At 42.7% G+C, this 144179-nt stretch overlaps 3 protein-coding genes and 1 pseudogene across 37 annotated transcripts; 1 reads left to right on the plus strand and 3 right to left on the minus strand.

Moving 5' to 3' along the window:
* Nucleotides 1-12045: 12045 nt before the first annotated feature.
* Nucleotides 12046-37294, minus strand: LOC147376871 (SLAM family member 9-like). Of its 8 annotated transcripts, XM_086393609.1 has the most exons (8): nt 25429-25502; nt 25066-25197; nt 17167-17508; nt 14742-15014; nt 14363-14463; nt 14119-14221; nt 13750-14016; nt 12046-12469 (listed from the first exon to the last, which is right to left on the minus strand). In XM_086393609.1, the coding sequence occupies exons 3-8, from the start codon at nt 17483-17485 to the stop codon at nt 12390-12392; spliced, it is 1143 nt and encodes a 380-aa protein (XP_086249735.1). In that variant the 5' UTR covers nt 17486-17508; nt 25066-25197; nt 25429-25502; the 3' UTR covers nt 12046-12389. The 8 variants fall into 8 exon arrangements, 7 of the variants coding, with proteins under 7 accessions (XP_086249735.1, XP_086249734.1, XP_086249733.1 ...); XM_086393608.1 differs by lacking the exons at nt 25066-25197; nt 25429-25502 and adding an exon at nt 37040-37294; XM_086393607.1 differs by lacking the exon at nt 25066-25197 and having other exon boundaries at nt 25429-25557.
* Nucleotides 37295-40107: 2813 nt separating this feature from the next.
* LOC147376872 (T-lymphocyte surface antigen Ly-9-like) lies at nt 40108-70323 on the plus strand. Of its 23 annotated transcripts, none has more exons than XM_086393633.1 (11): nt 40108-40298; nt 49111-49201; nt 49564-49887; nt 55808-56173; nt 56587-56925; nt 58096-58365; nt 59578-59685; nt 60657-60710; nt 64299-64621; nt 64995-65066; nt 67603-70323. In XM_086393633.1, the coding sequence occupies exons 5-11, from the start codon at nt 56613-56615 to the stop codon at nt 67669-67671; spliced, it is 1209 nt and encodes a 402-aa protein (XP_086249759.1). In that variant the 5' UTR covers nt 40108-40298; nt 49111-49201; nt 49564-49887; nt 55808-56173; nt 56587-56612; the 3' UTR covers nt 67672-70323. The 23 variants fall into 23 exon arrangements, with proteins under 23 accessions (XP_086249759.1, XP_086249758.1, XP_086249760.1 ...); XM_086393632.1 differs by having other exon boundaries at nt 55808-56083; XM_086393634.1 differs by having other exon boundaries at nt 55808-56083; nt 64341-64621.
* Nucleotides 70324-73283: 2960 nt separating this feature from the next.
* CD244 (CD244 molecule) lies at nt 73284-110422 on the minus strand. 5 transcript variants are annotated; one of them, XM_086393642.1, is made up of 10 exons: nt 110081-110422; nt 83516-83854; nt 83151-83426; nt 81283-81390; nt 80786-80850; nt 80536-80649; nt 78546-78599; nt 76775-76840; nt 74863-74919; nt 73284-73571 (listed from the first exon to the last, which is right to left on the minus strand). In XM_086393642.1, exons 1-10 carry the CDS (start codon nt 110139-110141, stop codon nt 73491-73493), a joined length of 1221 nt encoding a protein of 406 aa, XP_086249768.1. In that variant the 5' UTR covers nt 110142-110422; the 3' UTR covers nt 73284-73490. The 5 variants fall into 5 exon arrangements, 3 of the variants coding, with proteins under 3 accessions (XP_086249768.1, XP_086249766.1, XP_086249767.1); XR_015161263.1 differs by lacking the exon at nt 80536-80649 and having other exon boundaries at nt 80786-80969; XM_086393640.1 differs by lacking the exon at nt 80536-80649.
* A 19657-nt stretch (nt 110423-130079) lies between these two features.
* On the minus strand, nt 130080-135153 carry LOC147376874 (polyadenylate-binding protein-interacting protein 1 pseudogene; annotated as a pseudogene). The gene has a single exon (XR_015161265.1). The product of XR_015161265.1 is annotated as a polyadenylate-binding protein-interacting protein 1 pseudogene (transcript).
* Nucleotides 135154-144179: the final 9026 nt, after the last annotated feature.

Genomic DNA, 144179 nt, shown 5'->3' on the forward strand with positions numbered 1-144179 from the left:
AGCTTATGTCGGTGTTCTGGTGGGTGGAGCTGTATTTCTTCTCTCTGGAGTGCAATGAAGTGTCCAGTAATGAGTTATGAGATGTCTATCGTTTTGGGGTGACTTTGGGCAGCCTGTATATTGGAGCTCAGGGCTGTGTTCCTGTGTTGTTGGAGAATTTGCTTGGTATGTCTTGCCCTGGAACTTGTTGGCCCTTGTGTGGTGCTTGGTTTCAGTGTAGGTATGGAGGCATTTGATGAGCTCCTGTCAATTAATGTTCCCTGGAGTCAAGTTTGGACTTAAGCCTCCTGTTTCCAGTTATCAGTCTTATTTTTACAGTAGTCTCAAAACTTCTCCTTCTATACAGCACCATTGATAAAACATCTAGGTTAAAGATGAAAAGTTTCTTCACCATGAGTGTCACCCAGAGAGGTTCACAGTGTTACATGGAGAAGAGAAGAGGGAGGAGGGAGTTAGAGGTGACCCGAATGCGATGAGATGGAATCAATAGAGGAGAGAGCAGGCTAACCCGTAATCACTTCCTTATGTGCACTCCACAACTGGACCACTCAGAAATGTTCACGAAGTTATACAGAGAAGAGGGAGGAAGGAGACAGAGGTGGCCAGGAGGATAAAAGGAGGAAATGAAAAGGAGAGAGACAGATCCAGCCAGTAATCAGTTCCCTAAGTGTTCTCCACCGCTGGAACACACAGAAATTTACAGAGTTGGGTAGAGTAGAGAGGGATTAGGGAGGAGACACAGGCGACCTGGTGGAAAAAAAGGAGATTCCAAAGGGGGAGAAAGCAGTCAAGCCAGTAATCTCGCTCCCTAGTAAAAAATGGGTACTGAAGATTGGGTTCTTAAAGGTACAAAATTGGTAACAAATACCTAAAAGCAAAAATTAAAAATCTAGAGTAGAGTTTGGAATTTCAAAAATACAATGTTAAAGAAAAGAAGAAGGAAAAGAAAGAGAGAAAAATAAAAAGAAAGAAAGAAAAAAAACAAAGTCACAAAAATTATAAAGAAAATATAGGTACAAAATTGATAACAAATACCAAAAAGCAAAAGTTAAAAATCTAGAGTAGAGTTTCAAATTTCAAAAATACAATGTTAAAGAAAAGAAGAAGAAAAAGAAAGAGAAAAAAACAAAAACAAAGTCACAAAAATTATAAAGAAGATATAGGTACAAAATTGATAACAAATACCAAAAAGCATAAATTAAAAATGTAGAGTAGAGTTTGGAATTTCAGGAATACAATGTTAAAGAAAAGATGAAGAGAAAGAAAGAGAGAAAAAAAAAGTCACAAAAGTTATTAAAAAAAAAAAATAAAGGTACAAAATTGATAACAAATACCAAAAAGCTAAAATTAAAAATCTAGAGCAGAGTTTGGAATTTCAAAAATACAGTGTTAAAGAAAAGAAGAAAAGAAGGGGAAAAAAAGAAAGAAAAAAAGAAAAACAAGGTCACAAAAGTTATAAAAAATATATATATGAAGTTTGCTTTTTTTAAAAAAAAAAAAAAGGGGGTCCTTTTTTTTTTTGCAAAGTAATAGTAGGTTACAAAAGTGAAAATTAAAGGAGTAATAGAGGACTTAAAATTTTTTTTAATTAAAAAAAAAGAATGATCATAAAAATATATATAGGACTTTCTCTGATGTTGTTGTGGGTATTGTGGGTTCAGTTCATTTTTGGCTAGTTCCTTGTTCCGGCTTGTATTTCTCAAGATCTATAGGCCCCTTCCTATGTAGTCGGTACTAACCACGGGGTTTTAATCTATTGCCTGTCGCTTCCAAGGTGGTTCCCTCTGTTACAGCTTCTTCTGTTTGCTGGTCTCTTCAGTGTCTGGTTTCCACCCTGATACAAAGCGGGTGGTGGTGGACACCTTTTTTTTTTTTTTTTTTTAAGGCTCACTTGTTCAGTCGTGCTGTGGGGAGGGAGGGACGCTGCAAATAAATAAGACTGGTGTGTGCTCGCAGTGCCTCAGCCACACTGGGTCTGCCCCTGCTCAGGGCTCATGTAGCCTCCCTGCCCACATTGCTCAGGCTATAGGTTGCTCTGCCGGAAACCATCCTCGGCCAGCCCTGGGCTGCTTGCACCTCCCAGGTCTAAGCCGCTCAGGTTCAGGCACTCGGGTAGTCCTCAGAGGCACAGACTCGATTGGGCCTGCGTTTTGTGCCCTTTCCAGGTCCGAGCAGCTCAGGTGATGAGGTGTTTGGCGAGCGCAGTTGCTGCGACTTATCACCTCCCCGCTGCTCGGTTATCTGGGTGTACAACCGGTGCACCTTCTCAGGCGGATGTTGACTGTCCAGAACCCCAAGAAGTTTTAGTTAGCAAAGAAGCCTGCTTACAGTTTTGTAGATATTGTCTCTCTGGGGCTGAGATTGCCCCCTTCCGGCTCTGGCTGCCTGTCACCGGAGGGGGACGGTCTGCAGCCAGCTATCTCTGTACAGTCCTTTGCTCTGTGCGCGGGCCTGGCGGTGTCTTAGGTTAGGGCTGGCTTTTCGTGTGGTAGATATCCCACAGTCTGGTTTGCTAGCCCAAATTATTTCGCTCAGATAGCGCTCGGGATATTCAGGCCAGATCCTTACTCTAAGCGATTCAGCCTGTGCCATGCCTCCCTGCCCAGCCCTTGCTTGCTAATGGCGGATGCAGGCGTCTGCGCTGCTTCTCCGCTGGGGGAGTTACCGTAGGGCTCGTAATCTATGGGTTTTAATTGTTTATTTATTTTTCCTCCCTGTTATGTTGCCCTCTGTGCTTCCAAGGCTCGGCACAGACTCGGCAATGAGAATGTTTCCTGGTGTTTGGAAACTTCTCCCTTTTTAAGACTCCCTTCCCTGGACGGAGCTCTGTCCCTCCCTCTTTTGTCTCTTTTTTTGTCTTTTATATTTTTTCCTACCTCCTTTTGAAGACAATGGGTTGCTTTTCTGGGTGCCTGATGTCCTCTGCCAGCATTCAGAAGTTGTTTTGCGGAATTTACTCGGCGTTTAAATGTTCTTTTGATGAATTTGTGGGGGAGAAAGTGTTCTCCCCATCCTATTCCGCCGCCATCTTAGCTCCTCCTCAGTGGGAGATTTTAATACCCCATTAATACCAATGGACAGATCATCCACAGAGAAATTAATAAGGAAACACAAGCTTTAAATAATATACATTTGACCAGTTGGTCCAAATATTTTATCTATAGGGCATTTCATCCAAAAACAGCAGATTTCACATTTTCTCAAGTGCACGTGGAACTTTCATTCTTCAGGGGAAATCACATCTTGGATACTAAATCAAGCCTTGGCAAATTTTTAAGAATTTGTTCCTTCAGGCTGGGGAGAGGGGTGGGTATGGCAGCCACAATCGGGATGTACCAGGGAGTGCCTGGGGTGGCAAAGACATGCCAGATGTTACAGCCTAAAGCCAGTTGTATGCTCTCCCAGAGGAACTGGCTCCAGGTCATGGGTCCCAGTGTGTGTGTGTGTTCAGTCACTTCAGTCCTGTCTGACTCTCTGTGACCCCAAAGCCTGTAGCCCCCCAGGTTCCTCTGTCCATGGGATTCTCCATGGACAAGAATATCAGAGTGAGTTGCCAATCTCTTCTCCAGGGGATCTTCCTGACCTAGAGATTAAACCCGCATCACCTGCATTGCAGGCAGATTCATCACTGCTGAGCCACCAGGAAAGCCAGAGGACACATACCTCAATGTAATAAAGACCATATATGACAAACCTGGGGCTTCCCTGGTGGCTCAGTAATAAAGAATCTGTTTGCAATGTAGGAGCCATGGTTTGAATCCCTGAGTCAGGAAGATCCCTTGGGGAAGGGAATTGCAACCCACTCTAGTAATATTGTCTAGGAAATCCCATGGACAGAGGAGCCTGGTGGGCCAGGGTCCATAGGGTCATCGAAGAGTAGGACATGACTTAGCAACTAACAACAACAGTGTTTCCCCTATGCCTGCTTTCTGGAGAGTTTTTTTTATAACTGGGTGCTGAATTTTGTTGAAAGCTTTTCCTGAATCTATTGAGATGATCATACGGTTTTCATGCTTCAATTTGTAGATATGGTATATTACACTGATTGATTGGCAAATACTGAAAAATCATTGCATCCCTGGGATAAATCCCACTTGATCATGGTATATGATTCTTTTCTTAAAATTTTTTATTTATTTATTTTAATTGTAGGATAATTACTTTACAATATTGTGATGATTTTGCCATACATCAATATCAATCGGCAATAAGTATGCATGGGTCCCCTCCATCCTGAACATCCCTCCCACCTCCTTCCTCACCCTATCCCTCCAGGTCATCACAGAGCACCGGCTTTGGGTGCCTGCATCATTCATCACTCACTCACTGGTTATCTATTTTACATATGGTAATGTATTATGCTTCAATGCTATTCTCTCAAATCATCCCACCCTCTCCTTCTCCTGAGTCCAAAAGTCTATTCTTTACATCTGTGTCTCTTTTGCTGCCCTGCACGTAGCATTGTTGGTACCATCTTTCTAGATTCCATATACATGCGTTGAAGTATGGTATTTGTCTTTCTCTTTTTGACTTACTTCACTCTGTATAATAGGCTTTACGTTCATCCATCTCATTAGAACTGATTCAAATGCATTCCTTTTTACAGTGAGCAATATTCCACTGTGTATATGTACCACAATTTCCTTATCCATTCATCTGCTGATGGACATCTAGGTTGCTTCCATGTCTGAGCTATTGTAAATAGTGCTTCAATGAATATTGGGGTACATGTGTCTTTTTCAGTTCTGATTTCCTCAGGGTATATCCCCAGTTGTGGAATTGCTGGGTCATATGGTAGTTTTATTCCAGTTTTTTAATATCCATACTGTTTTCCATAGTGGTTGTATCAATTTGCATTCCCACCAACAGTGTAAGAAGTTTCCCTTTTCTCCACACTCTCTCCAGCATTTATTGTTTGTAGATTTTTTGATAATGACCAATCTGACTGGTGTGAGATGATACCTCACTGTGGTTTTGATTTGTGTTTCTCTAATAGTGAGCAATGTTGAGCATCTTCTCATGTGTATGTGAAACATGTATAATATCATATATGAAATGAGTCGCCAGTCCAGGTTCGATGCACGATACTGGATGCTTGGGGCTAGTGCACTGGGACGACCCAGAGGGGTGGTATGGGGAGGGAGGAGGGTTCAGGATGGGGAACACATGTACACCTGTGGTGGATTCATTTTGATATATGGCGAAACCAATACAATATTGTAAAGTTAAAAAATTAAATTTAATTTAAAAAAATAAATAAAAATTCTATTTAGGAAAAGTCTCTTACTGAGTGCTCAGTCTCTCAGACATGTTGGACTCTTTGCAACCCCATAGACTCTATCCCACCAGGCTCATCTGTCTATGGAATTTCCCAGGCAAGAATACTGGAGTGGGTTGCCAGTTCCTGCTCCAGAGAATCTTCCTCACCCAGGGATCAATCCCAGCTCTCTTGTGTCTCCTATACTAGCAGGCGAATTCTTTACCATTGCACCACATGGAAAGCCCCATCTCTTATTTAAAAACACAATAAAAAGAAATTGAAATATTTAGATACTAGGATTATAAGCTCAACATTCAGAAAACTAAGATCATGGCATCCAGTCCCATCACTTCATGGGAAATAGATGGAGAAACAGTGGAAACAGTGGCTGACTTTACTTTTGGGGGTCCAAAATCACTGCAGATGGTGATTGCAGCCATGAAATTAAAAGAAGGTTACTCCTTAGAAGGAAAGTTATGACCAACCTAAACAGTATATTAAAAAGGAAAGACATTACTTTGCCAACAAAGGTCCATCTAGTGAAGGCTATGGTTTTTCCAGTGGTCCTATATGGATGTGAGAGTTGGACCGTAAAGAAAGCTGAGCACCAAAGAATTGATGCTTTTGAACTGTGGTGTTGGAGAAGACTCTTGAGCATGCCTTGGACTGCAGGAAATCCAACCAGTTCATCCTAAGGGAGATCAGTCCTGGGTGTTCATTGGAAGGACTCATGTTGAAGCTGAAACTCCAATACTTTGGCCACCTGATGCAAAGAGCTGAGTCATTTGAAAAGACCCTGATGCTGGGAAAGATTGAGGGCAGGAGAAGGGGACGACAGAGGATGAGATGGTTGGATGCCATCACCGACTCAATGGACATGGGTTTGGGTAGACTCCAGCAGTTGGTGATGGACAGGGAGGCTTGGCGTGTTGCGGTTCATGGGGTCACAAACAGTCGGACACGACTGAGCGGCTGAACTGAACTGAATTGAACTGAGGATTGTATTTATCTGAACTACGAACATTTTAATAGACTGCTGATCATAGATTCTTATTATAGTCACTTGTTTTTATATTTGCTCATTTAATGAAATATAAAAGCATATGAAAAATATCTGTACATTAAGCTTCATGAGAACTGGGAAAAAACATACAGTGTTTTCATGGAGTAAAGCTGCCAAATTGTATCTACTTAATCCTTCTGAGGGAAGAATATTGAGGTAACATAATCAGGAAAGAAGTCTAAAAAGAACACAGAGAAAAGAAGGCAGAATGTAATTGTTCTAGAAGACACATAATTGCCATATAAGACTGATAAGAACTGTGGGATAGAGGATTTAGATACTCTGGAATTTCATGTCTATTTCTGAACTTTCTTATTGCTTCAAAATTTAAGATAAACTTCTGTACAGTTGTGGATACTGCCCAACTAGACTCTACCTGCTGCAGTGTAGACAAACAGAAATGATTGTGCTCCTTCTTCCACAGAGATTTTATTAATAATCCACTCATTCATTTTTTTAATTCACTCACTCAAGAAGCATTTAATGACCACCTATTGTGTTCTATGGGCTTCCCTGGTGGCTCAGTGGTAAAGAATCTGCCTGTCAATGTAACAGACGTGGGTTCAATCCCTGGGTTGGGAAGATCCCCTGGAGATGGAAATAGCAACCCACTCCAATATTCTTGAGTAGGAAATCACATGCACAGAAAAGCCTGCTGGGCTACAGCCTATGGGATCACAAAAGGGTCGGACATGACTTAACAACGAAAGAACAACAATGGTGCTGTGTGCTATAGTCAAGAAACAGATAAATAAGGCGTGACTCCTAACCTCTAAGAGCTCTGATCTGATGAGAAAAGCAAATGAGTCAAGAAGCAGCTAGACAGATTTGAGTTTGGATGAAGAATTAAGGGAACAGAAAAGAGAGAAGCCAGCCAGATGGAGCAAGGGCAACCAGCCTTCTGGGCAAAGGGAGAAGCAGGTATGATAGCACAGAGGCACCATAGCAGCCACGGGGCATTAATGGCTGTACTTTGGAGTGCAGAGACAGAACAGGTGGGGAAAGCTGTGCAGAAGCCACATTGTGGAAATCTGTTTACTTTTCAATGGAGAAAAACTAAGGAGGCTTTCCCAACAATTTGTTGCTCCATAGTCTAGACTGTCAATTTACTTTTTCATACCAATCATGGAACAATGGACCAGTCCAAAAATGGGAAAGGATTATGTCAAAGCTGTATATCGTCACCTTGCTTATTTAACTTATATGCAGAGTGTATCATGAGAAATGCCAGGCTGGATGAAACACAAGCTGGAATCAAGATTGCTGGGAGAAATATCAATAACCTCAGATATGCAGATGACATCACCATTATAGCAGAAAGTGAAGAGGAACTAAAGAGCTTCTTGAGGAAGATGAATGAGGAGAGTGAAAAAGTTAGCCTAAAACTCAACATTCATAAAAACTAAGATCATGGCATCTGGTCCCATCACTTCGTAGCACATAGATGGGGGCGGGGGGGCAGGGGAATGGAAACAATGACAGGCTTTATTTTCTTGGGTTCCAAAATCAATGCAAATGGTGACTGCAGTCATGAAATTAAAAGACACTTGCTCCTTGGAAGAAAAGCTATGACCAAACTAGACAGTGTATTAAAAAGCAGAGAGATCACTTTGCCTACAAAGGTCCGTATAGTCAAAGCTATGATTTTTCCAGTAGTCACATATGAGTGTGAGAGTTGGACCATAAAGATAGCTGAGCACCAAAGAATTGGTGCTTTTGAACTGTGGTGTTGGAGAAGACTCTTGAAAGTCCCTTGGACAGCAAGGAGATCAAATCAGTCAATCCTAAAGGAAATCAATCCTGAATATTCATTGGAAGGACTGATACTGAATTGGAGCTGAAGCTCCAATACTTTGGCCACCTGATGCAAAGAGCCAACTCATTGGAAAAGACCTTGATGCTGGGAAAGATTGAAGGCAGGAGGAGAAGAGGACAACAGAGGATGAGATGGTTGGATGGCATCACCAACTCGATGGACATGAGTTTGAGCAAGCTCCAGAAGTTGGTAATGGACAGGGAAGCCTGCCGTGCTGCAGTCCATGGGGTAACAAAGAGTCAGACCCAACTGGGCAATTGAACAAGAACAATAATACAACTGTAACTAATTTACTTCTGAGGGTCAGTCATTCCTTCATGTTCTCACCTCTTTTTGCAACACAGGAAGTGCTTCTGGCTGTACCTAACACTCAGACAACACTCAGGTCACACTTCACACATAAAATAGAGTGTAATAAACACCCACTTTCCTCAGCTTTTTGTGGGTAAAGACCAGAGTTTGAGCCTTTTCTCATCTAGATTTCTGAGGGCTACAATAACTCAGGATATATATATATACACACGATCTGTGCTGAGTCTTCTGTTGCCGCTCGCAGGCTTTGTCTAGTTGCAGCGAGTGGGGATTACTCTTCATTGTGGTGTGCAAGTTTCTCTGCTGTGGCTTCTCTCATTGCAGAGCACAGGCTCTAGGTGCAAGAGCTTCAGTAGTTGCAACATACAGGCTCAGTAATTGTGGCTTGTGGGTCCAGCACCTGGGCTTCAGTAGTTGTGGTGCATGTTCTGCAGCATATGTGCACTCACAGGCAGGCTGATTCCCATCCACTGCCCCACAAGGGGAGTCCCTCAGGATCGTTTCTATCAGGAATAAGCCTCCCATGTTGCTACCCAGCTGAGGTTAGTGATGAAGTACTCCACTCCCACAAACACTGGTGACTTCTGCAAGATCTCTAAAACAGACCCTGAACAAATTCTGCCTTCTCCTCCATATTCCAGTGCCAGCCTACAGCCCATGAGTGAAGGGTGCTGGTTCTCTTCAGATGCAGAGAGTGAACAGTGCGTTGTGACACAGGTTCACATTCTAAGTCTGTGCCGTCAATCACTGGATGTCCAGTCACAGAGCATGCTGTGTGGGGTGCCTGATAGACAGCGGTGTGGAGCAGTACACAAGATCACTGGCCACCCCAGAATGACTTCCTCAGTTAGGACATTTCATTATCTTTATAATAAGCATAAATATTAACTCGTTAATAATGTTGAATTATGCTGAACGCATAATTGAAGCTGGATTTACTGAAAAGATATCCAACAGTGATTAAGTTTATTTGTTTCAACTAAAGCTCCACTGGTTATCCCTGCATCTTTGTTTAAACTGTTCTGAGGAACTCCCATCTCCGATCTAAGTCTTCCCATCCCCAATTTCCTAGAACTTTCAATTGTCTTGTTGTTGTTCCTTATCTCTTTATGTTTTTTAGTATTTTAATTTTTTAAAATATTACATATATACACACATATGGCCTTTAAAGTTCAACTTAGTAACATAAAACATAACAAAAAATAGTCAACCTCTGCCACAGGACAGAACTTCTCTCTCACATAGGTAACTATCATCAATTCTTTGTTTCTCGTATTCCCTTGATATATAGAAATAATATATCTGGTTCTGCTATTTCTTGAGTTCAGGCACTATTTATTGACTTCATGCTACGGGAATGGGTATTTGGCTGTCTTATACCCTACGCTTCTTCACCTTGCCCACTGCCACCCCACATCCTCCCTATAGCCCTTAACAACACAAAAAAACTTTCCACAAAGTCTACCAGGAGAGTGGTGACATACCTTTTTGTTAAACTAATATTCAATATTTAAGATAATATATTCTTGCATGTGAGTCACATAGAGCATTATGACTCCATTTCCTTTCTAACAGCTCTTGGTTTTTCCTCGAGCCAATCATTTCCACTGGTAAAACTTAGCTTAATGTGGTCAAACACAGGCATCAAGTAATCTAGCAACTCTACTTTTCCTGTGCCTTCAGAACTCTGAATCCTGCCAGTAGGGCTTCATAATATGTGACCTCAAAAAATGTCACTTTAGGATTTATCCTCTTAACTACTTTTACATGTAACATACATCAATGTTGATTATGTTTATCATGCTGTATATTACATCCCTATATTTATTTATCTTATAACTGGAAGTTTGTACTTTCTAAACTCCGGTTCATCCAATTCTCCCTCCTCCTACCTTACTGCTTCCGATAACCACAAATCTTATTTACAAAACAGAAGCAGATTCACAGACATAGAAAACAAACTTTCGGTTACCAAAGGAGAAGGTGGAGGGGGTGATAAATCACTTTGCTGTATGCCTGAAACTAACACAATATTGTAACTGACTATACTTCAATAAAAATTAATAAGTAATATTTAAAAATATTTAAAGAGTGGAGTCTCTATTCCCCACAGCTCTCCAGCTCTCCCACAAGTAAGCCCCAGTGATCTTCAAAGCCAAACATTCTGGGGGCTCATCTCCCCCCAGCGCAGGACTTCTGCTCTGGGGATCTCGACATGGGGCTCAGACCACTCACTCCCTGGGGAGAACGTTTGTAATTGCCATTGTCCTCTCATCTGTGGATTGTCTACCTGAGGATACTGGTCTTGACTATACCGTGTCTCACTATGGTTACTTCCTTGCCTCTTTAGTTGTAGAAAATCTTTTCTGCTAGTCTTCCAGCTTTTCTCATTGATTGATAGTTCTCTGTAAATAGTTATAATTTGTGTGCCCATGGGCTTCCATGGTGGCTCAGAGGTTAAAGTGACTGCCTGCAATGCAGGAGACCTGGGGTCAATCCCTGGGTCAGGAAGATCCCCTAGAGAAGGAAATGGCAACCCACTCCAGTATTCTTGCCTGGAGACTCCCATGGATGGAGGAGCCTGGTGGGCTACAGTCCACGGGGTAGCAAAGAGTCAGACACGACTGAATGACTTCACTTTCCTTCTTTCTTCATGGGAGGAAGAGAGTTCAGGGTCTTCCTACTCCATCATACTCCATTCTATTCCTTTTTAAAAATGTAATATCTTCTCATGTTTCTAAGAATATTAAATACAGATTTGGGGGGAGTTATTTTTTTTTCTCTTGCTCCCTGCATGCTCTCTCTTTCAAGTTTTTTTCTTTTTTCTTTTTTTAATTGATTCTGTTTGTCTGGAGACTCTCATTCACAGTTTTCCTCAAATATCTTGCGATCTTGGCTGCCTATTTATATTTCAGGATATATCACCAAGTACTTTACTAGAATCTTTGTACTGGATGGAGTGTCAATCCTCATTGTAAGTGAAGTAGGAACTAAAGTAATCAGTTGAGAGTGAAAAAAAGAGATGTTCAAGGTCATTCTCTCACCTAAATTATACTTTTGCACATGGTTCTAATTCTAGAGCAATCTATTTAGCACTTCAAAGCAGCTTGCTGTCAAAACCTCCAACTTCTTTCTTTTGCTAGCTATTGAACACTCAAGGAAATTTTAGGTTAAAGATTCCATTTTCTTCTTCCTTTTATCAAAAGCAGGAAGGAAAAAAAAACACAATCATATAGGACTCCAATTTTTATGAATCTTCCTAATAGTCCTCAAATCTTAAAAAGAATTTTCTCAACTCTGATCCACCTAGTCATTCATGTGTTAAAAATATAGATATATTGAAATATCTACCATGAGCCAAGAACCCTCAATGGCTGAATGTCTTGTGGGGGAGATAGACAAAAAACAAGTAAACTAACAAATTAATATATACTTACAAATTGTGATAATTTGACAAAACCAACTGGGTACAATGACCCAGGAAGATTTGCTTAAATCAGGTGGTGAAAGAATGCTCCAAGGAGACAAAATTTAAGTTGAATCTGGGCCCTCTGAGCCCATTTACATAAATTTTAACAAAAAATAATATCTATGCACAATATTTAACAATTTTATTATCATTATATTTCAAACCATTCAATTTTTCTTAAATTGAATAAGCCTCTTTTCTTTCTGAACATGTTAAAACACAATTAAACAAAACATAAGCAGATGGTTTTAAACAGAAAATACATAGCTGTTTCTTCATTGTTTTGAACTCAGTTTGCAAACAAAATTGGTTTCCTGCTTTAAGCAATACAAGTGTTTCTTTCTCACACCTGCAGATTTGGGTATCAGGCCACATTCCTCTTTCTTTCTCTGTGTAGACTTTCTTATCTGTATTTCACAGAGTGACCTTCTTTTCACATTCCTGCTCTTGGCTTTTCCACATGTCAAGTTCAAATCTGTTTAATCTGCAAAGCTCCCAGGATCAAAAAGAGAAGAAACTCTTTCCTCAGGCAGCAGGGTAGGAAGGAACCTGAATTAACAATGATCACAGGTTAGGATCACAGTTTAAACATCTATTACAAGCTGGGAATTGGAGGTGCAGAGAAAGGTAAGCGTGGGCTTTGTCATGATTCAGTTGAGGAGACACGCATGCACAAAGGCCATTTTACAGCATGCTCCATGTTCTAAAGTCATTTACTAGAGTTAGCTGAAGGTGGTGACGGTTGTGAGTTCCCCAAGGGGTGGGAATTTATCCAGACCTCTTCTTCACCGTATCTTCAATGACTAGAACAACACAGGCCTTAAAAATGCTCTGTAAATGTGTGTTGCTTATGAACAAAGAGGTGCTAAAATATTTGTACTTTAGATACTGGGCAGACACCAAAGTGTTTGAAGCAGAAAAGAAACACAAGCATTTCTTTCACTTAGAAGTCCCCTAGCAGCACCATCAGGAGGGTGATTGGGAGGGGAGAGAAGTTAGGAGACCAGGTGAAGAATATGTGAAGCAAGAAAGGTGTGAGTAAGGGCAGGTAGCATGGGGAAGATAAGTGTTCTAAATAACGTCTGACTTTCTGCCTTTGGCAACAGGAAGAAAAGAAGAGGTGCAGGGAGAGGCCTGGGCAAAGGACAGCATCAGTCCTGAAAAGGATGATAGCTGGAAAGAAAAAGTCCAGGAGAGAGCTGCCCAGGTGGCTGAGGAAAGCAGGTCAAGGATAACAATTGAGGAGTAACCCATGAGCTCAGCCATCAGGATGCCCCTGGAACAAACCAGCCACAAGGGGTTGAAGAGTGGATGGTTAGTGAGGAACAAGAGACAGGAAGCAGAGACAACCTCTTCAGAAGTCAGCAGAGAAGACAAGAGGGACAGGTGTGTTGGGACTGAGCTGGTTTCCTGCCGTGGCCTGTGAAAGCCAGGAGAAGCCACCCTTGCCCACCAGAGGAACAGAGTCCCAATGCCCTCTCAGAGACGCTACAGGCAAGGAGAAGGGCAGAAGCTTCACAGGCGAGGAGGTCTGGGGCCCCTCCTCCAGGGGCTCTGCAGCACTGAATGGGGTGAATGAAGCAGCTTTCCTCAGGGAGCCCCAGGAACGAGCCATTACCCAGCTGAGCCTGCTGCACATCTAGGCACAGGGCTGACAGAAGGTGAGCAGAGCTCCCAGGTTCTCATCTCCGGCCACCCCAGAGATGCTCCCTGTTGCAAACTAACCCAGCCCTCCTTTTCTTCAATCATTCCCAGAACCCCAAGGAAGGCAGGCAGGCATGCTGAGAATCTGGACTGGGAAAGAAGGGTTCTCAGAAGGAAGCGGTTACCTGAGCAGAGGGGCTTGACGGAGATGGAGCTGGAGCTCTGGCTGACGGGGTTCTTGACTGTACAGTGATAGCTATCGCTGACCCCAGATCTCCAGGAGATGCTGAGAGTGGTTCCCCCATGTGACACAACCGCCCCCTGGCCTTGGGGGTCCCAGCTGTACTGAACATCCTCTCCAGCCTGGTCCAGCAAACAGGCCAGAGTGATGAAGCAGGTCCCATCCTTCATGATCTGAGAGCTGGCTGTGATTTTGGGCTCCTGCGGTCTCTCTGTGCCAAGAAAGGAAAGTTCAAGCTATGAGAAGGCTCCAGGCTGGCCAAGCAGAGGAGAGGGAAGATCAAGTTCAAACGTAAGCTCTCTAACCCCCTCACCATAGACATGCAGGATGAAATCCTTGGTGATGTTGACTGGGGGACTATGCAGAGTTATCCAGGCTCTATAGGGGCCAGAGTCCTGCAGTCTCAGGGAGCTGATCTGAAGAGAGTAGTTGTGGCAGGGGGTGCTCAGTCACTAGCTGTAGGGTCCCTGAGTCCCAGCAACCAGGATTGGCTCCCCTGCCGGTCCTGGTCGCAAAATAGCAACAAGGCCTCGAGAGCTCCAGGTAACATTTTCTACCTCCTGCCCCACTGGGACCTCCAGGGGCAGAGTGCCTGACTTCCCAAGGATGCCGATCACTGTCTCCCCTACTGATTCCTCACCACCCTGGACTCCTGGCCCTGCAGATGGAGAGAGAAAACCACAGCTTCTGCGTCAGGGCCTCCCTGCCTGTTCAGGGCAGCCACAGATCCTAGCCAGCCCCTCCTGCCCAGACCCCTCCAGCCTCCCCCTCGACTCCAGTGGGTCTCCCTCTCCCCAACCACTGAGACACACTCTGGCCCACCCACTCTCTCTTGAGTGTTTGCCTTTCTCCTCGGGGCCTGAAGGGGACAGGACTCCTTCCTCCACCTTCCATTTCAGAGTTGTCAAGTAGGGTACATGCTCGGATTCCAGGTACCTGTGCATGAAGGCGGCACCAAAATGGGAAGGGAGCTACTGTTACTGACTGGGTTCTTGACCATGCAGGTGAAGTTCAGCGCGCTATCCCCAGGCCGCAAGCTGACACTCAGGACAGACCCTCCATGGGACACAGCGGTCTGGGGTCCCAGGGGCGCCCAGCTGTAGGTCACAGTGCCTCCTCTGCTTTCTGCCACGCATGTCAGGATGATGAGGCAGTGTCCATTCCCACTAATCCTGGTGCTCACTGTGACACGGGGCTGGGCCAGCGGCTCTGTGTGTCAGAAAAAGAACCAGCTGAGGACTGGGAAACTGCTCTGGGCCTTCCCTTCATGGGGCAGAAGTAGGAAGTGCTGCCACCAAGACCCTGCACCACCTTGAATACACATAACAAGCAACAGAGGTAGAATCCGCCCACATCTATTCTAGAGCTTTGGACTTTATAAGACGTGTCACTTAATATCTCCTCTGATTCTCAGAACAATAGTATGAAGTAGTAGCTTCATTGATAGGTTTGATCTCCTTACAGCCCAAGGGACCCTCAAGGGTCTTCAACACCACAGTTCAGAAGCATCAATTCTTTGGCGTTCAGCTTTCTTTTATGGTCCAACTCTCACATCCATACCTGACTACTGTAAAAACTATAGCTTTGACTAGATGGGCTTTTGTCGGCAAAGTAACGTCTCTGCTTTTTAATATGCTATCTATCTCTTTAGCCTAGAAATAAAAACCCTTTTTCCTACCTGGGCTTCCCTTGTGGCTCAGCTGGTAAAAAATCTGCCTGTAATGCGGAGACCTGGCTTCAATCCCTGGGTTGGGAGGATCCCCTGGAGAAGGGAAAGGCTACCCACTCCAGTATTCTGGCCTGGAGAATTCCATGTACTGTATAGCCCATGGAGTCATAAACAGTTGGACACCACTGAGTGACTGGCACTTTCCTACCTGCCAGCAAAGCTGTCGTGGGACAACCGTGACTTGGGAAATGCCCTTGAAGCATTAAAATCTGGACTTTTATCATAACTGTTGCCCCAGAAACCATCTCTGGAAGACCCCAACTCTGATCAGTTAGCACAGCCTTATATCCTGTTCAGAATCCACACTGAGCTTGTCCTACCAAAACAGCCATCAGCACAGTGAGAGGGGCTCTCCCACCATCTCTGGGTGAACAGCCCTACCCCAGGTCCCAACAGCCCACCACCCAGTGTTCCCTTGCTCTGTCTGAGGAATGGGCCATAGTCATTCCAAGCCAATTTATGACAGAAATGCTTTCACCCCAACTGTGTGAACCTGACCAGGGCAATTTTGTCAACCCAAGTTTAAAAAAAAAAAAAAAAAACCTTCATCTATTAATAATAGGAATATTCCCTGTTCCATAACCCAGGAAGTTATATGAGAAGGTTCTCCACTTTCCTGCAATCACTCATCTTCCTGTGTTCATCCTCATGATTCATTGGTACCTTCCAGCCACAGCATCCTGGTGACCTTGCCTGGTGAACTTACCATCCACAGCAACCTTGTTCCTCAGGCAAAGACTGGAATCACATCTAATCCAAGTCTTGCAAAGGCCTTGTGATCCTCCCAGAACATGAGAAGTGCGTGGCCTGTGAGGCATTTCTTTGAAGCCATCTCCCACAGGCCTCGCACTGGTCCCTCCTGGGAGGCTGTCATGAGACTGTTTTTGTCTTGAGGTCCCAGGCTTCCTGCTCCATCCCCACAGAACAGAGCTGCTGACTATGAAACTTCTCTGCAGTCTAGAACTGGTTTCTCAGCAACTCCCATTACGGTCATCTGGCCCCTTTAGCCTCAGGGTCATCCTTTCTGGGCTGTGGGATGAGGACCCAGGAATCTGAGCCCTTTGGCCCCTCTCCCTCTCTACATAAGTAATAAGCAGGCTAAATCTAAAAGTACCTGACTGTGTCTTCACTGGCCAACATTGCTGCTGTGTGTGCCTGGCACCCCCGCCCCACTGTATTCTTTGTAGTTTCCCCTGCTAAAACAATCACTGACATTTCCTTGAGGAATATGATAGTAGTGTTCTCCTGCATCTGTGCAGAGCTTTACAAAGCGTTTTTCCCGTGAATTTTATTCTCACGAAAGGTAATATTCTATTTTAGCAAGGAGGAGGCTCAAGACCTCATGAGTCGGTTGTGGCAGAAGCTGGTTCTCAGGGCCCAGAATCCCATTCTCTGCCCAAACGCAGGGATTTAACTGCAATTGGTCTGGGACACATCCCAGCCATCAACATTTTTTAGGATATTCTCCCAGGCAACTCTACTTTCTATGTTTTTCTCAGTTAAGCACATGTTAGTCTCATAATTAGAAAGAAAACTATAATTGTTTCTAAAAGGGAAGTGGGAAAGGCTATAAAAGTGACTGAAAGACAGGCTACGCACACACCCACCTGTTGCCATACCCCGGACACTCACCATAGACATGCAGGCTGTACTCCCTGGTGTGGGTGAGGCGGGAGCTCCGAAGATTAACGTGGGCTCGGTAGGACCCCGCGTCTGCCCAGTTCAGGTGGCTGATCTGCAGGGAGCGGTCTGGGCCCACCACACTCAGACGACCCCAGTACCGTGATTCTTCCTGGTGAAAGGTGTCTGGTCCTCCAGCTTCTACCAAGGTTACTGTGGCTATTGCCCCAGGGACTGAGCGACTTACCCAGGAGATGCTCTCCACCTGCTGTCCATCCTGCAGCTGCAGGGGCAGAGTGACAGAGCCCCCCAGGATCCCAGTTACCACCATGGGGGCTCTGGAAGCCCCTGGTCCTGCAGACAGAGAACAGCCTGTTACATTGAAGGCTCACAGCAGGCCTGAAGGAGAGTCAGGGCCATGATTAGTATTCCTATTTTATAGGTGAGAAAATAGAGACCCACAGAATATAGGTGCCTTGCTCAAGACAACACTGCTAGTTATAGACAGAACTAGAACTCAGGAGGGATTGATGCAGAAGCTGAAGCTCCAATACTTTGGCCATCTGATGCAAAGAGCCAGCTCATTGGAAAAGACCCTGATGGTGGGAAAGATTGAGGGCAAAAGGTGAAGGGGATGTAAGAGGATGAAAGAGTCCATCACCGACTCAATGGACATGAGTTTGAGCAAATTCTGGGAGGTAGTAGAAGATAGGGAAGCCTGGTGTGCTGCAGTCCTTGGGATCGCAAAGAGTCGGACATGACAGTGACTGAAAAACAACAACCTCCACACCACAATGGTTTCCTTCCACATTTATATTAATTAATTAACATATAAGGAAATAATCAATGAAGGCTGTCCTAAAGGTTGCAGGTACTAAATGTCCTGGAGAGTAAGCAAAATCCTTGGGAGGGGCTCTGGTGTGGGGGGAGGGAGCTGGGTAATCTCTACTGTTTCTGTGAGTCCATCTCTTGCCAATTCGGGGAAAAGGAACAGAAATCATCCAGCCCAGTCGCATCCATGCAAGAATTGCCTTGCAGTATCCCCCATAATTGCTTATTTGGCCACTTGTGAGACAAAAGCCAGCTCCTCTAAGGTGCAGCCAGAATCTGGGAACATATCTTTCTAGAGCAGGAGGACTAGTGTTGTGCTGGCCAGGCCACGTTAAGCATGGTGAGAGGGACAAGCATTTGGATACCAGCCTATAATGCACTTGAGAGAAGAGTGTAACTCCAGAGCACTAGCCAGACTGCCCGAGTTCAAGCCCTTGCTCTACCAAGTGCTAGCTGTGTGATCTTGGGCAGGTTACTTAACCTCTCTGAGTCCAAGTTTTCTAACCTGTGAAACAGGATTGTCATCTTGCAGGATTTTGTGTTAAATGAGACAATCACGTAAATACCTCACTATGGTATTATTCAAGATACTTACTGTCACTGAGGGTTTCCCTGGTGCCTCAGATGGTAAAGAATCTGCCTGCAATGCAGGAGACCTGAGTTCAATCTCTGGGTTGGGAAGATCGCCTGGAGAAAGGAATGGCAACCCACTCCAGGATTCTTGCCTAGAGAGTTCCCTGGGCAGAGGAACCCGGCTGTCTATAGTCCATGGGGTTGAAAAGAGTCAGACACGACTGAGCAACTAACACTCACTCACTCTTTCAATGTCACTGAAGTTAGTTGGTGCAGGCTTTTCTGCTGAAAGTTGAACTGAGAAGTCCTGTGATAGTAGCTGTGGTGACGAGGAGTAGGAGAGAGCTTGCTATGCTGTGGGTGGGCACTCCACACTGGGGGACATGCAGTGTCCCATGTGCCCACCATAGAATCCACCCTATGACCTGCTGTTCCTTCTTCCCATGCAGCTCTTCTGGCTCCACTTGGAGGAATGTGCAAGTTGACTGGAAGCATGCCAAGGCAGTGCTGACACCAGATGGATCTTCCTGTCCCAAGTTGGCCCAGAACCTTCAGTCCAGCTTGGAAGAATTCCACCCTTGATCAAGGAGCTATGCTCACCCTTGAGTACAGTGATTCCTTAAGCTTAGTTCAAGAGCTGCTTCCTTTCTGGGGCCTTAGCTGAGCTCCATACTTCTGGTCCAGCCATGCCTACCTCCCAGTTTCCTTCAGCCTATGGAAGCATCACTAGGAACAAAGCTAGTGGAGGTTATGGAATTCCAGCTGAGCTATTTCAAATCCTAAAAGATGATGCTGTTAAAATGCTTCACTCAATATGCCAGCAAATTTGGGAAACTCAGCAGTGACCACAGGACTGGGAAAGGTCAGTTTTCATTCCAATCCCAAAGAAAGGCAATGCCAAAGAATGTTCAAGCTACCACACAATTGCACTCATTTCACATGTTAGCAAAGTAATGCTCAAATTTCTCCAAGCCAGGCTTCAATAGTACATGAACCGAGAACTTCCAGATGTTCAAGCTGGATTTAGAAAAGGCAGAGGAACCAGAGATCAAATTGCCAACATCTGTTGGATGATCGAAAAAACTAGTGAGTTTAGGAAAATAACTACTTCTGCTTTATTAACTACACCAAAGCCTTTGACTGTGTGGATCACAACAAACTGTGGAAAATTCTTCAGGAGATGAGAATACCAGACCACCTGATTTGCCGCCTGAGAAATCTGTATGCAGGTTAAGAAGTAACAGTTAGAACGGGACATGGAACAACAGACTGGTTCCAAACTGGGAAAGGAGTACATCAAGGCTGTATATTGTCACCCTGCTTATTTAAGTTATATGCAGAGTACATCGGAGAAGGCAATGGCAACCCACTCCAGTACTCTTGCCTGGAAAATCCCAAGGACGGAGGAGCCTGGTAGGCTGCAGTCCATGGGGTGGCTAAGAGTCAGACACAACTGAGCAACTTCACTCTCACTTTTCACTTTCATGCATTGGAGAAGGAAATGGTAACCAACTCCAGTGTTCTTGCCTGGAGAATCCCAGGGATGGAGGAGCCTGGTGGGCTGCCATCTATGGGGTCGCACAGAGTTGGACACTACTGAAATGACTTAGCAGCAGCAGCAGAGTACATCATGTGAAATGCCAGGCTGGATGAAGCACAAGCTGGAATCAAGATTGCCAGGAGAAATATCAATAACCATGGACACGCAGATGACACCACTCTTATGGCAGAAAGCAAAGAACTAAAGAGCCTCTTGTTGAAAGTGAAAAGGAGAGTGGAAAAACTGGCTAAAAACTCAACATTCAAAAAATTAAGATCACAGCGTCCAGTCTCATCAGATCAGATCAGATCAGTTCAGTCGCTCAGTCATGTCCGACTCTTTGCGACCCCATGAATCGCAGCACGCCAGGCCTCCCTGTCCATCACCAACTCCCGGAGTTCACTCAGACTCACATCCATCAACTCAGTGATGCCATCCAGCCATCTCATCCTCTGTCGTCCCCTTCTCCTCCTGCCCCCGATCCCTCCCAGCATCAGAGTCTTTTCCAATGAGTCAACTCTTCACATGAGGTGGCCAAAGTACTGGAGTTTCAGCTTTAGCATCATTCCTCCCAAAGAAATCCCAGGGCTGATCTCCTTCAGAATGGACTGGTTGGATCTCCTTGCAGTCCAAGGGACTCTCAAGAGTCTTCTCCAACACCACAGTTCAAAAGCATCAATTCTTCGGCACTCAGCCTTCTTCACAGTCCAACTCTCACATCCATACATGACCACAGGAAAAACCATAGCCTTGACTAGACGAACCTTTGTTGGCAAAGTAATGTCTCTGCTTTTGAATATGCTATCTAGGTTGGTCATAACTTTCCTTCCAAGGAATAAGCGTCTTTTAATTTCATGGCTGCAGTCACCATCTGTAGTGATTTTGGAGCCCAGAAAAATAAAGTCTGACACTGTTTCCACTGTTTCCCCATCTATTTCCCATGAAGTGATGGGACCAGATGCCATGACCTTCGTTTTCTGAATGTTGAGATTTAAGCCAACTTTTTCACTCTCCACTTTCACTTTCATCAAGAGGCTTTTGAGTTCCTCTTCACTTTCTGCCATAAGGGTGGTGTCATCTGCATATCTGAGGTTATTGATATTTCTCCCTGCAATCTTGATTCCAGTTTGTGTTTCTTCGAGTCCAGCGTTTCTCATGATGTACTCTGCATGTAAGTTAAATAAACAAGGTGACAATATACAGCCTTGATGAACTCCTTTTCCTATTTGGAACCAGTCTGTTGTTTCATGTCCAGTTCTAACTGTTGCTTCCCGACCTGCATACAGATTTCTCAAGAGGCAGATCAGGTGGTCTGGTATTCCCATCTCTTTCAGAATTTTCCACAGTTTATTGTGATCCACACAGTCAAAGGCTTTGGCATAGTCAATAAAGCAGAAATAGATGTTTTTATGGAACTCTTTTGCTTTTTCTATGATCTAGCGGATGTTGGCAATTTGATCTCTGGTTCCTCTGCCTTTTCTAAAACCAGCTTGAACATCTGGAAGTTCACGGTTCACGTATTGTTGAAGCCTGGCTTGGAGAATTTTGAGCATTACTTTACTAGTGTGTGAGATGAGTGCAATTGTGTGGTAGTTTGAGCATTCTTTGCCATTGCCTTTCTTTGGGATTGGAATGAAAACTGACCTTTTCCAGTCCTGTGGCCACTGCTGAGTTTTCCAAATTTGCTGGCATATTGAGTGCAGCACTTTCACAGCATCATCTTTCAGGATTTGGAATAGCTCAACTGGAATTCCATCACCTCCACTAGCTTTGTTCATAGTGATGCTTTCTAAGGCCCACTTGACTTCACATTCCAGGATGTCTGGCTCTAGGTCAGTGATCACACCATCGTGATTATCTGGGTCGTGAAGATCTTTTTTGTACAGTTCTTCTGTGTATTCTTGCCATCTCTTCTTAATATCTTCTGCTTCTGTTAGGTCCATACCATTTCTGTCCTTTATCGAGCTCATCTTTGCATGAAATGTTCCTTTGGTATCTCTGATTTTCTTGAAGAGATCTCTAGTCTTTCCCATTCTGTTGTTTTCCTCTATTTCTTTGCATTGATCACTGAAGAAGGCTTTCTTATCTCTTCTTGCTATTCTTTGGAACTCTGTATTCAGATGTTTATATCTTTCCTTTTCTCCTTTGCTTTTCGCTTCTCTTCTTTTCACAGCTATTTGTAAGGCCTCCCCAGACAGCCATTTTGCTTTTTTGCATTTCTTTTCTATGGGAATGGTCTTGATCCCTGTCTCCTGTACAATGTCACGAACCTCATTCCATAGTTCATCAGGCACTCTATCTATCAGATCTAGGCCCTTAAATCTATTTCTCACTTCCACTGTATAATCATAAGGGATTTGATTTAGGTCATACCTGAATGGTCTAGTGGTTTTCCCTACTTTCATCAATTTAAGTCTGAATTTGGCAATAAGGAGTTCATGATCTGAGCCACAGTCAGCTCCTGGTCTTGTTTTTGCTGACCGTATAGAGCTTCTCCATCTTTGACTGCAAAGAATATAATCAATCTGATTTCGGTGTTGACCATCTGGTGATGTCCATGTATAGAGTCTTCTCTTGTGTTGTTGGAAGAGGGTGTTTGTTATGACCAGGGCATTTTCTTGGCAAAACTCTATTAGTCTTTGCCCTGCTTCATTCCGTATTCCAAGGCCAAATTTGCCTGTTACTAATAGATGGGGGGAAAATGGAAACAGTGACAGAGTTTATTTTCTTGGGCTCCAAAAGCACTGCAGATGGTGACTGCAGCCATGAAATTAAAAGACGCTTGCTCCTTGGAAGAAAAGCTATGACAAACCTAGACAGCATATGAAAAAGCATAGATATTACTTTGCCGACAGAAGTCCATCTAGTCAAAGCTATGGTTTTTTTCAGTAGACGTGTATGGATGTGAGAGTTGGACTATAAAGAAAGCTGAGCTCTAAAGAATTGATGCTTTTGAACTGTGGTGTTGAAGAAGACTCTTGAGAGTCCTTTGGACTGCAAGGAGATCAAACCAGTCCATCCTAAAGCAGATCAGTCCTGAATATTCACTGGAAGCACTGATGCTGAAGCTGAAGCACCAATACTTAGGCCACCTGATGTGAAGAGCTGACTCATTGGAAAAGATCCTAATGCTGGGAAAGATTGAAGGTGGGAGGAGAAGGGGACAACAGAGGATGAGATGGTTGGATGGCATCACGACTCAATGGACATGAGCTTGAGTAGGCTCCGGAAGTTGGTGATGGAAAGGGAAGCCTGGCATGCTGCCGTCCATGGGGTCGCAAAGAGTCAGACACAACTGAGCGACTGAACTGAACTAAACTGTGCTTTTTGTTGGCTTGTTTGTTGGCTTACTTCATTCTGCTTCATACAAATAGCTGTGTTGTTTGTCTTTCCCCATAGCTCATGAGTTCCCCAAGGAGAGAAGAAGGTAGAAGGGAATTGTTATCCGAGCAATAAAGTTGAGTAAGGCTGATGGTTTAGCCAAGTGGCTAGGTGCAGTGGGATGTGTGCAGAGCTTCCTTTTCTGAATCCTGTTTCTGGATTCAAGTGGGAGAAAGAGACAGAAAAGGATCAGCTCAGGACATGAATCATTGGTGCCAGACACTCTGCCAAGTGCATTAAGCACATTATTTAATTTAACCTTCACAGCAATCTAGTAAGGTCAATATCTTATTCCCACTTCACAGATGAAGACCATGAGACTCAAAGAGCTTAAAAAGCCTACTTGCCCAGAGTCACTGTCTATTGGAAGCAGCAGAGTCCACATGAAACCCAAGTTCGCCTGCCTGCAAAGCTGATGCTCTGTCGACTACCCTGTGCTGCCAACAGCAGGACTGCACCCCACCTCATTCCTCCCTGCGTACCACTCACCTCTACCCCATCACACACAGCCCAGCACCAGCACACGAGAGGCCTCAATAGATAGTTCTGGAACTGAACCCAAGAAATATGAACTTTTTTTTAAGGCAAGATCTGTCTCACCCATTTCTTCATGTGCCCAAAGGAAGCCCCCATGGACAATGATCTCCAAGGGCCTGACCTGGACACCACAGAGGAAGCGAAGCTCATTGATTCATTTACTCTGTGGGAGGACAGGAAAGTGGCGGCAAGGGGAACCTGACAGGAATCCGTTCTCTGAGTTTTCAGTTCTGTGAATGTGGCTGGAGACAGTATGGTCTGAGTTTCCTTGTTGCTTCTGCATTCCAACAGCTGCACTGACTTCCATTCTCACAGGTCACCAGCTGTGTGCCAGAAGGTGTCGCCTCATGTCTTAGTTCATCTTCTGTAAAGTGGGCTTAATACTTTCTGCCTATACCACAAGATTGTTGGGGGAATCAGACTATTTTAAATTTGAGTAAAAGTTCTTTATAAACTGCCAAGTTTTAAACACCTCTAGGTAGGCTGCAGTCCATGGGGTTGCTAAGAGTCGGACACGACTGAGCGATTTCACTTTCACTTTTCACTTTCATGCAATGGAGAAGGAAATGGCAACCCACTCCAGTGTTCTTGCCTGGAGAATCCCAGGGATGGGGGAATCTGGTGGACTGCCATCTATGGGGTCGCACAGAGTTGGACACGACTGAAGTGACTTAGCAGCAGCAGCAGCAAGGGATTCTATGGCAGGCTTAGGGCACATCCTAAAGGCTAGGGTGGGGGCCACCCTGAAGTCAGGTGACCCTGATAACTAATACAAGCTGCATTCCTCCCAAAGGAGGACGAAAGAAAGACTGAAACTCGGATGACTAAGAGCAGAACCTGGTCCCTCACCGTGGGTTTCTCAGGAGCTCTGTTCCCCTGGCCTCCAGTTCCCAAGCCTGTCTTCTGCCACCACTCAGGTCCTTGGGGACAGGGGAAGGAGCAGTAAGAACTCAGAGGGACAGGACCTGTCACAAGGTGCTAGGTTCGAGATCACCTAAAGATGTCATTTGTGGGACAGGAAAGCCCAATTCACAATAAAGGTGACTCACAGGGGCAGAAGGGAAGAGATTATGCTTGAGATGGCAGATGCAGATGAGGTCCAGGAACTGACTATGGCAGATCCTCTATCTCAAGTCCCCAGCTTCAGTCTCTCTGGGGACGTCCAGGCTCCTTGTGACTCACTAGCAGTGTGAGAGTGACAAGACACAATCAGGGTTTTCATGATCTGAGATGATAGTACACACACCTCACACACACTACTTCCCTCCCCGCCTCACACACATATACCAGCACTTACACACAGCCTGGCTCCCAGGGAAGCAAAATCTTCAGTGAAAATGACCTATTGCTAGAGAAACCTAATGTGTAAGGAGGTAGAGGTGCCTGGGAGGTAGTGGCAGGGACAGACTCACCAATGAGAAGACCAAGGAGGAGCAAGGACCACAGGAAAGAAAAACCCATTCTATACAGCAGACTGGCCCGCCTCAGGACGGCCAATGGACTGTATGCGTGTAAATGTCAGCCCACAGACTTTCATTTCCCATTTTTAGAGCTCAATTTAATCACATGTAGCTTTTGAGTCACAGGATGTAAAAATGAACATGAAAGAAAGAAGCATGAGAAGCAGCAGAGTAAGCTATTTAAAAGCCAAAGCTGACAATGTCTCGGCCTTGCTTTAAAGCCTTCCAAGGTCCCCCACCCCTTATAAGCTAAAGTCTAACTAAGGTCACAGTCCTGGAGGACAAAATCCTTTAGTCTCTGCTGGCTTCCCGTCTTGAGCTTGGTCTCATGTTCTGTCACCAAGTCTCCCGTCTAGGACTCCCCACACACGATTTCTTACTGCTGGAAATGGTTGCTGCAACTTGGTTTACTGGACTACCCTAGTCCCTGCCACCTAGTTCACCTTTCTCTACCACCCTCCCATTCTCTCATTAAAGTTGTGACCACCTTGGGAAAGACTTCCCTGAAACCCCAGGCTAGAGCAGGTGTCCTCTTCTGGGCCTCTCGGTTTCCTCCCATTCACCTTGTTTACTATAAAAGTCTGCTTACTCACATACTCTTTCCCCAGCATACTCTCAGCTCCTTGATGGTAGGGTCTACCTTTTTCATCTTTTAGTTCCTAGTGACTAGCTCAGTATCAGCATATAATATGAATTTAGTTCCTACATACTGTACCTTCTTTAGCACAGAAACAAGGCTGGAAGGATCCAGGAGAAAAGACTGTTGGGCCCACATCTACCTCCAACCACGAGGACTACCAGATATTATTTTGCTCTCTTGGCCTGATTCCTGATCCATGGGTGGATGGAGGGAAAAGGTAGAGCTGGGGCAGGTATAGAGATCCCTCCCTTCTTCTCCACACCTAAGAGTCCCGATGGCTTTGCGAGGCTATGCAAACTCCACTGACATCTCCATGACGATGTGATTTGACTAGTGTCCCCCATTGGCTCCTTTACTTCTCAAATTTTGAAAAGCATCTCCCTAGTCATCAGTGTATGGTGGCTATATGTCCTGACAAGAGTTGAAGAGAATCCATGCTGCTTTTAAAAGGTCACAAGTGGTCTCCCATTGGTCACATGGACCCTTTGGCTTTTATCTTATGTGACTGCTTGGTGGAATTTGATATTGCAACCCTCCCTGCTTGAAACCTTCTCTTGAGGGTGCTCTAGGATGCTATTCTCCCTGGGTTCTCCTCACTCATTTATTCAAGACATTGCGCTGAGACTGCTGATTCAAAGATGAAAAGAAGTCTCTGCAAGCATGTTGCTCATAGGCTAGTGGGAAAGAAAGTCACATCAATAGAAAAATAAAGCGATGTGGATGACTTAGCCTGGGGATTGGGTGCAGTGGGATAGGTGGGAAACTTTTTGATCTGAATCCTGCCTCTGCTGCTTCCTAGCCCTGTGATCTTAGCAAACTACTTTCCAATCAATAAGACTCCCCCATTACCATTTATTTCCCTAAAGATGGTTTTAGTGCATAGAAAATCATTCATAGGCTATATTTTTAAGAATTCATATTCAGTTTATTAAAAATAAATTAAAAACCTTGGTCAGCCTTAAGGCCAGTTCAGCTTACAAATCATGTTGGTCTAGTTACTAATCAAGAAACTTTTAACAAACCTTTTTAGGGACTTTTGATAATATTTGACTGATTTTACAAATGTATAAATTGATTCTCTTAAGGACTTCAACCTATTCACAGACCACTGCCTTGTCATGGCAAAGGGGCTTGCATAACTCAATGAAGCTATGAGCCATGCCATGCAGGGCCACCCTAGATGGACATGTCATAGTGGAGAATTCTCACAAAACATGATCCACTGGAGGAGGGAATGGCCAACCACTCCACTATACTTGCCATGAGAACTTCATGAACTGTATAAAAAGACAAAAGGATATGACAGCAAAAGATGAGTCTCCCAGGTCTGAAGGTGTCCGATATGCTAAAGGGGAAGAGCAGAGGACAGCTACTAAGCCCCAGGAAGAATGAAGTGGCTGGGCCAAAGCAGAAATAATGCTCAATTGTGGATGTATCTGATGATGAAAGTAAAATCCAATGTTGCAAAGAACAGTATTGCATAGGAACCTGGAATGCTAGGTTCATGAATCAAGGTAAATTGGATGTGGTCAAACAGGAGATGATAAGAATAAACATCAACATCTTAGGAATCAGTGAACTAAAATGGACAGGAATGGGCTAATTTAATTCAGATGACCATTATATTTACTATTGGAGTAAGAATCACAAAGAAAAAATGGAATAGCCCTCATAATCAACAAATGAATCTGAAATGCAGTACTTGGGTGCAACCTCAAAAAAAAAAAAAAAAAAGAATGATCTCAGTTCCTTTCCAAGGCAAGCCATTCAACATCATAATAATTCAAGTCTATGCCCTTACCACCAATGCTGAAGAAGCTAAAGTTGATCGGATCTATGAAGACCTAGAAGACCACCTAGAACTAACATAAAATAAAGATGTTCTATTCATAATTGGGGATTGGAATGCAAAAGTAGGAAGTCAAGAGATACCTGGAGTAGCAGGCAAGTTTGACGTTGGAGTACAAAAGGAAGCAGGGCAAAAGCTAACAAAATTGTGCCAAGAGAATGCACTGGTCATAGCAAACACCCTTTTTCAACAACACAAGAGATGACTTTATATATGGACATCACCAAATGGTCCATACTGAAATCGAACTGATTACATTATTTGTAGCCAAAGATGGAGAAGCTGTATATAGTCAGCAAAAATAAGACCCAGAACTGACTGTGGCTCAGACCATCAGCTTCTCATAGAAAAATTCAGGTTTAAACAAAGTGGTGAAAACCACTAGGCTAGCCAGGTAAAACCTAAATCAAATCCCCTATGAAGATGCAGTGGAGATGAAGGATAGATTCAAGGAATTAGATCCAGTAACAAATGTGCCTGAAGAACTATGGATGGAGATCTATAATATTGTACAGAAGACAGTGACCAAAGTCATCCCAAAGAAGAAGAAATGCAAGAAGGCAAAGTGGTTATCTGAGGAGGCTTTACAAATAGCTGAGGAAAGAAGAGAAACAAAAAGCAAGGGAGAAAGGGAAAGGCACACCCAACTAAACACGGGGTTCCAGAGGATGGCAAGGAGAGACAAGAAGGCCTTCTTCAATGAACAATGCAAAGAAATGGAGGAAAACAACAGAAGGGGAAAGACTCGAGTTTTCCTCAATAAAACTATACATATGTCAAGGGAACATTTCACCCAAAGATGGGCACAATAAAGGACAGTAATGGTAGAGACCTAGAAGAAGCAGAAGAGATCAAGAAGAGACAGAAAGAATACACAAAAGACCTGTACAAAAAATATCTCAATGACCCCAGTAAGCATGACAGTGTGGTCAGTCACCCAGAGACAGTCATTCTAGTGCATGAAGTCAAGCAGGCCTTAGGAAGCACTGCTGTCAATAAAGCTAGTGGAATTGCTTTAAAGTTATTTAAAACCCTAAAAGACAATGCTATCAAAATGCTGCACTTAATATGTCAGCAAATCTGGAAGACCCAGCAATGGCCACAGGACTGGAAAAAGTCACTCCTCATTCCATTTCCCAAGAAGGGCAGCACTAAATAATATTCAAATCATGGGACAATTGCACTCATTTCCCATGCTGGTAAGGTCATGCTCAAAATCTTACAAGCTAGGCTTCAGGATTACATGAACCAAGAACTTCCAGATGTCTAAAGTGAAGTCTCTCAGTCGTGTCCGACTGTTTGCGACCCCATGGACTGTAGCCTACCAGACTCCTCCCTCCATGGGATTCTCCAGGCAAGAGTACTGGAGTGGGTTTCCATTTCCTTCTCCAGATGTCTAAGCTGGGTTTAAAAAAGAGAGAAGAATTAGAGAAAAAATTGCCAACATTTGCTAGATCATAGAGAAAACAAGGGAATTCCAGAAAAACATCTACCTCTGTTTCATCAACTACACTAAAGCCTTTGACTGTGTGGCTCATAACAAACTATAGAACCCTCTTAAAGAGATGGGAATACCAGACCATCTTACCTGTATCCTGAGAAACCTGTATGCAGGTCAAGAAGTAAGTTAGAACCCTTTATGGAAAAACTGACTGGTTCAGGATTGAGAAAGGAGTACAAGGCTTTTTTTTTTGGTCACCCTGTTTATTAAACTTACACGCTGAGCACATCATGAGAAATGCTGGGCTGGATGAGTTACAAGCTGGAATCAAGATAGACTGGAGAAACATCAGCAACCTTGTATATGCAAATGATACCCCTCTAATGATTGAGGGCTGGAGGAGAAGGGGTCAACAGAGGATGACATGATTGGATGGCATCGCTGACTCAATGGATATGAGTTTGAGTAAGCTCTGCGAGTTGGTCATGGACAGGGAGGCCTGGTGTGCTGCAGTCCTTGGGGTTGCAAAGAGTCAGACATGACTGAACGACTGAACTGAACTAAATGGAAGAAAACAAAGAGGAACTAAACCTCTTGATGAGGGTGAAGGAGAGTGAAAAAGCCAGCTTAAAATTAAATATTAAAAAAACTAAGATCATGGCATCCTGCTCCATCATATCATGGCAAATAGAAGGGGAAAATGTAGAAGTAGTGACAGATTTCCTCTTCTTGGGCTCTAAAAGCACTGTGGATGGTGACTGCAGCCATGAAATCAGAAGATGGTTGTTTCTTGGCAGGAAAGCTATGACAAACCTAGACAGTATATTGAAAAGCAAAGACATCGGTTTGCCAACAAAGGTCTGTATAGTCAAGGCTATCGTCTCTTCAGTGGTCACGTATGGTCGTGAGAGCTGGACTGTAAAGAAGGCAGAGCACCAAAGAATTGATGCCTTTGAACTGTGGTGCTGGAGAAGACTCTTGAGAGTTCCTTGGAGAGCAAAGAGATCAAATCAGTCAATCTTAAAGGAAATCAACCCTGAATTCTCATTGGAAGGATTGATGCTGAGGCTGAAGTTCTAATATTTTGGTCACCTGATGTGAACAGCTGACTCATTGGAAAAGACCCTGATGCTGGGAAGGCTTGAGGGCAGAAGAAGAAGAGGGAGTCAGAGGATGAGATGGCTCGATGGCATCTCTGATGCAATAGACATGAAGTTGGGCAAACTCCGGGAGAAGGTGAAGGACAGGGAGGTCTGGTGTGCTACAGTCCATGGGGTAGCAAAGAGTTGGACAAGACCAGGCAATTGAACAACAAGAACTTCACATCTCACTATCAAGTATTATATATTTAATTTCCTTTTAAAGTTCTGATCAACAAATAAGCCCTCCCAAATACTTAAAGAAGGCTTATAAATCTAACCCATTAAAGTTTTAATTATGATAATTCTTAATTTGCTTTAAAATACTCAACACCTCATATATAATTCCAACTAAAATCCTAAATGTAAATCAATTACTCAACTACATAGTTCAAATCAGAACCACAAAGTTAATTATTACTTTAATAAGCTAAATTTCTCAAACAATACATATGCTTAAACAAGTGTATTAATTAATGTCTTGAACATGTCTATTCTGAATCCTTTGTCTTTCCAGGACTGAAAGATTCATAACTACAAAGGAAATAATAGTCTCAAGACCAGTTATTCCTTGGGGAACCTTCTCAGCCAAGTGGTTTAGTCACTTAGTCACGTCCCACTCTTTGGAGTGGGACTGTAGCCTACCAGGCTTCTCTGTCCTTGGGATTCTCCAGGCAAGAATACTGGAGTAGGTTGCCATTTCATTCTCCAGGGGATCTTCCTGACCCAGGGATCACACCTGCATCTCCTACATTGCAGGCAAATTCTTTTACTACTGAGCTATCAAGGAAGTCCTCTCAGCCAAAGACAGTTGCTTAATGACCAGGCATCACTGAGATGTTAGCTGAGGTTCTATTTACTTGCTTTGCTGATGCCCTCTAAAATGCTGGTCTCATGGCTTGTGTCCTCTAGATTCAACTTGCTCGCTGTGGTATTACCTAATTCTTCCCCTACCTACAGCTACAGAACTTGATTTTTCTTTTGCATTTCTTTTGTTCTTAAGATATTTAACTCCCTTTCCATTTAGGTGTAAAGAGTTTTGAACTTGTCAAAATTCTATACTCTTTTCATATTATTCCAATCTTTAGGAGTTTATTCATATTAAAACCCCACACAACGTTAAAAGTAAAGTCCCAAAAAAGTGCAGTTGTGTAAAATGCAGGGTCACCTTAATTGCAGAGTTCATGATGAACTGACTAGGGGTTCATGTTGAGTCTATGCAACTAAATTTAGCACTGTGGCTTCAGGAACCAAATCATAGCCCAGGCTGGCGTTTGATGCTATCTGAGGGCAATGCCCAGTAGATAAAAGCCTATGACTGGCTGGATTCAGGACAGCAGCTGGGATTGGAGACATTTTCCAGGCATTTGTACCCTTTGCTGGTTTGGTTCAAGGACACAGAGAAACTGGAGATGCTGGGACCAACCTCCCTCCTCTCTGCTTCCCAGCACTAGGTGCCTTTGCATCCACAGCCCAATGAGAACATTAGCCTTCCCTGTATGAGCACAAGGGCTAGGATAATACAAGACCCCATTTGCTGACTACATTATATCAAAATTCACATTACTTTAGATTTTTACTGTACTTAATTACTATACTTAAATGATGCTTCATTTGGAGTCTATGTATCACAAGACTCATCTATGTTCACAACTTCAAAGAAGGCCCTTCCAATGACATTTCCCTCAATAAGCCTCAGTTGGCTTCCCTGGTGGCTCAGACGGTAAAGCATCTGGCTGCAATACGGGAGACCGAGGTTTGATCCCTGGGTCAGGAAGATCCCCTGGAGAAGGAAATGGCGACCCACTCCAGTTTTCTTGCCTGGGAAATTCCATGGATGGAGGAGCCCTGTAGGTTATGGCCCATAGGATTGCAAAGAGTCGGACACAACTGAGCGGCTTCACTTACACTTTTCCTCATCTCTAAAATGGGGATAACAGGGGCATCAGTGAAGTAGGGTTGATTTGAGAATTAAAAGAGAAAACATATTAAAATTTTGAAAGAAATTAAAGACAAAAAGAGAAAAGGAGAAAAAGCTCCAAGTACAAAGCCTTACCTTAGTGATTATTTTTATTATTATCAATACCTTTGTTCTCTCCTCCCACGCAGGCTGTCCCTACTTTTATGCTCTTACCTGGGCTCCCTAAAAGCCCCTTACCTGTCTTCTTATACTGCAGTCTCATTCCTTCCATCCACCTTTCACTACTGCTGTTGGAGTAAGCTTTCTACAAGTCCTTGAATCATGCCATGCTTCTGTTTAAAAACACATGTTAAAGCGTTCTCTGCTGACTCAGTGGTAAGGAATCCATCTGCCAATGCAGGAGACATGGGTTTGATCTCTGATCCAGGAAGATGCCATGTGCTGCGGAGCAACTAAGCCCATGCACCACAACTACTGAACCCACATGCCACAACTACTAAAGACCAAGCACCGTAGAGCCTGTGCTCCACAACAAGAGAAGCCAATGCAATAAGAAGTATGTGCACCTCAACTAGAGTAGCCTCCACTTGCCACACTTAGACAAAACGTCCAAGGAACAATGAAGACCCAGCACAGCCAAAAATAAATAAAATTATTTTTTAAAAACACCTGCTGGATCACCACTGCCTTTTGTCTGTTGTCTTAGTCCATTTGGGCCATTAAAACAAAAATATCATAGACTGGGTTCCTTATAAATAAGAAATTTACTTCTCACAGTTCTGGAAGCTAGAAGTCAAGGTTTAAGTCACCAGCAGATATGGTGTCTGGTGAGAGTCTACTTCCTGATTCATAGACAATCATCTTCTCATTGTGTCCTCACATGGCACAAACTCTGGGATCTCCTGTATACGGACACTAATTCCATTCTTGAGGGCTCCAGTCTCCTGACCTCATCATCTCCCACTTCCTAATACCATCATATTTGGAGTTAGATTTCAACATGTAAATGTTGGGGAGACATATTCAGTCCCTGGCTCCTAGGTTGTAAGACCTTTTATCTGGACTTGGCAACCATTCTTGGCCCCACATCCTGCAGCTCCTCTCTAGACAGCTATGTTCTAGCCACAGGTCCAGTAATAGAGTGAAGTGAGAGAGGCACCTAGAGCAGGGGTTCCCCACCCCTGGGCCATGGACCAGTACCAGTCCATGGCCTGTTAGGAACTGGGCCATACAGCAGGAGGTGAGCAGTGGGCAAGTAAGCAAAGTTTCATCCGTATTTTCAGCAGCTCTCCATCGCTCGCATTAACACCTGAGCTCCACCTCTGGTCAGGTCAGCAGTGGCATTAGATTCTCAAAGGAGCACAAACCCTACTGCACTTGAATCACCCCAAAACCATCCCCCAACCCCCGCTCTGTGGAAAAATTGTCTTTCACAAAAACGGTCCTGGTACCAAAAAGATTGAGGACCACTGATCCCCAAATTTAAGGAGACACAAATTTAAGGAGACATTCTGTCTCTCTGGATTGCACATCATCAGCATGAACAGCCTCTGGAGAAGCTCTCTATGGGAAGAGGTGCTATTCTAATTGTCCTCCCCTTCCTCTCCTTCCTCTTAGACTTCCTGGGTTAAAATTCTCATTGACTACAAAACTCAGAGCGAGCTACTTAATCTCTTTGTACTTCAGTTTCCTCTTCTATTCAAGCTAAGTCACTTCAGTTGTGTGACTCTTTGCTACCCTATGGACTGTAGCCCACCAGGCTTCTCTGACCACAGGACATAGAGTGTCCATTCTGTCCATAGAGTAGAAATGATTTTTTAAAATATCCATCTCATAAAGCTGTTGTGAGGACTAATGAATTAATACATGTCAAATATTAGAAGAGAACTTAGCACCCAAGAAGCACTCATTGAATGTTAACTAAAACTACACACTCCACCATCCTGAAGTTTTCAAGTCCCCTAATGTTACAGCCTAAGTAAATATATGAATCTCAAGATACAAGAAGTTGCAGCTATTACACTGTCAATTAAAAAGAAGCCAGCTTCCCAAGGCAAGATGAAAGGAATTATTTCACCCCTAACCACCAGGACCCAGTGACTCGACAGATACTGAGCCAGACCTGACTTTGAGTTTTTGAGTGTTTCCTACAGAGGCACAGATCAGCAGTGGCCTGCCACAGGGACAGGGGGTCTGGCTGCAGCAGACCTGGGATATGAAGCATGTGGCATAAGCCCTCTTGGAGGAAGTCACCATTAGCCCCACCATAAAGCTGCTGAGCAGACAATGCACAAACTGCAGAACAATTATACCAAAGAAATTCTTGCACTGTTAAGAAAGTTCTTAAGAACCCACAACAGATTCCCAACCTGGAAATCTGGTAAAGGGACTGAGAAATCCCAGGGAATTTGACCTTGGAGGCCAGTGAGATTTGATTACAGAACTCCCACAGGAATGGAGAAACAGACTCTTGGAGAGCACAAGCAAAACCTTGTGTGTACCAGGAGCCAGGAGAAAGAGGCAGTGTCCTTATAAGAGACTGGGCCAGACTTGCCTGTGAGTGTCCAGGAGTCTCTAGCGAAGGCATGGGTTGACAGTGGCCTGCTGTGAGATTAGGGGCACTGAATACAACAGTGCAGGAGTAAGTCCTTTTGAAAGAGGTCGTCATTACTCCTACCATAGTTTGGTCTCAGGCTAAACAACAGGGAGGGAACACAGCCCAACCCATCAACAGCAAATTGGACTAAAGGTTTACTGAACATTGCCCCGTGCATTAGAATAAGACCCAGATTCCCCTACAGTCAGTCTCTCCCATCAGGAAGCTTCCATAAGCCTCTTATCCTTCATCAGAGGGCAGACAGAATGAAAATCACAATCACAGAAAACTAACCAAACTGATCACATGGATCACAGCCTTGTCTAACTCAATGAAACTATGAGCCATGCTGTGTAGGATCACCCAAGATGAACAGGTCATGGCAGAGACTTCTGACAAAATGTGATCCACTGGAGAAGGGAATAGCAAGCCACCTCAATATTCTTGCCTTGAGAACCCCATGAACAGTATGAAAAGACAAAAAGATATGACACTGAAAGATGAACTCCCCAGGTCGATAGGTGCCCAATATTCTACTGCAGAGCAGTGGAGAAATAACTCCAGAAAGAATGAAGAGACAGAGCCAACGTTAAAATAACGCCTAGTTGTGGATGTGACTGGTAATGAAAGTAAAGTCTGATACTGTAAAGGAAGATGATGCAGAGCCATCTGGAATGTTAGGTCCATGAATTGAGGTTAATTGGAAGTGGTCAAATAGGAAATGGCAAGAGTGAACATCGACATTTTAGGAATCAGTGAACTAAAATGGACTGGAATGGGCAAATGTAATTCAGATGACCATTATGTATACTACTGTGGGCAAGAATCCCTTAGAAAAAAATGGAGTAGCCCTCACAGTCAGCAAGAGTCTGAAATGCAGTACTTGGGTGCAATCTCAAAAATGGCAAAATGACCTCTGTTCGTTTCCATTGTAAACCATTCAATATCACAGTAATCCAACTCTATGCCCCAACCACTAATGCTGAAGAAGCTGAAGCTGGATGGTTCTATGAAGACCTACAAGACCTTCTAGAACTAACACCAAAAAAAAGATGTCCTTTTCATCATAGGGGCCTGGAATGCAAAAGTAGTAAGATACCTGGAGTAACAGGCACGTTTGGCCTTGGAGTACAAAGTGAAGCAGCACAAAGGCTAACAGAGTTTTGCCAAGAGACTGCACTGGTCATAGCAAATACCCTCTTCCAACAACACAAGAAATTACTCTACACATGGACATCATAAGATGGTCAATACTGAAATCAGATTGATTATACTCTTTGCAACTGAAAATGGAGAATTTCCATACAGTCAACAAAAACAAGACCAGGGGCTGACTGTGGCTCAGATCATGAACTCCTTACTGCAAAATTCAGACTTAAATTGAAGAAAATAGGGATAACCTCTAGACCATCCAGGTATGACCTAAATCAAATCCCTTTACAATTACACAATGGAAGTGAGAAATGAATTCAAGGGATTAGATCTGACAGACAGAGTACCTGAAGAACTATGGCTGGAGGTTTGTGACATTGTACAGGAGGCAACTGTACATAGTCAACAAAGTGATCAAGATCATCCCCAAGAAAAAGAAATGCAAAAGGCAAAATGGTTGCCTGAGGAGGCCTTACAAATAGTTGAGAAAAGAAGGGAAGCTAAAGGCGAAGGCAAAAAGAAAAGATATACCCATCTGAATATAGAGTTCCAAAGAATAGCAAGGAGAGATAAGAAAGCCTCCTAAAGTGATCAATGCAAAGAAATAGAGGGAAATAATGGAATGGAAGACTAGAGATCTCTTCAAGAAAGTTAGAGATACCAAAGGAACATTTCATGCAAAGATGGGCACAATAAAGGACAAAAATGGTATGGACCTAATAGAAGCAGAAAATATTAAGAAGAGGTGGCAAGAATACACAGAAGAACTATACCAAAAAAAAAAGTCCTAATGACTCAGATAACCATGATGGTGTGATCACTCACCTGTAGCCAGACATCCTGGAACACAAAGTCAACTGGGCCTTAGGAAACATCACTACAAACAAAGATAGTGGAGGTGATGGAATTCCGGTTGAGCTCTTTCAAATCCTGAAAGATGATGCTATAAAGTGCTGTTGTAGCCACGCCTTCCGGGAAACAAACTCACTCAGAAGGATGATGCAGATAGTGAAGAGCAGTTTATTACACTGGTGGGCCCAAGGTAATCTCCTCTTAGCCAAGGACCCTGATCAGCTTCTGTGAAAACCTTTTATACCCTATGTGTAGGTGCTCAAACCCATCTCCCCAAATTCCTTGAAACCTGCATAAACAAAGAAAGGTAGATACGATCACAATAGCCCCATCACTCATGTGTCATGTGCTTAAACAGTTAAACAATTGGTCATTAATCAATAAGCCAAGGTTATACTCTGATAAGTACAGAAAAAAAATTTATGACCTGTCCGGAGACAGGGGTGATTAGCATATGTTTTCTCTTAGGTGATGAGTAACCTAGATACGACTCTCAAGGTTCCTTTGTCCGGAGGGGGTCTTATCCTTCTGTTGGTATGTCGTTTCCATAGGCACTGAGCACAGAGTTCAGAGTCCACGGAAAAGGTGGCCAAGCTTGGCCAGCACTGAACAGGCCTACGATGGAGTCCAGGCCCTACGGTTTCCTCCTTCAGTGCTATACTCAATATGCCAGCAAATTTGGAAAATTCAGAAGTGGCCACAGGACTGGAAAAGGTCAGTTTTCATTCCAATCCCAAAGAAAGTCAATGCCAAAGGATGTTCAAAGTACCACACAATTGCACTCATCTCACACCCTAGCAAAGTAATACTCAAAATTCTCCAAGCCAGGCTTCAACAGTACATGAACTGAGAACATCCAGATGTTCAAGTTGGATTTAGAAAAGGCAGAGGAACCAGAGATCATATTGTCAACATCCGTTGAATCTTAAAAAAAAAAAAAAGCTGAGAGCTCCAGAAAAAATCTACTTCTGCTTTATTGACTATGCCAAAGCCTTTGACCGTGTGGATCACAACAAACTGTGGACAATTCTTCAAGAGATGGGAATACCAGACCACCTGACCTGCCTCCTGAGAAATCTGTATCCAGATCAAGAAACAACAGTTAGCACTGGACATGGAACAACAGACTGGTTCCAAATCGGGAAAGGAGTATGTCAAGGCTGTATATTGTCACCCTGCTTATTTAACTTATATAAGTCCATCTTGCAGAGTCCGTCATGAGAAATGCTGGACTGGATGAAGCACAAGCTGGAATCAAGACTGCCAGAAGGAATATCAATAATATCAGATATGCAGATGACACCACCCTTATGGCAGAAAGCAAAGAGGAACTAAGAAGCCTCCTGTATAAAGTGAAAGAGGAGTGAAAAAGCTGACTTAAAACTCAACATTTGGAGGGAGAAGGGTTCAGGATGGGGAACACGTATATACCTGTGGCAGATTCATTTCGATATATGGCAAAACCAATACAATATTGTAAAGTTAAAAAAAAAAAAAAAACTCAACAGTCAAAAAACTAAGATCATGGCATCTGGTCCCATCACTTCATGGCAAATAGATGTGGAAATAATGGAAACAGTGACAGACTTTATTTTCTTGGGCTCCAAAAGCACTGCAGATGGTGACTGCAGCCATGAAATTAAAAGATGTTAGCACCTTGGAAGAAAAGCGATGACCAACCTAGACATCATATTAAAAAGCAGAGACATCACTTTTCTGACAGAGGTCTGTCTAGTCAAAGCTATGGCTTTTCCAGTAGTCATGTTTGGATGGATGTGAGAGTTGGACCATAAAGAAAGCTGAGTACCGAAGAATTGATGCTTTTGAACTGTGGTGTTGGAGAAGACTCTTGAGAGTCCTTTGGACTGCAAGGAGATCAAACCAGTCAATCCTAAAGGAAATCAGTCCTGAATGTTCATTGGAAGGACTGATGTTGAAGCTGAAGCTCCAATACTTTGGCCACCTGATGCGAAGAACTGACATCACTGACAGCATTGAAAAAGACCCTGATGCTGGGAAAGATTGAAGGCAGGAGAAGGGGACAACAAAGGATGAGATAGTTGGATGGCATCACCGACTCGATGGACATGAGTTTGAGCAAGCTCTGGGAGTTGGTGATGGACAGGGAAGCCTGGGGTGCTGCTGTTTACGGGGTCACAAAAATTCAGACACGACTGAGTGACTGAACTGACAACCTACCTTCTCAACTAGATTATACAACTGTCACTTACAATATCCATCCTCAGGGCAGTTTCCCTGATGCTTTTTCCAGATTAGTTAAAAGTCTTTCAGTTGCATTGCCAGGAATTCAACACAAACTGGCTTAAACAAAGTAGGGAATTTGTTGGATCATTGTATTATTTATCCACTGCTAGGTAACCAATTATGAAACTCGGCAGCTTAAAACAGTAAACATTTATTATCTCACAGTTTCTATGGATCAAGAATCTAGGCACAGCTTAGCTGGGCACCTGTGGCTCATAGTCCCTCACTAAGATACAGTAAAGGTGTCGGCCAGGACTATAGTCATTTCAAGGCCCTCCCGGGGGAGGATTCACTTCCAGTTTCACCTCCATGGCTCTGGGAAAGCCTCAAGGTCTCATCAACTATTGACATTAGTTCCTTGCTGGCTGGAGGCCATCCTTACAACATAATACCTATCTCCTTGCATGAGGTCAGGGAAGGATGGGGGTGTGAAGGGAGGGTAGAGAGGGTCAGCCCAAAATGGAAGCCACATCCCATCCCTTCTGCCATATTCTACTCACTAGAAGCAAGTCACTAAATCCATCTCATACTCAAGAAGAGTTGATTACACCAGGGCATGTATTAGTTATCTCTACCTGGAGGTAGAGATCTTTAAGGGGCATCTTCAGAGCCAAGTTTAGAACCTAAGTCTCCTGAGACTGAAGCAAGTTATGCCCGTTATAGGTTTGCAAGTACTGTGAAGGTTTATAATAGACTTTGGAGCTCTACCCCAGCCTGAGCATATGGGAGGAGTCTGTGGCGCTCGGTATAAACAGCCCTCGCTGGGACACGCACACACACACAGTTTGCGGAAGCTGTGGTAAGTGCTTCCTCCTTCAGCGCATGATCTGAAAGTAGATCATCATGGCGAGCCCAAGGAGACATACAGATGACTGGGCTCCGCAACCTTTCTCCAATAAGCCACCGAAGAGTCAACCACACATATTCTCTCCCTATCTATGGACCCTTCTCCTCTTCTTGCTCTTGGGTAAGTCCACACTGTGGCCACTGGTATTCCAGTGAAGCTGGTCACATTTTTTCTGGGGATTCTAGTTATTTAAGGGCTTCCCAGGTGGCACAGTGGTAAAGAATCTGCCTGCCAATGCAGGAGCCGCAGGAGCTGTGGGTTCCATCCCAGGGCTGGAAAGAGCTCCTACAGGAGGAAATGGCATCCCATTCCAGCATTCTTGCCTGAAAAATTCTGTGGACAGAGGAACCTGGTGGACTATTGTCCTTGGGGTCACAAAGATTCAGACATGACTGAGCAACTGAGCATGGCACACAGCACTAGTTGTTAAAACCAGGAAACTGTCTCCTTTTGGTAATTTTTCTGCAGGTTCCACCTTACTGTGAGCTGTGTGTGTGTGTGTGTGTGAATATACATAGTTACACACCATGAGTAGGTGAATTTCTAGCCCCAGACTCAAATAACCCCAGGTTCAGACTCTATTCCTCTTGCTCTTACATTTTCAGGATAAGAAATGCTGCACAATGAGTTTGTTCCCTATGCAATGTGGGTAAGACCTGCAGAGGGATACCAGAAACTTGTCCTGATAACAAATCACCTACCAGTTTCCATGGGAGGGATAGGACTGCTGCTGCTGCTAAGTCGCTTCAGTCGTGTCCGATTCTGTGCAACCCCATAGATGGCAGCCCACCAGGCTCCCCCATCCCTGGGATTTTTCCAGGCAAGAACACTGGAGTGGGTTGCCATTTCCTTCTCCAATGCATGAAAGTGAAAAGTGAAAGTGAAGTCGCTCAGTTATGCCCGACTCTTCACGACCCCATGGACTACAGCCTACCAGGCTCCTCTGTCCATGGGATTTTCCAGGCAAGAGTACTGGAGTGGGGTGCCATTGCCTTCTCCAGATAGGACTGCTGGAGCTTCTTTTTATATCCTGCCTTGTTTATCACATGTTTGGAGGCTTCACCGGGGATCTCAAGATGGTCTGGTGGCCCTCAGCTAGTTGGCTTCTATCTGAATATCCTTTCTCCCCAACATTCTACCTCCCCATGAAGGCCCAATTTCTGCTAGTTTCTGGGAACTTTTCTCAGGAGCATGGCCTGAGCCACCTCTCTCCAGTGGGCAGAGCTGACCCAGTACCCAGAAAGGGTCTCAACCACTGACACAGTGGTAGCTACTGTCCCTCTGGAATTCTGCTTCCTCATCAGGGATTTAGAGAGGATAATGCAGGAGCACTAAGGGCCTGACAGCAGTAAGGATGAAGTTAGTGGCCGAGCAGTGAGGAGAATTCTAGAAAACTCTCAGATGCATGTGTAGGGGTAGAGGGACCCTAGACCTCAGGCTGGATTTCAGTCCAACCTGTCTTCACTTTCTATTTCATCTTTGTTCACCATAAGAACACAGGTAGCAGCAAAGCTATTTATATTCACACTCAACTCTTGGGGTGCTTCCTGGTTGTGTTGGATAAACCTGGAATTAGCCACATTCAACGGCATCCAGATGGTCAACACAGTGAATTTCAAACAGTTCAGGGCATCTCCCTCTGCCTGACACCACCAGTTAGGGCGACCTCAAGCCTCACTGTTTTGGTCTAGAAGGCAGTTTTCTTGATTCTTCTGTGTTTCCAAGGAGTGATTTCAGGAACTTAGGAGGCAGTAGTGTGAACAAGTCCAACCCCCTGCCCCCAGGTTTAATATAAGGAATATTCAAAATTAAGTCCTTGTTCCATCATTTATCAGGTGTGTGAGCCTCTATTTCTTAAGTGTAGAATACAAACAATAAAATGTACTATGCAAGACTGTTTTATAGATTAAGGATGTATGTGTAAGTGCTTGGCATACAGCTGGTGGAAGCTGTGTTTGTTATTATAATAATCACTGTTATAAGTACATTATTCAATAAATATTAAAGGATGGGCAAGTCAAATTCAGTTATCAAAATCTTTAAACCTTCCCTTTAATAACTTGTCAAACAATGTAGTTTAAGATAAGATGGATGATACCTGCAACTCCTCTATGGGACCTATGTAGCACTGCTTGCTGCAATAAGATCTGACCTGTAGGAACCACATCTTGCTCCTCCTCCCACTGACATGTGTGAGTTTTTGTTTACCATTGCTGTGAGGACAGACAAGGTCAAGACATATTCATATGCTCCCAGCCAAGATCTACCACCTTCTGGGCTCCCAGGATGGGGTAGTCAGTGCTTCCAGCCTCTATACCCCAGGGTATCATCTACCCAGAATCTGGGTTCTGCCACTGATCAACCCTGTAATCTCAGGCAAGTGGCTTAAACTCTAAATTTCAGCTCCTTATCAGAAAAAAAAGGGCTTCTTATGAGATTAATTTTGAGAATTCAAATGAATGATTTCTACAAAGTGCCTAATACACACGTAGCAATTATAAGCAGGGTGTTCTGGATGACAAGAGCTCTCTTTTAGGCAACCAAATCACCATAACATCAGCTGAGCTGAGCTTCTGTCTTCTGAATCTGCCCCAGAGTCTACCTGAACAGACCCCTTCACATCCAGGGTGTCTAGTCCTGTGTCCTACCTGGCAGCCTCTCCAGAAGGTCCAAGTGCTCAGCTGATGGGGGTCTGAACAGAAACCACTCCCCTGGCCTGCACCAGGCTCTACTCTGCGTCTATGTTTTCTGTGACCTTTAAGCTTTAAGAACATACTTCAAATTTTCCCATCCTTCCCAGCTATTCTTTGGCCTCTCCACTCTCTCCAACATTCTCTACATATTTTTCTTTCTTTCTTTCTTTTAATATAAATTTATTTATTTTAATTGGAAGCTAATTACTTTACAATATTGTATTGGTTTTGCCATACATCTACATGCATCCACCACAGGTGTACACGCGTTCCCCTTCCTGAACCCCCCTTCTACCTCCTTCCCCATACTATCCCTCAGGGTCATCCCAGTGCACCAGCCCTGAGCATCCTGTATCATGCATCAAACCTGGACTGGCGATTCGTTTCACATATGATATTATACATCTTTCAATGCCATTTTCCCAAATCATCCCACCCTTGCCCTCTCCCACAGAGTTCAAAAGACTGTTCTATACATCTGTGTCTCTTTTGCTGTCTTGCATACAGGGTTATTGTTACCATCTTTCTAAATTCCATATGCGTTAGTATACTGTATTGGTGTTTTTCTTTCTGGCTTACTTCACTCTGTATAATAGGCTCCAGTTTCATCCACCTCATTAGAACTGATTCAAATATATTCTTTTTTTTTTAATTTTTTTAATTTTATTTTATTTTTAAACTTTACATAATTGTATTAGTTTTGCCAAATATCAAATTGAATCCATCACAGGTATACATGTGTTCCCCATCCTGAACCCTCCTCCCTCCTCCCTCCTCCCTCCCCATACCATCCCTCTGGGTCATCCCAGTGCACTAGCCCCAAGCATCCAGTATCGTGCATCGAACCTGGACTGGCAACTCGTTTCTTATATGGTATTTTACATGTTTCAATGCCATTCTCCCAAATCTTCCCACCCTCTCCCTCTCCCACAGAGTCCATCAGACTGTTCTATACATCAGTGTCTCTTTTGCTGTCTCGTACACTGGGTTATTGTTACCATCTTTTAAATTCCATATATATGCGTTAGTATACTGTATTGGTGTTTTTCCTTCTGGCTTACTTCACTCTGTATAATAGGCTCCAGTTTCATCCACCTCATTAGAACTGATTCAAATATATTCTTTTTAATGGCTGAGTAATACTCCATTGTGTATATGTCACCACAGCTTTCTTATCCATTCGTCTGCTGATGGATATCTAGGCTGCTTCCATGTCCTGGCTATTAGAATCGTGCTGCGATGGACATTGGGGTATACGTTTCTCTTTCAATTCTGGTTTCCTCAGTGTGTATGCCAGCAGTGGGATTGCTGGGTCGAATGGCAGTTCTATTTCCAGTTTTTTAAGGAATCTCCAGTGATCATGTATGGATGCGAGAGTTGGACTGTGAAGAAAGCTGAGCACCAAAGAATTGATGCTTTTGAACTGTGGTGTTGGAGAAGACTCTTGAGAGTCCCTTGGACTGTAAGGAGATCCAATCAGCCCATTCTAAAGGAGATCAGCCCTGGGTGTTCTTTGGAAGGAATGATGCTAAAGCTGAAACTCCAGTACTTTGGCCACCTCATGCAAAGAGTTGAATCATTGGAAAAGACTCTGATGCTGAGAGGGATTAGGGGCAGGAGGAGAAGGGGATGACAGAGGATGAGATGGCTGGATGGCATCACCGACTCATGGACATGAGTTTGAGTGACCTCCGGGAGATGGTGATGGACAGGGAGGCCTAGAGTGCTGCGGTTCATGGGGTCACAAAGAGTCGGACACGACTGAGCGACTGAACTGAACTGAACTGAAGGAATCTCCACACTGTTCTCCATAGTGGCTGTACTAGTTTGCATTCCCACCAACAGTGTAGGAGGGTTCCCTTTTCTCCACACCCTCTCCAGCATTTATTGCTTGTAGACTTTTGGATTGCAGCCATTCTGACTGGCATAAAATGGTACCTCATTGTGGTTTTCATTTGCATATCTCTGATAATGAGTGATATTGATCATCTTTTCATGTGTTTGTTAGCCATCTGTATGTCTTCTTTGGAGAAATGTCTGTTTAGGTCTTTGGCCCATTTTTTGATTGGGTCATTTATTTTTCTGGAGTCGAGCTGCAGGAGTTGCTTGTATATTTTTGAGATTAATTCTTTGTCAGTTACTTCATTTGCTATTATTTTCTCCCATTCTGAAGGCTGTCTTTTCACCTTGCTTATTGTTTCCTTTGTTGTGCAGAAGCTTTTAATTTTAATTAGGTCACATTTGTCTATTTTTGCTTTGATTTCCAATGTTCTGGGAGGTGGGTCATAGAGGATCCTGCTGTGATTTATGTCAGAGACTATTTTGCCTATGTTCTCCTCCAAGAGTTTTATAGTTTCTGGTTTTACAGTTAGATCTTTAATCCATTTTGAGTTTATTTTTGTGTATGGTGTTAGAAAGTGTTCTAGTCATTCTTTTACAAGTGGTTGACCAGATTTCCCAGCACCACTTGTTAAAGAGTTTGTCTTTTCCCCATTGTATATTCTTGCCTCCTTTGTCAAAGATAAGGTGTCCATAGGTGTGTGGGTTTATCTCTGGGCTTTCTATTTTGTTCCATTGATCTATATTTCTGTCTTTGTGCCAGTACCATACTGTCTTGATGACTGTGGCTTTGTAGTAGAGCCTGAAGTCATGCAGGTTGATGCCTCCAGTTCCATTCTTCTTTCTCAAGATTGCTTTGGCTATTCGAGGTTTTTTGTAGTTCCATACAAATTGTGAAATTATTTGTTCTAGTTCTGTGAAAAATACCATTGGTAGCTTGATAGGGACTGCATTAAATCTATAGATTGCTTTTGGTAGCACACTCAATTTCACTATATTGATTCTTCCAATCCATGAAAAAGGTATATTTCTCCATGTATTAGTGTCCTCTTTGATTTCTTTCTATATATAGGTCTTTTGTTTCTTTAGGTAGATGTATTCCCAAGTATTTTATTCTTTTCGTTGCAATGGTGAATTGAATTGTTTCCTTAATTTCTCTTCCTATTTTCTCATTATTAGTGTATAGAAATGCAAGGGATTTCTGTGTGTTGGTTTTATATCCTGCAATTTCACTAGATTCATTGATTAGCTCTAGTAATTTTCTGGTGGAGTCTTTAGGGTTTTCTATGTAGAGGATCATGTCATCTGCAAACAGTGAGAGATTTACTTCTTCTTTTCCAATGTGGATTCCTTTTATTTATTTTTCTGCTCTGATTGCTGTGGCCAAAACTTCCAAAACTATGTTGAATAGTAGTGGTGAGAGTCGGCACCCTTGTCTTGTTCCTGACTTTAGGGGAAATGCTTTCAATTTTTCACCATTGAGGATAATGTTTGCTGTGGGTTTGTCATATATAGCTTTTATTATGTTGAAGTCTCCCTGGAGTCAGGAGTTTTCTGGTGTTCTCAGAATTTGGACTTAAGCCTCCTGCTTCTGGTTTTCAGTTTCACTTTTACTGTAGCCTCAAGACTTCTCCATCTATACAGCACCATTGATAAAACATCTAGGTTAAAGATGAAAAGTTTCTCCACAGTGAGGGACACCCAGAGAGGTTCACAGAGTTACATGGAGAAGAGAATAGGGAGGAGGGAGATAGAGGTGACCAGGATGAGATGAAGTGGAATCAAAAGAGGAGAGAGCAAGCTAGCCAGTAATCACTTCCTTATGTGAGCTCCACAGTCTGGACCACTCAGAGATATTCACGAAGTTACACAGAGAAGAGAAGAGGGAGGAAGGAGACAGAGGTGGCCAGGAGGATAAAGGGAAGAATCAAAAGAAGAGAGACAGATCCAGCTAGTAACCAGTTCCCTAAGTGTTCTCCACAGCCCAGAACACGCAAAGAGATTCACAGAGTTGGGTAGAGAAGAGAAGGGGGAGGGAGGAGATAGAGGTGACCTGGTAGAGAAAAAAGAGAGTCCAAAGAGGGAGAGAGCAGTCAAGCCAGTAATCTCACTCCCAAGTAAAAATGGGTACTGAAGATTGGGTTCTTAAAGGTACAAAATTGATAACAAATACCAAAAAGCAAAGATTAAAAATCTAGCGTAGAGGTTGGATTTTCAAAAATACAATATTAAAGAAAAAAAGTCACAAAAATTATAAAATATATATATATGAATTTGCTTTAAAAAAAATAGGGTCTCTCTTTTTTTTTGCAAAGCAATAGTAGGTTATAAAAATGAAAATTAAAGGAATAATAGAGGACTTAAAATTTTAAAAATTTAAAAATTAAAGAATGATAGTAAAAATATATCTAGGACTTTGTCTGGTGTTGTTGTGGGCAGTGTGGGGTCAGTTTATTTTTGGATAGTTTCTTGATCTGGCTTATATTTCTCAAGATCTATAGGCCCCTTCCTATGTAGTGGGTACTAACTACAGGGTTTTAATCTATTGCCTCTGTCACTTCCAAGGAGGTTCCCTCTGTTTTAGCTTCTTCTGTTTGCTGGTCTCTTCAGTGTCTAATTTCCACCCTGACACAAGGGGGCGGTGGTGGACACTTTTCTTAGGCTCACTTGTTCAGTCTTGCTGTGGGGAGGGAGGGACGCTGCAAACAAATAACACTGGTGTGTGCTTGCAGTATTTCAGCCACACTAGGTTTGCCACCTCTCACAGCTTAGGCTTAGGCTCTAGGTTGCTCTGCCGGGAACTGTCTAAGGCTGGCCCTGGGCTGCATGCACCTCCCAGGTCTAAGCCACTCAGGTTCAGGCACTCGGGTACTCCTCAGAGGTGCAGACTCAGTTGGGCCTGCATTTTGTGCCCTTCCCAGCTCAGAGCAGCTCAGATGACCAGGTGTTTGGCGAGCCTGGTTGCTGCAACTTATCGCCTTCCCTGTCCCTGCTGCTTGGTTTTCTGGGTGTACATCCGGCGCACCTTCTCAGGCGGATGTTGACTGTCCAGAATCCCAAGAAGTCTTGGTTAACAATGAAGCATGCTTGCAGCTTGGTAGATAATGCCTCTCTGGGGCCGTGATTGCCCCCTTCTGGCTCTGGCTGCCTGTCACAGGAGGGGGATGATCTGCAGCCAGCTAGCTCCGTTCAGTCCTTTGTTCTGTGAGCGGGCCTGGCAGTGTCTTATGTTAGGGCTTTTCACGTGGTAGCTATCCCACAGTCTGGTTTGCTAGCCCAATTTAGTTCCCTCAGATTGCCCTCAGAGCATTCAGGCCCTGTCCTTATTCTAAGCAATGTAGCCCGCTCCTCCCTGCCCAGCCCCCGCTTGCTAGTGGCAGATGCAGGCGTCTGCGCTGCTTCTCTGCTGGGGGAGTTACCATTGGGCACGTAATCTGTGGGTTTTAATTATTTATTTATTTTTCCTCCCGGTTATGTTGCCCTCTGTGGTTTCAAGGCTCACCACAGGCTCGGCAGTGAGAGTGTTTCCTGGTGTTTGGAAATGTTTCTCTTTTTTAAGACTCCCTTCCAGGGATGGAGCTCGGTCCCTACCTCTTTTGTCTCTCTTTTTATCTTTTATATTTTTTCCTACCTCCTTACAAAGTCAATGGGCTGCTTTTCTGGGCGCCTGATGTCCTCTGCTGGCATTCAGAAGTTGTTTTGTGGAATTTACTCAGCGTTCAAATGTTCTTTTGATGAATTTGTTGGGGAGAAAGTGGTCTCCCTGTCCTATTACTCCGCTATCTAAGGACCACCCGTCTCTACATATTTTTCGACCCAAAATTCCTGGTGGGAATAGTCTGAGTCCTGAACCCATCTGACTTAGTCTAGGGTTTACAGAGCACTCTTGAGAGCCTTAGAAGCCTGGAATCTGGGAATCCAAGCTGGAGTCACTCAGCAGAACACGCAAGGCCTCTCCAAGGAAATAAGCTGCTGTAGCCAAATGTCAGGCCTCTGGAAGCCTTGGAAATAATGGTTATCAGGGATCTGAGTCTTTCCTGAGAAGAGGAAATCAGGTGCTTAATCAATGCTACCTACTATTCCCAACCCCAAGTCTTTTTTCTAAGGATAGACCAGATTTTCCTGGCCATGCCAAAGTTAAGTTAGAGATTCCCTGGACATTGAGGAAAAGGTAAGGTGATAATAGAGGTGAAAGATGCTTTTTTTGTTCCCAATATTTTATTATGAAAACTCTCAAACATACAGAAAACTGGAAAGTATTTTGCAGTGAACACTCAGATACCTCCCATCTCAGTTCTCCCATTGGGGTTTTACTTTTCTTGCTATATCACACACCTATTCATTTATCCACCAGTTTAGTCATCCATCAATACATCTTGGTTTTTTGTTTTTTTTTTAAGGTGCTGCTTTTTTACTTCATTAGTCCTTTATGATTTACAGCAACCTGATTTTATTTCATCTCTAACACATTTCTGGAGGAAGATGGTACAGGTGGGACATTTCTAGCTTATAGATGAGTAAACTAATTCTCAGGGAAATTCAGAAATTCATCCAAAGTCACTATTCTCATTTCTTTGTGGAATAGAAGCCTATAAAGTCTTTTGTACTGATTATTGTAGCTACATTCATGAGAGAGAACGTCAGGTGAGTGAATGAATAACTTTGCTAAGCAATGGATCTAGAGGGAAGGCGGCCAAAATATCATCTCATTTCTCAACATCTAGCATTATCAGCATGTGTTTTTATAATGAATGAATGACTGTGTGCATGCATGCATGAATAAACAAACAAATGAATGAATGCTGGCTAGAGAATCCCAGCTGCTTCTCCAAGTCCCTCTTTTGTCTCTGCAGGGCAAGGAGCCTCTGAAAAAGACTCAGCCTCAACAGTGGTGAAAGCCATTGTAGGGGGTTCAGTGATTCTCTCCCTCAACATTTCAGTGGATGCAGAAATTGAGCAAATCACCTGGAGTGGTCCCAAAGACGCTTTGGTTTTAGCATTCCCAAGTGGAGAGATTTTGTTTTTAGACAAAAGCTACAAAGGGCGAATAAACATCCCAAAAAACAACTCTTTGTCTATTAACAAGCTGACTCTGAAAGATGCTGGTTCATACAAAGCCCGGATAAACCAAAAGGGATCTGAAGACATCAATGAGAGATTCATCTTATATATCTATGGTGAGTTCTAAAGAGCGAGTGTGAGCTTTGACCTTTTATTTTTAAAAGCAGTCTTTTTTCCTCTTCAGGAATTTATCTAAGATGAAGAGAGCAATGATATTGGCCATTTTCACCCAATTCCATAAATACAGATGTCAAGAGTGAAAAACAACCAAAATATGGTTAAGAGCCATTTGGATTTTTCTCTCTGTTAATATCCTTTATCCATCTGTATTAGCTTGTTAGAGTTGCCATAACGAAATATCACAGACTGGGTCATTTAAACAACTGAAATTCGTTTTATCACAATTCTGGAGGGTTGAAGCCTGAGATCAAGGTGTCAGTGAGCTTGATTTCTTCTGAGCCTCACTCCTTGGCTTGCAGATGGCCACCATTTTGGCGTGTCTTCACATGGTGTCCCTCTGTCTGCACGGTCTGTGTCTTACTCGCCTCTTTTTTACAAGGACACCAATCGTACTGGATTAAGGCCCACATTACAACCCCACTTTAACTTAATTATCTCTTTAAAGGCTCTGTCTCCAAATACAGCCACATTCTGAGGCACTAGGGATTATGACTTCAACATAGGAATTTTTATTCATCCCACTGAATAAAAATAAAAATAGCACTGTGGTCTCTGGTCCCCAAAACTCTTGTCTTTGTCACAAAGTACATTCGCCTCATCTCAACAGCCCCCAAAGTCTTAACTCATTCCATCATCAAATTCAAAATCTTATCTAGATATCATCTAAATCATATGTAAGTGAGATTTGAGGCAAAATTCCCCTCCAATTATAGACCTGTGAAACCAGACAAGTTACCTGCTTTCATGTTGGCACAGGGACATGATAGACATTTACATTCCAAAAGGGAGAAATTGGAAAGAAGAAAGGGGTCACAGGTCCCAAGCAAGTCTAACCCTATTAAGGCAAATTCCATTAGATTTTTAAAAATTTTATTGGGGTATAGTTGATTTACAATGTAGTGTTAGTTTCAGATGTACAGCATAGTAAATCTGTTGCACATGTATGTATATCCACTCTTTCTTAGATTATTTTCCCATATAGGCCTTTACAGAATATTGAGTAGAGTCCCTGTGCTATACAGTAGGTCCCTATTCGTTAATCTATTTTATATGTAATACTGTGTATATGTCAATACCAATCTCCTAATTTATCCTTCACCCTCTCTGGTAACCAGAAGTTTATTTTTTACATCTGTAACTCTATTTCTGTTTTACAGATAAGTTCATTGTTAAGATTCCATGTATAAGCAATATCATATGATGTCTTTCTCTGTTTGACTTATTTCACTCAGTGTGACAATCTCTAGGCCCATTCATGTTGCTATAAATGGAATTATTTCTTTCTTTTTTTTATGACTGAGTACCACATCTTTTTAAGGTTCAAGAACCACCCCCACCAACACTCCCCGGGCCTACATCCTTTAGGCCCATGATGCCAGTGGCAGACCCATTAACCTCTGAACTTCCCATGGGGTCATTCTCCTCTTTTCCTCAAGGATAAGGGATGATATCAGCTAGATATCTCTACTGGCTCATTCTTGAAAACCCCCCAAATCTGATAGCCTTCCTTCATTTAGCGCCATCTGTGTCTGTTTAGTCCAAGCTGGCAGAATTTCTACTTGGATAGTTAATTGGATCCATGAATCACACCATTGTCTATCCATACTCTCAGTGTTTTCTCCAGACACAAATTCTCATTTTTTTTTTTTTTTGCAAAATAGCTAGGTTGAGACTTTTCCAAATCTTCAAATTCTGGTTTCTCTTGCTTAACAATTCCTTCCTCAATTTATCTTTCCTTTCTGACATTTTACTATGAGCAAAAGGAGAATACAGGCTTCTGGGGTAGTTCAATTGGTAAAGAATACACCTGAAATGCAGGAGGCCTGGGTTCAATCCCTGGGTTGGGAAGATCCCCTGGAGGAGGGCATGGCAACCCACTCCAGTATTCTTGCCTGAAGAATTCCACAAACAGAGGAGCCTAGCAGCCTATGGTCCATGGTGTTGCAAAGAATCGGGCTCAACTGAGCGACTAAGCACAGCACAAAAGGAGAAAACAAGTAGTGCCCTCAGCACTTTGCTTGGAGATCTCCTTAACTGAACAGTAAGTTCATCACTTAAATGTTCAAAAGTAGAACACAATTTGTCTAAGTTCTTTGCTGCTTTATAGTAAGTATCACTTTTCCTCCAATAACATGTTCTTCATTTTCAACTAATACCTTACCGGGAATACCATTAATGTTTATATTTCTACCATTGTTATGTTGATTATAATATATGTCTATCTCTCAGATAATAGAGGCTTTCTCTACAGCTGTCTTCTTTCCTTTTAAGCTCTTACCAGAATCACCTAACCCTAACATCCCTATTTTTATGAACAGTCTCTTGAAGACAGTCTAGGCTTTTTCTCACATGCATCTTAAAACTCTTCCAGCTTCTATCCATTAATCAATCCCAAAGTCACCTCAACATTTTTGGGAATTTGTCATATAGCACCCCAGGTCTGGTGCAAAAGTCTGTATTGGTTTGCTAGGGCTGTCATAACAAAACAGCACAGACCGAGTGACTTAAACAAGAAAGATTTATTTTTTTTCACAAGTCAGAAGGTTGGTTAAGATGTCAGCAGGTTTGGTTTCTTCTGAGGCCTCTTTCCTTGGCTTGCATACAGCCACCTTCTTTCCCTATGTCCTCAGATGGTTATCTCTGGCTGTATTGTCTTTATCTCAGTCTCCTTTTTAGTTCTTTTTAATTTTAATTAATTTATTTATTTAATTGGAGGCTAATTACTTTACAATATTGTAGTGGTTTTTGCCAAACATCGACATGAATTAGCCACAGGCCCACATGTGTTCCCCATCCAGAACCCCCCTCCCACCTCTATCCCCATCCCATCCCTCTGGGTCATCCCAGTGCACCAGCCCTGAGCACCGTCTCATGCATTGAACCTGGACCAGTGGTCCACTTCACATATGATAATATACACGTTTCAACGCTACCCTCTCAAATCATCCCACCCTCACCTTCTCCCACAGAGTCCAAAAGACTGTTCTTTACATCTGTGTCTCTTTTGCTGTCTCACATATAGGGTCATCATTACCATCTTTCTAAATTCCATATATACGCTTTAGTATACTGTATTGGTGTTTTTCTTTCTGACTTACTTCACTCTGTATAATAGGCTCCAGTTTCATCCACCTCATTTGAACTGATTCAAATGCACTCTTTTAATGGCTGAGTAATATTCCATTGTGTATATATACCACAGCTTTCTTATCCATTCTTCTGCCAATGGACATCTAGGTTGCTTCCATGTCCTGGCTATTGTAAACAGTCCTGTGATGAACATTGGGGTACACGGGTCTCTTTCAATTCTGGTTTCCTTGGTGTGTGTGCCCAGCAGTGGGGTTGCTGGGTCGTATGGCAGTTCTATTTCCAGTTTTTTAAGGAATCTCCACATTGTTCTCCATAGTGGCTGTACTAGTTTGTATTCCCACCAACAGTGTAAGAGGGTTCCTTTTTCTCTGCATCCTCTCCAGCATTTATTGTTTTTTAGACTTTTGATAGCAGCCATTCTGACTGGCGTGAGATGGTACTTCATTGTGGTTTAGATTTGCAATTCTCTGATAATGAGTGTTGTTGAGCATCTTTTCATGTATTTGTTAGCCTTTTGTATGTCTTCTTTGGAGAAATGTCTGTTTAGTTCTTTGGCCCATTTCTGTATGTCTTCTTTGAAGAAATGTCTGTTTAGTTCTTTGGCCCATTTTTTGACTGGATCATTTTTTTTCTTGAATTGAGCTGCAGGAGCTGCTTGTACATTTTGAGATTAATTCTTTGTCAGTTACTTTGTTTGCTATCATTTTATCCCATTCTGAAGGCTGTCTTTAAATCTTGCTTATAGTTTCCTTCGTTGTGCAAAAGCTTTTAAGTTTAATTAGGTCCCATTTGTTTATTTTTGCTTTTATTTCCATTCTGGGAGGTGGGTCATAGAAGATCCTGCTGTGATTTATGTCAGAGAATGTTTTGCCTATGTTTTCCTCTAGGAGTTTTATAGTTTCTGGTCTTACATTTAGATCTTTAATCCATTTTTACTTTATTTTTGTGTATGGTATTAGAAAGTGTTCTAGTTTCATTCTTTTACAAGCAGTTGACCAGTTTTCCCAGCACCACTTGTTAAAGAGTTTGTCTTTTCCTCATTGTATATTCTTGCCTCCTTTGTCAAAGATAAGGTGTCCATAGGTGCGTGCATTTATCTCTGGGCTTTCTATTTTGTTCCATTGTCTATAATTCTGTCTTTGTGCCAGAACCATACTGTCTTGATGACTGTGGCTTTGTAGTAGAGCCTGAAGTCAGGCAGGTTGATTCCTCCAGTTCCATTCTTCTTTCTCAAGATTGCTTTGGCTATTCAAGGTTTTTTGTATTTCCATACAAATTGTGAAATTATTTGCTCTAGTTTTCTGAAAAATACCATTGGTAGCTTGATAGGGATTTCATTAAATCTATAGATTGCTTTGGGTAGTATACTCATTTTCACTATATTTATTCTTCTGGTCCATGAACATGGTATATTTCTCCATCTATTTGTGTCCTCTTTGATTTCTTTCATCAGTGTTTTATAGTTTTCTATATATATATATGTCTTTTGTTTCTTTAGGTAGATATATTCCTAAGTGTTTTATTCTTTTCATTGCGATGGTGAATGGAATTGTTTCCTTAATTTCTCTTTCTATTTTCTCATTGTTAGTGTATAGGAAGGCAAGGGATTTCTGTGTGTTAATTTTATATCCTGCAACTTTTTTTTTTAAGGACATCAGTTATGTTGGACTAGGGACCATCCTAATGACTTGATTTTAAATTAATTATCTTTGTTTCCAAATACAGTTCTATATTCAATCACAGTCCAAGGTACTGGGGGTTAAGACTTCAACATATGCATTTGGAGGGGGCACAAAATTAAGCCTATGGCTTAATTTTTCTATCATATCATTTGACCTTTTTTACTGATTTGTAGGGAGCTCTGTGTATATTAAGGAAATTGAATTCTATGCAGTTAAGAGAAACAGAAAGAACCAACTTAATATATACTAATATACAACAATTTCCAAAATATATTATTAAAATTTTTTAAAGCTTCAGGACTATATGTATAATATGCTATCATACATGTATCTATAACTAGAATATCTCTGGAAAGATCAACAAGAAATTCATAGCATTAATTCCCTCCAGGAACAATAATTCGTAAGGAGAAAAATTAGGTGGCTAGGGGCAAGAGAGCTTGTTTCTTTGTGTGTGTGTATGTATACCTTTTGTATCTTTGCAATTTCAATTTTATATATTGCCTATTCCAAAAAAAAAAGAAAGTGAACTTACACACACACACACGCACACACACACACACTGTGAACAGAGGAGGTGGCACAAAAGGGAAGGAGAGGACCAGGAAAAAAGTTCGAAACCAAAATGGGTTCCAAATTTAGACCAAAAGCAAGGGCAACTCAAATTATAGACGCAGAGCTTCCAATTCCCTAGAGTCTGAGGCTAGCTCAATTCATTCATTTATTAATATTTACCAGATTCATGAGTGCCTTTCATGGGTCAGGCAGGTGCTGGATGTTCAGGTATGGATTCTGGCTCTGTCTTTGAGGAATTCACAGACTGGTGGGGGAGAGAGAGTATTCAGACTATCATCATGTTGAGTCACAGTGATAACCCCTGTAGAGGGTACTAGGTAAGCACAGAGGAAAGGCACTCAACCTTTGTGGGAAACTAAGTAAAAAAGAAAGAAAAACTTCCCACAGGAACAGACAGTGCTGGCCTCTCCCTTCCTCCCTCTGCTGCTCTACCATCCCCATCTTTTCTCTTTAGCCCTTTCCTGCTGGGGAAGCAGTCAGAGTATTTTCATTGCCATTGTCCTTGCAGAACAGCTGCAGGAGCCCCAAGTCACCATACAGTCTGTGAACGTGTCTGAGAACGCCTCCTGTACCATCACCCTGGTATGCTCTGTGGAGGGGGCAGGGGGAGATATTCAGTACAAATGGACTTCGAGGGATCCTCATGCTTCTGAATCCTGGGGGCACCCTACTCTCACCATCTCCTGGTTGCCCTGTGATGCAGACCTACCATACACCTGCACAGCCAAGAACCCGGTCAGCCAGAGCAGCTCCCACCCTGTCCATGTCTCGCAGTTCTGTACAGGTAACTGGCTCCACTAAGGCCCAGAAATAGTCTAAGCAGCTATAGAGTCTAAACCCCAGGATTCTGGCAGGACACAGATGAAGTAGCAAGGTAAGAGAACAGATTTGCAGATTCCTTTTTCTCTACCCTCAAGAGGCTAAGAGAGACTGACAGGGGACTTAGGCACTCCCAGGGCACTGTGAAACCCTAAGAGTCTGCAGAGAGAGGGAAAGAAAGTATAGATGCAGAAATCTAGATTGCTCTTTGCTGGGGTAGGGGTGTCTCCTAGGTGTCCTCAAAAGGGCAGAGAGGCAGGAGAGGCCTGGGTATGCCCTGGGCAGAGCAAGGTGCTTACTTGTGCATGACAAGTGGCCATGTGAAAGCAGCAGGGATGCCTCATCAGAAAAGCGGGGGAAGGGATCCTGGGCAGGAGGGTCTCTGGGACTTAAGTCCCTTCAGGCAGGCTGAGGGTCAAAGGGTCAGGACCAGTGGCTGAATTTGCAATATCTCATCTCTGACTACAGATCTAGGAGCCTCCCGAGGAGGACCAATGGGGAAGACGGTTCTGGGGGTCCTGGGGGAGTCCATCACCCTGTCCCTGGCACTCCGGGACAGTCAGCACATAGACAATGTTGTCTGGATATTTAACACGTCTATTATCAGCAAAGAGTGGAGAGAAGAAGCAACAGCCAATCAGCTCATTGAGTTCAAGGATCCAGATCAGAACACAGTGTGGGTCTCGAGCCAAGACTACTCTCTAAAGATTGTCCAGCTGAAGATGGAGCACGCTGGCCTCTACCAAGCTTACTTGTGCTCAAATGCCAGAGTTGCCAGTGTGAAGCACATCAATCTGCGCATTTACCGTGAGTTTCTGAGTTGAACACCCATCATTAGATTCCTTTCCTGAAAGATTTCTCTCTTTGCTTCCTATCCCACCTCCCTCCTCCTACAAAATGCCTCAGACCACTAGGACGACTACTCAGTTCACACCAGTCAGTTCACGGGAGGACAATACAACCAGCAGATAGGCAAAATCTCCCTGCTCGGAGCCCTCTTCTTCTAAGCTATATGGTATATATAGCCTAGAAGAGAGTTCCAGTTAACCCTCAACCAAGCAACTTTCAGTACTTGCCCTGTCCTGCATTGATGGTGGGACCAGGAACTCTCCAACCTGTATTTTTATAGAACATTGCAATTTTGTATAAAGGCAAAGCTGGCTGGGATAAAATCATAGAAGACTGTGGAGAAAGTCTTCCTGTGAGCTCCAAGAGCTTGGAAGGGTACTCACCTTCCCTAAGTGTGAGGGACAGAACTCACAGTCTCCCTCCTCCACCTTGGGCTTCACTGGAGCTTGGCTGGACAGTTTGTGTAATTTGTATTTGCCAGCTCCTTCACCTGTACCATTCAGACATGGTCAACCTATTTCATGCGTGGGCATCTTGGTGTCTCAGTACTTGGGAAAGGAGTCACAATCCATGATGCTGTTAAAATACGTAAGTCAGCTAGTTCACATCTATTGTTGCCTACTGTGACTCAAATATCAAAGAAGCAGGAAGAAAACCTAGTAAAAGGAATAAGAAACTGGGAACAAAGGGTGCCAGCCATATGTTGCTTTTAAAATTGCTAGTATTTATTAAGTACTTACTCTGTGACAGTGCTCTGCTCTCCTTTCTGTATTCCTTATCTTGTGTAAGTAAACAAATTCGATGATGGGACCTCAGAATGTAAGCCTTGGAGGGTCTCAGGGCAGGTGGAAGCATTGTGCTTATCTGCGCTGATTGGTTTGCTTGTTCTTTGCGGTATACCATATAGAATGATGCGGTATGTTTTTTCACCTTTCATTAACTCCTCTATTTCACATATCTGAGCATCAAGTGATAAGCTGAGATTTCATAGCAACCAAAGGAAAGGCCAGGTGAACCTTCCCAGCCCTAAGGCAGTGTCAACACATAACTTCATGAATATATTTTGAATGGTCTCTTCCCAGTAGGCAGGCCTGACTCCACATCTGGTCTGCCTTTCTCCTCACACAGAGAGGCTGAAGAAGCCAAATGTCATGAGGAGCCTCAGGCTCACAAAGGACGGCATCTGCAAGGTCAGCCTGACATGCTCAGTGGAGGACAGTGGACACAATGTGACATATGGATGGACCCCTCTGCCTAAAGGAGCTGTCATTTCCCAAGGGGGCGCTCACCTCAGCATGTCCTGGAGAAGTGGAGAAAAACACCCCAACTTCACCTGCACAGCCAGCAACCCTGTCAGCAACAGCTCCCAGCAGTTTCTTTCTAGGGACCTCTGTCCAGGTTGCTCCCCATCTTTGTTCAGCCAAACCTCAGAGGGGTCCTTGGACCCAAGAGTTTTCCTTCCGAGTGGTTCTTTATGAAGTGCAGCAAGCAGAGTGAGAGTCTTTAAAGCAGCACATGCCAATAGAAATATAACAAAAGTCACATAGTGAGTGAAGTGAAGTCACTCAGTCATGTCTGACTCCTAGCAACCCCATGGACTGCAGCCCACCAGGCTCCTCCATCCATGGGATTTTCCAGGCAAGAGTACTGGAATGGGGTGCCATTGCCTTCTCTATATAAAAGTCACATAGGTAATTTAAATTTTTAAGTCATATGGAAAAGGCAAAAGCAAAGGTAAAATTAATTTTAATCACATATATTATTTTACCCAACATATCCAAAATATCATCCTTCAACATGTAATCAATACAAAGAATTATTCATAACATAATTTGCATTTCAGTTTGTATGAAGCCTTTGAAATCCAGGATGTACTTTACCCTTATGGCACATCTCAATGAAGATGCTAAATTCTCATAGGAAGTACTTGATCTGGATTCAGATTTCATAAAATTTGCCATTGAAAAAATATATTTATATCCAACTTGTTCCAAATATACTTAACAGTTTTTCAATTAGGAATTGAGTAACTGTTTTTAAATTTAAATTTTAATTAATTTAAATTAAATAGTTTAATTCCTCAGTCATACTAACCAAGATCACACAGCAAAAGCAGAATTGAGATTCAACATTCTGTGCTCTGCTCTTCGCTAAGGAGAAGCAGAAGGGGGAAAAAAGGAAATTTACCCAGGGTGTGAAAATGCTGAGTCAGGCTGTGACTGGCAAATGGGGTTAGAGCTCTGATCAATAGTAATCTGGACTCACTACCTAGAACTCTTCTTATGCTGTTTTTAGAGAAGGGCAGTGGTGTGATGGATAAGGGTGTTTTAGAGTCTGGCAGCCCACATTCAAGTCCCAGCTCAGGTTCTCTGTGATGCTGGGCAAGATAAACCTCTCCATCAAGGGTGGCGCCTGCCTTACTGCTATAATTTCTTGCTTAGAGGATGACTGCTCAATACACAGTTGTAGAATGAATGAATGAAAAGGAATATTTTCTGCAATAGTGTGGGATTTTAAGAGACAGGTAGGATGGCCATTCTGTTCTGTCCACAGTTTGCCCTAATTCTCTTGTTATTACTTATACTAATATCCCCCAATTCCTCTTCACAGGACCTGAGAGAAGCACAGAGTTTTGGATCGGGCTCTCCCTGGTGGTTCTTTTCATCCTTCTGAGCCTTGCGATCTCTGGCTGGTGCTTTTGGAAGCAACAAAGACGATGTGAGTTTCTGAGATCAGTGACATCTGCCAGCACTAGGCCATTTCCTTGGGACCTTTGGAGACATCCTTGTCCTCTTATAATCCCCTTCTCTCTCAAGACCTTATTTCTTCTCAGAGTGATCAGGGAGGGGTGTCAGTGGGGGCTCTTTAGTTGCAAATAATTGAAACCCAACTCAAACTAGCTTAGACAAAAAAGGGTGAGGAGAAGCACAAGGGGAGTGAGTTGTTATATGAGGGCTTATATGGTCAATCTTTGGGGAAGGAAGGGAAGAGCTGGCCTAGAGACAAACATCACCAGAGACTCAAAAGTCACTAGAGCGCTCCATCTTTCATCCCTATTTTTCCCTTTGAGCCAGCTTAGCTCTCTTTCTTCAGCCAACTGAAGGGCATGGTGGGTAAAATGTACCAAAACAGAGCAGCTAGTAGCTCCAGACTCACATGTACTAGTAGTTCAGACACCAGGACGGGGAGAAAGATGTTTCCCCACCAACTCAAATTTGAAGAACCTTAGAAACCTGATTGGCTCCACTGAAGTCATGTGACAATTGCTTGGACTAATCACTGTGGGCAATAAGATGAACTTTTGTGATTGGCAGCTCTTTCTGGAATATTGAAGGGAGATGGAGTAGTTTCCAGGAAGAATAGATTGGTTAGAACACAGGGTCCCTGGAAGAATTACTGTGAGTCAGCAAACCAAACTGATAAGTGGCTACCACAGAGGGATTATAGCTCTCCCTTCCAGAGAGATGGCAGGAGGCTGCAGAGCAGTCTCCTCAGCTGAAAATGACCCTAGACTCTGGCCATCCCTTCCTGTGGGCTTGTACTCACATCAGGGTTCACCTTCCTCCCAAAAGCCTTTTCCCTGTCTACATCTTCAGAAATCTCTCTCCCTCTCCTCTGACTCTCACAAAATCAGAGACTCTCTCCTCTCACAGCCCTGTTGACACTCCTTCTCTAACTTGGTTTCCCAGGGTCAGCCCCAGCTTTCAGTTCCAGTCAAGCTGAGACCTCAGTTGACACACCAGGTAATATGTCACCAATGACACAGACTGGGGCCTCAGGCCACATGGAAGCTCCAGAGCATGGCTACTTAGAATGTGATCTGCATGTGTGACCAGCAACATGAGTATCCCCAGGAGCTCGTTAGAAATGCAAATCTTGGGCATCACCCCATAACACTGAACATGAATCTGTATTTTAACAAGATCTGTAGGTGAATCACAAAACTGTTAAAGTTTGAGAAGCAACGTGCTAAAGGAAGGTGATTTGGGGAACAAAAGACACAAGGAGGCTGGACTCCTGAAAGATGGTAAACAGAGCTAAGGAAAGTTGTCTGTCCTCTGGCATCTCTAGGATTCCTCAGGCATTGACTGTCATTACTGCAGTGTGCCCCATGATGAGGATGAAGTTATTGGCTCCACTCCAAGAATGGAGAAACAAAGACCAGATGCAATAGTAAATCTGTGACAGAAGCAAAATTAACACTTCATTGAAATTAAAATTCATAAGACTTTCTAGTTACCTATTACCCAAGAGTATTACTGAGGCAGTGGTTTTTTGGTTTTTGAAAAAGCTAAGGAATGCTTTCTTCAAACACAATATTAGGCAACATCCCAAAAGTACAATGCATGTAAAAGTGGAGCTGTTCTGCTAAGCTTTGGGATGGAGAGCTGAGATGCCTGTACCCTACTCTCCCACCCTGGAATCTCAGTGTTCTAAATTGCCACCTTGAACTCTGGAGTTCTGGAGTTCTAAGGAATCCCCAAACCCTGGCCACTCAGTCAAACCCTTCTTTTAAAAAAAATCTTGGTCTCCGCTAGCCTGAAGTCTCCTTCCTTGGCATCCTGGGCACAAGAGGAAGAGTGAAAAAGTACTAGGGACACCACTGTCATCCGTGGCCCTCCTGCCTCCCCCAGCACCTCTCCTCAGTGCCCAAGTCCTGTTTCTTTCATTCCTCCATTATCACTTCAGCTGCCTTTTCTCTAAAGACTCTGCCACTGCCTGAGTTCATGCTGTCACCAATTTTTTGTTTTATTGAATAGGTTCTTTTTTTTTTTAATTGAAAAGTCAAATATTCACATGGTATAAATTAAAAATAATCCCCTCCTCCACAGAGTCCAAAAGATTGTTCTAAACATCAGTGTCTCTTTTGCTGTCTCCATATATGAAACGAGTCACCAGTCTAGGTTCGATGCACGATACTGGATGCTTGGGGCTAGTGCACTGGGACGGCCCAGAGGGATGGTACAGGGAGGGAGGAGGGTTCAGGATGGGGAACACGTGTATACCTGTGGCAGATTCATGTTGCTTTAAGGCAAAACCAATACAATATTGTAAAGTTAAAAAATAAAATTAAAAAATATATATATAAATAATCCCCTCCTTCTAAATCCCAATGCCCGGGTATTTCCCTGAAAAGACCCCTTTGGTAAGATATATGTATGTTTACATCCTTTGAGAGCATTTTCATGCATTTACAAGCTGTATATTTTTCCTTTGATCGCATATGCAAGAGTAATCTATCACATTTTTCTGAGTCTGCTTTTTTAACTTAATTGTAAATTAAGACTGACTCTCATTTATTCCATTCTACAGATACACCTTAACAAGTCTTTATTAACAGACATTCCCATTCCTTGTAACTTCTTCTCTAAAATATTATGATAGTTTCCTAACTAGCCATTCCCTCTTCAGATTTTCTCCTTTTTAGCCCTTCTGATCTCACTTTGCAAAGCCCAGTTATAACTGTTCTATAACCATCAATGCCTCCTTGTGGTCTTTGTCTGTTATTCAAAAGACAAGGTAACCTAGTGGTCATGTGTGTAAATTCTTTAATATTTATTTATGTATTTATTTTTGGCTGCATTAGGTCTTAGTTGCAGATGCTGGATCTTCGTTATGACACACAGGCTTCTCTCTAGCTGTGGCGCAGGCTCCAGAGCATGTGGGCTCTGCAGTTTGTGGTATGCAGGCTCTCTAGTTGTGGAGCATAGGTTCAGGAGTTGTGGTGCACAGGCTTAGTTGCCCTGTGACCTGTGGGATCTTAGTTTCCCAACCAGGGATCCAACCTGCATCCCCCAGTTGGAAGACAGATTCTTAACCACTGGACCACCAGGGAATTCCCAGGTGTATAAGATCTGAGGTTAGATAATGCTGTGTTTCAATCTTAGCTCTCCTCCTTTTTAGTGATCTTGGGCATTTCAGTCTCTAAACCTTAGTTTCCTTACTTTGCAAAATGAGGGCACCAACCTCTCAGCATTGCTGTGAGGACTGCAAGGGACAACAGGGAGTCCACAGTATGCACTCACTAGGAGATAACTCTGTGTGTCGGGGTAGGGAGGCTCAGACATGTCTGAATCTTTGAGACACCATGGACACAGAAGCCGGGGCTTCCTCTGTCCATGGGATTCTCCAGGCAAGAATACTGGAGTGGCTTGCCATTTCCTTCTCCAGGGGATCTTCCTGACCCAGGGATCGAACCTGCATGTCTTGTGTCTCCTGCACTGGCAGACACGTTCTTTACCACTAGCACTACCTGGCTTCCCAGGTAGATAAGTACTATTATCACTCAATATTGGGCCAGGTCACCTTTAGTCTACTTTTTTCCTATGTAAAACTCATAGGGGGCAGTATTGAGTAGCAGGTAAGAACATCAGGGACCAGACTACCTGCATTCAAATCCTGGCCCTCCCACTTAAACTTGGGCAAATTGTCAACCTTAATGTGCTCCGTTTCTTAACCTGTGAAACATAAATAAGGATAGTTATTATCTATGCTTAATGGGGTTTTATGCAGGTTGAATGAATTTGTTCATGAAAAGCATTGTTTTTAGAACACTGCCTGACACACAGTTGGCACCTAAAAAGTGTAAGCCATTATTATTCTACATGTAGATCAAATGGATCGATTGATATGCCCTAAAGGCAGTAGAGGTCCACCCAGTTGTTTAAAGCAGCCACCCATTCTGATTGTCCTATGCCCAAACCAGGTGGTTGCTAAATATTTTAAATATCATCCTTTCCCAAAAGAGAGGGTGCCTCAAGTTTCATATCTGCCTTTAATTATGCTGTTCTTTCCACCAAGAATCCACTTTCACTCATCGAAGTCCCAGTGTGAAGGCCCACCTTAATTCCGTCCTTTCATAAGCTCTTCTCTGCTCCTGAACTGGAGACTATGTCCACTCACACACTTTTCTCCTAGTTTTCCTATGACACTGTCAGAGCTGGCCTGACATAATTTGATTTATGTATGTATCTGACTCCCAGCTAGACAGTGTACTCCTTCAACACCAGGTCTAATTCACCTTTATGTTTGCCCAGAATACCTAGTTAACTTTATTCAACACGGCCAGTTTTGCTCACTGAGAGATGCTAAGTCCATCACATGTCACACTCGATGAATGCTTATCAAATGAATAAGTGAGTGCTTGAAAGAAAGGTGGAAGGGGGAGGGGAATGGAGCCCCATGAGGGAAGACAGGAAAACATCTTCCTTCTCCTCCAGTTCTCTAGGCCTCATCTGGGGTAGGAGTCAGAGCAGCTTGAATCCTTACACAAAGCAAGAGAGAGGAGGGTACTGGTACATCCTTTACCAGCCCTGAACAATGTGTTCCAGAGCCCACTGCTGGCCACACACTATACTCCATGCTTTCCCAAGGGTATGAGAAGCTGGACACTTTCCCTAAGACTGCCAGGCACGCCTCCGACAGCAGCTCTGACAGCAATGGAACGACTGAGGAGGATGAGGAGAGGACAGGGATGCACCAGCCCGTCAATGGAAGAGACCAGGTGTGTGACTCAGTCACTCGGGAGGACGCCGGACTTGACTCGGACTCTGAGGGCCAACCAGAGTACGATCTCGTCACTCCAGATAACATGGCACCAGCACTTGCGGTTGAAGGGGAAACAGTATACACTGAAGTGTTCCTTGACTTGCAGGTGAGCTCTTTTCATCAGTACACCTTCCCTTGCCCTTCCCTTCGAGGACCATCCAATATCCTGGAAGGCTAATCCCTCCAAACTGGGGGACAGGCACAGTGATGTGTGGGTAGAGAATTGTGATTCTATCCATGTTTACCAACCTCAGGGGCCCTCAAAGCAAAGGAACCCATCCCTCAGCTCCCAATCTTCTGCCATAAATAAGGGAGGTGCTGGGAAAACAGAGGTGCTGTCTGCACTGCACTAAGGCAGTGCCACCCTCTGTGTGAAATCAGAACCTGGAGAGGTGTTCCTTCACCTCAAGGACTGAGGGCAAATCTCTGGAAAACTCTTTTTGGGTGATTATGGACAGTCTGGTGTTGATCTGTTACAGGGAAAGACTCCAGTTCCTCAGAAGAAAGAGAATTCAGCCACAGTCTATTGCTCTATACAGAAACCTCAGAAGGTGAGAACAATTTTCTCTGCATCCTGAGGTCCATAAAGTGAGAGCCAGACCATTTTAACCGAAAGCAGAGGAACTTAAGCTCCACCCACTGTGCACTCCCTGACACACTCCTTGGTCCATAGAGATATTGAAACAATTATTCCTGATTTACATCTGTGCAGCCAAAAGCTGAACATTTCTAATTAATTTAATAATATATCGCTTGGTCTTAACGCTGACGAGAAAGAGAGTCTGTAAACACAAACACTACATTGTCCATATATGTTTCTAAATCTCTCTCTCATCCACCAAAATGGAAACTTTCCAAAACAATTGGAATATAACCAACAGTATAATGTCAAGATTTTTTGGAAAATGTGCTATTAATTACAGCACATTGGTCTCATTATAGTGTTAAAAGATCCCTTAAGCATAGAAATGGAGAAGGAAACGGCAACCCACTCCAGCATTCTTGTCTGGAGAATCCCATGGACAGAGGAGCCTGGTGGGCTACTGTCCTTGGGGTCGCACAGAGTCAGACACGACTGAGTGACTGAGCACTAACCATAGAAATTCCCGTTAATAATAAGTTCATATAAACTTTTATAGTTTATAAAACATTGACAAACATAGTCTCATCTGATCCTTATAATACCTCTGTAAGTGTGCTATCACGCAAATTTTATAGCCAGAGAAGCTGAAATTGAAGATACTAAGTTTGCCTAAGTACACAGAGCTAGTGGTTAGGAAACCAGAGTTTTTAATTAACCCTGAAAACTCTTAAACAATTAACTCTGATCTGAATCTGGCTGTCTGCTCCACTTTCATTTTCCTGAAAATATTGGGCCCATTCATACTTTAGCTTTCAAGTCTCCCCCAGAATTCCCTCCCTGTAAAATGTTCAAATAAGATTTTTTTTTAGCTCTCAAAGTTTTTCAGTTATGCTCCTTCTCTATAGTTGATGAATCAAACAGTAGATATTTATTGAATACCTTTTGTTTGCCCAGAACTGGGCTGAGTGCTCTGGGGATTCAGATATGTTTAAGGCACTAACCTTGACTTTTAAGACTTGTTATATTATCTATCTTTGATCTAGGAGAGTTGGAGTGATTTAGTAACTTGGATGGGGAGAGAAAATACTCTTCATGACTACATATTATGTACGCAGTTTCCAAGGGTTTTTCATACATTGGAAATGGTAGATAGGAACGACTTCAGAGGTAGACAGGAAAGGCTTCATGGAAAAAATAGTTTGGACTAGACCTTAAAAGACTGATAGAATCTGCTTGGTAAACACTTGTGCAACTATATAGTTTGATTCAACCATCTCCTGCCTCATGTCCTGATTTCTAGAGCATGGCCTAATGCTTAACCAGCTAAGAACTTTATCTTTGGCCTTGAAGCCTAATCTGTATTATTCACTACATTCCCAAAGCTGCTTGGGACTGGCCCTTCGTGTTTCGGTCAATTCTAGTCAATCTCAAAGCCATGGACATCAGTCCCTGCTCTGAGTTTCAGACAGGTCATGAGACCTCCTTTGTCTGATCAGTCCTGAATGACTCCTACACCACTCTAGGAACTTAAGATCCCTAAAACCACCCTCACCCACAATATAAGTGAAAAATCAATGCATTTCCTGAGCCAACCTCCAGATAGAACTTATTCTTTACCTTCAGAATTTTAAGGAATCCTAGTTCTGGGTTTCCTAAAGCCACTATTTCCCACTTGATCAGGAAATCCTCAAGTCTTCCTTAATTATTATTTTCTGACACTTGTATCTGCATGATATCTCAAAGAAGGTTGTGCTATTCCCAAGCTATTGCTGGTAGCTAACCTCCTCTCTCGGCTTCTCAGGTGGCTCAGTGATAAAGAATTCACCTACAATGCAGGAGACTCAGGTATGATCCCTTGATTGGGAAGATTCCCTGGAGGAGGAAATGGCAACCCACTCCAATATTCTTGCCTGGAAAATCCCATGAACAAAGGAGCCAGGCGGGCTACAGCCCATGGGGTGGCAAAAGAATGGACATGACTTAGCGACTAAAGAACAACAGATCTTCCTTCTGCATCAGCTTATGTCTCATCTGCTCTTTTGAGCCTTTCCTGAACACTCATACAGGGGATTCCCAGAACCCTTGGAACATGAAGGTCTGATGGTTTGGACTATTACTATGGAACTCAACCTCTAAAACTTGAATCATCTTTATATAAATGTTTCTCTCGCTAGGGTGAAGACTGGGATCCCAAACTATAGCTTCTTGAGAGCAAGGCCTTTTATTTATTTATGAACCCCTTCAACTTGTTGCACAAAACTGTCCTAACTCTCCCTTCCAGAGAGCGTGGCACATGGCGCTTACCATTAGGAGACTTTCCATAAATGCTTATCATCAGCTTGAATGATTGCTCCATCCCTAGGCCAATCCATATGACCTTACTTCACAGGATGGACCAATCACAGCCTGGCCTCACCTTCCTCTCTCCTGCCAGCACAAGGCTGAGAAAACTGGTACCTTCTAGGCTTTATTAACCATATCCTTGTGTGTCTTTTGGCTCACAGGTTGTGCCACCATCGCAACAGAATGACCTTAAGTCTCCTGAAATACCTACCTATGAAAATGTCCCCTGAAAAGAAAAGCAGCTACCTCCCTCAGTGAGGTTGGAGAGGCTGCTAGACCTAATAAGGCCCAGGCCCCTGAAGACAGAAGAACTTCAGAATTTCCTTCATTGTCTCAGATATGCCTGGATTTGGGCCTCCTCTTTTTCTCACACCTCGTGACTTCCCAAATCCATTAACAGATCAGACAGCCTCTGGGCTCCGTTTGTCTCCTTCTGTGCTCATACTGTACAACCTCTCAGCTCAGATGCATGCCTGAAGATTCTGCCAAGGCTTGTCATATCGTCGAAGGGGACCAGGATCTTCATGTGGTCCTATAAACAGCTGCTAAAATAAATCCAACAGATAGTCTCACTTATGAACACATAGATCTAGGTGAAATCATGACCACTGTAGTATTTTTCAAATGAAAGACTAGAAATAACCTAAGTGTGCATTTAGTAGGAATCTGATTAAATGCATGAAAGTGTACCCATGCAATGGCAAAGCCTGCCACTTTTTTAAAGAAGGAAAGTAGAGATTAATATGCGCTAATATAGAAGGAGACGTAATAAGATACGTCATTTGATGGACAGAACAAAGTCCTGGTGTATCATATGTCACCAGTTGAATAAAAAAGAAATAGATAGCTGTATGTTTACAAAAAGAAAAATTCTGAAAGGAAATACAAAAAAATTATCAGTGGCTGCCTCTGGGAGGAAGCTGGGCTGGTTTGGGGATTTTTTTACTGCATATATTTTGTACGGCTGGATTTTTTAAACCATTTGTGTGTATTACTCTTTTTAACAGTATTCTTAGGTTAATCCTTTGTGGCTCAGCTGGTAAAGAATCTGCCTGCAAAGCAGGAGACCTGGGTTCGATCCCTGGGTTGGGGAGATTGTATGGAGAGGGGAAAGGCTACCCACTCCAGTATTCTGGTCTGGAGAAGTCCATGGGGTCGCAAAGAGTCGGACAAGACTGAGAGACTTTCACTTTCACATTACTCTTTTTATATATTTTTAAGCATTTAAAGGTGATGGAATTCCAGTTGAGCTATTTCAAATCCTAAAAATGAGCTGTGAAAGTGCTGTACTCAATGCGTCAGCAAATTCAGAAAACTCAGCAGTGGCCACAAGGCTGGAAACAGTCAGTTTTCATTCCAATCCCAAAGAAAGACAATGCCAAAGAATGCTCAAACTACCGTACAATTGCACTCATCTCACATGCTAGTAAAGTAGTGCTCAAAATTCTCCAAGCCAGGCTTCAGCAAATGTGAACTATGAACTTCCAGATATTTAAGCTGGTTTTAGAAAAGGCAGAGGAACCAGAGATCAAATTGCCAACATCCATTGGATCATCAAAAAAGCAAGAGAGTTCCAGAAAAACATCTATTTCTGCTTTATTGACTATGCCAAAACCCTTGACTGTGTGGATCACAATAAACTGTGGAAAATTCTGAAAGAGATGGGAATACCAGACCACTTCACCTGCCTCTTGAGAAACCTGTATACAGGTCAGGAAGCAACAGTTAGAACTGGACATGGAACAACAGGCTGGTTCCAAATAGGAAAAGGAGTACGTCAAGTCTGTATATTGTCACTCTGCTTATTTAGCTTATATGCAGAGTACATCATGAGAAACGCTGGGCTGGAGGAAGCACAAGCTGGAATCAAGCTTGCCGGGAGAAATAGCAATAACTTCAGATATGCAGATGACACCACCCTTATGGCAGAAAGTGAAGAAGAACTAAAAAGCCTCTTGATGAAAGTGAAAGAGGAGAGTGAAAAAGTTGGCTTAAAGCTCAACATTCAGAAAACGAAGATCATGGCATCTGGTCCCATCTCTTCATGGCAAATAGATGCGGAAACAGTGGCTGACTTTATTTTTCTGGGCTCCAAAATCACTGCAGATGGTAACAGCAGCCATGAAATTAAAAGATGCTTACTCCTTGGAAGGAAAGTTATGACCAACCTAAACAGCATATTAAAAAGCAGAGACATTACTTTGCCAACAAAGATCCATCTAGTCAAGGCTATGGTTTTTCCAGTGGTCATGTATGGATGTGAGAGTTGGACCATAAAGAAAGCTGAGCACAGAAAAATTGATGCTTTTGAACTGTGGTGTTGGAGAAGACTCTTAAGAGTCCCTTGGACTGTGGGGAGATCCAACCAGTCCATCCTGGTTGGAGATCAATCATCACATGGACTGATGATCAGTCCAACATCAGTCCTGGGTGTTCATTGGAAGGACTGATGTTGAAGCTGAAACTCCAATACTTTGGCCACCTGATATGGAGAGCTGACTCATTGGAAAAGACCCTGAAGCTGGGAAAGATTGAGGGCAGGAGGAGAAGGGGACAACAGAGGATGAGATGGTTGGATGGCATCACTGACACAATGGACATGGGTTTGGGTGGACTCTGGGTGTTGGTGATGGACAGGGAGGCCTGGCATGTTGCAGTTCATGGGGTCGCAAAGAGTTGGACACGACTGAGCGACTGAACTGAACTGAAGCGCTTAAAATGCCCCTTCTGTATAAGATTCCTGTATTTACCCCAAAGGAATTTTCCTCCTTTTTTTCATGTCCAGATGTATACAAGCCATATCTCTCTTCTCCCCCAAATAGTCGCCTCCATCCCGTCTCCCTGCCTATAAGTTACACCGCTCTTGACTTACATTCATGATACTCTTGTGTGCACTTGTGTTACATGTGTTTTGCGGCCCATTTGTGTTTTTTAATACTGTGCTTCCACTGTCATCTGCCCCAGCACACAGTCTGTGGAATCAGAATGTCCTCTGTGGCCTGCCGTGGGTACTCCCGGGGAGCCAGGCAGTGCTTCATACACAGCAGGAGCTTAATTACTGCTTTGTTTATTGGCTGGCCATTGCATGGATAATTATTTATTTGTTTTTTTATTTGGCTGCATTGAGTCTTAGTTGTGGCATGTGGGATCTTTTGTTGTGGTGCATGGGCTTCATTTCCAGCGGCATGTGGGATCTTAGTTCCTGGACCGGGGTTGAATCTGGGTATTCTGCATTGCAAGATGGGTTCTTAACTACTGGACAGTCAGGGAAGTCCTGAATTCCAGTATTTTAAATGGAAATTTTGACTATACTTCACTTTTGCTTTCCACATGCATTTTGCAGCTTCACTCCCTGAGTATGAGTTGACCCCACTATAGAAGACCATGGCCATGTGGCCCCTTTCATAAAATAAAGAACAAAAATCTGGCAACTCAGAGGTCTGTAAAGCCTCTGATGACCATTGGTAAGTAAATGCTGGTGTCAAGTGCCTCAGACATCAAATATACTGAAAAGTGTCCTGGGTTCATTTTCAACTTGAATAATTCAATAAGTTTCCATTTGTTTCAATAAGTTGAAATAAGTCTCAATTTGAATAATTCAACCCCCTCAAACATGAAGCTTTCTTGCTTCCAACTCAAAACCCATGTCAGCCCAGCACCATACACAGAAAAGAACATAAATCCAACTCCACTAAGCACTGAGGAGTAGTAACTGATGTTTTCATTCTGTTTTTGTTAATGAGGGTACAGAAGAGGTGGAGGGTGCAGTTACAAATACATTCAGATTTCCTACCACTTCTGTGGCTATCGCTCATCTTTAAAGTTCTGTAGTCACTCCAAACTCCTTCCCTTTCTGCTCCAACTTTTCCCTCTTCCTCCTCAGGCACCCATCCTGCCCCCAGTCTTCTTTCTCCCACGCATCTCATGACGTTTGTAGATCAGTGATAACTAATGTAGATCAATGAAGCTTTTCTTGGTTTTTGTTTTTTGTTTTTGTTTTTTTTGCAACAACCCTGCTTCCACACTGGGCACAATAAGGGGGGAGAAGGGGGAAGGAGGATTTTCCTCTCCTTCAGGCACAGGCTGGGCTCCTCCATTGCTGGTTGTTGTTTAGTTGCTCAGTCGTGTCTTTTTTGCCCACCAGGCTCCTCTGTCCATGGGTTTCCCAGGCAAGAATATTGGAATGGGTTGCCATTTCCTTCTCCGATAATTATCTTTTTAAGACATTATCACAGAGTTCAACAAAGACATATAAGATGATAATGATAATCATTATTATACTCCAGAATAGAGCATCCCAGAAGTCCCTGGACCCATAGGATCTCATGTGCTCCTTAAATAAATCTGCCCAATTCAATATCTGTGCAACTCAGGACATGTAAAAGGCCAGCAGTAGGCAATGGTTAGTATCTCTGCTGTTCATCTGAATTGCTGTGACCCCTATAATTTGCTACTCCTTCTTCTCACAAAACTCCTGACTCAGCTGCTCAGCTGCCCACAGTTGCCTTGGATCCTCTTCCCATCCTTTTGCATATATCCTCCAATTTGTACCCCAACACTTTCTCCCAGATGTGGTCTATCAACTCGTCTCCAGGAAGAAGCTAGCTTGACCAATCACACACCCACAGGGGAGAAGGATCTGAGGGGCATGAGCAAGTGGCTATCCCCCAAAACTAAGTGGCCCCTGGGATCTGGGATTCCTAGAATCTGCTCTTCCAGTGTGAACAGGGCTAGGAGACAACTGACAGCTCCCCAGGAGTCCAGACTCCTCTCCAGCAGGAGTTAAACAGCATGTATTTATTGATGGCCCACAATTGATGGCCTCTCCTTTGGCTGGAAGAGGAAAAGTACAGAGTAGGGCAGAGACCCATTTACATTTTATTTCCTAAATTTCAGAGAAGAAATTTAAACTGCCTTTAAGTAATAGCACAGTTCTATATTAAATTCATACCTTAAACACAGACTGGGGCAATTGAAGAATCAGGCTCTGTGCAATGTTACCTGTTGGGGTCTCTGACCAGGCCCTCTTCCAGTTCCCCCTTTCCTGGGCTCAGCCAGACTTTCAGCCTGCTCCCCACAGTCTTGTGGAAGGGTCTGGCTTGAAGGCTCAGGGGAGCCCAGCAAGGTGCCTGGTTCCTAAGTGCTCAGCTGCCTGAGCCCTCCCTCCAGTGTTTGCCATGGGGCGCATCAGGACTCAGAGTTTAAATGATACTGTTTCTAATAGTGAGGAATGTGTAAAGAAGCCAAAATATATGTCTAATAAGGTGTTTTTGTAAATCAAACATCATTCTGTAGGCAAAGCTGTTTCCACTGCCCGATTATTAGGATGGCATGGACTCTGGGTGATTTTTCCACTCAGCGGTGGGCTTGATCTGCATCATCTACTCTTGCTCCTGCCCACACCCCTTTGTGACCAGATGGCTAGAGGTAAAGTTTAATATGTAGTGGGGAAGTTTTTCCTCTGTATTTATATAGCCCAGGCCTGGCCTCCTTGGAGAACTTGCCAGTATACCTTCACAGAGAGACCTCTTTTTTCTCCTCTGAGCCCCCACTATCTTTCCTTCCTCTTTGGAAGATGGATCTGGACAAAGAAAGGGTCTAGAAATGTGGTCATCATTGATCAGGGAGGAGTGAAGATGAGTCACCAGGGGAAAACCAGGCAAACAGAATCTTAATGTGATAGTAATAGCATCACATATTTACACAGCACTTGAAGATGACCAGCACTTGGACATGCTGTGTCGTCTTTTGGAAACTACCCAACATCTCTCTGTTCTTGTCTTGTCTGTAAGTTGAGATGTTATTTAACAGCCTTGTTCTTAAAGCAGCTGTTAGAAATCACTTTCAAATAAATAAATTTATATTTTACAAAAATAAAAGTAATGTTAAAAAAAAAAGAAATCATTTTCAAAACAAATATAGACCATGCACAAACTCATATCATCTCCAGACGAGGAACCACTCTGCAGAGAATCATGAAGCATCATCCATTGTGCTGATTCCCAAAGCAGAAGTTGGGCTGTAAGAGTGGTGAGAACAGCCATGGCAACTAGGAATATACGCAGAAGTTCTCCAGCTCCCTGCGACTCAGTCGAGCAGGGTTCTCAGCTTTGGAAGGTCTTTTTCCAACCTGCAGAAGAAAAGAAGAACTTCAGACTGTCCCACTAAGAGATCCTTATAACAGCCCTGTGGGCTATAAATTATTATCTGCATTCCTCATTCATAACAAAAGGAAGCTCAGCTAGGTAAGGGAAATAACTCAAGGTCAACAACTAGTAAGAAGTAAGAGGCTTGAATCCAGTTCTGGCTCCGTTTCTAGTGCTTTTTAAGGACACCATGCTTCTTCACGACCCACTTTGCCTTGGCCCACACAGTGCCCTCTACACACCTTGACTGTCCAGCTGACTTAAATGTGGGGCCGCAGCCCAATGCCAGAAATTCCAGCAGGCACCCATCCACACTCTCCCTTGTGACCCGTGGCAACATCTTTATCAGGCCACAGGTGGAAGCTCAGGTGTTATATGAGGCTGAAGCGCGGGGTGCTCTCCATGCCTTAAATTCTCTGGGTATAAATAGGAAGTGTAATTATACTACCTCGTAGCATTCTGTGAAGATTAGATGAGATAGTGCACGTGAAGTCACTGGCAGGCTACCACTCATATATATACACAATAAACCTCCAATAAACATTGAGTGCCTACTTTCCATTCCCTAAAAGGCTTGATGAGAATCAATCCAGCCGCCAGGCTCAATGGTCACCATTGTGCAGTGTCCATCCCAGCAGCAGCTGAAGATTATATGTGTCCTGGAGTGATGCCCGATTACTTGCTAACTTGGGGAAATCATTAAGATTCACTTATCCTCCCTTCTGTGCTCCCCACTTCCCAACACACACATATCCATGGAAGAGAGAGAGAGATCCAATGTGTGGCCCACAGCTGGGAAACCAGTCTGGGGACACCCCTAGTTTAAAACCCGGTCTTGGGGACTTCCCTGGTGGTCCAGTGGCTCAGACTCCACACTCCCAATGCAGCAGGCTGGAGTTTGAATCTTGGTCAGGGAACTAGATCCCGCATGCCACAACTAAGAGTTCATATGCTGCAACTAAAGATATCGCATGCAGCAGCGAAGACTGAAGATCCCACATGCCATAAATAAGACCTGGAGCAGCCAAATAAATAAATGAATATTGGGGAAAGATCTCCCCAAAAGGAATCAAATCCCCAAAATATGATAAGATCTCGGGTTAGACCATAGCTCTTCTTGAACCTCTGCTTCCTCATCTCTAAAATGAAGATTCACATTAGAAGATCCCTGAAATCCCTCCAACTCTGAGATGCTATGGATGACTTTTCTCACGTGTGATTTCAGGGCTATGCTGTAAGCACTAAACCCATTCAGAAAGAATTCCAGAATCTTACCTCTTCGTAGATAGTTTTATCGAAGGATGGGCTTTGTTTCATCTTCTTGGATCCAGTCTGGAATTTCAGAGGGGAAAGAATGCTTAACTTCAAGTTAAGAAGTGTCTTACTTTTAACTGATGTGAGAGGTCCCAAAGGAGACTCAGAACCCGGAAAGTCCCTGAAGTTTTCTCACCCAGAATGGTCTAGAATTTTCTACCCCGGGAGTAAACAATGGTGCCCATGGTTTCCAAAGAAGGCACAATACACACTTGCCTATGATATGATATTTCTGAACCAAAGTCAACCACACTCACACACCCCTGAAATTCACACATACACGTATTCCCAGCACCCACACAGACACACACCCTTCAGACAAATCTAATTCAAACACTGCCTCAAACTGTGTATCTTTTCAACACATAGCATACATACGCACGGTTCGTGTAAACAGTTCTGCCACACACTTAAGTACCAGTCCTAGCCCATACCCTGAACACGGAGAAACACTGGAGACGTGGGAACTCAGAAGCTTTCTCAGTAGTATACGGAGCTTTCAAAACCTAATACCAAAGCATATGATCACGTGTCTGTGACTATATGTTCATAAACTACAGTGTATAATTTAAATATGGGCTTCTCTCATGGCTCAGCAGTGAAGAACCTGCTTGCCAATGCAGGAGATGAGGATTTGATCCCTGGATTGGGAAGATCCCCTGGAGAAGGAAATGGCAACCCACTCCAGTATTCTTGCCTGGTAAATCCCATGGACAGATGAGCCTGGTGGGCTACAGTTCTTGGGGTCACAAAAGAGTCAGACATGATTTAACAACCAAACAACAACAACATAATTTAAATATAAATATCTCTCATGGAATCTGGACTTCCTGGGTGCCACTAGTGGTAGAGAACCTGCCTCCCAATACAGGAAACATTAGAGATGCAGGTTCAATCCCTGGGTCAAGAAGATCCCCTGAAGGAGGGCATGGCAACCCACTCCAGTATTCTTGCCTGGAGAATCCAATGGTCAGAGGACCCTGTGGTCCATAGGATCGCAGAATCAGACAGGCCTGAAACAACTTAGTACACATGCATGGTAGAATCCAAGTTGACTTAATGACTTATTAGAAGGGGAGTGAAAGAAAAATCTAAAGATCTTCCCAAACCCTCTCCTCCATTTGACACAAACACAGGAGCCTTGGCCCATATGAGTGCAACACTCCCACAGTTTGGCAGATTCCCAGCTTCCACACTACAGTGGCAAGGTTTTGGCTTCATACAGTGACTCCAGCCTTGGAATTAACCTTCTTCCCACCCTCTTTCTTCCAAGGTAGAAATATGGCCAGGGGCATTAAGATGCCCTCCTTTATGGTCCCAGGCACAGGTAACAGCCATGAGCTCAGCTTGGAGCAGGTTTCAAGGGGCCTGTGATGGGTTACCTCAGTCTAGAGACCACCAGCAGCAGGTGACTGGCCAGAACCTTCATCTAAAAGTCAACACTGTGTCTCTCTTGGCCCAGTCTACTCCTCCAGCTGTAGATTATATGCCCCTGCCTTGAAAACCTCTCCAGGACCTCTCAGCATAGCCTCAGCTGGTCTAATGAGGACTAAAGCAGAAAGGAGGTCTAAAGCATCTCCTTTCTGTCTTTGATGGTCTACTGCCTCTCACAAAAACTCACAGAGAAACCAACTCTCCTCCTAATCTCAGAGCTGTTCTTTTTCCCCAAACAGAACCAGAAAGGCATTTCTAGTTGACCCATTAACATTTAAACAGTCATTTCACACAAGCTACTCAAATACACACAGTGGAAGACAACTCACTTGGAAGTACACCCACGCAGACACACAACACACCCTCTGCAAACACATACCTGCATATGCATGGACAAAATACATATCTGTATAAACAGCAGCCCATGGAGAAGACTTACCTTCCAGGAAGCCTGTACCAATGAATACAGTGTATTTGCATTATCTTGTGATGTGGAAGCAGAAGCCTAAAGAAAACAGAAACAAAGCCATTTCAGAAGCACACATCCAGCACAGTCCTAGGGAGGCAGGCACCTATCTCTTCCATTCCTCACCCTCAATCTTCCCCAGATGGAAGCTCGAGATGTTAGTGAAAAGAACCCCAGACTAGTTGGGAGGTCAGACAACCTGAATGCTAGTCCTGCTTTGCCATTAAAGATAGCTGCTAGTTGCTGAGTGCTTACTCTGTATATGCATCCTCCCCTAACCCTTATAACACTCCTACAAAATAAGAATGATCATAATTTGCCCCATTCTACAGATGATATTCCAAAAGGGTAAATAGCCCAAGTCAGACAGTGTGCTCACAATAGAAGCAGGATTTAAACCTCAGACTCTCCAAGATTCTCTCTTCAACACCTCAATAGCTCCCTTTGACATCACACCTTCCCTCTTTGGACCTGAACCAGGTGTTCTCAAAGGCAGGTAACCATCCTCTTTTTGCTCAGAGGAGAAATCTCATTCTCACCAGCATCTCAGTCTGAGAGGAGCTCTTCCCTTGCATTTATTTAAATTCCTCTTGTTATAATTCAGAGTGGCTGAAGCCAGAAATTGTCCTTACATCTCTCTTTGACACACTCTGACCCATTATCAGCAAATAACATCATCTTCAGGGGAACAAGAGAAAGCAACACCCAGCTTGGGAATTCCAGAGTGGCTCTGAGTGGTTGGGTGCCTCCCTCCCTCCTTTCCTCTTTCTCTTCCATTTCTCTCCTCTCTTCCTCTCCCTGCATTGCCTCTCCTTGTCCTCTTCCCCTTCCCTTTCTTCTCTTTCTTCTTTTCTTGATCTTCCTCTGAAGCTTATCATCATCCCCTAGGAGTTTTCTTTGCCCTGCAACCTAGCCACAAAGCTAAAGAGTTTGTTGCTTGAAGTCTTAGTGTAAAAAAAAAAAAAAAAAAGTCATTTTTATCAGGAATTTTCATCACTGGCCGCCAGGAGGCAGCATTTCTTTTGAAAAAGATGCCCCACCCTGGATTATCAACAGTCACTTTAGCAGTCACTATTAGAGGTTGCTTCTCTAGTCTATGGACGAAGTCCTACAACCCCAAAATGTTAAAGATGAAGTAGGTAGAGGTAGAGAGAAGACTCGAAAATCATTTGGCTCAGCTTTGTCACAGCAGAGCTATGCGGCCTTGAGCACGTTTAGTTAGACAGTCTGTTTCCTCATCTACGAAATGAGGTTTCTATTAGACCTATTTCGTGAGGTTGTTTTGTGAGATTCAATAAGAAAACGGCATGTTATGTGCTTAGGAAATGTTATTATTAGGTCATAATTAGATAAAGAACAACACAGATGCATTTTCTCCTGAAAACAGGTATAGTTAAGGGCAAGAATGAAAAGTACAAAGTCCCAAGTACAGGGAGCATCAGGAAGAGAAAACAGAAGTTGAGTCCCCTGACAAGTTTCCTCCTCCCACGGGACCACCCTTGCTACTGAGCATGGAAGAGAAAAGAATGTCTGTGTCCGACTTTCCAGCCCTGTTCAGCTGTCAAGACATTCCAGAACTGCATTCATCTATACAAACAACGTAACGCAACTGAGGCCAAGCTGTCTTCCAGACTCCAGGAGCACCAAGGTCTTACTCTGCCATTCAAGGGTGTGAGTTTCTAGGGTGGCATTAGGAAACCCCCATGGGCAGGCATGGGATGGATTCTAAAAACCAGAGTGGTACCTGGGCCTGGATCGTGGAGTAGATGGTATTCCCTTCTCCAAGGGGTTTCTGCTCCTGCACAAAAGATAGTAAAGGGACATATGGTGACATGAGCAGACAGCTGTGTCTGTCTGGACTTGAATTGACTGGGGAGAAACAGGATAAGAAAAGGGGCTCCGGGGAGCATGGGAAGGAGGTGGTCCTTGCACATCTCAGGATGGGGACAGATACTCACCATGGAGCAGTTAGTGTCATGAGTGAGAAACCACCCAAATGTGAAAGAATTGCATCAAATTACCCTGCACAACGGAGTCTCCTGTAACTTGCTTTACTTTGGTAACTTAGAAACTTGCCTTTGCTGACTTTCTGATTAAATTTGCAGTGTAATTATTGACAATGGGCTGAGCTTTGGGTGGGGCTCTAATCTGAGCCTTACCTATTAAGAAGGGGCTTCCCTGGTGTCTCAGACAATAAAGAATCTGCCTACAATGCAGAAGACCCAGGTTCAATCCCTGGGTCAGGAAGATCCCCTAGAGAAGAAAATGGTAACCCACTCCAAAGGACACAAATTTGGGGACCCTAATTGCTCCAAATCCTCCTTTCTAGACCCAGCTTTCGTGGCCAGCTTGCCCTTGGCTTCAATCCAGCCCCATGCAGCTGTAGTGCTGAGTGGAGCCCTGGCCAAGGCCCAGGGCAGGGAGCACACTCCCTCCCTGCTCCCCTCTTCAGCCCTTCCCCACAGGAGACTGGGGAAGTGGCATTTCATGATGCCCTGAGTACACACTGCCAGCTCTGGCTCGGGGAGAGCCCATGGAGCCCATTACAGTCCATTAGACAAGGGACAAGCTGAGCTCCCCGGAAGCAGGACGGCACTGAGAGAAGCAGGGAAGCATCAGCCATCCTCGGAGGCTAGACTCAAGGCACCTGGCAAGAAACAGAAGTTTATGCTTTTCTCTTCTGCCCAGACCTGACTAAAGTATCTCCAGAAAGGTCAAAGCCAGGACCACGTGAAGCTTGAGATATAAGCCTTCAAGCAGAACCCTGGGGACACTAGCGACAGGCCGTGGAGAGATGGGGCCACAAAGGAGGAAGACCTGAGTCAGAAGCAGAGTAACAGGCTTCAGTCCCCAACAGGTCTCTTTCACTCTAAATAGTTTCCCCTGCGTTCTCCTTTTACCTAATTTAAAGTCATCTTTATTCTGCTGGGGAGGAAAGCCTATTTTTACTGAGTATTTGGGCATCAGTGACTGTTGGAAGATGCACTTGCTCCCGGGAACTGTACCAGCATCCAGTAGTGATGGGAGAAACAAAGTCTCCTGCAGTTTTTCATGCCCCATTATTCCAAGGAAAGAGGCCAGGGGAGCTGCTCTAATTCTAAATTCCCTAATTCCAAAGCCTAGACCTTTAGGAAGCTGCTTCTCTGCTCTGTGAGGCCTCACAGGGCCTCACACTGGTCACCAAGAGGAGCTCCACTGCTGTGACTTCCTCCTGAAGTGAAGTATCAGGAATGGGAGTGGGAAGAGGGCCCTTCCTCCCTACACCCATCACCCTTCCCTCCTGGCATTTCAGCTGGGCACTGCCTTTCCCCAAGGCCTGTCCCCACATCCTGCCCTGCTCAGGGGCAGCACAGCCCCCTGCGGTTTCCTCCTCTCTGACACCCCCTGGACAATAGGCGGAGTCGGCCACAGCCTGCAGATACTGACTGGCCAGAGACGTTCCCAGAGGAGCTAACCTTTGCCCCAACCTGGTTACTCTTTAGCACCTCAGCCAGACTCAGGCATCTTCTTCCAAAAATACTGTGAGCATAGGTCACAGAGCCAGCTATGAAACTGCTGCGCTTTGTCTAGTCAGACTGGCATCCTACCCAGCCTGGGCAATGATTAAGAAACCCACAAAAATAAACTTGGATTTGCAAGGACCTAAGAATTTGTGGTCAGACACAAAATGCAAGCAGGTTGGACTCTTCCTGGAGCTTATCCTGGCTGGTGAGACCAGGCAGAAATGAGGATACCAGGGCAGCATCCTTTCCCAGTAGGTACAATTCAGCACCAAGATCCCCTTCTGCTTCCTTTGTCTTCTCTGCCCCCTTATTTTCCTCTTCTTCTCCATGGCCAGAGCTAAGAGGCTAACGGAGAAAAGATATATGGGGAGGACTGAGGACAATTTTCTGGTCCTCACTCTCCCCCTGCCCAGAATGGCCATCCTCCAAAGAATATCTCTCAGACTAACTGAGAGAAATCCCAGCCCCTAGCATATCGTACTTGATTACTCCTGGTTCGCAGGTTGTTGACATCTTCATAGATTGTCAGAACTTTGGGGCTTGTCCCTGTTAGAGGAGGGAAGCAAAGAAAAGAGCTGCAGAGATCTCCAGAAGATGTTCCATCCAGGCTTCCACTTCTGGCAGTCCCATCTCCATCCCATATGACTTAGACCTTGAGGAAAGTTCTAGAAAGGAGGCAGGTTACTGTTTTTCCAGGATACCTGAAAAGCACAGTGGCAGCAACCTTGCCTGACATACCTATTCTATCAGGCCAGACACTGCAGGCACATTTGCACACTGGGGAACAGGCTGTAGGCATTCAGCAGCTACCCCAGAGGGCAAGAACAGAAAGAGGGCCCAGCGGCCACTGCCACCCCTCCACCAACCATACACACACACACACACACACACACACACACTGCTCAATTTACTGGGAGCCCAGGCACATGCCACTGGCGATGTCAAATCAGGCGACACATCTAGGGATTCTGCACTTACGTGACTGCTTCCTCTTCCTCCTCCACACACAGATGTAGGTGAGGGTGCTCAGGAACAGTGCCATGAGGAGAATCACGATGCTCACCAAAATGATCAGAAAGGTGAAATCTGAGGGATATGAAAGACATGAGCCTTGAGTGCTAAGCCCTCTCTCTTCTCCCTTCCCTCCATCTGCTGCGGAATCTGTTTCAGAACCACACTCCCCTCTCAGGTGGCTGGTCTCCTCCCACCCTGTGAATTCACCATCAAAGTCACCTCCCTGCTCATCTGGGCAACCTCCCTTGAGTGATGCTAAGATCATGGGTATTAGTATCTCACAGACCTGGCTCGATTCTAATTCTATAGACTCCATGCTCTTGGATAATGTCCTTAACCTCTCTGAGCCTGTTTTCTCACTTAGAGAAAGGAGATAATGTTATCTACACATGGGGGTTAATTATGACTTTTTAATATATGTAAAACATCTGGCACAGCAAAGGTTACATCCATTCATTCTTTTGTTTTTAACTCAACAAACATTTGTTGGGCACCTACTATGTGCCAGGCAATCTTCCATATCACCTTCTGTTATTCCTGCCTTCACTGCTCTTCTTCATTCAAACTTTAACATTTGTGTCACAAATGTAGCCTGATACATAACCCAACCAACATGGGGAGAAGGGAAATGAGCTGATGTTCCAGGTGCCAGCTGACTAGGCTCCTTACAAACATAATCATAATCTTAGAAGCACTCCTGTGAGATACTTATTATTATCATCCCTGCTGCTGCTGCTAAGTCGCTTCAGTCGTGTCCGACTCTGTGCGACCCCAGAGACAGCAGCCCACCAGGCTCCCCCATCCCTGGGATTCTCCAGGCAAGAACACTGAAGTGGGCTGCCATTTCCTTCTCCAATGCATGAAAGTGAAAAGTGAAAGTGAAGTCACTCAGTCGTGTCTGACTCTTTACGACCCCATGGACTGCAGCCTACCAGGCTCCTTTGTCCATGGGATTTTCTAGGCAAGAGTGCTGGAGTGGGGTGCCATTGCCTTCTCTGATCATCCCTAGTTTACTCAAAAGAAAAACTGAGGTGCAGAGATGTAATGAATCAGCTTGAGATCAGAGAGCTAGTGAATGATGAAGCCATGGTTGGCATGAACAAAACTCCAGTGTCCTTGTCACGCCATATTCCTTCAGCTTGTTTCTTTTTTGCTCACGAATGTTTAGTTTGTTGCTGTATTTGGGTAGAAGTTCCTTGAGGATGGGGACAGCAGGTTTTTTCCTGTGTCCCCTATGCTGATACCTATGCTAATGGCACATTAAGTCTTTGTTTATATAATGAAAAGTGGTGTAAACTTAACTCAGAAAAAAAAGAAAAAAAAAAAACTTAACTCAGGATAACTCTTAGAATGAGCATAAGCAAAAAACGAAAAAACACGAACTCTTCTAAGTACCCCCAAGATGATCCTGATGACCACGTGACCCAGAGTACAGTGCAGAGCATAGTTACCTCTTGGGAAACTATATGGCTTGGGGGAGTTATCACTCAGGAGGAGGAAGGAGGTCTCCATCAGTCTCTCAGAAAAAGAATGTAATGATCAGCACCCACATCAGGGCAGTGACTCATCAAACAACTAAGCATTCCCTACATGAAGGAGAAATTCACATCTCCCAGAAGGAAGTTCTTTATGGGGATAAAATTCTTCCTCAACCAAGACAGCCCTGGTTTTACGGGGACTGTATGCCTAGAGGTCAAGGCTTACCTTGGGAAGGGCTGCAAAGCTCTGTGGGAGCCAGTCAGGGGATCTCATATCAAGTCTCCTTTGCAATGAGCCTGGCTGTGGGGCTCCACACCTTCAGCCCCTCTTATTGCCCAAAGTGCTCCACTTACCTTGGTGGTCACTCTGACAGCCCTGAGTTAGTTGGAGGCTGTGGTTTGCCCAACTGACTGGATTGCTGACATTGCAGGTATATACGTGTGAAGCATTGACATCAATGTTCTCCACCAGTTCTGTGATGTTCCCAGGTATCTGGATCAAATTACTCCCTTTATACCAAGCATAGCTCACATCACCACCTCTGGCGACTGAGCAGGACAGAGTCACTTGACAAATGCCCCCATCCAGGACCTTCCACTTCTCCACCAGATGGGGCTTCTCAACACGATCTAGAAGCAGAGATTCTGATCAGAAAGATGCTGGAAATACAAGCCCTGCAAGAGTTACAGGGGCAAGATGAGCTGTCCTGAGGACTCACCAAATATAGAAACATTGAACTGGTGTTTCCAAACATTCCCAGCGTGACTGGTGACCTCCAGGATGTAGAGGCCACTGTCCTGTGGCTGAGCTGCCTCAATGAGAAGAGTGAAGTCTTTGCTTGTAAAATTGAAGCTTTTGTTGAAACAGTTTGGATTCTGACCCAAAGTTCTCCTTACTTCGATCCGGCCAGAATAATTGCTCCAAGACCATGTAAAACAATTACTTGAATTTGAGTATGGTTGAATCTTCCATTTAACAGAGTATATATTTGTTTGTAAGCTGCGGGGGCGTAACCAGACAGGCTCTCCTGAGATTCCAACCACATGATCAGTAGAACCTAGGAATTACAGGAAAGAGAACCTATGCTGGAGCTGGAAGAAAGGGTATCAAGCCTGAGCAATGTGGATTATTGGATGTGACCTCCCTTAAACCAAGAGGATGGAAATGCATATGAAGAGCCCAGAGTCTAAGAAAACCTGAAAGTCTATCTCCCTTATCTGCCTCCCCTACCCCACGCTCTGTGCCCTCGTCTGAAGAGCCCACAAACAAGTAACAACAGTGACAATTTCTTGACTGCTTATTATGGGACAGGAAGATTTTAAACACTGTACATATTTTTACTTTTTCACTTTACAATGACTCAAAAAGGGTCTTAGCCCCATTTTAGAGATGAGGAAACTGAGTTAGAAAGAACTTAAAAGTAATTGGACCAAGTTACACAGAGAAAGATGAATCCAAAATCCAGTCAACTTGGCTTTAGAGGACAAATCCTTAACCAGTATGTTTTAAATATCGTATATGAAGTCTCTCTTTCCCTGTAGGGCTGAGGTAAGCAACAGTGGCCAGCAGTGACTACTGGGAATTCTTTTTATTTTTTAATTTTCAGTTTTAATTGGAGGATAATTGCTTTACAGTACTGTGTTGGTTTCTGCCATGTATCAGCATGTATCAGTCATAGATATACATACATGTCCCCTTCCCCTTGAACCTCCCTCCCATCTCCCACCCCATCTCACCTCTCTAAGTTGTTATAGAGCACCCGGGTTGAGCTCCTTGCATCATACAGCAAATTCCCACAATCTATTTTACATACAGTAACATACATGTTTTAATGTTACTCTTTCCATTCATCTCCCGCTCCTTCCCCCACTGTGTCCATAAGTCTGTTCTCTATATCTGCATCTCCATTAATGCTCTGCAAATAGGTTCATCAGTTTCATCTTTCTAGATTTCACATACATGTGTTAATATGTGTTTTTCTCTTTCTGGCCTACTTAACTCTGTATAAATAGGCTCTACGTTCATTAGCATTGACTCAGATGTGTTCTTTTTTATGGCTGTGTAATATTCCATTGTATATATGCACCACAACTTCTTTGCCCATTTATCTGTTGATGGACATCTATGTTGCTCCCATGTCCTAGCTATTGTAAACAGTGCTGCAGTGAATATGTGTACATGTGTCTTTTCAATTATGGTTTCAAATGACCAGACCCAGTAAGGTTAACTGCTCAAGCTGAACTCATAGCTCCATCATCTGTCCTCCCATAGAACTAGAACTAGATTCATAATCCTTTCTTTTAACACTTAAAGTGTTCGTTTTAGGACTGTGATCATTATTCATTAAGGTTTGTCAAATTTTTAGTTACCAGAAATTATCCACAGGATTGTTCCATAGAAAACAAATCAAGAGAGAAAAATAAAACTATACTACCAAAGCATATCCCAGTACATCCCTCCCAAAGGACAAAGAAGGGGACTAATGACCATGGGAGTGCGACATAGAGCTGCTTGTCATTGCCTATGCTAGAGCACCCCACTGCAATCAACGTAAACAAGTGGAAATTCCTGTGGCCATTTTTGTCAGGGAAGCTATGCAGCATGGCCCAGTGGATGCAGGGACAGGTGGATGCCTGTCTGAGTGGGTTGAAAAGGGTCAGGGAGAATCTGCAGGAGAGAACAGAAGATGGAGGTAGTTATACAAACATATTTTTTCAAATGGAGAACATTGAGAATAGAGCATTGGAGAGAGATTTCTAGATGTCCACATGCATTATAAACATTCACTCCTAACCATACATTCACACTGGCATTTTCTCAAGAGACTAAGTAAACAATTAAAAGACTTATAATTACTATTTGGTGAATATAATATGATTCTCTGATTTGACACTCCTAAAAGTAAAACACATGGAGATCCTATTCATATTCCTATGACTTGAACTGGCTCTGCTCATTACCAGACCAAAAGCAGAGACTATGCTATACACCTCCGTGACTGTCTCTTGAGATCCTGCCACTATCTAAAGATCTTGAGAACAAGGGTGAACAATAAAATAATTACTAAACCTACAAAAAGGACATGCACTGTACTCACCAATTATGTAGCCTTTACTGAATCCCTACTGTACCCAGGCCCCTAAAAAGGTAGAGCCTCTTCATGAATAAGATATGATTCTTGATGCCAGAGAATTTATGATCTGGAAATAGAACATGTTTTCATTCTGCAGCATACACGTCAACATTGAGATAAATAATCATCTAAGCAATTCTAGTTCCACTAATGGAAGACTAGATTAAGACATGCAGCCAATGCTTCCACTGAAAATAACTAGAAAAATGGGCAAAGTATAAACATATGTTGTTAACAGCATCAGAGAGCTAATAAAGTCATATAAAGTTATAGGTCCAAGATCTGTAGGAAGGAAATTCAGAGAAGTGAGACCAGCATTTTTGACTCCTGCTCCTTAGAGGCATCTTCTGAGTCCATAAAAAGCAGCTGAAAAGCTGAGAAGCTGAGCAGAGTTTACAGTAAACTCGAGGATCTAAAAGAACATGGAGTTCAGGAACATCTTGATAGGAAGTGGGTACACCTAAATTCATCATATTTGGGGTTGGTACCACAAAGAGGTACACAGTAAAAGTAAGGGTGAATAAGGAATAGGCCAGCTCTCATAAAGCCAAATTTTGAATAATCTCAACCCTGGATTGGATTAACATTATAAAAAATCTCCAGTATTTCTAATCTAGCTGCCTATTAGAGACAAATATAAATTATTCCTGTAGGAAAATAACAAAAGCCAGCACATTACATATTTCTAAAATTTTTCATACAACAATGTCCAAAATGAAATAAAGGATAAACAGACTTAAGAAGAAGAAACATGTCCATAAACCAAGAGAACTAGGCCCAAGGGACATTTAAATAATAATGTTATCAATCATAAGCTTTAAAGTAATTTTGTTTAACATGTTTAAGGAAATAAAATATGCTTGAGAATTATAGCAAAGAACAAGTGTGATAGAAAGCAAAAGTGGCCATGCTCTCTGCAATGTGACTTTGTAGCTCTTTCCATCATCAAGAGATAGTTCCCTTTCCCATCTCTGTAACCAGGCTGGCCTTTTGAAGAGAATTCAGCAAAAATTAGGTTCTGTTAGTTCTAAGCCTAAATCTACAGGGGCATTGCACATGCCTCTTGGAATGTGCCTTTACATGTTCTCTTGAAACCTGTCTAGCTGACATATAAACAAGACTCGGATAGCCTTCTGGGGGATGAGAGCTCACACGGGGCAAGCTAAGGCCGTCTTGGATCCACCATCACCAGCCAATCTGGCAGCTCATCATATTTGCATAAATGGTGCAAGCTGAAATGAAAAGAGTAACTCAGTTGACCTCTGCCCAAGTTGCCAACTAGTGGAATCATTGACTAAATAAGTGGTGGTTGTTTTAAACTAATAAGATTGGAGGTGCTTCATTGTACAGCAATAATTACCTGAAAAAATGAAATTTTTTAGGTTCTGTTAGTTCTAACCCTAAGATCTGAGAGCCAAATGAAAACGAGCCAACTCATTAGAAAAAACCCTGATGCTTGGAAGTATTGAAGGCAGGAGGAGAAGGGGACGTCAGAGGATGAGATAGTTGGATGGCATCACTGACTCAATGGACATGAGTTTGAGCAGCTTTGGGAGATGGTGAAGGACAGGGAAGCCTGGATTTGCAGCAGTCCATGGGGTTACAAAGAGTTGGGCGTGACTGAGTGATTGAACAACAGCAAAAATGAAAATTGTAGAAATAAAACATAAAATAACTGAAAAGTTAACTCAATTGAGAACTTTTATGATTACAACAGTATTAAAACTGTTTCTTTTTTCACAGAAAGAAAAATGAGAAAAGAACAAACATATGGAGACTAAACAACGTGCTCCTAAAAAGCCAATGGGTCAACAATGAAATCAAAAAAGAAATCAGAAAAAGCCTGTAGATAAATTAAAATGAAAACATAGTCTTAGATTATGTTTTACAACAAAGATTATAACCTCATGAGATAACCTTTAGAGTTATCAAAGATACTGATGTCATAACCTTATGAGTTAACAAACATAACCTTATGAGATGCAGCAAAAGCAGTTCTAAGAGGGAAGTTCATAGCAATATAGGCCCACCTCAAAAAAATAAGAAAAATCTCAAAAAAGCTACCTATAGCCTAAAAGAATTAGAAAAAGAAGAACAAACAAAACCCAAAGTCAGCATACGGAAGAAAATAATGAAGATCAGAGAGAAAATAGAGATCAAAAAACAATAGAAAAGATCAGTAGCTATATATGACAAACCCACAGCAAACATTATCCTCAATGGTGAAAAATGGAAAGCATTTCCCCTAAAGTCAGGAACAAGACAAGGGTGCCCACTTTCACCACTACTATTCAACATAGTTTTGGAAGTTTTGGCCACAGAAATCAGAGCAGAAAAAGAAATAAAAGGAATCCAGATTGGAAAAGAAGAAGTAAAACTCTCACTGTTTGCACATGACATGATCCTCTACATAGAAAACCCTAAAGACTCCACCAGAAAATTACTAGAGCTAATCAATGAATATAGTAAAGTTGCAGGATATAAAATCAACACACAGAAATCCCTTGCATTCCTATACACTAATAATAAGAAAATAGAAAGAGAAATTAAGGAAACAATTCCATTCACCATTGCAATGAAAAGAATAAAATACTTAGGAATATATCTAAGAAACTAAAGACCTATATATAGAAAACTATAAAACACTGGTGAAAGAAATCACCTGCTAACTGCTAAGTCACTTCAGTCATGTCCGACTATGTGCAACCCCATAGACGGCAGCACACCAGACTCCCCCATCCCTGGGATTCTCCAGGCAAGAACACTGGAGTGGGTTGCCATTTCCTTCTCCAATGCATGAAAGTGAAAAGTAAAAGTGAAGTCGCTCATTCATGTCCGACCCTCAGCGATCCCATGGACTGCAGCCTACCAGGCTCCTTCATCCATGGGGTTTTCCAGGCAAGAGTACTGGAGTGGGGCGCCATTGCCTTCTCCGGAAAGAAATCAAAGAGGACACAAGTAGATGGAGAAATATACCATGTTCATGGATCGGTAGAATCAATATAGTGAAAATGAGTATACTACCCAGAGCAATCTATAGATTCAATGCAATCCCTATCAAGCTACCAATGGTATGTTTCACAGAGCTAGAACAAATAATTTCACAATTTGTATGGAACTACAAAAAACCTCGAATAGCCAAAGCAATCTTGAGAAAGAAGAATGGAACTGGAGGCATCAACCTGCATGACTTCAGGCTCTACTACAAAGCCGCAGTCATCAAGACAGTATGGTACTGGCACAAGGACAGAAATATAGACCAATGGAACAAAATAGAAAGCCCAGAGATAAACCCACGCACCTATGGACACCTTATCTTTGACAAAGGAGGCAAGAACATACAATGGAGAAAAGACAATCTCTTTAACAAGTGGTGCTGGGAAAACTGGTCAACCACTTGTAAAAGAATGAAACTAGAACACTTTCTAACACCATACACAAAAATAAACTCAAAATGGATTAAAGATCTAAACATAAGACCAGAAACTATAAAACTCTTGGAGGAGAACATAGGCAAAACAGTCTCCAACATAAATCACAGCAGGATCCTCTATGACCCACCTCCCAGAATATTGGAAATAAAGGCAAAAATAGACAAATGGGATCTAATTAAAATTAAAAGCTTCTGCACAACAAAAGAAACTATGAGCAAGGTGAAAAGACAGCCTTCAGAATGGGAGAAAATAATAGCAAATGAAGCAACTGACAAACAACTAATCTCAAAAATATACAAGCAACTCCTACAGCTCAATTCCAGAAAAATAAATGACCCAATCAAAAAATGGGCCAAAGAACTAAACAGACATTTCTCCAAAGAAGACATATAGATGGCTAACAAACACATGAAAAAATGCTCAACATCACTCATTATCAGAGAAATGCAAATCAAAACCACAATGAGGGACCATTTCACGCCAGTCAGAATGGCTGTGATCCAAAAGTCTACAAGCAATAAATGCTGGAGAGGGTGTGGAGAAAAGGGAACCCTCTTACACTGTTGGTGGGAATGCAAACTAGTACAGCCACTATGGAGAACAGTGTGGAGATTCCTTTAAAAACTGGAAATAGAACTGCCATATGATCCAGCAATCCCACTGCTGGGCAGACACAATGAGGAAACCAGAAGTGAAAGAGACACGTGTACCCCAAAGTTCATCGCAGCACTGTTTATAATAGCCAGGACATGGAAGCAACCTAGATGTCCATCAGCAGATGAATGGATAAGAAAGCTGTGGTACATATACAGAATGGAGTATTACTCAGCCATTAAAAAGAATATATTTGAATCAGTTCTAATGAGGTAGATGAAACTGGAGCCTATTATACAGAGTGAAGTAAGCCATAAAGAAAAACACCAATACAGTATACTAATGCATATATATGGAATTTAGAAAGATGGTAATGACAACCCTGTATGGGAGATGGCAAAAGAGACACAGATGTACAGAACAGTCTTATGGACTCTGTGGGAGAGGGAGGGGGGGATGATTTGGGAGAATGGCATTGAAACATGTATAATATCATGTGTGAAATGAATCACCAGTCCAGGTTCGATGCAGGATACAGGATGCTTGGGGCTGGTGCACTGGGATGACCCAGAGGGATGTTATGGGGAGGGAGGTGGGAGGGGGGTTCAGGATGGGGAACACGTGTACACCTGTGGTGGATTCATGTTGACGTATGGCAAAACCAATATAATATTGTAAAGTAATTAGCCTCTAATTAAAATAAATAAATTTTAAAAAAGAAAAGATCAGTAAGTCCAAGAGTTAATTTTTTGAAAAGGTGAACAAAATCAACAAATCTCTAGCCAGGCTCACCAAGAAGAAAAGAGAGAGGACCCAAATAAACAAAATAAGAAATGTAAGAGAAGACATTTTAACCACTGAAACCACAAAAAAACATTTTTTAAAAAACTGAGAACACAGTGAATAGTTTATATGTAAGCAAGTTGGACAACCTGGAAGAAATTAACAAGTTTCTAGAAACATATAGCCAGCTAAAACTGAGTCAAGAAGAAACAGACCATTCAAACACACTGATCACTACAAGTGAAATAGAATCTATAATTTAACAAAACTCCCTGCAAACAAAATCCAAGACTGGACAGCTTTACTAAGGAATTCTACCGAACATACCAAAAAGAATTTCTACCTATCCTTCTCAAACTATTCCAAAAAATTTAAGAGGAGGAAACAGTCCCAAATTTATTCTACAAAGCCACCATAATCGTGATACCAAAACCAGACAAAGACACAACAAAAGAAAATTACAGGCCAATATCTTTAATGAATATAGGTGCAAAAATCCTTAATAAAATATTAGCAAACTGAATCCAACATTACATAAAAAGGGATCATACACTATGACCAAGTTGCTTTCATTCCAGCGTCATGAGGATGGTTCAACATACATAAATCAATCAGTGTGATACATCACATTCATACAAGGAAAGATAAAACATGATTATCTCAATAGACACAGGAAATGCACTTGACAAAATTCAACATCCACTCGTGATATTAAAAAAAAAAAAACTCTTACCACACTGGTTATAGAGGGAACATATCTCAACATAATAAAAGTCATTTATGACAAAGCCATAGTCAACATAATACTCAATGGTGAAAAGCTGAAAGTCTTTCCGCTAAAATTTGGAATAAAAAGGAATTCCGATTTTCCCCACTTCTATTCAATATAGTATTGGAAGTCCTAGACACAGCAATCCAACAAGAAAAACAAATAAAAGGTATCCAAATTGGAAAGAAAGATGTAAAATTGTTAGCAGATGACAAAATACTATATATAGAAAACCCTAAAGACTCCACACAAAAACAATTAGAACTAATATCTGAATTCAGCAAGGTAACAGAATGTAAGATTAATACAGAGAAATCAGTTACATTTCTTTACACTAACAATGAAATATCAGAAAGGGAATGTAAAAAAGAAAAAACAATACCTTTTAAAATCACCCCCCCCACACACACACACACACACACAAAAAAAATTCTTAGGAATAAACCTGACCAAAGAGGTAAAAGACTTATATGCTGAGAACTATAAAACATTAATAAAGGAAATTAAAGATGATTCAAAGAAATGGAAAGATATCTCATACCCTTGGATTAATTAAAAATATTAATTATTGTTAAACTGCCCATATTACCCAAAGCAATCTACAGATTTAATACAACTCTACCAAATTATTCATGACACTTTTCACCAAACTAGAACAAATAATCTTAAAATTATTTTATGGAATCATAATAGACCCAGAATAGCCAAAGCAATACTCAAGAAAAAGAACAAAGCAAGAGGCATAACCCTCCCGTGCTTCGGATAAACACTACAAAGCTACAGTAATCAGAACTGTGTGGTACTGGCACAAAAACAGACATATGGATCAATGGAACAGACTAGAAAGCCCAGAAATAAACCTACATATCTTCAGTCAATTAATCTTCAACAAAGAAGGCAAGAATATAGAATGGGAAAAAGATAGCTTCTTCTGTAAGTGGTACTGGGAAATTTGATAGTTGAATACAAATCAATGAAGTTAGAACACACCCTCACACCATCATGCACATCAGAGTAGTCTCCACTCAGATGCGGGTTAGTGGGTTAGAGAATGGGAGTCAGGCTCTGCCACTTGGATTGACTCTTCCTTTAACAAATGATTTCTCTGTAGCAGGCAAGGCTGTTTTATAGCATTTTAACCACAGTAGAACTTCTTCCAAAATTGAAGTCAATCCATTCAAACCCTGCTGCTTCTTTATCAACTAAATTTATGTAATATTCTGAATCCTTTGCTGTCGTTTTAACAATTGATTGTGTTCACCATCTCTTATGAGTGCAGTTTGTGGCAACCCAAAACAATTGCAATAATGACATCAAAGGTCACTGATCACAGATCATCATTACAAATATAATAATAATGAAAACATCTGAAATATTGAGGGAATAACCCAAATGTGACAAGGAGACACAAAGTGAGCAAATGCTGCTGTTGGGAAAACAGAGCTAACAGACTTCTATGACACAGGGTTGATATAAACCTACAATAACATGAAGTTCAATAAAACAAGGTATGCCTATTTATAACTGACAACCCAACAAAAAATGGCAGAAGACCGGCAGGCAGGCACTTGATAAAAACCTGATACCCAATTGGCAAACAAGTAGCAAAAAGGTCCCCAACATTGTTGGTTATCAGAAAATAATGAGAATACTATATCTGCACCAAAATGGCTAAAAGACTGAAAATTCCAAGTGTTGGCAGGGATGAGATTCAATTGAGGCTCTCATTCATTGCTAGGGAGAGTCCTAATTGGCACAGTTACTTTGGAAAACTGACAATATCTTTTAAAACTAAAGTTCAGATCAGATCAGATCAGATCAGTTGCTCAGTCATGTCGGACTCTTTGTGACCCCATGAATCGCAGCACGCCAGGCCTCCCTGTCCAACACCAACTCCCGGAGTTCACTCAGACTCATGTCCATCGAGTCAGGGATGCCATCCAGCCATCTCATCCTCTGTCGTCCCCTTCTCCTCCTGCCCCCAATCCCTCCCAGCATCAGAGTCTTTGCCAATGAGTCAACTCTTCGCATGAGGTTGCCAAAGTACTGGAGTTTCAGCTTTAGCATCATTCCTTCCAAAGAAATCCCAGGGCTGATCTCCTTCACAATGGACTGGTTGGATCTCCTTGCAGTCCAAGGGACTCTCAAGAGTCTTCTCCAACACCACAGTTCAAAAGCATCAATTCTTCGGCACTCAGCCTTCTTCACAGTCCAACTCTCACATCCATACATGACCACAGGAAAAACCATAGCCTTGACTAGATGAACCTTTGTTGGCAAAGTCGTGTCTCTGCTTTTGAATATGCTATCTAGGTTGGTCATAACTTTCCTTCCAAGGAGTAATCGTCTTCTAATTTCATGGCTGCAGTCACCATCCACAGTGATTTTGGAGCCCAGAAAAATAAAGTCTGACACTGTTTCCACTGTTACCCCATCTATTTCCCATGAAGTGGTGGGACCGGATGCCATGATCTTCGTTTTCTGAATGTTGAGCTTTATCCACTTTCACCTTCATCAGGAGGCTTTTGAGTTCCTCTTCACTTTCTGCCATAAGGGTGGTGTCATCTGCATATCTGAGGTTATTGATATTTCTCCCGGCAATCTTGATTCCAGCTTGTGTTTCTTCCAGTCCAGCATTTCTCATGATGTACTCTGCATATAAGTTAAATAAACAGGGTGACAATATACAGCCTTGACAAACTCCTTTTCCTATTTGGAACCAGTCTGTTGTTCCATGTCCAGTTCTAACTATTGCTTCCTGACCTGCATACAAATTTCTCAAGAGGCAGATCAGGTGGTCTGGTATTCCCATCTCTTTCAGAATTTCCCACAGTTGATTGTGATCCACACAGTCAAAGATTTTGGCATAGTCAATAAAGCAGAAATAGATGTTTTTCTGGAACTCTCTTGCTTTTTTGATGATCCAGTGGATGTTGGCAATTTGATCTCTGGTTCCTCTGCCTTTTCTAAAACCAGCTTGAAAACTAAAGTTACATATACCCTATGGCCCACAAGAGTATTTCTTGTGAATACTCAAGAAAATGTATGCAAGAAAGCTCATAATGGCTTTATTCATAATAATTCAAGAAGGCGGGGAAATCCCAAATACCAGTCATCATTAGCTGAGTAAATAAATCATGTTATATTCATATAATGGAAAATTAAACATCAATGAAAAAGAATAAACTACTCTACAAGCAAAAATGTGGATGGATCTTATCAACATGGTTATTAATAAAGAAATGTTTTACTTCTTGAGATGGGTGGTGGTTACATGTACATATATATGTAAAAGTTCATCTACATGTACAAGAATGAAATTAGAATACTCCCTAACACCATACATAAGAATAAACTCAAAATGGATTAAAGACCTAAATGTAAGGCCAGACACTATAAAACTCAGAGGATAATATAGGCAGAACACTCTCTGACATAAATCACACAAGATCTTTTTTCACCCACCACCTAAAGTAATGAATACATAAAATAAAAATAAACAAATGAGACCCAACCAAACTTAAAAGCTTTTGCACAACAAAAGAAACCATAAATAAGACAAATGAAAATCCTCAGGATGGGAGAAAATATTTGCAAATGAAGCAAGGGATTAATCTCCAAAACATAAAATCATTGTTTAATATTAAAAAAAATCCAATCAACAATCAATAATGACTGGAAGATTTAAATAGACATTTCTCCAAAGAAAACATACAGATGGACAATAAACACATGAAAAGATGCTCAACATCATTAATTATTAGAGAAACACAAATCAAAACTATAATGAGTTACCACCTCACACTGATCAGAATGGCCATCATTAAAATATCTATAAACAATAAATGCTGGAGAGGATGTGGAGAAGAGGGAATCCTCTTACACTGTTGGTGGGAATGTGGTTTGGCGTAGCCACTATGAAGAATGGTATGGAGGTTCTTAATACAGCTGCCACGTGGCCCAGCAATCCCACTCCTGTGCATATACCTGAGTAAACCATAATTCCAAAAGATACATGCACCCAATGTTTATTAAAGCACTATTTCCAATAGTCAGGATATGGAAGCAAACTAAATGTCCATCAGTAGAGGAATGGATAAAGAGGATGAGGCATGTATATACAATGCCGTATTACTCAGCCATAAAAAGGCATGAAATTGTGCCATTTGGACAGACGGCACAGATGTGGATGGACCTAGAGACTGTCATACAGAGTGAAGTGAGTCAGAAAGAAAAAAACAAATATCATATACTAACACACATACTAACACGTTCCACATATATGTGAAATCTAGAAAATTACACAGAGGAACCTATTTGCAAAGCATAAAGAGACACAGACATAGAGAACAAATGTATGGACACTAAGCAGGGAAAGGGAGAGAGGAATGAATTGGGAGATTAGGGTTGACATAAAGACACTGCTGATGTTATGTATAAAACAGATAACTAATGGGAGCCCACTGTATAGCACAGCGAACGCTACTCAGTGCTCTGTGGTGACCAAATGGGAAGGAAATTTAAAAAAGGGGGGGATAAATATATCCTTATGGCTGATTCACCTTGCTGCACAGCAGAAAATAATATAACGTAATATAAATTTTTTTCAGTTCAAGCTGTTTATGTAAACTTTTTGTATATTACTATATCTTATATTTTGATAAAATATGAAAAAGGAGTAATTACTACCCTTCAGAGAGCTGTTTTGATCATTTAACTAAGTAATATGTACTTTGATAAGAGCAAAGTGTGGTATTGCCACTTGTGGAAACACTACCAGAGCAAGAGTGGAATTACTAGCAAGCTAATTATTAGAAAAGTCTTCCTGATACTTAACTCAAATGACAACCAGAAATCAGTGGATTGGAAACTTTCACAAGTAAAACCAACTAGAAAGTAGGCTAGGTAAATTTACAGGTTGATGAAGATTTCCACTAGAAAGTAGGCTAGGTAAATTTACAGGTTGATGAAGATTTCCTAAACCCATGGTACATCTATAAGAATCAGTGAGCTCCTTTGAGACAATGAGAAGACTATTCACTCCTGTACTCAACAAGTATCTACTGAATAATCTCTATGTGTCAGACATTGTTCTAGGGAAGATATGTTAATCTCAACACTTGATCTTTGGGGCCTGTTAATTCCCTGTTGCAGGGGACAGGGGAGATGGCCTGTGACTCATAAGGGTATGTGATATCATCCCTGGCCTCTGCCCACTAGATGCCAGCACCCCTGCCCCAGTCATAACAACAACAAAAAAAATGTTTTAGACATTTCCAATTGTCCCTTGGGGGGCAAAATTGAGACCCACTGTTCAGGGGCATTGAACTAGAAAAGTGAGCAAGAAAGATAAGATCCCTGCACTTGTGAAGTTTAAACTTCAGTTACACACCATAAATAAGAGAAAAATGAAACAAGATCCTTTCAGAGAAGCATAAGTGCCATGAAAGTAGTTTTAAAAGATAATATAACAGAGTGATTGGTAGATTCATGACCAGAGAAGGTGATGTTTGAGCTAAGAAATGAAAGATATGCAGAATTCAATCAGGAGGGGAGCTATAGAAAAAGCATTCCAAGTAGGGGGAACCACAGCTTCAAGGGCCCTCTGGGGACAGGGAATCAAGCAGAAGATGCAGCCCTTAGGCAGAATATTAGAGAGAGAATTAAGAGAGATGGAAATACATATATATCGTAAGTCTTAATTTTCCAGAAACAGGACATCACGTTCACAGACTATGGAAACAGGACACAATTTTTTTAAAAAATTACATCCAAGAGATTAGCCCAGGCAAGTAGAGTTGGGGAGAATTGTGAATAGAATGGTACAGGGAAAGATGGAAATGCCCCCAGTATATCACAAGCAGATGCTAAAGGAAGGGCTTCCCGGGTGGCTCAGTGGTAAAGAATCCTCCTGCCAATGCAGGAGATGTGAGTTCAATCCCTGGGTCAGGAAGATCTTCTGGAGGAGGAAATGGCAACCCACTCCAGTATTCTTGCCTAAACAAATCCCATGGACAGAGGAGCCTGGCAGGCCACAGTCCATGAGGTTGCAAAGAATCAGACATGACTGAGTACACAGGGACACACGCACAAAGTAAGATATAGAACTCCCAAGACTGCTTAACTGACAATAGCAGTATCAGTCAAATGAAGGGCAAAGGGTAAGACCCAGTGGGGAGGGAACCACATCAATGGAGACACATTTCATTGGCCAGGCACTGGGCTAAGTAATGGGTATCCAAATTTCCACCCCACCTAAGGCAGTAAAGGGCTTCCCAGCTGGCACTAGAGGTAAAGAATCCATCTGCCAATGCAGGAGACAGAAGAGACACAGGTTTGATCCCTGGGTGAGGAAGATCCCCTGGAGGAGGGCATGGCAACCCACTCCAGTATTCTTGTCTGGAGAGTCCCATGGACAGAAGAAACTGGCAGGCTCCAGTCCAGAGAGTCGCAAAGGGTCAGACATGACTGTAGCAACTGAGCACACACGCAAGGCAGTAAAGAACTCAGGCTGCAGATGGCTCCTGAGTATTCCATGGTGGTAACTCCAAGAGCAATAATAAAAGCCAAGTTTGGGACTTTCCTGGTGGTCCAGTGGTTAAGAGTTCGCCGTCCAGTGCAGGGAATGTGGGTTTGATCCCTGGTCAGGGAACTAAGATAGCACACACCGTGGGGCAACTAAGCCCATGGGCCACAAGTAGAGAAGCCCAGGAGCCACAAAGAAGGATCTCACATACCTCAACTGAGACCCAATGCAGCCAAAAAAGAAAAAAACAAGTTTAAGGGCTCTCAAGCATGGGTGCCAGAAGTCCTTAATACAAAACCAAAATTTATAGGGCAGGGCATGATTTTAAATAAGGAATGAAAGCCAAATAATAAGAAGAGAACAGGATCAAAACAGAAGCATGTAAGGATAATATGGAAGCTGTGAAGAGCCACAGTTACCAGTGCATGCACGGAGGCATCTTACTGGCCCAAAGGCAGGGAAGAAGTTCAGCCAATACACCAAAGAAAGCTCTCCAGGTTGCTCAGAGCTGTTACGATTACTGCTGCTCATATCATATCTGCAAGTAGGTATTTGCAATATCACTCCTATTTTAGAGAATAGGATTGTTAAGGGCACTGGGCAAAGACATAAAAAAAAGTTACAGTCTCTGTTTTACTATGCATACCGTCTAGAGGAAAAGAGCCAAAAACTTGATGTGAGCTGTGCTATGAGGGTATGCCAAGATGTGACACAAGAATAAGGAAAGCGTGCATTATTTTTCCCTGGGGCATTAAGAATGGCTTCCCAGAGGAGGTGACCTAGCTGTTGCTTGGGGCACCCACACCGGCCAGGGAGATAGCGAAAGGTGTATGGAATAGGGCATCAGAGACAGAGCAGCCGCATATGTGTGGATACCCATGTCTCTGACTTACAGGTCTGCTAAGGATGGGTCGAAAGCTCTCTCCAACAGGTTTGGAGAGTGGAATGATAGAACATGAGTTTAATTTTAGAGGGTTGTGATGGTTTTATTTTACTTTTACCTTTTTTTAAAATTGAGAGGTCACACAAACATTAAAGTGTACCTAAGACATAAACATAATATAATGAATAATTATAAATTCCTATATAACCACCACCAGATCAAAACATAGAGTCTTCAGGACTTCCCTGGTTGCACAGTGGGATAAGAGTTCACCTGACAATGCAGGGGACACAGGTCTGATCCCAGATCCTGGAAGATCCCGCATAATGAGGAGCAACCAAGCCGGTGCACCACAGCTACTGAAGCTTGCAGGCTCTAGGGTCCGTGAGCCACAGCTGAGACCCTGTGCCACAACTCCTGAAGCCCACACGCCCTAGAACAGCAAGTCGCAGCTACTGAGCCGGTGTTCTGCAACTACTGAAGCCTGTGCTCTGCAACAAGAGAAGCCACTACAATGGGAAGCCCGCATACCGAAACTAGAGAATAGCCCCCACCCTGCACAGCTAGAGAAAGCCCACAAGCAGCAAAGAAGACCCAGCGCAGCCAAAAATGAAAAAATAAAATGAATTTAAAATAAATGTATTTGACAGTGTATGCAAGTCAAAAAATAAAATAAATTAAGGAACTAGAGCCTTCATCCTAGTTCTCCTTCACTGTGACAAAATTGAATAGAAAGTACACAAGGAGTGATTAAGCTATAGACTAGACTACTAAATACTTAAGGAATCAAATGTGTGATCTACACTTCTGATGCTATGCTGCCTTTGTGGTCATTTTTAAATTACACTGTTCTATTTTCTTTTACTTTCATGTGAATTGTATCAGTTTGTACACTTACAAAGGGTCTGTCTCCAAATAAAAAGGGGCTAGGAAAGAAACTACCAGAGGAAGAACATCAGGTGTTATTTTGCTTTGTTGGTTTGGTTTTTGTGAGGTAATGGAAATATACACATATGCACATTATGTATATTTATATACACATATATATGTCATTTTTATATACATAAAAGTCTCTCTCCACCCCCTGTTCCTGGCACAGAGTTTCTGATACTTGTAATTTCCCAGTGATAAAGGCATCTTTTGCTTTAGTATTTAGTCTTTGATCCCCATCCCTGACACAGGGCTCCTAAAACCTTTGTAAATTCCTTAGTAAGAAGAGCACCAGGACCATCCTTTATTTTATTAAAATGACTCTGGGGACTTCCCTGGTGGTCCAGTGGTTAAGAATCCACCTGCCAATGCAGGGGACACAGATCAACCCCTACTCGGGTGAGATCTCACATGCTGCAGGACAACTAAGACCATGCACAGCAACTCCCGAGGCCCAACACTCTAGAGGCCATGCTCTGCAACAAGAGAAGGCACTGCAATGAGAAGCCTCGCACTGCAACTGGAGAGCAGCCTCCACTCTCCACAACTAGAGAAAAGCCTGCAGGTAGCAATGAAGACCCAGTGCAGCCAAAAAGTTAAATAATATTTTTTTAAAATTTTAAAAGGTGACTCAAGGTGGACTCAGGTGGGAGGGATTGGGCAAAAAAAAACAAAAGGCCAAGCCATGATTAAAAGCTTGAAATTTTCAGCCACATTCCCCATCCTTCAGAGGAGGGACAGAGAATGGAAATGGAGTTAATAGGAGCTAATAGTTAATAACTGATCACATCTAAGTGAAGAAGCCCTCACAAAATCCCAATAGCATGAGTTTAGTGGAGCTTCCAGCTTGGTGAACCCCAACTCCAAGAAAACAGAAGCTCCCTTTCAGACCTTTCCCTATGTATCTCTTCATCTGGCTGTTCATCTGTACCTTTTTTTCATATTATTTAATAAACTTGGAAATGTGTTTCCTTGAGTTCTATGAACTGCTCTAGCAAATTAATTGAACCAGAAGATGAGGTCACTGGAATCTCCGATCTACAACCCGGGCTTGAGACTAGTGTCTCAAATATCAGGGGGAGGCAATCTTGTGGGAACAGAGCCCTTAACCTGTGAGCTCTAACTCTGTCTCTAGGCAGATGGTGTCAGAACCGAGCCAAATTGTAGGACACCCAGCTGGTGTCACAGAAGATTTGTTGGTGTGGGGAAAAAATCACATACACATTCAGTGACCAGAGGTACCAGAAGGAAAGTGTTCTGTATGAGTAGTAAAAGAGACACTTGGGAAAGAAAAACACAGCAGAGGAAAGCTGGGTGGTATTCCAACATAGATTTTTAAATGGCAGGATAATGAACTAAGAGCAGAGAACCAACAGAAAAGGAACAGCTGAAGAAAGATCAGAGGTATCATGGACTGGGCATGTCCTGGATGGCCTCCTAGAAGAAGCCATGCTGTCCAGAGCACAAGGACTGACCAAGGACAGGAGGAGAGGCGAGTGTGGTTGCTTAAGGGAGATAAGGTGAGGTCAGCTGACATTAAGGGATTGTTGATGGGGTTGGCAGAATTCCTAACCGGGATCTCCATTTCCTTGGAGAAGGAGAGTGTAGGCCAACAGAGGCTGTGATGATGGAAAAGGATCTTGAAGAGACAGTGAAGGTTTGGAATCACCCCTTTGGAGAATGGGGAAAGCTGTAGATCAGAAACAAGGATTCCCAGGACACCTGTGGACCCAGCTGAAATTGAAGACTCTCAGTCTGTAGTTGCTCTTTCTTGTTGAATATTCTTCTGCAGCCCTCAACAGCCCAGTGTGGGCGAAAGGAAGATATTTCAGGGTGAGGCAGGGCTGGACAGGGAGGCAGATAGGGTGAGGTTGCCGTGGGAGGGATACAGCAAAAAGGTGAGTGGGCGTGTAACTGATGCAGAAAGACCTGGTCCCTGTCCCTGAGGGCCATGCGTGCCAAAGAGAGAGACAATAAATGCCAGTGTGGAAAGGTAACTCAACAGAAGTTCTCACATGCTTAGTGAGAGGTAGAGGTGGCCGCAACAAGTGGCAGGGGAGAGGCCGCAGCAGGTTCCGGTGGCCAGAGGAGGCCCCCGGGGTTGCTGCCGCCCCCGCTGTTAGCACTCAGCAATTTCGAGGCCCCTTTTCCGGTGGTTAAGAAAGAATGGGGTAAAACAACTCTGCAAAGGGAGGACAGAGCTGCTGCCTGCAGAACCACGCAGTGTCCACATCAGCCCAGCTTCCTCTGATGTGGACGTACTGATCTGAGGAAGGGGAGGTGGGAGGAAGGGGAGGTGGGAGGAAGGGTGTGGCCTGAGCCCCGGGAGAGGGGGCAGGAGAGAGAACATACAACTTTCAGAAAAGTCTAACTTCCCCTAGCCAGCAAAGGATGTTGAGGTTTTCTCAGTTCTGGGTTATGACACCAGGCTGGGGGTGAGACAACAGAAGGGGTTCCTGATGTGGACTGAGTGGAAAAAGCTCAGTGAGTTCCCCAAAGTGCTGGGGCAGGTCTGGCTCTAGTCAAGGCAAAATTATGAAGTACATAAAATATCCTCCAGTTCCACAACCCACTTTATCACCTCTCTTCTCAGCCTAGCCCCACCCTTGGGAGCTTCCTGCTGACTGCTCCTCTCAGATAAAGCAACTTCTCCTCCCCAACCCACCCCCACGCCCACCACCCCATGTCAAATTTACCTAGCTTAGGTCCCACTCTTTGTATCAGTTAACTGAATCATCCCATTTGTAATACTGTCTTTCTCCAAGATAAATGTGTATTTGCTTCTCATGTTTCCTTATTCAAATCTGTGTTTTCCCTTCTTCTGTTTTGGCTCTTCCTCTGCTTATCTTGTCCTTCTACCTTACTCCTCTCTCCTGAACTCTTCTTCTTATTATTATCTATTTATTTATTTATTTGGGGCTGTGCTGGGTCTTTGTTCCTATGCTCAGGCTTTCTCTAGCTGTGTTGAGTGTGGGCCACTCTCTAGTTGTGGTATCCAGGCTTCTCATTGCAGTGGCTGCTCCTATTGCAGATCATGGGCTCTAGGTGCTCGGGCTTCAGTAGTTGTGGCACAGGACCTTGGTTGCTCTGTGTCATGTGGGATCTTCCGGGACCAGGAATTGAACTTGTGTCTCTTGCATTGCAAGGCAAACTCTTAACCACAGGACCACCAGAGAAGTCTCATCCTGAACTCTTGCTTATCCTTCAAGGCCACTTCCCCAGTGTCCCTACCTAGAAGGAATTTCCATCTTCTTTGCACCCTTTGTGCTTGAGATTAATCTGCGTGTCAGTGACACGTAGCATTTTCTGTCCTCCCTTAGAGTTGATATTATACAGGCCTATTTTCCTCTGTCTGAAAGATTCTTAATGTTTCATCTTTGTTTCCTCTACAAAATCTTACATAGTTCTTGGAACATAGGAAGGGTTTAATGAAATGTTCAGTTGATTAAATAATTAATTAAATTCAGTTCCCAGAAATGACTCTTTGTAGGAATTTCGTGCAGAATACCAGGGAAGCCACAGATATGTGGTTCCCCTGGCTTTGACTTTCACCTTTCAGGCGTCACAGCCCTGCGCTTTCATTTCCCATTTGCAGGTCTGAGAACACAAAGCTGGTGACCCTGAAGCTACTTGGAACTCTCACACACTACTTGGTTCAGCCACTTGGCAAAAGAGTTTGGCAGCATCTGCTAGATGTATATATACATACAGGGATTCTACCCCCAGAGATACACCCAATAGGCATGTGTGCACCAAAAGCCTCATAGGGGACTTCCCTGGCTGTCCAGTGGTTTAGATTTTGTACTTCCACTGCAGAAGGTACAAGTTTGATCCCTGGTCAAGAACTAAGATCCTGAGTTCCACACAGCACAGCCAAAGAAAGAAGAAAGAAAAATGGCTGATAGCAGTGTGATTATAATAGGGAAAAACTTTGGGAACAACCCAAAGGTTCATCAATAGTAGAATACATGCATAAACTATTGTACAGTCATACTATAGAATACAGCCATAAAAACAACCAGCTACAAGTGAAAACAGAGATAAATCTCATCAGCTGTTGAGCAAAAGAAGCCAAATGCAAGAGTACATAATTATGATTCCATTTATATACAGGCAAAACTAACTATGACGTTAGAAGTCAAAAGAGTAGTTATATTTGTGGAAGACAGAGGAGATAACAAAGGGAGAGAGCATGTGGTAGATACATGGGTGTATTCACTTAACAATAACTCATTACCATGTATGTTTATAGTTTTGTGCACATCTCTGCACACATCTCATGAAGACAATGGTCCAGCTACCTCTGGAGATATTTCTACAGAACTGGTTCCCTCTGGTAGTGCTGCAGCCCTGAGTTTCCTGAGTCCTCATCTCTCTCCTATACACAGGAACTTCACTGTTCATGCTTTGTTTAAGGGGAAGTATAAAGAGGAAAAGATGGACAAAAACGAATCCAGTCTTCTTAGAACTTACCTGGATCCCAGCCAAAGCATTTGCAATCAGTGACTCCCACCTGAGAAGTGAAAGTTTCAACACAAACTTCAGGAACAGTCTGCAGCCTTCAGAGCTGTCTGTAAGATGCTGTCCCTGACCTTATTTATTTATTTTTTTGTCCAGCACATCTCACCCCAAACCCTGCAGCTCCTGGGCATTGACAGTCTCTGGTGTGTCCTTTGGAGTTTCCTCTGAATGCGTAGCCAAAATCTGAATTTAGGATTCAAAGTGAACTTTAGGGCTCAAGTCCACTCTTATGAGCAGTGATTTGAAGTTCCTTGCTCCCCAACACAACTGACCCAAAAAATCATCCCAATCTTCCTCTAAGATGTCTGAAAATAATTCATTTATTTTCTCAACTAACGTGGTTTGAGCACTTGCTGTGTTAGGCACTTTGTTGTGCGCTAACCACAACTGTAACTGTATGTTAATTGGTGTAAATGGTGTAGGCTCTATGAACGAACGAGTTGTGTGCTTATTCACATCTGAATCCTCAGTTTCTAGCCCAGCACCTGGTGCAGAGCTACTCAAAGCATATCCAGGGAAGGAATGGGAATAGAGAGGGAGATGCTGTTGTGAAAACAGACTATTTTACAATACAGTATAATCACGTGCTTCAATGTCTTGAATACATGTTGCCTTAAGTTAAAAATGTTGACGTCTATGTATGTGTACTTATAACTGATTCAAGCTGTTGTACAGCAGAAACTAACACATTGTAAAGAAACTATCCTCCAATTGAAAAAATAAAAGCAAAAAGAGAAGCAAGTGACACAAACTGCTAAAACATTTTCCAAAAATATTTAACATGGTAGCCATCTAGAAGGCATATTTGATAAATTGTCAGAAACTTTAAGAGAATAAAAACACAAATTTACAGAGCATACCTGCATATGAAATTACATACACAGGACTCTATGAGAAATAAATGTGTTAGTCATTTTTTGAATAACAAATGCCTGTGCACTGCTTATCTGTGTGTTTTTTCAGTGAAAACTCAAAATAAGCTTTAATAAATACTTGGGTTTTTTTTTTCAGTTTTTAAAAAATTCTTTTTTTTTTCATTGAAGAATAATTGATTTACAACATTGTGTTGGTTTCTCCCATACATTAATGTGAATCAGCCACAGGTATACATATGTCCTCTTCCTTTGGAACCTCCCTCCCACCTCCTACCCCATTCCACCCCTCTAGATTGTCACAGAGCACCAGAAAATCCCTGAGTCAACAGAAAATCCCCACTGGCTATCTATTGAGATTAAATCTACTCATGAAGAAGATGCTCTGAAGATTATTGAAATGACACCAAAGATGGTGCAACCTGAGAAGCCATGTAGAAGACAGTAGCAGCTGACTTTGATAGAATTGACTTCAAATTTGAAAAAAGTTCTGCTCCAAGATGCTATCAAATTGTATTATATACTCCAGAAAAACCACTCATGACAGAAAGAGTTAATGCATTCTGAAAACTTTGATATTGTCTTATTTTAAGAAAACATAAAAGTTCTTTTAAGACTGTGCAATATCAATCTATTCATCTCATTCAAAGATCTTTATGTCAAAAATATTTTCATATACCAATAGTAAAAGAAAAAATGTTGAAGTCTCCCTAAGATCTTGGTTATGACAATGAGAAACCCTGAGAAAAGGGTCACACTTAAAACTTTATCATCTTATCTTGGCATGCTCTAACTCACTTTCTATTCCATTAATGAGAGTTCAACAAAGGATTACCAAATAATCTCTCTCTTCTTCACTCTGACTACAAAACTAAGTGAAATACATGCCCTGCTTCCAAAGAGCTGAATAACATAAACTTGCAGTTTGGAGTTCTTGTAATAACTCAACATTTCTCTAAGCACTTTATATACTATCTCTCATCTAATCCTCACACATCTCCTCAGAAGCAGGCACCAGTGTTAATTTCATGTTTTGAATGAAAAATTGAGAAACAAGAGGTTGGTTAACTTCCTCAAGGCCACAGAGATGATACATGCTTTAAAATAAAAAAAAAAAAAAGAAAGAAAGAAAAAATATCATAAAATAACACATTTTTTAAACTATGAGAGAATAATGAAAGTTTGAATACTAAATAAACTATTTGGTCTTAATTAAGAAAAAATAAATAAATAATTAAAAATAAATAAATAAAATTTACCAAACCAATACAATATTGTAAAGTTAAAAAAAAATAAATTAAATTTTAAAAATAAATTAAAAAAATAAAATTTAAAACAGTTTTCCCAATGAAACTCTGGTAGGCCAATAAACTCACTTTATTCTATGGATTATTTAAAGTATTCACTCATTCAAAAAAAAATAAATAAAGTATTCACTCATTCAATAAATATTTATTGAGGATATACTTGTGCCAGATACGGCTCAAGATGCTGGAGATACAGGAGTGAACAAAACAAAAGCCCTGCCTTCATGGATCTTACACTCTAATAAGGTGAAGTGGAAACTGGGAGACAGAAAATACAACAAAAATAAACATATAGTATGTAAAATGGAGACGAGCATACAGAGAAAAATAAGCCAACAGGGAGACAAGGAGTTGCAAGATGGAGGGGCTGTTTTTAGTGGAAAAGATATCATTGCGGAGGTAGTGCCTGAGCAGAATAAGGACTCAAACCTCACAGAAAATGAGGAGGAAGCAGCATTCCACATAGAAAACAGTGCAAAGCCCCAGTGAAACAAGTGTGGGGGTCATCAGGTCAGCAAGACTGAAATGCAGTGAGAGGGGCAGAGAAGAAGAGGCAATGGTCAGGGAGGCTGGATCCCACGCACCATTGTGAAATGTATGGCTTTTACTCTCTGAGAAGTGAGAGAGCTTTGGAAGACTTTTGCAAAGCATAGTAGGAACTTCTTACACATATGTGAGGCATACTGAATTCTTCAGTAAACCAAGTTTTAGAAAAAAAGGTTCCACTCTCATTGTGTCTCCAGATTGGATGCACTGAAGAAGACATGCTGTCACTTTTGTGGTATTCCTGCCAAAAAGGCATGACCTGAATCTTATGACCAAACATCAGACAAACTCAGATTGTAGAACTCTCTAGAAAACAACTGACTTGTACTCCAAAAATGTTGATGTTATAAAATATGCAGAAAGTTTAGGGAATGACTGTAGATTAAAGATGACCAAAAAGACACAGCAACTGGAACTTCCCTGGTCCAGTGGTTAAGAATCTGCCTTGCAATGCAGGTGATGCAGATGTGATCCTTGGTTGAGGAACTAATTTACCACGTACCTTGGAGCAACTAAGCCTGCATGTCTCAGGTGCTGAAGCCCGAGAGACGCAATTGCTAGTAGAAAGTTTAGTTCATGCACTGCAATGAAAGATCCACATGAAGCGAAGAAGATCTTTGCACCACAAGTAAGACCCAATACAGCCAAATAAATAAATAACTTAAAAAACAGATATAATAACTGAAGGCAATACATGATCCTGGTTGGATTCTGGATGGGAAAAGAGATGTTATATAGCACACCTGGGGCTTCCCAGGTGGTTCTAATAGTAAAGAACCCGCCTGCCAACACAGGAGACTAGGAAACGTGGGTTCGATCCCTAGGTTGGGAAGATCCCCTGAAGGAGGGCATGGCAACCCACCCCAGTATTCTTGCCTGGAGAATCTCATGGACAGAAGAGCCCAATGGTCTATGTCACACAGAGTAGGACACGACTTAAGTGACTTAGCAAGCACGCACACAGCACTGGGGGAACATTTGGTAATATTTAAATATGTATTATATATTTGATTGCATTGATGTTAAATGTACTACATTTTATAACTGTGCTGATATCATGATATGGGGACATTCTTGTTTTTCGAAGATGTGTGCTAAAATAGTTAAGAGTAAAAAGGGGTGATGTCTGCAATTTACCCTTGAATATTCCACAAAAATAATTATTATTATACAGCTATTCACACATGCATATATTTGGAGAGAAAGAGAAATAAAGCAAATGTGATAAAATGTTAACAACTGGTGAATCTAGATGAAGGAAATACAAGAATTCTTTGTACTATTCTTGCAACTTCCCTGAAATGTCAAAATTATTTTAAACTAAGAAGTTTAAAAATTGAAACAAATAATTATAGCAGTTTCAGTCAACTTACACAAGGCCAGCCCCACAGACACAGTGTATAGCAAGATGAGAGAAAAGTTCCGTAAGGCCGAAGTCCATCCCTTCCAGTGCTCAAAGAATCTCTACCTGGCTTCCCCCTGCAATGGATTTAGCATGGCCATGCCCAGAGACAGTGCCACAAGGATGGAGGGAGCAACACATAGGCTCATGATCTCAGAGTCAGCCCCGACCTTCTGTTCCTGCACCCCCAAAGCCAGGCATCAAACCCTGTGGGCCCTACCTTGGCTTTCAAGTTTCTAATCTAGCTTTCTTACCTGGGATCCTGTATCTCTGGATGCCCCTAGCCCACACACATGAGCCCCAGGCTCCAGACTTCTCTCTCTGCTCCCTGTTCCTCATCACACCCTGCCCTACTCCACCTGTACTCATACAAATGCCAGAGCCTAGAATGTATCTTCTTGAAGGATATCTGAGTGCCAGGGGCTCAGTGATTGAACTGGGTACCCAGGGACAGCCTGTAGCAGGCCCTAAACAAACATTTCCCTGTACCTCAATTTCCTCCCTTTGCAACCAAGTGTGCCTTCCTCTCATTCCACCTCCATTCACCATGCCCCGCAAAGAGTTACTGATTTAAAATGCAGGCTCCAAGTTTCAGAGCATCCTAGACAAGGTTGGAGAGAAAGGGGGAGCACCCCTCACTGAGATTCCCTGCCCCCTCATTTGTTGGCTCAGGGCCCAGCTGAGAGTTTTCAGTTTGCTATGGAACTTCCTAGTATGTCTCCTTCTCTTCCCTTCTCCGCCCCCTGCCCCCAGCCAAAGTGAAAGTGTAGGTCACTCAGTCGTGTTCAACTCTTGGTGATCCCATGGACTTCTACCTGCCAGGCTCCTCTGTGCATAAAACTCTGCAGGCAAGAATACTGGAGCAGGTAGCCATTCTCTTCTCTTGAGGATCTTCCCAACCCAGAAATCAAACCCCAGTCTCCCTCATTGTGGACAGATTCTTTACCAACTGAGCCACTAGGGAAGCCCCCAGCCAACATTTCCCTAATAATTCTCAGGCTCCCTTGGCCTCTGGGCTGCTGACAGAGTTGATGGAGGGACCAGCCCTTGCAAGTAAAGCCTCTGTTCGGGCCTTTGTCTCACGCCTCCTATCCCCCTCCCCCCACTCCACACCGCCTATTGCTTGCCAGGGCTCAACTTTCCTGCCTCAGCGAATAATCTGTCGGTCTCTGAGCTCCAGAACCACCCGACTTCCTTTGAGAAACCCAAGTTCATGGCCGCTTCTTGTCTCTTTTGGCAACTGCACCAAACGAGAGGATATTTCATTCTTACAGACAGCAGGGAGGACACTTTCTCCCCCCTAGACAGAAAGGAAAACTGAAGCCGGTGGGAAGGACTCACCTTGCCAAGGTGGCCTGGATTGCTGATGGCATGGCCAGATGCACACTTCTCAAGGACCTCCCAACCCACTGCCAGCCTGTGCTGTCTGACCCAGCCTGCCCAGAGCTGCAGGGAGCTGCTCCGAGTCACAGGTCCAGGTGACCATGTAAGCAGCACAATCCAGAGGCTCACATCCTGATTTCCCTGAAGGCCACAGCTCCTGGTCCATGCCAGCCCACCCCTACCAGGCTGGGCCTCCTTACCTTGGCCCTGATGTCCCTTGATGAGCAGGAGGAGTGTGAGGGCAAGCACTTGCCCCAGCATGCCCACAGAACAGATGTGAGACGCTGACAGAGGGGTCAAGCCAGCTCCTCTCCCACCAGATACTCTGCCTTGCACAAGCTCAGCAGCCACCCATCAGCAGAAGGGTGACAGGGAGCAGAACTCTGTCGGGCTTCAGCCACAGTTTCCTCAGCTTGAGGATGTTCTCATCAGCTGAACGCTAGCAGGGTTGTTGAGGAAGCCCCAGTCCCTGGACCTGGTCTGATAGTTCCCACAAGCTAAACTTGCGAAGTTCGCCTCAAGTGGGCGGATGCTCAGCATACACTGTGACTCACAAAACCAACTTATTAATCTTGTCCTGAGCTCTGCCCCAGCCCAGCTGCTTTATTTAAAGGACAGATGCCCAAGAAAGTTTTCAATCTTCTGCACCCTACTGGCAATATAGAGAAAAGTATATGGGGACCAAACAGCCATTATGTAAGCCTGTCCAATCCCAGCAGACATTGTGAAGGCGAAAGAGAGAGGGTTTGGGAAGGGTGTAGATTGAAAAGTGGATCGCTAGACAAATAGGTGAAATGTTGAAGGAGACAAGTAAAGGCACTAGAAAAATCAGGCAGGCCTGGGGATTTTCTGAAGGTTGATACCAAAGTTTCAACCTTAAGCACATCCAAATTAAAATGTTTCCATAATAATATCCTTTTGCCTAGTTTCTGATCTGTACTTTTAAATTCCTTCCCTTACTCTTTTTCTACTTTCCCATAATAGTTCTTTCTTCTCACCTTCTCTCACCCAGACAGCATGTAGACCCATTTTTGCTGCCCCCCAACACACACTTTGATCCCACCCTCCAGAAAGGCCAGACGGCATTTGACTCTTCACACCGCCATGGAGGGGTGGAGGCATCCCACTTTCCCCAGAACTCAATGGCTTTGAGGCCGCACCCAGAGTTCTATGCCCTTTTTCTTCTGCTTTCCCCTCAGCAGAAAATACTTTCAGTTCCCTTCAGTTCAGCCCTTCTCCTTTTTCATCTGTTGATCCATTTCCAGTCACTGTGTCTGAAGTTGGACTGAGGGGAGGCAGAATGCAAGACTTGCCTGCCAAAAAAAAAAAGGCAGCAATGATTTTCTGGGTCGAACACTGGATTTGCAGTCAAGAATGTAGGTTTCCCAGGTGGCACTAGTGGTAAAGATTCCACCTGCCAATGCAGGAGACCTAAGAGACACAAGTTTGATCCATGGGTAGGGAAGATCCCCTGGAGGAGGTCAATATTCTTCCCTGGAGAATCCCATGGACAGAGGAGCCTGGCAGGCTACAGTCCATAGGGTCGCACAGAGTTGGACACGACTGAAGCGACTTGGCACACACACGCATGTAGACTTGAGCTCCAGTTCAGCAACTCACAGCCTGTGCGATCCTGACCAAATTATTTTCTGAGCCTGTGGGGCCAACAACACTTGGCTCCCATCCCTCATAAGGTAGTTTTCAGAATCAAATTAGATGTATAATCTCCATTAATTGAAGTAAAGAAAAACAAGCAGGTTAACAAGTTATTTTAATATGTATATGCATATTACACAAACAAATGTATTTTTAAAAAAGAATCAAATTAAAAACTGTACCTGAGAGTATTAATATTAAAAAATATGAACAATAAAATTTTGTTTATTTTTTTAAATGCAGACCCTACACAGATTTTTCCCATTGATCTAATGGTTATCATCTCTTCTTTCTTTTTTCCCCTCCCAAGAGGCAGCCCTTTAGCCCCGGGAAGTTTCCTCAGTGTTGATCTGGCCGTGCCCCTGACCTTGAGATGGTGCTCAAGGCATGATACAGTAGGAAGGATAAATTTCCTCCCATGAAAGATAGAATAGTCCCAGTTCTGAGACTAATTGTAAATTTGGGATCCCTAGGACTACCTTCAATTTTGGTAATTTACTAGAAGACAATTTAATAGAAATCATTACTGTGTTAAATATATATGCTCTGGGACTTCCCTGGTGGTTCAGTAGTTGGGAGTCTGCCTGCCAATGCAGGGGACACAGATTCAGTCTCTAAGATCTCACATGCCATGGGGCAATTAAGCCAGGGCACCACAAGTATTGAGCCCATATTCTAGAGCCTGCATGCTACAACTGCTGAAGCCCTAGAGCCTGTGCTCCATGAGAAGAGACCCAAACTCAACGAGAAGCCCATGCACTGCAACTAGAGCGTAGCCCCTGCTCACCAAGACTAGAGAAAATCTGTGCACAGCAATGAAAAGCTTGTGCACTGCAACAAACACAGCCAAAAAAGAAAAACAGGCCCTTTCAACTAGCAATACCCACTCTGAGTTTATCCACAGAAATACTGCCATTAATGCATGAAAGTATTTTCACATGGCTCAAAGGTTCTTCCTTATAGCATTGTTAAGTAAAAAATCAGAAATAATCTATATGTTAATCATAGGGAACAATTTTATAAATATGGTATACTCATTCTATATTATAGTATATTAAGAAGCCTTTTAAAAGAGTAAACTCTGTAACAACCTAAAGAGGTAGGGTGTGGAAGGAGGTGGCAGGGAGGTTCAAGGGGGAAGGGACATATATATGCCTATGGCTGATTCGTGTTGATGTTTGGCAGAAACGAACACAATACTGTAAAGCAATTATCCTTCAATTAAAAACAAAAAAAATGAAAGAGTAAAATAAATGTCTGCATACTCATATGAAAAGAGCTCTAAGGCATTCACAAAACCTTCTGCATAATATAATTCTGTTTAGGTGGACAAAACGAATGTGTGTATATTTATGTGCTCTGAATGGTTGTAAATGTAGGGAAACATGCCTGGGGAAAAAAATATTCATGATGATAACCTTTAGATAAAGAAATAGAATTTTGAGTAGATGTAAGTAAGAGAGTGAGTTTTACTTTTTATTCCACATATGCTTCCTGTTCAGAACTTTTTACAATGACTATATTACATGTGCAATGATTTAAAATATCAGCTCTCAGACTGCCCTGGGTGCTCTAGTGGTTTAGACTCCACAAGAGCTCCATGGCTGGTGGGGGAACTAAGATACCACATGCCTTGAGTTGTGGTCAAAACAAAAAAGAATGTGAAAAATATGTGTATAATATATCAGTTCCCCAGGTTTCTAGATTTTCACCTACATTACATAAGATCAATGTATTTATGGAACTTTCCAGAGAAGCAGAACCAAGACAAGATATATAGACATAGGCAGATAGAGATGGAAAGAGATAAAGAGAACTGATTCAACCAGGTACGGAGACTGACAAATCCAAAATCTGCCGAGCTAATGACTCAGTGTGAAGGTCCTTAGGCAGGATAATTTTCTTTTACTCGGGGGAGAGTAAACCTTCCCCCCGCCCCTGCCCCATTAAAAAGGTACTGCGGTACCACATGATCTGTGTCTGGTTGAATCTACGAATGTAGAACCGCCTGAATGGAGAGCCAACTATAAAGTTACACTCAGATTTTAGACTGATGGGGGCAGAATCAGCACCATTCACCCCAACATTGTTCATTTTTCAAGGATCATTTGTATAGAAAGCAAAATCTGATTTAGCATAAATTATATACTTAAATTGTTACATTTGACAATAATATATCAGAGTGTTTTACAAAAATGGAAAGAAAATATGACTCTAGGTCCCCTGCCACCAGTTTGTGAATTACATCTATTTTGTGAATTATAAATTTAGAAGATCAAAATTGAATGTAAGGCAATTTGTGCAAGCCAGTGTTCCCTTTTACTTATTAAAACTGTGCTCACTTGTTGTTCAGTCACTCAGTCATGTCCGACTCTTTGTGACCCCATGGACTGCAGCACACCAGGCCTCCCGTCCTTCACTATCTCCCAGAGTTTGCTCAGATTCATGTGCACTGAGTCGGTGATGCCATACAATCATCTCATCCTCCGTTGTCCCCTTCTCCATTTGCCTTCATTCTCCCAGCATCAGGGTTTTTTCCAATGAATCAACTCTTCACATTAGGTGGCCAAATTATTGGTGTTTCAACTTCAGCATCAGTACTTCCAATGAATATCCAGGGTTGATTTCCTTTAGGATTGACTGATTTGAACTTCTTACTGTCTAGAGACTCAAGAGTCATTCCTAGCACCATAGTTTGAAAGCATGAATTCCTCAGTTCTCAGCATTATTTATGATTCCACTCTCACATTCGTACAACTACTAGAAAAACCATAGCTTTCACTACACAGACCTTTGTCAGCAAAGTGATGGCTCTGCTTTTTAACACTCTGTCTAGGTGTGTCATAGCTTTTCTTTTAAGGAGCAAGCATCTACTAATGTCATGGCTGCAGTCACAATCTGCAGTGATTTTGGAGTCCAAGAAAATAAAGTCTGTCACTGTTTCCATCGTTCCCCCATCTTGCCATGAAGTGATGGGACTGCATGCTGTGATCTTAGTTTTTTGATGTTGAGTTTTAAGTCAGCTTTTTCACTCTCCCCTTTCACCTTCATCAAGAGGCTCTTTAGTTGCTCTTCGCTTTCTGTGAAGCAGTGTCATCTTTCTGTGAAACAGTGTTGTCTGCATATCTGAGGTTGTTGATACTTCAGCTGGAAATCTTGATTTCAGCCTGTGATTTCTGCAGCCCAGAAATTTGCATGATGTACTCTGCATAGAATTTAAAAGTGTGACATTATACACCACTGATCTACTCCTTTCTCGGTTTGAACCAGTCCATTCTTCCATGTCCAATTCTAACTGTTGCTTCTTAACCTGCATACAAGTTTCTCAGGAGGCAGGTAAGGTGGTCTGTATTTCCATCTCTTGAAGAATTTTTCACAGTTTGTTGTGATCCACACAGTCAAAGGCTTTCATGTAGTCAGTGAACAGAAGTAGATGTTTTTCTGAAACTCTCTTGCTTTTTTGATGATCCAGCGAACATTGGCAATTTGAACTCTGGTTCCTCTGCCTTTTCTAAATCCAGCTTGTACATCTTGAAGTTCTCTGTTTATGTACTGTTGAAGTCTAGCTTGAAGGATTTTGAACATTACCTTACTAGCAAGTGAATTAAGCCCAATTGTGCAGTAGTTTGAACTACAATCCTTTGGCATTGCCTTTCTTTGGGATTGGAATGAAAGCTTCTTTTTCAGTCCTGTGGCTACTGCTGACTTGTCCAAAATTGCTGGCATATTGAGTGCAGTACTTTCACAGCATCATCTTTTAGGATTTGAAATAGCTCAACTGCAATTCCAATACCTCCACTAGCTTTGTTTGTAGTGATGCTTCCTAAGGCCCACTTGACTTCACACTCCAGGATGTCTGGCTCCAAGTGAGTGATCACACCATTGTGGTTATCTGAGTTATTAAGATCTTTTTGTACAATTCTTCTTTGTATTCATGCCACTTCTTCTTAGTATCTTCTGCTTCTGGTAGGTCCATACCATTTCTGTCCTTTATTGAGCCCATCTTTGCATGAAATATTCCCATGGTATCTCTACTTTTCTTGAAGAGATCTCTAGTCTTTCCCATACTATTGTTTTCCTCTATTTCTTTGCATTGTTCACTTAAGAAGGCTTTCTTATGTCTCCTTACTATTCTTTGTAACTCTACATTCAGATGGCTATATGTCCCCTTTTCTCCTTTGCCTTTCACTTCTCTTCTTTTCTCAGCTATTTGAAAGCCTCTTCAGACAACTATTTTGCACTGTTGCATTTCTTTTGGCAGGGGGGATGGTTTTGGTCACCACCTTCTGTACAATGTTATAAACCTCCATCCATAGTTCTTCAGGCATTCTGTCTATCAGATCTAATCCTTGAATCTATTTGTCACTTCCACTGTATAATTATAAAGGATTTGATTTAGGTCATACTTGAATGGTCTAGTGTTTTTTCCCTACTTTCTTCAATTTAAGCCTGAATTTTGAAATAAGGAGTTCATGATCTGAGTCACAGTCAGCTTCCAGTCTTGTTTTTGCTGACTGTATAGAGCTTCTCTATCTTCGGCTGCAAAGAATATAATCAATCTGATTTCAGTGTTGAGCATCTGGTGATGTCCATGTGTAGTGTCATCCCTTGTGTTGTTGGAAGAGGGTGTTTGCTACAACCAGCGTGTTCTCTTGGCAAAACTGTGTTAGCCTTTGACTGGCTTCATTTTGTACTCCAAGGTCAAATTTGCCTATTACTCCAGTATCTCTTGACTCCTACTTTTGCATTCCAGTCCCCTAGGATGAAAAGGATATCTTTTTTTGGTGTTAGTTCTAGAAGGTTTGGTACATCTTTTAGAAGATCTTCACCTTCTTCAGCATTAGTAGTTGGGGTACAGACTTGGATTTCTGTGACGCTGAATGGATCGCCATACTGTCACTTCTGAAAACAAATGCATGTGATCAAATTTTCAACTTGCAGTTCGAAGCTTATAGCCAAGTTATCTTGTCATTTTAATGACATGAGCATTCATTAACCAATTAACCATAAATGAAATTTTCTTGATTTGATAAACCCTGTTCTGGAATATTTTCTTTTCTTCACGTTGTTGTTTCTCTGTCATGTATAATCCATATCAATGTTGACAGATTCCCTGATTCTTTGTGCAGTTGTATCTACCACATGGGTTTCACGTGCCCACAGACCCACTCACTAGACCACAAAAAATGAAGCACCTAGATGGGATTTCCCGATCCCTGGGAGTTCCCCTTTTCTCTACCTTCCCCCCCAATACCACCTCCCTACATAACTCTCACGAGTTCTCTCAGTCTTTCTGGCAGACTGTTCTAGCTGTCTCTGCTGGTATTCCTTAGCACGCCTATGTGCTTTCTTCTTGTGAGGATAGAGTCTTGGGGATTATGTGCTGGGGCCTCCCCTTGCCCCAATCTCTTATCTAGTACTTTGTTTCCATCTCCTACCCCAGTCAGGGCAATCCCGCACAAGCTCAGGCAGTTAGACACATCATTAAGTGTCTAAAAGCACATCAGTCTCATTCCAACTGATGGTTTTAAAGTATCTCTCCAGAACGCCATTTTTTAAATTTGTTTTTAATTAGAGAACTGTTGCTTTACAATGTTGTATTGGTTCAGAAATCCTTTTTTTTTTTTTTTAGATTAAAAACTTTACATAGATTTAAAAAAATAAAGTATCATTTCAGATTTACAAACCTTTAAGTGGAGACTTTTGCTGTCCTGTGTCTTAATTTTAGTAGTTCTTTCCAGCCTATATCAAAGGATAACTTTTGGGTCTTAGACCCCATAAATTTTACTCCTATTCACTTCCTCAAGTCTGAAAAAATACCATTTTATTTTTCACATCTAGCCCATTTTGATTAATTAAAACTTCCACCCCACTTGTGGGAAAAACAAGTTAGAATTCCACCAGTCTGAATCTTTAGATATTACCAATGAAATAACATTATCTACAGGTAATGCTTAAAGAAAGACAATAAAATTTCCTCTTTTTCTACCATTTCAACCATTAGTAGCTTTCCAATTTAGTTGTATATTTACCTCACGAAAAATGAAAGCTGTGGGGTTCTGCCCGGAGGGAGTAGCTCAGAGAAGTCATGTAAGAGAATCAGGGAAGTACAATCTTGATGAGTTGTTTTTTCCCATTGTCTATGGAATTTGCTATAGGATTCTATGGTTAATCACTTCCTTGAACTTTCAAAACAATGTAAAAGAGACACTCTCATCCTTTCATTTTCTTTCTCACCTTCCCTATGATCCCAAGAAGACGTCAAGCTTTCTTTAAGTGAACTTGGTATATCAATTACCAACAGATTTACCCAATCTCTTTTCCTCTGAATCATCAAAATCTTGAGAAATGTGGAATGAACTATTCTGACAATCAGAATTTTTCATAGTAAAGATCATACTAAATTCTTCATGGGACCAGCAAAAGATCCTGAGCATAGGAAATAACAGCAATTAATACAAACTATAACACCTTTCTTATTTCCTAATTCTATGCTCATCATAAAAGGATGGATTGAAAATCTTTGACACTGAAAACTTCTGTTCCTTAAAATATACTATAACTAAAGTAAAAATACATGATACACATTGAAAGAACATATTTGCAACATGTATAACCAACAAAAGGTTCTGTTCAGTTCAGTTCAGTCGCTCAGTCGTGTCCGACTCTTTGCAGTCCCATGAATCGCAGCACGCCAGGCCTCCCTGTCCATTACCAATTCCCGGAGTTCACTCAGACTCACGTCCATCGAGTCAGTGATGCCATCCAGCAATCTCATCCTCTGTCGTCCCCTTCTCCTCTTGCCCCCAATCCCTCCCAGCATCAGAGTCTTTGCCAATGAGTCAACTCTTCACATGAGGTGGCCAAAGTACTGGAGTTTCAGCTTTAGCATCATTCCTTCCAAAGAACACCCAGGGCTGATCTTCAGAATGGACTGGTTGGATCTCCTTGCAGTCCAAGGGACTCTCAAGAGTCTTCTCTAACACCACAGTTCAAAAGCATCAATTCTTCAGCGCTCAGCTTTCTTCACAGTCCAACTCTCATATCCATACATGACCACTGGAAAAACCATAGCCTTGACTAGACGGACCTTTGTTGGCAAAGTAATGTCTCTGCTTTTGAATATGCTATCTAGGTTGGTCATAACTTTTCTTCCAAGGAGTAAGCGTCTTTTAATTTCATGGCTGCAGTAGTATTAGTTAATACTATTATATAAAGAAATTTTATTAATCAATCAATTAATAAAAGGATAAACAATCTAATAGGAATTTTGCAAAATATATGAACAAGGATTTCACAGAAAAAGAGATACATATAGCCAATAAACACATGAAGACTTATTCAACCTCACTAGGAATGAGAAAATTCAAATTATGAATATTTAATTCATAAAAAATAAAGTCTGATAATACCAAGTATTCAAGAAGTTATGTACTGATTGAAATTGTTATATATGCTGATGGAAATATAAATTGGTACACTTGGGAGGGTGAAGACTATTATCTTGTAAAGTTGAATATTCACAAATTCTGATGACCCAGAAATTTGAATTCTAGTCATATCCTCAAGAGACCTTTAGCACATATGTACGCAGAGACACATACAACAATGTTCTTGGCAGCATTGTTCTTAATCAGAAAAACAAATGCTCAATAATGAGACAGTAGAAATATAAATTGTGGCATATGCATATAAGGGCTTCCCTGGTGGCTCAGATGGTAAAGAATTCACCTGCAATGCAGAAGACCCAAGTTTAATCCCTGAGTTGGGAACATCCCCTGGAGAAGGGAATGGCAACCCACACCAGTATTCTTGCCTGGAGAATCCCAGGGACAGAGGATCCTGGTGGGCTACTGTCCATGGGGTCACAAAGAGCCAGACACAACTGAGTGACTAAGCACATATGCATATCCATACAATGGAACATCAATAACATTACAAATAAGTGAACAACTGTACAACAACATAGAGGAATCATAGCAATATAACTTAGGAAAAAAGTATGCTCCCAAAAGACAACATATGATATGATTTTATACAGGCTGAAAACAGAAATTAAACACTGTGTCATTTAGGCATGATTTGCTAAAGAATCCACCTGCAATGCAGGAGGCCCCAGTTTGATTCCTGGGTCAGGAAGATCTGCTGCAGAAGGGATAGGCTACCCACTCCAGTATTCTTGGGCTTCCCTTGCAGCTCAGCTGGTAAAGAATCTGCTTGCAATGTGGAGACCAGGGCTCGATCCCTGGGTTGGGAAGATCCCTAGGGAAGGGAAAGGCTACCCACCTCAGTAGCCTGGCCTGGAGAATCCCATGGACTATATAGTCCACGAGGTCTCAGAAAGGTGACTGAGAGGCTTTCACTGTCATGATTGTCAGCATGTGAGTGTGATTGTTAAGAGTAATTTACTCAACAAAATAAGACTGTCAAATTCGCCCTTTATCTGTTAATATTTGTTTTACGTATTTTGGTGCTCCTATGTTGGGTGTGTATATATTTACAGGTGTTACATCTTCTTGGATTGATCCTTTTATCATTAGGTAATGGTTTGTCTCTGGTTACAGTCTTTGTTTTAAAATCTACTTAGACATAAGTATTGCTACCCCAGTTTTCTTTTGATTTCCATTTGCATGGAATACATTTCCCCATCCACTCACTTTCAGTCTGGGTGTGCCTTTAGATCAGAAGTGATTCTTTTGTAGACAGCATACACATGAGCCTTGTTTTTGTATCCTTTCAGCCATTCTATGTCTTTTAATTGGACCATTTAGACCATTTAAACATTTAAAGTAATTATTGATAGGTATGTAGGGCCACCCAAGATGGACAAGTCATGATGGAGAGTCCTGACAAAACGTGGTCCACTGGAGAAGAGAATGGCAAACCACTTCAGTATTCTTGCCTTGAGAACCCCATGAACAGTATGAAAAGGCAAAAATATAGGACACTGAAAGATGAACTCCCCAGGTCGATAGGTGCCCAATATGCTACTGGATATCAAGGGAAAATGAACTCCGGAAAGAGTGAAGAGATGGAGCTAAAGCAAAAACAACACCCAGTTATAGATGTGACTGGTGATGGAAGTAAAGTCTGATGCTGTAAAGAGCAATATCGCATAGGAACCTACAATGTTAGGTCCATGAGTCAAGGCAAATTGGAAGTGGTCGAACAAGAGATGGCAAGAGTGAACGTCAACATTTTAGGAATCGGCAAACTAAAATGGACTGGAATGGGTGAATTTAACTCAGATGACCACTATGTCTACTACTGTGGGCAAGAATCCCTTAGAAGAAATGGAGTAGCCACCATGGTCAACAAAAGAGTCTGAAATGCAGTACTTGGATGCAATCTCAAGAAAGACAGAATGATCCCTGTTCGTTTCCAAGGCAAACCATTCAATATCACAGTAACCCAAATCTATGCCCCAACCAGTAATGCTGAAGAAGCTGAAGTTGAATGGTTCTATGGAGACCTACAAGACCTTCTAGAACTAACAAATGAAAGAGATGTCCTTTTCATTATAGGGGACTGGAATGCAAAAGTAGGAAGTCAAGAAACACTTGGAGTAATGGACAAATTTGGCCTTGGAATACAGAATGAAGCAGGGCAAAGGCTAACAGAGTTTTGCCAAAAGAACACACCAGTCATAGCAAACACCCTCTTCCAATAAAACAACAGAAGACTCTATACATGGACATCACCAGATGGTCAATACCAAAATCAGATTGATTATATTCTTTGCAGCCAAAGATGGAGAAGCTCTATACAGTCAGCAAAAACAAGACTGGAGCTGACTGTGGCTCAGATCATGAACTCCTTATTGCCAAATTCAGACTGAAATTGAAGAAAGTAGGGAAAAAACACTAGACCATTCAGGTACGACCTAAATCAAATCCCTTATGATTATACAGTGGAAGTGACAAATAGATTCAAGGGTTAGATCTGACAGACAGAGTGCCTGAAGAACTATGGACAAAGGTTCATGAATTATACAGGAGGCAGCAATCAAGACCATCCCCAAGAAAAAGAAATGCAAAAAGACAAAATGGTTGTCTGAGGAGGCCTTACAAACAGTAATGAAAAGAAGAGAAGCAAAAGGCAAAGGAGAAGAGGAAAGATATACCCATTTGAATGCAGAGTTCCAAAGAATAGCAAAGACAGATAAGAAAGCTTTCTTAAGTGAATAATGCAAAGAAATAGAGGAAAACAATAGAACAGAAAAGGCTAGAGATCTCTTCAAGAAAACTAGAAGTACCAAGGGAACATTTCATGGAAGATGGGCACAATAAATGACAGAAATGGTATGGACCTAACAAAAGCAGAAGATATTAAGAAGAGGTGGCAAGAATACACAGAAGAAATACACAAAAAAGATCTTCACAACCCAGATAATTACTATGGTGTGATCACTCACCTAGAGCCAGACATCCTAGAATGTGAAGTCTGGTGGGCCTTAGGAAGCATCACTACAAACAAAGCTAGTGGAGGTATTGGAATTGCAGTTGAGCTATTTCAAATCCTAAAAGATGATGCTGTGAAAGTGCCGCACTCAATATGCCAGCAAATTTTGAAAACTCAGCAGTGGCCACAGGATGGAAAAGGTCAGTTTTCATTCCAATCCCAAAGAAAGGCAATGCCAAAGAATGCTCAAACTACTGGACAATTGTACTCATCTCACAAGCTAGCAAAGTAATGCTCAAAATTATCCAAGCCAGGCTTCAATAGTACATGAACTGTGAACTTCAAGATGTTCAAGCTGGATTTAGAAAAGGTAGAAGAACCAGAGATCAAATTGTCAACATCTGTTGGATCATTGATAAAGCAAGAGAGTTCCAGAAAAACATCTACTTCTGCTTTATTAACTACACCAAAGTCTTTGACTGTGTGGATCACAACAAACTGTGGAAAATTCTTCAAGAGATGGGAATACCAGACCACCTGACCTGCCTCCTGAGAAATCTGTATGCAGGTCAAGAAGCAACAGTTAGAACTGGACATGGAACAACAGACTGGTTCCAAATAGGAAAAGGAGTATGTCAAGGCTATATATTGTCACCCTGCTTATTTAAGTTCTATGCAGAGTACATCATGAGAAACGCTGGGCTGGAAGAAGCACAAGCTGCAATCAAGATTGCAGGGAGAAATATCAATAACCTCAGATATGCAGATGACACCACCTTTATGGCAGAAAGTGAAGAGGAACTAAAGAGCCTCTTGATGAAAATAAAAAAGGAGAGTGAAAAAGTTGGCTTAAAACTCAACATTCAGAAAACTAAGATCATGGCATTCAGTCTGATCACTTGATGGCAAATAGATGGGGAAACAGGGGAAACAGTGGCAGACTTTATTTTTGGGGGCTCCTAAATCACTGCAGATGGTGACTGCAGCCAGGAAATTAAAAGATGCTTGCTCCTCAAAGGAAACATTATGACCAACCTAGACAGCTTATTAAAAAGCAGGGACATTACTTTGCCAAGAAAGGTCTATATAGTCAAAGCTATGATTTTTCCAGGAGTCATGTTTGGATGTGAGAGTTGGACTATAAAGAAAGCTGAATAACTGATGCTTTTGAACTGTGGTGTTGGAGAAGACTCTTGAGAGCCCCTTGGACAGCAAGGAGATCAAACCAGTCCATCCTAAACAAATCAGTTCTGAATGTTCATTGGAAGGACTGATGCTGAAGCTGAAACTCCAATACTTTGGCCACCTGATGCGAAGAACTGATCTTGGAAAAGACCCTGATGCTGGGAAAGATTGAAGGTGGGAGGAGAAGGGGACAGCAGAGGATGAGATGGTTGGATGGCATCATCAACTCAATGGACATGACTTTGAGGGAGTTCATGAAGGACAGGGAGGCCTGTCGTGCTGCAGTCCATGGGGTCCCAAAGAGTCAGACACAACTGAGCGACTGAACTAAACTGAACTGAACTGATGTACTCATTGTCATTGTGTTCATTGTTTTGGGGTTGTTTTTGTTGTTCTTTTCTGTTCCTTACTTCTTTTGTTCTCTGGATTATCAATAGAAACAATTTCAGAAGGCTTGGCTATTTTAACTGCAGAGACTGCCACAACAGGCTGGCTCCATATAACATCTGTCAGTATGCTTTGTTGGCACCTTCACCCAGTTATTCCAAGACTGAACCACTTTTCTCCTTAAAATATCTCAGTGTTCATAGTTTTGTCATCTAGATCTCACATATTGCTAGTTAAATTTATCCCCAAATATCTTATTTTTTATTGTTATCATAAATGGAATCTTTTCTTCCATTATGTTTTTTAACTTGTTATTTAAAGAAAAGGGAGAGTTATTGATTTCCATACATACAGTTTTGTCTCATGGCCCCACTGTGATGGGTTGCAGTTTTTTCTTGATTCTAAAGGCATAGAAATAATATACAAAGAAGAGAGTATTCTTTCTCTAAGATTCCAAGAAAGCAGAACCAGAAACCCAACTCTGTTGCAAGCCTAACATATGAAGGAAGACAAAGGCATCTTACAGTTAAAAAATGGCTGAGTCCAGGACAGGATTGCAGAAAAGGAAAGAACAAAATTGCCTGTGAAAAGGCTTAATGTGCTGCTGAGTGAAATGCTCAGCCATGTGGAGACTAAAATATATGAGACCTATTATGGGTTGAATTTTGTCCCCTCCAAAAGATGCTGAAGTACCAATCCCTAGTACCTCAGGATAGGACCTTATTCAGAAGCAGAGTCTTTGGAGAAAATCACATTAAGATATGTCTTTAGGGTAAGCCCAAATCCAATATGACTGATGTCCTTATGACAATGGAAAATTTGGACACAGAGACAGGTACATCTTGTGAAGTTGAAGGTGAAACCTCAGTGATGCATCTACAAGTTAAGGGATGCCAAAGTTTGGTGGCAAACAACCAAAAGTTAGGGGAGAGGCATGGGACAGATTTTCCCTCACACCCTTCAGAAGGAACTAGCTCTTCTGAAATCTTGATCTCAGACTTTCAGATTCCAGAACTACGAAACAACACATACACACTAGTCCTCAGTCGTGTTCAACTCTTTGAAACCTCCCAAAGAGCCCACCAGGCTCCCATCCATGAAATTATCCAGGCAAGAATACTGGTGGGGGTTGCCATTTCCTTTTCCAGGGGATCTTCCTGACCCAGGGATCTAACCCAGGTCTCCTGCATTGCAGGCAAATTCTTTACCATCTCAGCCACTGTCTGCTATCTGAGCCCCCAGTTTGTGGTGTTTTTCTACAGCAGCCCCAACAATCTGATACAGAATCCTAACTAGAGAAAAGAAATTGTTCTCAAAGTGTGGTTCCAAGACCAGCAGCATCAGAATCACCTGGAACTTGCTACAAAAGCAAATTCCTGGGTCTTCCTCTATATCTGCTGAATCAGCAACCCTGGGGGTATTCTAAGGCACCTTCTAGATTATTCTGATGCACTACAGTTTGAGAACCACAGCTCTGGAAAAATTCCACATTCCTGGAGAGTGGAAGGACTCTGAAAAATGGGAATTTGAAACTATTGGAATACACATAACAAAATTTACCACCTTAACCATTTTAAGAGTGTGTTTCAGTGGTATTAATTACATTCTTACTGCTGTACAACAGTCAGCTCAACAGTCAGCACTGTTTGTCTTGCAACACTGAAATTCTATCTGTATTAAATAACAACTCTCCATTTTCATCCTCCTTCCAGTCCCCAGGAACTGCCATTCTATTTTCTGTCTCTATGATTTAAATACATTTCAGTACCTAAGCAAAACTGTACAGAATCTTTTCTTTTCATCACTGGCTTACATTACTTCACATGATGTCCCCAAGGTTCATCTATGCTACAGCATTTCAGAATTTCCTTCCGTTTAAAGGTTGAGTAATTCCATTATCTGTATTTACCACATTCTTGCTTATTCATTTATCTAACAGTGGACATTTGGTTGTGTTCCTGTTTTGGCTACCATGCAGAATGCTTCTGTGGACAAGATGTACATATGTCTTCAAGACCCTGCTTTCAATTCCTTGGGGTATATACCCAAAAGTGGAATTGCTGTATCATATGGTAATTCTACCAATATTTTTTTGAGGGACTGCCATATTTTGTTCCATAGTGGCCATACCATTTAACATCCTCACCAACAGTGCATAAGGGTTCAATTTCTTCACATTCTTTTCATCATTTATTATTTTCTTCTTTTTTATTTATTTTTATTTTCTTCTTTTTTAATAAAGATCATCCTAAGGATATGAGGTGATTATCTCATTATAGTTTTGATTAGCATTTTCCTAGTGATTAGTTGTGTAGGACATCTTTTCTTTGCTTGATCGGATTTTCATATCTTCTTTAGAGAAATGTCTATTCAAGTCTTATGCCCATCTTTGAATTGAGTTTGTTATTGTTGTTGCTGTTATTTAGGAGTTCTCTATGTATATTGGACATCAATCTCATATCAAATATAAGATTTGCAAATATTTTTCCCATTCTGCCTTTTTTTGCTCTGTTAACAGTCTTATATAATTTTGTAAATTTTCATGAAGTGCAATTTGTCTACTTTTTTTGCCTGTTCCTTTAGTATTATATCCAACAAATCATTGCCAAATTCAACATTGTGAAGCTTTTGCCCTATAAACTAGTATACATCTCTCGGCACTCAGCTCAGAAGTGCTGTGGTCACCAGCCCTTATACTCCAGCAGAATTAGGTGTCATGTAGCCCCTCACTAATATTTCTGTTATACCTAAGATCCTTCATCTCATCCTTCTGTTTTTGTGTGAATGTCTGTCCTGCCAGACACTGAACAAAGCACGTGCAATCTTTGTGTCTCCCACACCAGCAGAGTGTAGTGGCTCCCTGCATGCTCGTTAAAGTGCATGGAGGCACATGTGCACACAACTTCACATCTGCTTTGGACCGTGGCTGGAAGGAGCCATAGGGACCAGGCTGTCACAGGGAGGAGGAATGCACACGCATTTGGCTCTAGGCTCTTTATTCCCCACCTCAGCCCCTTGGTGACTTGTTAAGACCAGCCTGGAGTCATGTGCACAGAGCAGAATAACCAGCCCAATGGAGAGACAGGTTTATTTCTATTGTAATGGATGATAGTTTATTTCAGTGAACCAGAAGTTGGCAGCATAATATCCTTCATGGGGGGTGCCACACACACATCACTGCCCCATCAGACCTGAGATTCTCCTTGATAGGTGAGCTGCATCATCTTGCCTGGGAGAGAGACAAGCTGAGGAGGAAGAAGAGACAGGATCTCAGCATCACATGCCAGCAGCTAAGGACACTTGTCTCAGACTGTACACTTGTGAAGGGATGGGTCCTAAGTAAACTCGCTTACTCTTGACAACTCAGACCCTGAGCAGCCCAAGGGCTCCCTGCTTATCCTGCCTCTGGCCATGAGGCATCCCACAGCGACTAAGAAAAACAGGAGTTGAATGATCTCTGGCCTGGGCGGACACGGAGGCTGCCACAGGTGAGAGCTGAGTCCACCTGCCCTTGACATTAGGGCACATTGTGACTGATGACCAGAGAGAGAGTACACAGTTGGGAGGAGGGTGGCCCCAGGGCTGTCCAGGATTCTTCCAGTAAGCCCCCGACTCAGTGAGAATCTGTGCAGACACTGGTCAGGAGCAAAGAGGTCAAGTTTTGCTCTGAAAAGCTAAACCTCAGATCAAAAATGACAACATCTTGCGTTTCTCAAGCAATCTCGGCTCCAAAAGTTTTCCACAGAATGCTCCTGCACACAAGCCTCACCCAGCTCAGGTAACTGACCAGCTTATCCCAAGGCTGAGCAAAAACAGTGGTGCTTCTGAAGCCCCAACCCTTCCAGTTCAGTCCTCAAAGGTACACGATGTCAGTGTCTGGACAGAGGATCCTTTAGCCCTGGCCCCGGAGACCCAGAAAGGAGTAAAGAAAGATCACATTCCCACACACATTCACACCATGGTCATACCATACTCACACACATGGACAGACAATCCCTAAGCACCCAGTGAGCCCCGCAAGGATTCACATGATCCACATTACACCTGGTGACTCTGCCTCCAGCACACAAGGCTCTGACTACTCTCTCATTATTAAATACATGCACTAGACAAATCCACAGTGAATTCCTCTGAAAACAAGAGGCAGAAAACAGTATTAAGAAATGTGCTAGAAACAGCCTGTTTAGGTCACCTTGGAGATTCTCTGTGCCCAGTACTCCAGCCTGACTTGGAACCCATTCGCTCTGTGGACAGTGGTGGTGCATCTGGCCTCAGACTTGGACTTTTCCCCACCCTGAGACCAAGAGCCAGTCCTCAAAGAGGGCCCCTGGTCTGCCAGAGGCTTGAAAGGAAAAACTCACGTGTACAGGAAGAATATCCCCAAACACCCACGAAGGCGCCGTGACTCACTCTGACCCTGTCCACACTTTTCTTATTCTCCTTTAAAGCCTCAGATTCTCAACAATAAATTATGACTGCTTTGCATTTTATATCAAAGGCTCAGCCCCCACGAAGGATATTATGCTGCCACCTTCTGGTTCACTGAAATTAACTATTACCCATTACAATAGAAATAAACCTGCCTCTCCATTGGGCTGGTTATTCTCTGTGCTCATGACTCCAGGCTGGTCTTAACAAGTTACCAAGGGGCTGAAGGTGAGGAATAAGGAGTCTGGAGCCAAATTTCTTCATTCCAAACCACAACTCCTCCATGTATACCCTGGGATGTGGGGCACGTTCCTGAACCTCACAGTGCTTCAGCTTCCTCATCTATAAAATGGATCTGGTAAAAGCTCAGGGGTCAAGAGTAGATTAAATGAGACAATACACATAATATCCATAGCTGAGAATCAGGCTGTAGTAAAATAAAGTTTACCTAACATAACTGAATTTTATGCCTTTTCCATTATGTCAGAAGGGCAAAATGACTCGCGATAGCCAAGGGGTAAGTAAAAAGATGCAGCTTTCTGGGCATCACAAAATCAGACCACAGGTATTGCCAGGCTGTTATCAGTACATTTCCCCCCACATTTCACAGGGAGTTTTTACGAGGTACCAGTAAGTCATTACATGAGGACCCTAGCTTTCATTATCCGATACATTCTGCCATTCTTTGAGGGAAAAGGGGAAACAGAGCTTGTTCAGTAACTGATACCATTTCAAGACCAGTCAAAGTAAGATCTTTCCATTTTCCTGGATTCAGTCAGTAGCTCTGCATTACCAACAGCCTGCTGCTATTGCTGCTGCTAAGTCACTTCAGTCGTGTCCGACTCTGTGCGACCCCATAGACGGCAGCCTACTAGGCTCCTCTGTCCCTGGGATTCTCCAGGCAAGAACGCTGGAGTGGGCTGCCATTTCCTTCTCCAATGCATGAAAGTGAAAAGTGAAAGTGAAGTCGCTCAGTCGTGTCTGACTCTTTGAGACCCCATGGACTGCAGCCTAAGCCTCTCTGTCCATGGGAGTCTCCAGGCAAGAGTACTGGAGTGGGCTGCCATTGCCCAACAGCCTAGGGCACCATATATGCTCTTACTCATCCTCAGCGTACTCTCTCTCTCCCTAACCCCCAGCCTCCACTAAATGCTCCTCTCTCATAGGTCTCTTCCCTTGCCTGGCTCAGAACTTCAGAGAGAAGCAGGACAGGAGCCATCAGAGAATCTAGGTCAGGGGAACACGGACCATAGGACCACATGCCCAGCCTTAGTCACTTCCTCAGTCTCTACACTCAGGAAACCACCCCCATCCAGCAGCGCCATGTGCCTGGTAGAGTCCAGATTATGCCCTAGTCTCTGGAAGAAGCCAGTGTTGGTGTGGTACCTCAGCAGGGAGCTGTTCCTCCAGTGTTGCAGGGGAGACTTGTTGGGCACATGCCAGATGCCCAGGTCCTGAGCTTGAATGTTGTAGTAACCAGGGTTCTGGGACACACATTCAGCCTGACCAGCCCAGGAGGTGCCACCAGCCAAAGACCCACACACACAGCCCTCACTTGAGCTGAGAGCTCAGGGCTCCAGGGAAGCAGGTGGCAGCAGTCACAGATACCCACCCTCCTCCAATAGATAATGAGACCCCACCACCCAAACAGCCTTAGTGGGAAGAAGTTGTGGTTCAAGACATGGACTTCTGTCTATCTTCTCCAGCCCCACCTCCACATCCCCATCTCCCACCCTCCCTTCCACATGCTCTGCTCCAGCCACACCCCTCTCCCCATCCTTTCCACCTGGGTGCTCAGTGCCACCCACCTTGTAGTCATCGCTAGTGGCCACCTCTGCAGACCCAAACGTGTTGTAATTGGCCCAGTTGCCATCACTCTCTGGGTAGTCAGCCCTGTTGCCCTGCTGACTGGACCAGCGATTGCCCAACATGCATTTCCCAAGCATGAGGTTCTCATGCATACTGGCCACCAGGGTGCAGCCACCACCCCCAGAGGTCATGTCACAGAAAGTCTGGTAGACGACACCATTCTCAGTGCAGTGGTGATACAGGCCATCTGCAGAGGGAACCAGTCAGAGACCCCCTGTCTGAGAGCACAGGGTCCATCTCAGGCCCACAATCAAAATGATCCAGCGAACCAGAAACATGGCCAAAGGGTTCCTTTACTGAGTCTTATCACTGAGTGTCCCTACTGGCACAAGAGTTTCCCTGAGTTCAGAAGACCATGCCCCATGACTGAGGCAGAGCACAGAACTATCAAAACTTCCAATGATATTCCTCAACAATTTAAACATTGAAACCCAGCAATTCCACTCCTAGATATATACCCAAGGCAATTGAAAATAGAAACTTACATGCTTGTACACCAGTGTTCACTGCAGCATTATTCACAACAGCTAAAACAAGGTAACAACCCAAGAACCCACCAACAGATGAGTGGATAAACAAGCTGTGGTATATACATACAATGGATAAGAAGGAGGACTTCCCTGGTAGTACTTTGGATAAGAATCCACCTGCCAATATAGGGGACACAGGTTCAATCCCTGGTCTGGGAAGATTCCATATGTTGTTGTTGTTGTTGTTCAGTCACTAAGTTTTGTCTGACTCTTTGTGATCCCACGGACTGCAGCACACCAGGCTTTCCTGTCCTTCACTATCTCCCACAGTTTGCTCAGACTCATGTCCATTAAGCTGATGATGCCATCTAACCATCTCATCCTCTGTTGCCCGCTTCTTCTCCTGCCCTCAATCTTTCCCAGCATCAGGGTCTTTTCCAGTGAGTCAGCTCTTCGCATCAGGTGGCCAAAGTATTGGAGCTTCAGCTTCAGTATAAGTCTTTCCAATGAATAGTCAGGGTTGATTTTCTTTGGGATTGACTGGTTGGATCTTCTTGCTGTCCAAGGGACTCTCAAGAGTCTTCTCCAACCCCACAGTTCAAAAGCATCAAGATTCCACATACCACAGAGCAACTAGGCCCATGCACCACAACTACTGAAGCCCATACACCCAGAGCCTGTGCTCCACAACAAAAGAAGCCACTGCAGTGAAGAGTAGGCCCACTTGCCACAACTAGAGAAAACCTGTGCAGCAACAGAGACCCTAGTGCAATCAAAAGTAAATAAATAAATTATTTTTAAAAAGGAATGAGGTTCTGACACTGCTACATGGATAAGCCTTGAAAACATCAAGTAAACTGAGACATTAAAAGCAAGTATTAATCATTCAGTCATGTCCAATTCTTTGTGACCCCATGGACTACATAGCCTGCCAGGTTCTTCTGTCCATGGAATTCTCCAGGCAAGAATACTGGAGTGGGTTGCCATTTCCTTCTCCAAATATTGCATTATTCCATATATATGAGATACTTAGAAGAGTCATCGAGACATAAAGTAGAATAGAATTTACCAAGGACTGGGGGAGGAGAGGAATATGAAGTTATTGTGGATGAGTACAGAGTTTCTGTCTGAGGTGATGAAAGAGTATGGGAAATCATGATGATAGCTGCACAACACTGTGTAGACGATGCTACTTAACTGTATACTTAAAGTGATAAAATAGCAATTGTTAAGCTATCTAAACTTTATCACAATTTTTAAAAATCTCCTAGTGGGACTCCCCTGGTGGCCCAGTGGTTAAGAATCCACCTACCAATGCAGGGGACACGGGTTCAGTCCCTGGTTCAGGAAGATTTTACATGCCACGGGGCAACTAAGCTCATGTGCCACAACTACTGAAGCCCCCATGCCCTAGAGCTCACGCTTCACAACAAGAGGAGCCACTGCAATGGGAAACTGGTGCTCCACAACTAGAGAGGAGCCCCTACTCACTGCAACTAGAGAAAGCCCTCACTCAGCAACAAAGACCCAAAAATAAATAAATAAGCAAAATTAAAAAAAAAAAAAAAAACCTCTCAGTGGACATAGACCTTACTGTCCTTCTGGGCTCAGTGTCAACACTTTATCACCCACCACATGCACTGTAGCACCTCGCTCTCATTTTCTTGTAGCTTCTGGGTAGAGATGGAGAGAAAAATGACAGGTCCATTTCTCTTTCCATGTCATAACCAAAGCATTGACCGCAGCTAGATAATACACAGAGTTTTATTCTTACTACTGGTTTGACACAAAGCCCAGGCTCTCCTTGCTCCCACCCCAACCCCATTCCTCCACTGGAGCAAAGCCTCACTGCCTGGGATGTAAGGCCCTGTGGCGTTCAGCTACCTGTCAGGAAGTGTCAGTAGTTTAATGTGGCTGAAACAGGAGGTATAAGGTAGGAAGTGGTGAGAGCAGGCCAACAGGCTAATAGAGGTATTAAATGAAGAACTTTCTGTGCTAGCCTAAATTTTAAAGAAATTGCAGACAATTCTAAAAGAATGGGAGGACAAAACATTCCAAGTTTTTTGTTTGTTTTTCTCTTCGACAAAGAGAGGGCTGGTCTTCATTGCTGCTTAGGCTTTTCTCTAGTAGCTGTGAGCAGGGGCTACTCTCTAGTTGCAGCGCTCGGGCTTCTCACTGTGGCGGCCTCTCTTGTTGTGGAGTATGGGCTCTAGGGTGCACGGGCTTCAGTAATTGCAACACATGGGCTCAGTACTCACAGCTCCTGGACTCCATAGCACAGGCTCAGTAGTTATGGCACACAGGCTTAGTTGCTCCGAGGCATACAGGATCTTCCTGGATTAGGGATCGAACCCATGTCTCCTGCATTGACAGGCAGTTCTTTACCACTGAGTCACCTGAGAAGATCATTCCAAGCTTTGAGGTCAGAGGTATTCAATTATAAGTAGCTCAACACTTAAGAGTTGAGAGTCCTCGTGATTATACCTAATATATCTGAGCCTGTTTGCTCATAACTAAAATGAAGCTAGTAAAAAGTGATTTGGTGAAAATCAAATGAGATGATATTTAGGGACATGTTTTGCTTCTTTCTAAAAATGCATAAATGACAATGAAGAAGAAGACAAATTTCTTAATGCCATTATTATGCTTGTTGTGGGGAGGAAGACTGTGAAGACAGGAGTCCTGGGCACAAAAACAAACCATTCAACTTCCTCTGAAAATTGCAAGACCAAGCCTACTGAACTGGGAAGAGATTGGGAGGGGACACGGTTCTTAACACAGGCCTCTGAAGGCCACTCTGAGGTTCACACAGAGGCACATAGCTGGGACCCAGGACATGCCTCAACCATCACCCTACTGCTACAGGTTAGATCCCACCAGACACCAGAAATCAGACATCAGCTCACGACATCTCAAGTCTGCAGCATGAAGTGGCCTCTCTGCTGCTCAAAGACATCCCCTCTGCCTCAGAGACACGAGGACCCTGGGGCCGCACAGCCCAGTTTCGTTATTTTTTTTTTTTAAGTTATAGGGAATAAAGTTTATTTTGGCAGAAAACGTTAAACAAAATTAAAGTTGCAAACATTAGTAACATAACTCAACATCCTTAATTTGGTATAAGTGTGACACATTTTTTTGCTTTCCTGTGTTCTGCTAAATCACCATAACATGAACTGCTTTATAAAACGGATATGCTGAAAATTTAACTTTACTGTTTTCGCTTACGCTCTGATTCCAAACAAAACTTTTCATAAGCTTCTTCTATCTCTGGGTCCATCTCATCATCAATATCATCCAAGGACGGATCACCACCCCCTGATAAATCTGTTCCATTTTCTTCATAATCTGGGAAAAAAGTCTTCTCTTTCAAGTAACTCTTGATATTTCTCTTGGTAATCTGGATCAGCTGCAGTGAAAGGAACACCATCAGATGTATAAAATATTGGCTCATTCATAAAATAATTAGGATCATTTTCAGGTGTTGCTTCCCTCTATGTTGAAGCTGCATGGACTCTACCCCAGTTACTTGACCAGAGTTCTACAAGCTTCAAAAGCATCTGTTTTACATCTCTGCTGCAATTTGCATCTAGGACAACATTTTCAATTCTCTGAATAATTTCTTTCATGTCAGTCTTTCCTTTTTCCTTCCAGCCATCTTCTAAAACTGACCCTGTCAACTTCAGTAATTTTACTGCACAAATTAAGTTGTCATCCATAGGATTAGAGAAGAGGGCATTCAGCAACTCCCGAAGACCGGTCTGAAGAATGTCTGCCCTTGCAACCTGTCCATTTGTCCCTTTAATCTCCAGGTTAAGATAGAGTTCTCCCAGAAAGAGTACAAATGCATGGAATCGTTTTCGAGTCACTTCATCCCCTTTTGCAGCTTGATCTTTAACTTCATATTCAGTCCGACATCTTTGAAGTAGTAGTTGGCGGAAGTTGCCACTCTGTGGGTTAATTGTCAGATGATGACACAGGTAGTTACAGAGGCGCGCTCCCATGTAAGAGAAATTGGGGATAGATGTGGCCTGTTGATAGATGAGTTCCACAAGTTGTTGCAAAGCATCATCTGTTGTAACCCAGCTATTCAGGGTCTCTGCAAACTGTCCAATTTCAGTTTCAAAACTGCCAGGCTGTTCTGTAAGATGATTCAAAAAATCCTGAACAAATTCTGATAAAGTAGGATAATCCTCAAAGCCGTCCTCATAGGATTCTGTATAATTAGAAGAATAACTTGATGGGTAGAATTCAGGGGCGTTTACAGACAGCTTAGACATTAATACAGGAGCTACAACCACCTGGGGTTTAGCCATTGCTGACTCCGAATTCTGCTGTGTGATGTTATCCGGCGAAGTAGATGGACCTCTCAGGGGCCTCGTTTGTTCCGGGAGCGCCCCGGGCCGGGCAGGCCGCTGGGGGCCGGCGGGGACCTCGCACTCGGCCCCTGGCGGCGGGGCAGTCCTGGTCTGGCACAGCGGTGGCGGCTGCAGGAAGTCCGGAGCTTTGGGTTGAGGCGGCGGCGGCGGCTGGTGGCACGGCAGCTCAGCAGGCCCCGCTCCTTTCAGGAAACCAGAGCCCTCAGGCCCGCCCCCTCCGCGGCCCAGGCCTCGGCTCCGGCCCAGACCAGCACCTGGGGCCGGGTCGAAACCGTCCGACATGCTCCTCCTCCTCCTGCGGGGGCCGCTGCTGCTGCGCTCGGGAAAGAAGCTCTCGACGCGGCGCTCACTCAGGCCTCATGTAGGAGTAGGACGGGGTGTGCCCGCTAGGCTCCTCAGCGCTTCGGGCGGGCAGAGCAGACAGCAGCTAATGGACCTGCCGAACCCGCCGCTTCTGAGCGCCCGCCCCCGAGGCTAGCCTCAGCTTTCCGATTCTCCGCCCCGCCCCCCGCCGCCGCAGCCCCCACCCAGTTCCGTTATTGACACTTAGAGGAGACGGGAGGAAGTGTTGCTCCAGGAGACAATCTCCTGCACCGCACCCTCTAGTGGCCAATGTGATAAATAGCAGGAAGCTGGGCTGGATCCCTGTAATCTAGGGACGTGGAGAAGAGACTGGCAATCCACTCCAGTATATTTGCCTGGAGAATCCCATGGACAGAGGAGCGTCGGCAGGCTACACTCCATAGGGTCGCAAAGAGTCAGACACGATTAAATGACTAACACACACACACACTCTAAGGAAGACAAGATGCAAGCTACCTTCCTGATCATCATTTTTCTCTCAGTCTCTATGCCCAATTCCTACCGTCCTATAAAGACTCAAAGACTAAGGATCCCTTGTTCTCCACTTGTCTCTGAGCTGGAATCCAGACTCCTGCATTCACAGACCTTGTCTGAGTCTCAGCAGCACTCGCTTCTAGCACAGAAACCCCCTCTTTCTCTCCACACTGGGGCCAGGAGCTGAGCACTGTATTGCCAGGTGGACACTGGGAGCTTTCTCTGTAGAAGCTCCACAGGCTCTCAAAGACACACGTTAAAGGTCACTTCTTAGCACAGTGTTCAGATCTGGGGATTTCATGGACCTGTGTATCTTCCAAATGAAAATACATGAGAACAAGACTAATAAGAGTGGTGAACATTTTGATTTTTTGCTTATGTCTCTCTTTCTGGCAAAACACACACATAAAAAAATTATTTAAAATTAAACATTGGGGGGCGGTCCTAAGATGGCAGAGGAATAGGACGGGGAGACCACTTTCTCCCCCACAAATTCATCAAAATAACATTTGAACGCTGAGTAAATTCCACAAAACAACTTCTGAATGCCGGCAGAGGACATCAGGCCCCCAGAAAAGCAGCCCATTGTCTTCAAAAGCAGGTAGGAAAAAATATAAAAGACAAAAAGAGAGACAAAAGAGGTAGGGATGGAGCTCTGTCCTGGGAAGGGAGTCTTAAAAAAGACAGAAGTTTCCAAACACTCTCACTGCCGAGTCTGTGGTGAGCCTTGGAACCACAGAGGGCAACATAACTGGGAGGAAAAATAAATAAATAATTAAAACCCACAGATTACTTGCCCAATGGTAACTCCCCCAGCAGAGAAGCAGCGCAGACGCCTGCACCCACCACTAGCAAGCGGGGGCTGGGCAGGGAGGAGCGGGCTGCATTGCTTAGAGTAAGGACTGGGCCTGAATGCCTGAGGGCAATCTGAGCAAACTAACTTGGGCTAGCAAACCAGACTGCGGGATAGCTACCACGCGCAAAGCCCTAACCTAAGACACCGTCAGGCCCGCTCACAGAACGAAGGACTGAACACAGCTAGCCGGCTGCAGACCATCCCCCTCCAGTGACAGGGAGCCAGACCCGGAAGCGGGCAATCTCAGCCCCAGAGAGGCATTATCTACCAAACCGCAAGCAGGCTTTGTTGCTAAGACTTCTTGGGATTCGGGATGGTAGACATCCGCCTGAGAAGGTGTGCCAGTTGTACACCCAGAAAACCGAGCTGCAGGGACAGGAGAGGAGATAAGTCTCAGCGACGGTGCTCGCCAAACACCTGGTCATCTGAGCTGCGTGGACCTGGGAAGGGCATATCAACCGATTCTGTGCCTCTGAGGAGTACCTGAGTGCCTGAACCTGAGCGGCTTAGACCCGGGAAGTGCATACAACCCAGGGCCAGCTTCAGACAGTTCCCGGCAGAGGAACCTAGAGCCTGAGCAGTGTAGACAGGGAAAGCACACACCCCGTGAGCAGGGTCAAACCCAGTGTGGCCAAGACACTGCGAGCACATGCCAGTGTTATTTTTTTGCAGTGTCCCTCCCTCCCCACAGCACGACTGAACAATGGAGCCTAAAAAAAGTGTCCACCACTGCCCCCTTGTGTCAGGGTGGAAATTAGACACTGGAAGTGAAAATGAAGTCACTCAGTCGTGTCCGACTCTTTGCGACCCCATGGACTGTAGCCTACCAGGTTTCTCCGTCCATGGGATTCTCCAGGCAAGAATACTGGAGTGGGTTACCATTTCCTTCTCCAGGGGATCTTCCCAACCCAGGGATCGAACGTGGGTCTCCCACATTGGAGGCAGACGCTTTAACCTCTGAGCCACCAGGGAAGCAAAAATTAGACACTGAAGAGACCAGCAAACAGAAGAAGCTAAAACAGAGGGAACCTCCTTGGAAGTGACAGGTGCAATAGATTAAAACCCTGTAGTTAGTACCAACTACATAGAAAGGGGCCTATAGATCTTGAGAAATATAAGCCAGATCAAGGAACTATCCAAAAAAGAACTGACCCACACTGCCCACAATATCACCAGAGAAGGTCCTAGATATAGTTTTTACTATTTTTACTATCATTCTTTAATTTTTAAATTTTTTTTATTTTTAAGTCCTCTATTACTCCCTTAATTTTCATCTTTATAATCTACTATTACTTTGCAAAAAAAAAAAAAAGGGCGAGAGACCCTATTTTTTTTAAAGCAAACTTCATATATATATATATATATAATAATTTTTGTGACTTTTTTTTTCTTTAATATAGTATTTTTGAAAATCCAACCTCTACTGTAGATTTTTAATCTTTGCTTTTTGGTATTTGTTATCAATTTTGTACCTTTAAGAACCCAATCTTCAGTACCCATTTTTACTTGGGAGCGAGATTAGTGGCTTGACTGCACTCTCCCCCTTTGGACTCTCCTTTTTCTCCACCTGGTTGCCTGTGTCTCCTCCCTAACCCCTCTCTGCTCTACCCAACTCTGTGATTTTCTGTGTGTTCCAGATGGTGAAGAACACTTAGGGAACTGATTACTGGCTGGATCTGTCTCTCTCCTTTTCATTCCCCCCTTTTATCCTCCTGGCCACCTCTGTCTCCTTCCTCCCTCTTCTCTTCTTTGTATAACTCCATGAACATCTCTGAGCAGTCCAGACTGTGGAGCTCACATAAGGAAGTGATTACTGGCTAGCTTGCTCTCTCCTTTTTTGATTCCACCTCATCTCATCCTGGTCACCTCTTTCTCCCTTCCTCCCTCTCCATGTAACTCTGTGAACCACTCTGGGTGTCCCTCACTGTGGAGAAACTTTTCATCTTTAACCTAGATGTTTTATCAATGGTGCTGTATAGATGGAGAAGTCTTGAGGCTACTGTAAAAATAAGATTGAAAACCAGAAGCAGGAGGCTTAAGTCCAAATCCTGAGAACACCAGAGACCTCCTGACTCCAGGGAACATTAATCGATAGAAGCTCATCAAACGCCTCCATACCTACACTGAAACCAAGCACCACCCAAGGGCCAACAAGTTCCAGAGCAAGACATACCATGCAAATTCTCCAGCAACACAGGAACATAGCCCTGAGCTTCAATATACAGGCTGCCCAAAGTCACTCCAAACCCACTGACATCTCATAACTCATTACTGGACACTTCATTGCACTCCAGAGAGAAGAAATCCAGCTCCACCCAGCAGAACACCGACACAAGCCTCCCTAACCAGGAAACTTGACAAGCCACCCATCCAACCCCAACCACAGTGAGGAAACGCCACAATAAAGAGAACTCCACGACTGCCAGAATACAGAAAGACCACTCCAAAGACAGCAATATAAACAAGATGAAGAGATAGAAGAATACCCAGCAGGTAAAGGAATGGGATAAATGCCCACCAAACCAAACAAAAGAGGAAGAGATAGGGAATCTACCTGATAAAGAATTCCAAATAATGATAGTGAAAATGATCCAAAATCTTGAAAAAAAAAATGGAATCACAGTTAAATAGCCTGGAGACAAGGATGGAGAAGATGCAAGAAATAAACCTTTCTTGGGTTTAATGAGGACCTAGAAGAAATAAAAAAAAAGAGTCAATATATAATAAATAAAGCAGTAAATGATATCAGAAACACTCTGGAGGGAACAAATAGTAGATTAATGGAGGCAGAAGATAGGATTAGTGAAGTAGAAGATAGAATGGTAGAAATAAATGAATCAGAGAGGAAAAAAGAAAAAATGAATTAAAAGAAATGAGGACAATCTCAGAGACCTCTGGGACAATGTTAAATGCCCCAACATTTGAATCATAGGAGTCCCAGAAGAAGAAGACAAAAAGAAAGACCATGAGAAAATACTTGAGGAGATAATAGTTGAAAACTTCCCTAAAATGGGGAAGGAATAATCACCCAAGTCCCAGAAACCCAGAAAGTCCCAAATAGGATAAACCCAAGGCAAAACACCCCAAGACACATATCAATCAAATTAACAAAGATCAAACACAAAGAACAAATATTAAAAGCAGCAAGGGAAAAACAACAAATAACACACAAGGGGATTCCCATAAAGATAACAGCTGATCTTTCAATAGAAAGTCTTCAGGCCAGGAGGGAATGGCAAGACATACTTAAAGTGATGAAAGAAAATAACCTACAGCCCAGATTACTGTACCCAGCAAGGATCTCATTCAAATATGAAGGAGAAATCAAAAGCTTTACAGACAAGCAAAAGCTGAGAGAATTCAGCACTACCAAACCAGCTCTCCAACAAAGGCTAAAGAATCTTCTCTAGACAGGAAACACAGAAAGGGTGTATAAACTTGAACCCAAAACAATAAAGGAAATGGCAACGGAATCATAGTTATCAATAATTACCTTAAACGTAAATGGGTTGAATGCCCCAACCAAAACACGAAGACTGGCTGAATGGATACAAAAACAAGACCCTATATATGTTGTCTACAAGAGACCCACCTCAAAACAAGGGACACATAGAGACTGAAGGTGAAGGGCTGGAAAAAGATATACCACTCAAATAAAGACCAAAATAAAACAGGAGTAGCAATACTCATATCAGGTAAAATAGACTTTAAAACAAAGGCTGTGAAAAGAGACAAAGAAGGACACTACATAATGATCAAAGGATCAATCCAAGAAGAAGATATAACAATTATAAATATATATGCACCCAACATAGGAGCACCACAATATGTAAGACAAATGCTAACAAGTATGAAAGGGGAAATTAACAATAACACAATAATAGTGGGATACTTTAATACCCCACTCACACCTATGGATAGATCAACTAAACAGAAAATTAACAAGGAAACACAAACTTTAAATGATACAATATACCAGTTAGACCTAATTGATATCTATAGGACATTTCATCCCAAAACAATGAATTTCACCTTTTTCTCAAGCGCACACGGAACCTTCTCCAGGATAGATCATATCCTGGGCCATAAATCTAACCTTGGTAAATTCAAAAAAATTGAAATCATTCCAAGCATCTTCTCTGACCACAATGCAGTAAGATTAGATCTCAATTACAGGAGCAAAACTATTAAAAATTCCAACATATGGAGGCTGAACAACACGCTGCTGAATAACCAACAAATCACAGAGGAAATAAAAAAAGAAATAAAAATTTGCATAGAAACAAATGAAAATGAAAACACAACAACCCAAAACCTGTGGGACACAGTAAAAGCAGTCCTAAGGGGAAAGTTCATAGCAATACAGGCATACCTCAAAAAACAAGAAAAAAGTCAAATAAATAACTTAACTCTACACCTAAAGCAACTAGAAAAGGAAGAAATTAAGAACACCAGGGTTAGTAGAAGGAAAGAAATCTTAAAAATTAGGGCAGAAATAAATGCAAAAGAAACAAAAGAGACCATAGCAAAAATCAACAAAGCCAAAAGCTGGTTCTTTGAAAGGATAAATAAAATTGACAAACCATTAGCCAGACTCATCAAGAAACAAAGGGAGAAAAATCAAATCAATAAAATTAGAAATGAAAATGGAGAAATCACAACAGACAACACAGAAATACAAAGGATCATAAGAGACTACTATCAGCAATTATATGCAATAAAATGGGCAGCGTGGAAGAAATGGACAAATTCTTAGAAAAGTACAACTTTCCAAAACTGGACCAGGAAGAAATAGAAAATCTTAATAGACCCATCACAGGCATGTAAATTGAAACTGTAATCAAAAATCTTCCGGAAAACAAAAGCCCAGGTTTAGACGGCTTCACAGCTGAATTCTACCAAAAATTTAGAGAAGAGCTGACACCTATCCTACTCAAACTCTTCCAGAAAATTGCAGAGGAAGGTAAACTTCCAAACTCATTCTATGAGGCCACCATCACCCTAATACCAAAACCTGACAAAGACACCACAAAAAAAGAAAACTACAGGCCAATATCACTGATGAACATAGATGCAAAAATCCTTAACAAAATTCTAGCAATCAGAATCCAACAACACATTAAAAAGATCATACACCATGACCAAGTCGGCTTTATCCCAGGGATTCAAGGATTCTTAAATATCTACAAATCAATCAATGTAATACACCACATTAACAGATTGAAAAATAAAAACCATATGATTATCTCAATAGATGCAGAGAAAGCCTTTGACAAAATTCAACACCCATTTATGATAAAAACTCTCCAGAAAGCAGGAATAGAAGGAACATACCTCAACATAATAAAAGCTATATATGACAAACCCACAGCAAACATTATCCTCAATGGTGAAAAATTGAAAGCATTTCCTCTAAAGTCAGGAACAAGACAAGGGTGCCCACTTTCACCATTACTATTCAACATAGTTTTGGAAGTTTTGGCCACAGCAATCAGAGCAGAAAAAGAAATAAAAGGAATCCAAACTGGAAAAGAAGTAAAACTCTCACTGTTTGCAGATGACATGATCCTCTACATAGAAAACCCTAAAGACTCCACCAGAAAATTACTAGAATTAATCAATGAATATAGTAAAGTTGCAGGATATAAAATCAACACACAGAAATCCCTTGCATTCCTATACACTAATAATGAGAAAATAGAAAAAGAAATTAAGGAATCAATTCCATTCACCATTGCAACAAAAAGAATAAAATACTTAGGAATATATCTACCTAAAGAAACTAAAGACCTATATATAGAAAACTATAAAACACTGGTGAAAGAAATCAAAGAGGACACTAATAGATGGAGAAATATACCATGTTCATGGATTGGAAGAATCAATATAGTGAAGATGGGTATACTACCCAAAGCAATTTATAGATTCAATGCAATCCCTATCAAGCTACCAACAGTATTTTTCACAGAGCTAGAACAAATAATTTCACAATTTGTATGGAAATACAAAAATCCTCAAATAGCCAAAGCTATCTTGAGAAAGAAGAATGGAACTGGAAGAATCAACCTGCCTGACTTCAGGCTCTACTACAAAGCCACAGTCATCAAGACAGTATGGTACTGGCACAAAGACAGAAATATAGATCAATGGAACAAAATAGAAAGCCCAGAGATAAATCCAAGCACATATGGACACCTTATCTTTAACAAAGGAGGCAAGAATATACAATGGATTAAAGACAATCCCTTTAACAAGTGGTGCTGGGAAAACTGGTCAACCACTTGTAAAAGAATGACACTAGAGCACTTTCTAACACCATACACAAAAATAAACTCAAAATGGATTAAAGATCTAAATATAAGACCAGATACTATAAAACTCCTAGAGGAGAACATAGGCAAAACACTCTGACATACATCACAGCAGGATCCTCTATGACCCACCTCCCAGAATATTGGAAATAAAAGCAAAGATAAACAAATGGGACCTAATTAACCTTAAAAGCTTCTGCACAACAAAGGAAACTATAAGCAAGGTGAAAAGACAGCCTTCAGAATGGGAGAAAATAATAGCAAATGAAGCAACCGACAAACAACTAATCTCAAAAATATACAAGCAACTCCTGCAGCTCAATTCCAGAAAAATAAATGACCCAATCAAAAAATGGGCCAAAGAACTAAATAGACAGTTCTCCAAAGAAGACATACAGATGGCTAACAAACACATGAAAAGATGCTCAACATCACTCATTATCAGAGAAATGCAAATCAAAACCACTATGAGGTACCATTTCATGCCAGTCAGAATGGCTGTAGTCCAAAAGTCTATAAGCAATCAATGCTGGAGAGGGTGTGGAGAAAAGGGAACCCTCTTACACTGTTGGTGGGAATGCAAACTAGTACAGCCACTATGGAGAACAGTGTGGAGATTCCTTAAAAAACTGGAAATAGAACTGCCATACGACCCAGCAATCCCATTGTTGGGCATACACACTGAGGAAACCAGAATTGAAAGAGACACGTGTACCCCAATGTTCATCGCAGCACTGTTTATAATAGCCAGGACATGGAAGCAACCTGGATGTCCATCAGCAGATGAATGGACAAGAAAGCTGTGGTACATACACACAATGGAGTATTACTCAGCCATTAAAAAGAATACATTTGAATCAGTTCTAATGAGGTGGATGAAACCAGAACCTATTATATGGAGTGAAGTAAGCCAGAAAAAAAAAATCAATACAGTATACTAACGCATATATATGGAATTTAGAAAGATGGTAACGATAACCCTGTATGTGAGAAAGCAAAAGAGACACAGATGTATAGAACAGTCTTTTGAACTCTGTGGGAGAGGGCAAGAGTGGGATGATTTGGGAGAGTGCCATTGAAACATGTATAATATCATATGTGAAACGAATCGCCAGTCCAGGTTCAATGCATGATACAGGATGCTCGGGGCTGGTGCACTGGGATGACCCAGAGGGATGTTATGGGGAGGGAGGTGGGAGGGGGGTTCAGGATGGGGAACACGTGTACACCCGTGGTGGATTCATGTCGATGTATGGCAAAACCAATACAATATTGTAAAGTAATTAGCCTCCAATTAAAATAAATAAATTTATTTTCTTTTTAAAAAAAGGGCTACATGTGAGGATAAGTCAGTACAAACCAATCTGATGATTTAAGCTTATTCTATCATTTCTCTCCCAGCGGCACTCTTCTGTTCTCAGATTCTTCCTTCAGCTATAATAGAGTTGATCAGTTCCTCCACAGTGATACCACATACCTAGTACATAACAACTTTATTATACTGCTGATCACATCTCAAGCCA

This window comes from Bos grunniens, chromosome 3 (assembly GCF_055505025.1).
Source record: "Bos grunniens cultivar Pamir isolate PY7600 chromosome 3, Bosgru_T2T1.0, whole genome shotgun sequence".
Taxonomy (NCBI): Eukaryota; Metazoa; Chordata; class Mammalia; order Artiodactyla; family Bovidae; genus Bos; species Bos grunniens.

What these genes read in the sequence shown, in the direction of transcription:
- CD244 (XM_086393642.1), bottom strand. Translation starts at nt 110,141, where the DNA reads ATGCTGGGGCAAGTGCTTGCCCTCACACTCCTCCTGCTCATCAAGGGA. An exon ending in CAAGGGACATCAGGGCCAAG is followed by an intron (nt 83,855 to 110,080) that starts GTAAGGAGGCCC and finishes TGTAATTCCTAG; the next exon opens with GTTCTACTGATCATGTGGTT. An exon ending in CTGTCAGAGTGACCACCAAG is followed by an intron (nt 81,391 to 83,150) that starts GTAAGTGGAGCA and finishes CATATCCCTCAG; the next exon opens with ATTTCACCTTTCTGATCATT.
- LOC147376872 (XM_086393614.1), top strand. Translation starts at nt 40,175, where the DNA reads ATGGCGAGCCCAAGGAGACATACAGATGACTGGGCTCCGCAACCTTTC. An exon ending in TTGGAAGCAACAAAGACGAT is followed by an intron (nt 59,686 to 60,656) that starts GTGAGTTTCTGA and finishes TTGGTTTCCCAG; the next exon opens with GGTCAGCCCCAGCTTTCAGT. An exon ending in CTATACAGAAACCTCAGAAG is followed by an intron (nt 65,067 to 67,602) that starts GTGAGAACAATT and finishes TTTGGCTCACAG; the next exon opens with GTTGTGCCACCATCGCAACA.
- LOC147376871 (XM_086393607.1), bottom strand. Translation starts at nt 25,477, where the DNA reads ATGGGTTTTTCTTTCCTGTGGTCCTTGCTCCTCCTTGGTCTTCTCATT. An exon ending in TTTCATCCTGCATGTCTATG is followed by an intron (nt 14,017 to 14,118) that starts GTGAGGGGGTTA and finishes TTCTTGGCACAG; the next exon opens with AGAGACCGCAGGAGCCCAAA. An exon ending in CGTCAAGCCCCTCTGCTCAG is followed by an intron (nt 12,470 to 13,749) that starts GTAACCGCTTCC and finishes TTGTTAATTCAG; the next exon opens with GTTCCTTCCTACCCTGCTGC.